General features: G+C 33.4%; 13 protein-coding genes and 1 pseudogene across 44 annotated transcripts in view; 5 read left to right on the forward strand and 9 right to left on the reverse strand.

The window, feature by feature from the left end:
- Positions 1–202, reverse strand: part of LOC142530779 (tubby-like F-box protein 5) — a 2825-nt gene extending 2623 nt beyond the window's left edge. For 5 of the 8 annotated variants that reach the window (XM_075636607.1, XM_075636606.1, XM_075636604.1 and 2 more), the window contains exon 1: positions 1–201. This exon is cut by the window's left edge. The gene's annotated coding sequence lies outside the window, so the exon portion shown is untranslated. The other 3 variants (XM_075636610.1, XM_075636609.1, XM_075636611.1) reach the window with 2 other exon arrangements.
- A 25246-nt stretch (positions 203–25448) lies between these two features.
- LOC142530852 (protein PSK SIMULATOR 1-like) lies at positions 25449–30794 on the reverse strand. 3 transcript variants are annotated; one of them, XM_075636724.1, is made up of 13 exons: positions 30637–30794; positions 30148–30398; positions 29244–29572; positions 29065–29157; positions 28882–28972; positions 27957–28050; positions 27068–27174; positions 26888–26957; positions 26609–26715; positions 26412–26528; positions 26261–26337; positions 26126–26170; positions 25449–26037 (listed from the first exon to the last, which is right to left on the reverse strand). In XM_075636724.1, the coding sequence occupies exons 2-13, from the start codon at positions 30388–30390 to the stop codon at positions 25659–25661; spliced, it is 1752 nt and encodes a 583-aa protein (XP_075492839.1). In that variant the 5' UTR covers positions 30391–30398; positions 30637–30794; the 3' UTR covers positions 25449–25658. The 3 variants fall into 3 exon arrangements, with proteins under 3 accessions (XP_075492839.1, XP_075492837.1, XP_075492838.1); XM_075636722.1 differs by having other exon boundaries at positions 26609–26721; XM_075636723.1 differs by having other exon boundaries at positions 26609–26718; positions 30637–30793.
- A 5428-nt stretch (positions 30795–36222) lies between these two features.
- Positions 36223–39133, forward strand: LOC142530851 (putative late blight resistance protein homolog R1A-10). Of its 2 annotated transcripts, none has more exons than XM_075636719.1 (2): positions 36223–37424; positions 37510–39133. In XM_075636719.1, exons 1-2 carry the CDS (start codon positions 36223–36225, stop codon positions 38612–38614), a joined length of 2307 nt encoding a protein of 768 aa, XP_075492834.1. In that variant the 3' UTR covers positions 38615–39133. The 2 variants fall into 2 exon arrangements, with proteins under 2 accessions (XP_075492834.1, XP_075492835.1); XM_075636720.1 differs by having other exon boundaries at positions 37513–39133.
- A 6998-nt stretch (positions 39134–46131) lies between these two features.
- LOC142531638 (ultraviolet-B receptor UVR8-like) lies at positions 46132–67014 on the forward strand. Its single transcript, XM_075637850.1, has 12 exons — positions 46132–46441; positions 57862–58048; positions 58281–58427; positions 63282–63363; positions 63960–64115; positions 64754–64927; positions 65204–65275; positions 65721–65792; positions 65938–66056; positions 66170–66255; positions 66330–66382; positions 66590–67014. The coding sequence occupies exons 1-12, from the start codon at positions 46324–46326 to the stop codon at positions 66713–66715; spliced, it is 1392 nt and encodes a 463-aa protein (XP_075493965.1). The 5' UTR covers positions 46132–46323; the 3' UTR covers positions 66716–67014.
- Positions 67015–73592: 6578 nt separating this feature from the next.
- On the forward strand, positions 73593–73910 carry LOC142530686 (auxin-responsive protein SAUR72-like). The gene has a single exon (XM_075636501.1). The coding sequence runs from the start codon at positions 73593–73595 to the stop codon at positions 73908–73910; it is 318 nt and encodes a 105-aa protein (XP_075492616.1).
- An 861-nt stretch (positions 73911–74771) lies between these two features.
- Positions 74772–77304, reverse strand: LOC142531674 (RNA polymerase II transcriptional coactivator KIWI-like). The gene is made up of 4 exons (XM_075637896.1): positions 77126–77304; positions 76860–76965; positions 75464–75486; positions 74772–75125 (listed from the first exon to the last, which is right to left on the reverse strand). Exons 1-4 carry the CDS (start codon positions 77255–77257, stop codon positions 75066–75068), a joined length of 321 nt encoding a protein of 106 aa, XP_075494011.1. The 5' UTR covers positions 77258–77304; the 3' UTR covers positions 74772–75065.
- Positions 77305–78208: 904 nt separating this feature from the next.
- Positions 78209–81768, forward strand: LOC142531485 (uncharacterized). Of its 6 annotated transcripts, XM_075637631.1 has the most exons (4): positions 78209–79733; positions 79841–80467; positions 80573–80890; positions 81235–81768. In XM_075637631.1, exon 1 carries the CDS (start codon positions 78317–78319, stop codon positions 79229–79231), a length of 915 nt encoding a protein of 304 aa, XP_075493746.1. In that variant the 5' UTR covers positions 78209–78316; the 3' UTR covers positions 79232–79733; positions 79841–80467; positions 80573–80890; positions 81235–81768. The 6 variants fall into 6 exon arrangements, with proteins under 6 accessions (XP_075493746.1, XP_075493744.1, XP_075493745.1 ...); XM_075637629.1 differs by having other exon boundaries at positions 78209–80363; XM_075637630.1 differs by having other exon boundaries at positions 78209–80152.
- LOC142531484 (uncharacterized) lies at positions 81494–86593 on the reverse strand. 10 transcript variants are annotated; one of them, XM_075637625.1, is made up of 5 exons: positions 85149–86593; positions 83729–84779; positions 82739–83632; positions 82053–82127; positions 81494–81768 (listed from the first exon to the last, which is right to left on the reverse strand). In XM_075637625.1, the coding sequence occupies exons 3-5, from the start codon at positions 83615–83617 to the stop codon at positions 81652–81654; spliced, it is 1071 nt and encodes a 356-aa protein (XP_075493740.1). In that variant the 5' UTR covers positions 83618–83632; positions 83729–84779; positions 85149–86593; the 3' UTR covers positions 81494–81651. The 10 variants fall into 10 exon arrangements, with proteins under 10 accessions (XP_075493740.1, XP_075493737.1, XP_075493734.1 ...); XM_075637622.1 differs by having other exon boundaries at positions 82739–84779; positions 85149–86081; positions 86413–86592; XM_075637619.1 differs by having other exon boundaries at positions 82739–84779; positions 85149–86081; positions 86182–86592.
- Positions 86594–87507: 914 nt separating this feature from the next.
- On the forward strand, positions 87508–90486 carry LOC142531909 (protein disulfide-isomerase-like; annotated as a pseudogene).
- Positions 90487–90633: 147 nt separating this feature from the next.
- LOC142531908 (protein DOG1-like 4) lies at positions 90634–92153 on the reverse strand. The gene has a single exon (XM_075638179.1). The coding sequence runs from the start codon at positions 91873–91875 to the stop codon at positions 90997–90999; it is 879 nt and encodes a 292-aa protein (XP_075494294.1). The 5' UTR covers positions 91876–92153; the 3' UTR covers positions 90634–90996.
- A 3098-nt stretch (positions 92154–95251) lies between these two features.
- LOC142531283 (replication protein A 70 kDa DNA-binding subunit B-like) lies at positions 95252–100047 on the reverse strand. The gene is made up of 8 exons (XM_075637379.1): positions 99263–100047; positions 99046–99103; positions 97870–98348; positions 97004–97450; positions 96809–96933; positions 96653–96734; positions 96307–96424; positions 95252–96187 (listed from the first exon to the last, which is right to left on the reverse strand). The coding sequence occupies exons 4-8, from the start codon at positions 97084–97086 to the stop codon at positions 95996–95998; spliced, it is 600 nt and encodes a 199-aa protein (XP_075493494.1). The 5' UTR covers positions 97087–97450; positions 97870–98348; positions 99046–99103; positions 99263–100047; the 3' UTR covers positions 95252–95995.
- Positions 100048–100428: 381 nt separating this feature from the next.
- On the reverse strand, positions 100429–104185 carry LOC142530687 (uncharacterized). The gene is made up of 7 exons (XM_075636502.1): positions 103876–104185; positions 103253–103774; positions 102886–103014; positions 102116–102573; positions 101426–101608; positions 101037–101250; positions 100429–100919 (listed from the first exon to the last, which is right to left on the reverse strand). The coding sequence occupies exons 1-7, from the start codon at positions 104183–104185 to the stop codon at positions 100429–100431; spliced, it is 2307 nt and encodes a 768-aa protein (XP_075492617.1).
- LOC142531543 (filament-like plant protein 3) lies at positions 103796–108921 on the reverse strand. Of its 5 annotated transcripts, none has more exons than XM_075637715.1 (5): positions 108774–108921; positions 107793–108039; positions 106137–106317; positions 104647–106037; positions 103796–104520 (listed from the first exon to the last, which is right to left on the reverse strand). In XM_075637715.1, the coding sequence occupies exons 2-5, from the start codon at positions 107895–107897 to the stop codon at positions 104389–104391; spliced, it is 1809 nt and encodes a 602-aa protein (XP_075493830.1). In that variant the 5' UTR covers positions 107898–108039; positions 108774–108921; the 3' UTR covers positions 103796–104388. The 5 variants fall into 5 exon arrangements, with proteins under 5 accessions (XP_075493830.1, XP_075493827.1, XP_075493828.1 ...); XM_075637712.1 differs by having other exon boundaries at positions 108714–108921; XM_075637713.1 differs by lacking the exon at positions 108774–108921 and adding an exon at positions 108663–108751.
- Positions 108922–110872: 1951 nt separating this feature from the next.
- LOC142530338 (protein HESO1-like) lies at positions 110873–117349 on the reverse strand. 4 transcript variants are annotated; one of them, XM_075636138.1, is made up of 10 exons: positions 117246–117346; positions 117118–117150; positions 115675–115863; positions 115371–115544; positions 113737–113921; positions 113135–113230; positions 112870–112915; positions 112496–112602; positions 112099–112215; positions 110873–112018 (listed from the first exon to the last, which is right to left on the reverse strand). In XM_075636138.1, exons 2-10 carry the CDS (start codon positions 117134–117136, stop codon positions 111119–111121), a joined length of 1833 nt encoding a protein of 610 aa, XP_075492253.1. In that variant the 5' UTR covers positions 117137–117150; positions 117246–117346; the 3' UTR covers positions 110873–111118. The 4 variants fall into 4 exon arrangements, with proteins under 4 accessions (XP_075492253.1, XP_075492255.1, XP_075492254.1 ...); XM_075636140.1 differs by having other exon boundaries at positions 112099–112173; positions 117118–117349; XM_075636139.1 differs by having other exon boundaries at positions 112099–112200; positions 117118–117349.
- Positions 117350–121896: the final 4547 nt, after the last annotated feature.

Below are 121896 nucleotides of genomic sequence, written 5' to 3' on the forward strand. Positions count from 1 at the left end.
TCCAAATTGGCTTCACAAATCTACATTTCTCACTACCAAACAAAAAAATCACCGTCACACAACGCCTTATTCGAGGTCTTCTTTCCCGAGGGGGGTGCAAGCGATGGCCAGGATGTGGGAGTGGATAGAAGACGACAGCTCCTTTCCAAGAAAGTGATGTAGAGAGAGTCTCCGCAGCGCTTGCACGCCTTTGTTTAGCCGTGTGTATGTATGTATGTATATATCTTGGGGTTTTTTTTTAAAATAATTTAAATTTTAAAATTAATTTCAAAAATAATTTAAAAAAAAGGTTTGCAACAATACCTCAATCCGTGTTTACGAAGCACGGACGATGCTCCACGTCCCCGTTCTGTAAGCGACGGAATATTTTAGTGACGGAATATATATCAAAATCCTTGCTATTTTAGTTGAACCGTCGCTCAAATTGAATCAGAGACGGTTCAAAAACCGTCGCTAATTTTAACGACGGTTACAAAATCGTCGCTGAAATGGAATCAGCGACGGTTCAAAAACCGTTGCTGTTGCTAATTTTAGCGACGGCTAAATGCCGAAATTTTGGTATTAATATCAACGGCGTACATTGTACGCTGCGAATAATTGTATTAACGGCGTGCATATGCACGCCGCGGATAATAGTATCAACAGCGTGCACATGTACGCAGCGGATAATCTTGAACGCACGCCGCGGGATAATAGTATCAACAGCGTGCACATGTACGCCACGGATAATCTTGAACTTTCAACGGCTTGCATATTTGCAGCGTGCAATGTGCGCTGCGAAAAGCCATTTTTGTTGTAGTGAAGACAGAGAAAAAACAGATAAGAAATTCATCAGGAATGGCTTTTAGCGATGAAAAACTTATTTCTTGATGAATTTCTTGTCTGTTTTTTTTTATGAATGGTTTTTAGCGATGAGAAACTTAGCGATGAAAAATGGTTTCCGTAGTGCAATGTGCGCTGCGAAAAGAGAATTTGCGCGCTGCGAAAAGCCATTTTTGTTATAGTGAAGACAGAGAAAAAAAACAGACAAGAAATTCATCAAGAATGGCTTTTAGCCATGAAAAACTTATTTCTTGATGAATTTCTTGTCTGTTTTTTTCTCTGTCTTCACTACAACAAAAATGATTTTTCGCAGCGCGTAAATTCTCTTTCTGCAGCGCACATTGCACGCTGCAAAGATGCAAGCCGTTGAAAGTTCAAGATTATCCGCGACGTACATATGCACGCTGTTGATACTGCACGTTGTTAATACAATTATCTGCAGCGTGCAATGTACGCCGTTGATATTTATATCAAAATTTCGGCATTTAGCGACGGTTTTGTTACCGTTCGCTAAAATGAGCGACGGTTTTTGAACTGTCTCTGATTCAATTTTAACAACCGTCGCTGATTCATTTTTAGCGACGGTTTTGATATATATTCCCTCACTAAAATATTCCGTTTACAGAGCACGGACGTGGAGCATCGTCCGTGCTTACGAAGCACAAACACTGCTCCACGTGAGCAGCGTCCGTGCTTCATAAGCACGGATTGAGTTATTGTTGCAAACCTTTTTTTTTAAAATATTTTTGAAATTAATTTTAAAAATTAAATTATTTTTTAAAAAGACCCAATATCTTGGTTAAATCGATAAAATATTACTACAACAGTAAAAGTGTAGATTTTTAAGTCAAAATTAATAAAATATTGCAAAAGTTAGCTATTAGTTAAAGCTAGATTTAGAAATTTATCTGATTGTTGGGTTTTAACATTATGAAAATTTTGGACAAAAAAGAAACAAAATTTAGTAAATCAAAAGTAAAAGATAATCAAGAAAATAGATGTTGAGACTTGAGATGAATATATATGTATATAAAAATAAATATGTATTCAATATCAAAAAAGTGAAAATTTTTTCTATCAAAATATATTAATATATCTAAAATAATGGGATTTAAGTGTAAATTTTAGCAATTTTCACTTCGTATGGATGATTACTTGAAAATATTTTATACAGTTTTGAATTAATTTTATACTTTTTTTCCCAAGATCATTTTCATAATTGTGTCTAATTCTTCTCAAGTTTAAAATGGGAAAAAATATAAATACATATAATCTAGTATGATCACAATTTCCCTTTTTTGCTACTCCATTAGATTTGAATTTAATGATTCCAATTTTGTTTTTCTTTTTAAATATAAATATCGATGATATAGATAATATTTGAATAGATTGAATTATATAACGTCAAGAGAGAAAAATTGGTAGCCTAAATTATAACCAGTCATATTCCTCCACTATGCAACGACGATGGAGTAGGTCTTTCATAAGACGGTCTCACGAAATTTTATTCGTGAGACAGATCAATCATGTCCATATTTACAATAAAAATTAATATATTTAACATAAAAATTAATATTTTTTTCATAGATAACCTATATAGAATATATGTTTCACAAAATTGACCACAGGAGTTTTTGTGACGACGATGACACCTTTAGGCAAATGATCTTGAGAAAAAACTATAAAACTAAAACATCTTCCTCACGGGATTGTTGGGAGAGGGATCGAGAATAAAACATCTTCCCGATTGGATTTCCGACCCAACCAGAAGTATTATTAAATAATTTTATTAACATATTGCGTTACATGTTATTGGGCTTCAATCCATATGAAAATTAATTATGAACTTTGATGTTGCTGAAATCCGCGATGGTAGCTGGGAGGTCGGATCTTCGCTTGGGGAGCTCGGATCAGACCTTCGAAAGGTAGCTGGGAGGTCGGATCTTCACTTGAGGAGCTCGGATCGGACCTTCGAAATCTGGAAGCACAAACATGAGTGTTAGAAGGGGACCGGAAGGTTGTTCTGGCGTAGCCTCTCCGACGCTCAAGTCAGATAACAGAAAACTGAGAGAGTAATGTGTGCTGAGAGAATGTGAATATATGAATGAATAAACAATGAACGAAACCTGGTATTTATAGGAGAACGATAGAGTCCTGATTTGGTAGGTTTAGATCCTCAGAATCTTGAAAGATTTGGGCATATCCGTGTGCCAGATTTGGTTAGATTTTATTGGGCTTGACTCTCTTGGGCCTTAATTCCGTGGGCTACCCGCTAATGTCTGAATATAAGCTTTCCTAGGTAAGCGCCTGTCCATATTCCGACCATATGGGAGCTCGGCTCGGGAGGTCGGTCAAAACCTGTCCAATCGGTGCGATGACAGCATGCGGGAGGTCGGCTCGGAGACTCGTGGGAGGTCGGCCCTGTCTTTTCTGCTGTGATTACGGGTGTTTTGGGAGGTCGGCCAGGATGACCTCCACCTCAGGATGACCTCCAAGATGACCTCCTCGTAGATGTCCCGCCAGGAGTTCCTGAATGCTGGGCTACTAATTATCTGGGCTACCGAGAGAGAGTAGGTCGGGCTCATCCTCGATCCGGGGGTATCAAACTTATTTCGCATAATTATTTATTGTCGAAATGTATTTTCTTGAATGCTATAATACTTTAATATTTTATGACTCCAATTTTACGATATTTTGTAGATGCTATATTTACAATAGATTTAAGAGAGATATCTTAAATGAATTGTATGTGAATTTCAGTATTTTGTATTAAATGGATATTCGATGAATTTTGAATACAAATAAATTGAATTATATCAAATCAGGATTTATAACTAAATTAGTGTGAATTAAGTTTTAACACATTTGTACGCTATCATTGTAGAATAAATTTCCTCTGAAGTTAATCCACCTCAATGTTGAGTTAACTCGAAATACGTGTGTTAGGATTGAGTAATATACAACAGATATCCGTAGAATTTGATATGTGTCGAACATGATTTATATGATATTTGTGTGATTATGTGACATATTATGACATTTGATATCATCTATCCATGAAAATCAAATATATTTTACACACACATATTTTTCTAATATATGTAGCATCGATGCATGACATTTCACTTCATATCGAGCCTTGAATCCATTGATTACCTTTTTATATCCGTGCGGATTCGAGATGATTTTGGGATGATACGAAATTAATCCGTCGACTGTGCCTCAATACCAGACATGATCAACGTATGACTGCCCTCGTCAATGTCAAAGATTAGCTCGAAGTATGCAAAAAAACAAAACAAAAAAAAAAGGATGAAGAAAAAGGAAAAAAAAATGGTTTCTGAAAACCATTTTCAAGAGGTGGAGGCGAACCCGACAGTCTGCAAAAGGGATCATTCCAATTTTTTCATCTTGTTTTCATTCTGTTAATTTTATTTAAGAAAAGATAACCAAATCTCGGATAACAAAGTTTCAATCTTTTAAGGATAATGAATTGATATGGTAGGATTCTAAAAAGAATATATTTATTTTAGGGAAGTTGAAAAAAAATTATGATAATAATTGTATTTGCTGATTGATTAAAACTCTTTCCTTGGCCTCTACATATATGGTGTGATTGTATATTTTCTGTAGTAATCATTTGATAAAAAATAATTAAAAAGAGAAACCTTTGGACAAAATAAATAACTATCTTTACCATATATTGGTCTTTGGTACGAAAAGCTTCATTTTAATATTTCTAAAAAATTAAGTGATACAGATTAATCAACTTTTAAATTAGACAAAATTAAAATGATGGTTAATTTATTAGGATACAAAATTATCTTAATCTTATCTAAATTTAGTTGAAGTTTGTTTCGAATTTTATCTAATTTTGAGTTTAAAATTAACGATAACACAGTTTCATGGATTTAAATCCATGAGGAGATCAGACTTTAGTTACAGTGGTCTCACCTAGATACATCTCCTTCTGAAATAAATTTCTGATAAAACTTCAGAATCAACAGATACACAAACTTGACTTAACAAAAATACCAGAAATTGACATAAAAACTTATCGCAAAAGCGATTTAATTTCAAAATAAAAACTAAGCTAGACCTAATTAAATATTTTTTTGTCAAATACAGCTCGATCATTGTCTCTGCAAATCATGACATGCGGCCAAGCAACAACAGAGTCAGTGAAACTGATAATAATAACCACCCCCACAATCAGCAGTAAATATCTTATCACGTAAGAATACTTGTGACCATTTAAAATAGAATAATATTACTTCACAAGAAAAAAATATTATCCCCCTAACGTATTCTGATCAAGAGCATTCAAGTCTGTTAGGCAAGTGTTGAGACTCTCCATTAGGCCAATCCATTCGTGTGCAAGAAAACCGAGTGCGCCAAACTCGATATTGCAAAAACTATGGAAAGATGTGTAAGAAACCAGGCATTGTTGCACACAAAAAAATGTGTTGGAAATTGATGCAAGACACGCACATTGAAAAGCAAAATAATAATTGCCCAAATCTAACATAAATTTGTGGATGTTGTCTAGCCGATTGATGATTTCTTCGACATTTCTCTTCAGCTTCTCTAATTTTTCCGAGTTGCTTTCGACATCAACGAAAATATCACGAAGTTGAGTTTGAACGATGGTCTTTGGAATGTGCTCGGAGCTTCCGCCAAGACTCGAGATTTATTGGGGCTCTTCGTCTGCCATCTAACAACCTGCGAAAATATGAAATTAAAGAGGTAGAATATGAGAGTTATATATATATATATATATAATAAAACTCGCAATTTCCTGACAACTCCTTTGAGCACTGTAGTACGCCATGAACAGATTATGTCCTGGCAGCGGTGGTAGTGCGACGCTCCATGGGTGGTGAGACATCCTGAGGACTATGTCCTTACCTTGCCGGATTAGTGGGATGCTTGTACGTGCAAAAATATATAAAACTTATAAAAGAGCAATCTTGTGTCATTCTTCTCCCAAACTCAAACTGCAGCAGGCAGCTTGTATTTTGATGGTGGAGTTCCTCTCCTGCAACGCGTCCACAAAAATCAAATTGACAGATTAACTTTTATCAAGATAAAGTTGGTGTCCTTGGCAGGTAGTGTGTTTCAAGGAGATTGGCTAAGCATTTACTATTGTAAGGTTGGCTTAGAACATAAGCGAAAGCTTTCAGACATACTGTTGCTTTTGAAATAGATGAATTTTCAATAATATTCTCATCAATTTATATAACATTACAATGAATCTGGTATACTTACTGATAATAACCGAGTTAGCTTCCACCAAGACTCGAGATGTCTTGGGACTCTTCGTCTACCATCTAACAACCTGCGAAAATATGAAATTAAAGAGATAGAATATGGGAGTTACATCTCTCTCTATATATAGAACAAGATTCAAAATTTTTTGATAACTCCTTTGAGCACTGTAGTACGCCATGTACAGATTCTGTCCCGGGCAGCGGTGGTAGTGCGACGCTCCATGGACGAAGAGACATCTTGAGGACTGTGTCCTTACCTTGCAAGAGTAGTGCGGATGCTTGTACCTTCAAAAATATATAAAACTTATAAAAGAGCAATCTTGTGTCATTCTTCTCCCAAACTCGAACTATAACAGACAGCTTGTATTTTGATGGTGGAGTTCCTCTCCTGACACTCATCCACAAAAACCAAATTGACGGATTAACTTTTATCAAGATAAAGTTGGTGTCCTTGGCAGGGATGTGTCTCAAGGAGATTGATTACGCATTTATTATTTTAAGGTTGGCGTAGGACATAAGCTAAAGCTGTCGGGCGTACTGTAGTACGCCATGTACAGATTCTGTCCCAGGCAACGGTGGTAGTGTGACGCTCCATGGGTGGTGAGACATCCTGAGGACTCTGTCCTTACTTTGCAGGAGTAGTGTGGATGCTTGTACCTGCAAAAATATATAAAACTCATAAAAGAGCAATCTTGTGTCATTCTTCTCCCAAACTCAAACTGCAGCAGACAGCTTGTATTTTGATGGTGGAGTTCATCTCCTGCAACGCGTCTACAAAAACCAAATTGACAGATTAACTTTTATCAAGACAAAGTTAGTGTCCTTGGCAGTGTGTCTCAAGGAGATTGACTAAGCATTTATTATTGTAAGGTTGGCGTATGACATAAGACGTATTGTTGCTTTTGAAATAGATGAATTTTCAATAATATTCTCATCAATTTACAAGACAACGTATACTTATTGATAATATTTGAGTTTGAACGACAGTCTCTGGAATGTGCTTGGAGCTTCCATCAAGACTCGAGATTTCTTGGGACTCTTCGTCCGCCATCTAACAACCTGCAAAAATATGAAATTAAAGAGGTAGAGTATGGGAGTTACATCTAGGCGTGGGTCGGGTTTACGGGTTCGGGTACCCAAAATTTCGGGTACCCGACAAGTTGTCCACCCGAGTACAGATTTCTTCAACATTTTTCTTTATCTTCTCAAACTTTTCCGAGTTGTCTTCAACAGTAACAACAACATCAGGAACCGGAGCTACGGTTTCTGGAGAAAAATATGTGTTCTCGGAGCTTCCACCAACACTGGAGATTTCTTGGGATTCTTCGTCGGCCATCAACGAGCTGCTAAAATATGGAGATAAAAGATGGAAGTTACATCTATACATATACAACAAAACTAAGAATTTTTTGATGACTTTTTGAGCACTGTGGTACGCCATGTACATATTTTGTCCCCGACAGAGGTGGTAATGCGACGCTAAACTCCATGGGTGGTGAGATATCTGAGGGACTGCTCCTGGACTCGCAGGGGTAGTACGGACGTTGTACCTGCAAAAATGTATAAAACATATAAAAGAGCAATTTGTGACCATTTTTCTTTCTCCAAACTTGTATTTTGATGGCGGAGTTCATCTCTTACAACGCGTCCACAAAAAAAATTGACGGAATAGCTTTTCTCAAGGTGAAGTTGGTGTCCTTGGTGAGGACAGAAGCTGCAGGTCGGCGTGTGTCGTAAGGGGATTGGGTTAACATTATTATCATTGAAAAGTTGGTGTAAGACATAAGCCAAAAGCTGTCACGCGTACTATTGTCTTTGCAAATCATGACATGTGGCCAAGCAGCAACAGAAGCAGTGAAACTGATAATAATAAGAACCCCGACCATAAGCGGAAAATATCGTATCAAGTAAAAATATTTACCACCACTTAAAATAGAATAATATTTCTTCAAAAGAGAAAAATATACTCGAGAATATTCTCCCCTTAACATAATCTGAAGAGGATCCAATTCTGTTAGGCAAGTGTCGAGATTCTCCATTAGGCCAATCCATTTGTATGCAAGAAAATCGAGTGCGACCAAACTCGGTATTGCAGAAAAGATGGAAAGAAGGGTAAGGAACTATGCGTTGTTGCACCCAAAAAAATGTGTTGGATATGGCAGCAAGACAAACACCTTGAAAAGCAAAATAATAGTTACCCAGATCCAACATGAATTTGGTGAATGTTTTCCAGCCGAGTACAGATTTTTTCAACATTTTTTCTTCAGCTTCTCAAACTTTTCTGAGTTGCCTTCAACAGTAACAGCAACATCAGGAACCCAAGCTACGGTTTCTGGATAACAATTGGTGTGTTCGGAGCTTCCACCGAGATTTCTTGGGATTCTTCGTCGGCCATCAACGAGCTGCTAAAATATGGAGATAAAATATGGGAGTTATATATATATATATATATATATATATATATATATACAACAGAACTAAGAATTTTCTGATTACTTTTTGAGCACCGTGGTACGCCATGTACATATTTTGTCCCCGACAGAGGTGGTAGTGCGACGTTGGACTCCATGGGTGGTGAGACATATGAGGGACTGCTCCTGGACTCGTAGGGGTAGTGCGGATGTTGTACCTGCAAAAATGTATAAAACATATAAAAGAGCAATTTGTGACCATTTTTATTTCTCCTAACTTGTATTTTGATGGCGGAGTTCATCTCCTGCAACGCGTCCACAAAACAAAATTGACGGAATAGCTTTTCTCAAGGTGAAGTTGTAAAATCCAAGAATTTTAAGTTTTATCATTTATCACGATAGTATATTTTGGATACCAGGATTTATCTCATTTTAGGATGTGAGATTTGTAAGATTTTACCAAGATTGAGTGAATAATAATATCGTGTATATGATTTGAAATTGAGCAGATAAAAATCCAAGAATTGAGTTGATATTGAGATACCGGGATAAAAATCAAGCAAGAGATAATAAAATCCCTAGAAGTCGAAATTAAACAGTGTATATATATAATGCAAATTTCGAAAATTAGGGGATGGAAGGTTTAAGATTTCGAACAATATCACGATTATATCATGATTCTGGATTAAGATTTGATTCAGAGTTCAAACGCACTATAACTCTTGATCACGATAGCAGCCAACCCTTATAAATAGGAGGGCCCTGTAGACTCGAAAATCACACCTCATATCACACAAAATTTCGAAATTTGTGCCCTAGTCTCCCTAGGATTTCCGAGCACAGCGAAGCGCTGCCGCCGTCCAGCCGCCGAAGAGGAATTTTCGAAAATTCCTGTGCAAGCAATCCTAGTTATTCACGGTTTTTTTCATCAAGAATTCTAGGTAAGTGGGCAAATTTTAAAATTCTTAAATTTTCGGTTATGTGTTTTCTTTTTAAAGAAAAATTCGGTCAAACACCGTCTACGTTTTTTTTTTAATCTTGGTATGTTTATACGTTGGCACTGTGAGAATTCCCTGAAAATGGGTGAATTCCAACATATGGCCCTTAACAGTGGGATAAAACTGTTTTATGGCCTCGCCAACTTAGAGGATCAAAACTTAGGGACTGATATCAGTAAACCATGAAAGGTGAAAAATCGCAGTGTTACAATGATATGAATACGATGTTATGATTATGAAAAGTATGTTGTAAATATGTGTTATTTTTGAAAATATTGAAAAAAAATTTATGTCGTGTTCGATATCCCCCACTTGCTGAGTATTTCCAAAATACTTACCCCTTACACCCTTCCCCAGATAAATCCGAAGAACAGGTTGAAGAAGAAGAATCTGAACAATTTTGGGGATAGTGAATTTGGTGATTTAGTTTAGTCATGTTATTGCTCTTTTTTTTCGAATTTTAGTACTTTCAATTTCATGTAAAACGCTTCCGCATTAGTTATTTTAGTTGTAAAGACTTTGGTTTTTGAGATTATGATTAATAAACTGGTATTTCGATTTATACTATGCTACGAGGCTGATTGTTTTCAATTGTGTGATTGTTAAACGACGCCGGTGTCAAATCCCGAGTTTCGGGGCGTGACAGAAGTTGGTGTCCTTGATGAGGACAGAAGCTGCAGGGCGGCGTGTGTCGTAAGGGGATTGGGTTAACATTATTATCATTGAAAAGTTTGTGTAAGACATAAGCCAAAAGCTGCCACGTGTACCATTGTCTTTGCAAATCATGACATGTGGCCAAGCAGCAACAGAGGCAGTGAAACTAATAATAACAACCACCCCGGCCATCAGCAGAAAATATCGTATCAAGTAAAAATATTTACCACCACTTAAAATAGAATAATATTTCTTCAAAAGAGAAAAATATACTCGAGAATATTCTCCCCTTAACATATTCTGAAGAGGATCCAAGTCTGTTAGGCAAGTGTCGAGATTCTCCATTAGGCCAATCCATTCATGTGCAAGAAAACCGAGTGCAGCCAAACTCGGTATTGCAGAAAGGATGGAAAGAAGGGTAAGGAACTATGCGTTGTTGCTCCCAAAAAAAATTTGTTGGATATGGCAGCAAGACAAACACCTTGAAAAGCAAAATAATAGTTACACATATCTAACATGAATTTGTGAATGTTGTCCAGCCGACTACAGATATTCGTCAACATTTTTCTTCAGCTTCTCAAACTTTTCTGAGTTGCCTTCAACAGTCACAACAATATCAGGAACCCAATCTACGGTTTCTGGAGAACAATGGGTGTGCTCGGAGCTTCCACCAACACTGGAGATTTCTTGGGATTCTTCGTCGGCCATCAACAAGCTGCTAAAATATGGAGATAAAAGATGGGAGTTACATATATATATATATATATATATATATATATATATATACAACAGGACTAAGAATTTTTTGATGATTTTTTGAGCACCGTGGTACGCCATGTACATATTTTGTCCCCGACTGAGGTGATAGTGCGACGTTGGACTCCATGGGTGGTGAGACATCTGAGGGACTGCTCCTGGACTCGCAAGAGTAGTGCGGACGTTGTACCTGAAAAAATTTATAAAACATATAAAAGACCAATTTGTGCCATTTTTCTTTCTCCAAACTTGTATTTTGATGGTGGAGTTCATATCCTGCAACTTGTCCACAAAACAAAATTGATGGAATAGCTTTTCTCAAGGTGAAGTTGGTGTTCTTCGTGAGGACAGAAGATACAGGGCGGCGTGTGTCGTAAGTTGATTGGGTTAACATTATTATCATTGAAAAGTTTGTGTAAGACATAAGCCAAAAGCTGTCACGCGTACCATTGTCTTTGCAAATCATGACATGTGGCCAAGCAGCAACAGAGGTAGTGAAACTGATAATAATAATAACCCCGACCATAAGTAGAAAATATCGTATCAAGTAAATATATTTACCACCACTTAAAATAGAATAATATTTCTTCACAAGAGAAAAATATACTCGAGAATATTCTTCCCTGAACGTATTCTGAAGAGGATCCAAGTCTGTTAGGCGGGTTTCGAGATTCTCCATTAGGCCAATCCATTCGTGTGCAAGAAAACCGAGTGCGGCCAAACTCGGTATTGCAGAAAGGATGGAAAGAAAGGTAAGGAACCATGCGTTGTTGCACAAAAAAAATATGTGTAGGATATGACAGCAAGACAAACACCTTGAAAAGCAAAATAATAGTTACCCAGATCCAACATGAATTTCATGAATGTTGTCCAGCCGAGTACATATTTTTTCAACATTTTTTCTTCAGCTTCTCAAACTTTTCTGAGTTGCCTTCAACAGTCACAACAACATCAGGAACCCGAGCTACAGTTTCTCGAGAACAATGGGTGTGCTCGGAGCTTCCACCAACACTGGAGATTTCTTGGGATTCTTCGTCGGCCATCAACGAGCTGCAAAATATGGAGATAAAATATGAGAGTTACATATATATATATATATATACAACAGGACTAAGAATTTTTTGATGATTTTTTGAGCACCGTGGTATGCCATGTACATATTTTGTCCTCGACAGAGGTGGTAGTGCGACGCTGAACTCCATGGGTGGTGAGACATATGAGGGACTGCTCCTGGACTCGCAAGGGTAGTGCGGACGTTGTACCTGCAAAAATGTATAAAACATATAAAAGAGCAATTTGTGACCATTTTTATTTCTCCAAACTTGTATTTTAATGGCGGAGTTCATCTCCTGCAACGCGTCCACAAAAAAAAATTGACGGAATAGCTTTTCTCAAGGTGAAGTTGGTGTCCTTGGTGAGGTCAGAAGCTGCAGGGCGTCGTGTGTCTTAAGGGGATTGGGTTAACATTGTTATCATTGAAAAGTTTGTGTAAGACATAAGCCAAAAGCTGCCACGCGTACCATTGTCTTTGCAAATCATGACATGTGGCCAAGCAGCAACAGAGGGAGTGAAACTGATAATAATAAGAACCCCGGCCATAAGGAGAAAATATCGTATCAAGTAAATATATTTACCACCACTTAAAATAGAATAATATTTCTTCACAAGAGAAAAATATACTCGAGAATATTCTTCCCTGAACGTATTCTGAAGAGGATCCAAGTCTGTTAGGCAAGTGTCGAGATTCTCCATTAGGCCAATCCATTCGTGTGCAAGAAAACCGAGTGCGGCCAAACTCGGTATTGCAGAAAGGATGGAAAGAAGGGTAAGGAACTATGCGTTGTTGCACCCAAAAAAATGTGTTGGATATGGTAGCAAGACAAACACCTTGAAAAGCAAAATAATAGTTACCCAGATCCAACATGAATTTGGTGAATGTTGTCCAGCCGAGTACAGATTCTTTCAACATTTTTTCTTCAGCTTCTCAAACTTTTCTGAGTTGCCTTCAACAGTAACAGCAACATCAGGAACCCGAGCTACGGTTTCTGGAGAACAATGGGTGTGCTCGGAGCTTCCACCAACACATTTCTTGGGATTCTTCGCCGACAATCAACGAGTTGCTAAAATATGGAGATAAAATATGGGAGTTACATCTATATATATACAACAAAACTAAGAATTTTCCGATGACTTTTGAGCATTGTGGTACGCCATGTACATATTTTGTCCACGAAAGAGGTGGTAGTGCGACACTGGACTCCATGGGTGGTGAGACATCTGAGGGACTGCTCCTGGACTCGCAGGAGTTGTGCGGACGTTGTACCTGCAAAAGTATAAAACATATGAAAGAGAAATTTGTGACCATTTTTCTTTCTCCAAACTTGTATTTTGATGGTGGAGTTCATCTTTTGCAACGCGTCCACAAACAAAATTGACGGAATAGCTTTTCTCAAGGTGAAGTTGGTGTCCTTGGTGAGGAGAGAAGCTGCAGGGCGGCGTGTGTCGTAGGAGGATTGGGTTGACATTTGTATCATTGAAAAGTTGGTGTAAGACATGAGCCAAAAGCTGCAACGCTTACCGTTGTTTTTGAAATAAAAATTATACTTACCGATAATAATTATATATTAATTATTAAATTGAAATTCATTAAATAAAATTATTCTTAATTTATTAGAAATTAATATACAAAGAGTTTATATATTAATTATTTTCGTTCAATCCATCTCTGATATATATATATATATATATATAAAAAGTTTTTTTAATAAATTCGAAGCTATAAATTTTAAGCACAATCAAATAGCTTTTGATTCATATTTTATTAAAATTCAAATAAATGAAAAGAGATTCAGACTTTGTTGCCGCGGGCAATTCACAATTCACTTAAATCACAAATAATGCCTTGTTTGAAGTATTTGTTCTTCTCCTCCTAAACGTGTTTTTATAAAAGAATTCTCTTGTTTTCATTCTATTGATTTTATTTAAGAAAAGATAATCAAATTTCGGATAATAAAGTTTCAAATTTTGTAAGGATAATGAATTGATATGGTAGGATTTTAAAGAAGAATATATTTATTTTCGGGAAGTTGAAAATAAGCTATGGTAATAATTTGTATTTACTATTGATTAAAACTTTTTCCTTGACCTATACAAATTTGACGTGATTGTATATTTTCTACAGTGATCATTTAATAAAAAAAAAATTAATCAAAAAAGAAAACTTTTGGACAAAATTAATAATTATCTTTACTATATATTGGTCTTTGGTACGGAAAGCTTCATTTAATATTTCTCAAAATTAAGCGATACAAATTAATTAATTTTGAAAGATAAAATTAAAATAATGATTAATTTATTAGGATACAAAATTATCTTAATCTTATCTAAATTTAGTTGAAGTTTGTTTCTAATTTTATCTAATTTTAAGTTTAAAATTAATGATAACATCAAAATTAAAATAAAAAATTCCTCAAAAAGCTGCTAAATATTAAAAAGTAAACATAAGCAGGCAACTAGACTTTAGAGAACATTTCCGTGGCCATAAATAAACTTTCACATTATAACTCAAAATTAATACAATGCATTTCTTCACGGTGATCTCGAGGAGATATTTTATATGTCCTGGCTGCCAGCTAGCGGAAAAAACTCTCGTCTAAGTCAAAATAAATTCTAATACAATACAAATTCAAAACATATTTCCAATATTTAATATTTTTGTACATTCAATATTTTGGTTTTCATAAATCATAATTAATTCGGGATTTAACTATCAATTTGCCAAACTAATTGAGTAACGTACAATCACATATTTCTCAATTTAAATATTATATTCATTAAAGCTACAAACATCAAATTTGATGATAATGATAAAAATCATATCAAATCAATAATTATATTTTAGAGATATTTCAAAATATTATTTGGATACACACGAATCTAATTCTCTTATACCACATTTTTTTCTATATTAGCTAGAATTCTCGACCTATAAATAACCAAACATGACCCTACAATTGGAATGAGTACTTTTGGCTGCATTCAATACTAGATTAACATTAGCTTTTTAATTAAGTGACATGTATCGTCTAACATTAGGTTTGTCAATGAACTAATCCGTTCGCGAGCTATTCGAAGCCCGGCTCGATAAAAAAGCTCGTTTGAGTTCGTTTGTTATTCATATGATCAAGTCAAACTCGAGCTCGCTTTCGAGATCGACAATTTAATCAAACCAAGCTCAAGCCTCCGGATATTCGACTCGTGAACTCACAAACATATTCGTTAATAAGCTTGTGAGCTCAAGCTATACATTTTTTGTGACAGAGTTTTATACATTTTGATTAGAGTTTGAATTTTTAAACATATGATGGTTAATTAAAATTTTTAAATTGGCTTGGTTTTGATCGTTTATTATGAGTCTATGATGATTAATTAAAAATTTTACATGCTATTGTTGTCATTCGACATTAATTAATATTTTAAGTTAATTATATCGAATGTATTTCATAATGATGTGCTCTCGTCGAGCCGCTATATTTAAATTCTTACTTCTAAATGTAACGAGTGTAATGGTGAGTATAGTCGAATCCACAAAAAATGAGAGATTTCTTTCAATTGTATGCTTTTCAGTTGACCGGAGAATTTCGATGGTGTTCGGAGTATCCTCTAAACAAGAAGTCGTCTTCGAACCATCTATATTCCCATCTAAGAGAAGATTAGTTCGTTCGTTTTGACGTATCGATGAAATCATATCATTTTGATTGTTGATGCGTATATTTTCATTGTATGATTATGATATTTCGAAGAGTTTTGATGTGTACGTGGGAAGATCGATTTTCTAAGCAAATTCATTGCACTTAGATATTTATATATACGTGTAGCAGATTGTTGTACGTGGGTGTGCATATTTATATGTATAATGTGTGCATATTGGGGTGCTGCGTGGGCAAATAGAGGCTGGACATCATCGGGTGCAGGAGTTGGAGGGGTTCGAGTGTGGCTTGTCGAGGTGGGCTGTGGCATGGTCGTGGCAAGAGGCTGCTGTTCCTCTCGCACGGTTCAGATATAATTAATTTATCTTTGTTCATTTGAATTATAACTATCAGAAACTGGTAACTATTTATGTAAATATATTAGTATATATGTTTATATCATAAAATATGTTTCTTATTATAAAATTTTAATTTAAATTAATTCAATATATTAATATATCATATTACGTAATATGATCAAAATATTTCAAATTTACATAATTCATAACTTTTTCATCATAGTTTAAAACAATTTATATATCATATTATATTTTATATTCCATAACACAAATTTACATAATTCATAACTTTGTGTGAGACGATCTCACATGTCTTATTTTGTGATACGGATATCTGATTTAGGTCATCTATGAAAAATTATTACTTTTTATTGTGAACATCGGTAGGATTGACTCGTCTCACAGATAAAGATTAATGAGACCGTCTCATAAAAGACCTACTCAACTGATAAAAGGACAAACATTGGAACAAGAGTTCATATTATTTATGCTAACAATGAAGCATAAAACATTTAATTATTTTTCTTTGTTTAATTGGAAGTGAATTCAACATCAAACTTTATATATATACACAAATAAACCTTACGAATCGAACAATTAGTCGACTACGAAAACGTCTTCCAACGTGAATCACGTCTTGGAGCAAAACGAATTCTAATACTTACAACGTAAAGTTGTCTGCTCAAGAATTCTAAGATTAGAATTTATCATCTTCCACGAAATAAAATCACCAAGTGTACACAACTACGAGGAATTCATCTGCATTATGCAATTCATATTGTTTTCATAAACATATCAACACATTATATTCTAAATTCAGTTAATAAATAATATTAATTAATAGTTAATAATGAATTAATATAAAATACAATGTCGATTCTTATTGATCGCAGTGATTGAAATTATTGGGAAGAAAACTGCTCAGGCTGTTGTGCGGTTAAAATATTTGAGTTGCACCATTACCACCAACTATAGATTTTGGTAAAGTGACAAGCGTTTGATCCTACGTATATCTTTATTAAATATTAATATATGACTATTAATAATCCAATATTTAATTATTTTACTTGTATGTATTATTGTATTGTATTATCTTTTGTTTTATTGGTTAAATTATTAATATTTATCTTATAAAATTTAATTTTTAACATGATAAAATCATATATAACATAATCATTGTATTTTTTTTTGACAGAAAAACTTGTAATTTTATTCAAATCGGATTAAGATCCTCGATTACAAGCTTTACTAACCAAATAGGAAACTCTCCACAAATCCACAGGAAAGGTGAGGGAGAGGAAATAGCAAAAGAGGCTAACGAGTGCGCAACATCATTTGCGGTGCGCAAGACATGTTCTAATTTTAAATGTGCAGTGAGAAACCAATAAATTCCTAATCTTTGTTGCAAAGGCGCCAGTGTATCCATAGTCCTCTTCTGGACTAGTGACTGTTTGCACTGCCATCAGAGAATCCGATGTAATCTGGTTTATCCTTGAATGTTGAGTCTGAGTCATTTGAAAGCCTTCCTCAATTGCAATAAGTTCAGCGGCTACTATCGATGGTGGTTTAGTAATTTTCTTCCCAAAGGCTAGCAATGGCTGGCCCTCGTGATTTCGCACAACACCGCCGATTGCAAATCGATTGGAATTGACATTATAAGCTGCATCAACGTCCAATCGCAAATGGTTGATTGGTGGTGCTATCCATCGACTCGGTGATGATATATGTTCTCTGCTGCTAGCTAACGTCAGTAATGATGTTCTCGCCTCTTGGTAGCCGCAAAGCATGGTCTCGCACCATTCAGCATTAATCTCCTTCTTCTTAGAATCATTGTTATGAACTGCTCTAAGTCTCTCCATCCATACTGCATAAGTTCTCGTCGCGAAGAATTCGAAATCCTTTCTGTTAAGTTTGCTCTTCATCCATAATGTAATATCAAACACCTCCATCATTTGTACACTCTTTAGAAATGACCAGTACCTAGTTTCTTTCCAGCAACTTTTGATCGCTGGACATGAGAACAACGCGTGACTGGTTGAATCATAAGGAAAGTGGCATAATGGACACGCTCCAGTGGTAGGGACATGATGTACCAGCAGATTACCTGATGTAGGGCTTATATTATGCAAAACCCGCCACCAGAAGATACGGACCTTAGGGGGTATCGATAGAGACCACAAGAATTGCCACCAACTTTTTAAGTGCACTTCAGAGCTATTCACAGGTGGATCATAGAGTCCAATTGCCGACTTATACCTATCTCTCACCGAATATTTACCATTTGGATCGAAAACCCAAAATCTAGAGTCCTCTTGTGTCGATGCAGATAGATTGATGGATAGGATTTCTGATGCAACATGAGAGGGGAAGAGCTCGTTGACCAGCCGTTCATTCCATTCTCCATTCCTAATAAGAGTGTTCACCATGGAGAAATTTTGGGGGATAGGGGAGTTATTTTGATATAAAAGGAGTATATCAAAATAATCATTGTTGTTATTAATATGTTTCCATTTATTTTTATTAGTATTATTAAAATTAGTATTTGTAAAAGTATTATTAATATTATTTTACAACTATTATAATCATACATATTTTTATAAATAGAAAATTTGTATATCATCTAACAACTATAAAAACGGTTAATCAACTCTTCTCTGACTTCAAAATGCAAATCTATATTTCAAAATTCAAAATCTAATCAAAATGAATCGTGTTATTCTCCACAGAAGATGTGACTGCAACCCACTGTATCATGGAAAATTTCAATTATATCCCAATAAGTTTGTTGAAATAAAATCAAAAGGATGTAAGATAAAAGCAATCATATTTCGACAAGAAAATCCGACTGTCGCAAGACATAATTCAAAATTGTTTCAAAAACTCATAGTGGATTATGATAAGATAAGAACCATAACTTTACATAGATAAAAAAAATCATACGGCTGAATTCATAAATTGATAATATTATAAGGATACATGAGTTTATGTACATGTATGGATAAATATTGATTCATTGTCTTCTATTTTCAAACATGATGGACCAATTCCAAAATCAGTAGCTCAATATTCAATAACGAGAGATATCAAATATTTGAAGTAAATGTGAGGAAGAGGAATAAAGATTACCCAAATGTCAATTAAGACATTGACTTAGTCATTCTTACGAACATAACGATTACAAGAAAGATATGCAAAAAGTACCATGCATGGAGTACAAAGAGACAAAATCTTGATATCGGTTATCTGTTTGTTGCCAGCATCATGATCCCCGCCAAATGCAATAAGCTTCTGTCAAAATATACACATGTTGTGGCGGAGCCAGAAATATGGCTCTATCCGAGCTAAACTCTAGAATCTTTTAATATTTTAATTTGATTTACTCGTTCTACTGTCATATTATTCCAAAATTATATAAAATTTACATATAATTTTTTTAAAAAAAAAATTGGACCAGCCCGGATACAAATGTATGTGCCTCCGCCTCTGCGACATGCATGAAACTAAGTATCAACTGGTAGGACAAATTCAGCCTAATTCAAGAAACTCTGATTTCACACATCGACAAATTATGGTCATTAGATTCGGTACAAAAGAAAAAAAATCCAAATACTGAGGTTGTCTCAACTGCCTTTCACCATACAAACATGTTCTTCTAGTCATGCACTCCAGCATGGTAAGCTTTGCCCCTCATCTGATGCGGAGAGCCTCGTTTACCTTATTAACTTTGTTTCCGGTGGAGCCATGCCACGGAAATATTCTATAAAATCAGCTCTGAAATGGCCGCAGAAATGCTGGTCAAAACGTATTTTCGAGCAGAAGCTAGGCGAGGTTTCACCTCTGTTAGAGGCATCTACAGATCATGTGGATAATCTGTGCGGGACACCATATAAGGTCGACTACGATGTTTGGTAGAAGAAACTGAATAGAGTTGTTGATAGCTCAGTTGAGAAGGGAAAATGGTTGAAAAAGTGTTGAGACTAAAGGATGTTGCCGAGTCTTCAGGAACTTCTGGTGGCGGGAATTCTTTACGATATGAACTTATTATTAATTTTTCCTTTGCTGTTATTTTGGTGTTTAGGTCGATGTTGGGATTTGATTGATTAATTTGTTTTGAATATCAGCATTTGTAGTTATTCAGTTTTATTGGATTTATAGAAAAGTTGGTCTAGGATATTGAAGACAAGTGAACAATCTATATCTATATCTATATAAATATACGGATTGAATTGTGAATTTCCTCTATTATCCTCATTAAAATTGTACTCTAATGACACTTTGTCTTCCTTTCATGTAATTAGTTAATTATTATTAATCCATTGACTAATTATTATTTATTACTCTTTCACTCACTTTCATGGCATGCCTACAAATAATCTATATCTATATAAATATACGGATTGAATTGTGAATTTCCTCTATTATCCTCATTAAAACTGTACTCTAATGACACTTTGTCTTCCTTTCATGTAATTAGTTAATTATTATTAATCCATTGACTAATTATTATTTATTACTTTTTCACTCACTTTCATGGCATGCCTACAAATAATCTATATCTATATAAATATACGGATTGAATTGTGAATTTCCTCTATTATCCTCATTAAAATTGTACTCTAATGACACTTTGTCTTCCTTTTATGTAATTAGTTAATTATTATTAATCCATTGACTAATTATTATTTATTACTCTTTCACTCACTTTCATGGCATGCCTACAAATAATATCAAAGTATTTGTATTTATTACTCTTTCACTCACTTTCATGGCATGACTACAAATAATATCAAAGTATTTGTTCAACAACTAATGATTCGAATCAATATGTAATAATATTATTTATAAAATTAATTGGTTTTGTGAAAATACCTTACAAATAATAGTAATAGTGTTATACATTCTTTTATTAAAATAAATAATACAAAAAATTATGCTAAAAGAGGTTTCGAACTTATTTTTACAATTTATGTATTAATTATATTTTTCATAATCTTAGTTTTTTACAAATAATACAAAAAAAATTTATATTTAACAAAACAGAAAATAAGAAATTATAAATTTATATGTCGAGGTTTAATCTATATCTATATCTATATATATACTAATCTATATATATGAATGTGAATTGTGAATTTACATAAATATCCTTACCTTTATTTAATAATAATAATTTACATAATTAATTGGTTTTGTGAAAATACCTTACAAATAATAGTAATAGTGTTATACATTCTTTTATTAAAATAAATAATACAAAAAATTATGCTAACAGAGGTTTCGAACTTATTTTTACAATTTATGTATTAATTATATTTTTCATAATTTTAATTTTTTACAAATAATACAAAAAAAATTTATATTTAACAAAACAGAAAATAAGAAATTATAAATTTATATGTCGAGGTTTAATCTATATCTATATCTATATATATACTAATCTATATATATGAATATAAATTGTGAATTTACATAAATATCCTTACCTTTATTTAATAATAATAATTTACATAAATATCCTTACCTTCATTTAATAATAATAATTATTACATGCTTTCTTTTTCATATATTCTTTTAATAATAATCATTTCATTAATACATTTTTATTTTTAAATTTAAAATTAATTACTTTAATATTTACATTGACATCAAATTCACAGAAAATCACTATCATAAATACATGTTTATTTTTTTGTTTGTTTTTCATCTATTCATTTAATAATAATCATTAATATATTTTTATTTTTCCTCATTTTATATTATATGTTTATATCTAATTTTTTTAACATAGGGATAGGGTTGAGTAATATTTAAATAATAAAATATTGTTTTAATAAATAAAGTGAATAAAAAGAATAGGATAAACCATCCCTGCCTCAATCGTTCCATAGATTTTCAATTTTTCATTAGAGTCAACCACGAAAAGTCAGTTTTTTTATAAATGCTGCTAAATAAATATTACTAAATAATATGCTCCATTTGATCATTTTGTGTTCTTGCAATGAGATGAGTTTTTTTACCCTAGCGTTAACATGTTTGATTGTTATATGTCATTTGTATTGATCATGTAATTATGTTTGGATTGTTTATGTGATTTGTTTGTTTGCACAAAGAAAAGAGAAACAAAATCAAACATCCAACAAAAATGGTTATTTTTCAATTTTTTATTGTTGAGATATTTTGTTAATTTTTAAACACATAATGCATGTTCTATGTTTGCTTAGATTACTTAGTTTGAAGTGACTTACAAAATATTAAAAAATTGAAATATTTCTTCGTTTTTACCTTATGTCTCAGAATATCAAGAGATAATATTTTTTATTTATTGGGGTAAATGTATTTCCAAACTTCTGTCTATAAATCAATATTTAATTTTTTTACGACATTATTATATTCTCTAATCAATTTTTTTTATTAGATTGATAGAAGACATTTTAATTTGAATTTTTATGTTCTTGCTTATATTATTTTTGTAATATTATTTATTATGAAAATAATAGGTGAACTACAAAATTTGGTAGGTCTAAGAGTCCTCTGATGAACGACAAATATAGATAAATTATTAAAATATATAATATCAAGTAGATTTTTGGGATGCGATTTTGTTTTAATTCAATGATTATGCGTGATTCTAAATTTTAATTATATCACAAGTTAACGCGTGCTTTGTTGTTGTTAGATATATTTTGTCAATAGTATAATATTTTTCTATGGTTTAAGAAAAATCGTGTGACTTTGTTTTATATTTTTACGGCTGCTTTTCTAAATGGTTTTATTATGATTTCAAGGTACCATTTTTCATTTGTGTTTTTTTAAAGAAGTGGAATGAATATCTATAAAACGATGACATTAATAAGGCGTCTTCTCTTTATTTGAAAAAAATATTGGAAAATTTATACAAATTGTGAATAATATGAGTTAATATTTAATTTGAGAGTGATTTATGTTTTTTATTGCTCGTATATACTTCAATTTCTTTGTTATTGTACTAAATAAATTATTTTTAAACTTTGAGTTATCATTTTTTTCTGATCGAGGTTCTTTGTGTTATGATTTTTTTTATTTGTTTTGGTTAGTATTGTTGGCGGCAATTGATTTCTCTGATATTATATGATGTGCCTTGTTGTTTATATAAAAATAAATATGAGAGTACACCAATCAAAGCCACGTATTTTGGGTCTTCTGTTCTATGAAGAGAATAATAAATGGTTTCTGTGAATTATATAATTTCTTGGTTTGTCATACATATAGTCTACGAAATGCGTCGAATTTTGAACAAAAAAGTTAAGAAAAACATAGTGGATGAAAAAAAAAGAGACATGTTAAATAAAAAATAATAATGTTGTGTATTACTATGTTGGGTGCAATAATTGTCCTTGCTTGGTAGAGCGGTCGAACCGTGGTGCTTGAGCTACTGTGCGGTTTAAAAGATTTGAGTTGCACCATTACTACTAGCTATAGCTTTTGGTAAAGAGGCAAGCGCTCGGTCCTACAATTGGTATCAGAGCCAAGGTCACGGGTTCGATTCCCATTGATTGCAAGGAGTTCAATTACTGGGAGGGAGATTGTTGGGTGCAATAATTGTCCCTGCTTGGTAGAGCGGACGAACCGTGGTGCTTGAGCAGATGTGCGATTTAAAAGATTTGATTTGCATCATTACTACTAGCTATAGCTTTTGGTAAAGCGGCAAGCGTTCGGTCCTACATACTATGTCCTAATTTCTATATGATATAATTCAAGCACATTTTTTATAGATATTTGAAATTAGGTTCAACTAAGTAATATGAAACATATACATATATATTAAATCATATTTAAAGCAAAATGTTAAGATCAAGAATGATTCAGATTTAAATTTCAACTAAGCACAATGAAGAAGAAATTGAAGAATTGTATGTGTACGTTAAGTGTTATATAATGATTATGTTGCTACTTCAAGGTTGTGCGACATATGGATATCATATAAAATGTTAATATTTCTCAATAAAATAGTTTTTCAAAAAGAAAAAAATTCTTCATTCAGAAAAAGAAATATATGAAAAACAAATTGCGCATAATTCTCATTCTATTTATAATGGTATGAGAATAATTCTAAAACTTTGTTGACACAATATAATAGATCAATTATGTGCATTTTATTGAGACATTAAGCCAGTTTCACTTTATTTCCTCCAATATTATCTCGATATATTTCGATGTGACTACGAGATTGTTTTTGTCTCTTTTTTTTAGTCAAAGTGTCTAACCAGCTAATTCATAACATATATGGTGGTAGCATAGAAAACTCCTCGTCAAATAAATTCACTTAGCCAAATATTGAAATTCAAATAAAATTCTACAATATTTCATCAAATTAATTTTGACTATCATAAAATGCTCATGAAATCTAAATTGTTATATTATTAGATGAGATATTGAATAAGACAAATATTTTGACATATATTTGAATGATATCTCATATGCATATCTTAATTACATTATTCGTATCTCTTCTCAAGATTTTTAAAATACAATAATTAATTTTGTATGTCGTTCCACAAGATATAAAATATTATAAAACAAAATATAAACTCGATAGAAGAAAATTTGTTTAGTTTCAATGAATAATATAATATTATGTTCTAAACGCAACAAATGAGATTGAAACTATATCCTCATGACATGATGCACACAATCATTATTTCAAAGCTTCCAAAAAATGACGATCAAGATGACTTTCTTGAATTGCGTCAAATTAAATGAGGACACAATTATAAGATATAACCATTTGAAGAGATTTCAAGTATTTTTCTCACAGTGATTGAGAAATAGTTGTTAAAAATTTATTAACCTTATAGCTATATGTTGATAATATCGATACTAAATATATAAAATGATATCACAAATATCACAATATTTGAAGAAGGTGCAACACCATTCATTGGTTATGTTGTTGAAGAATATATATGTTATACATACTTTTAGTCACAAGTGAAAATTTATCACGAGTAAAAGCATTTTTTCTTAAGAGTTATAGTTGATGATTGTCAAAAGCTGAAAAATCATTTAACAACAAAAAAATATTCGGAAAAATAAGATTATCAGATAAAAACGATGTAGAAAACCGAAAAAATATCGTGATAAAGAAGCAAACTACAAGTATGTCAGATCCCGGATAAAGATTGTAAATAACATAATAGATGTTAAAGACGATCAGATACTTGCTGAGCATACCAAAATAGTTATATGCATATTATAACAAACTACGACAAAGAGTTGTTGAGTTGTCAAAATCAACTAAGAAGCATATTGGAAGTGTGTCAAGTGGATAAGATAATTTCACTGATTCATATACCGTCTATGATCATGATTTTTTATTTTTTATGGCTTAGTTTGTTTCAGTTGATAAATGTTATTAGCCATGTTTTAATTCATTTAAATATTATCAAAATTTCGTACATATATTTTCAGCAGTTTAGGTTTTTACGTGCAACGTACGTGCATTTTTCTAGTTGTCAATAAAACATACAAAAGACGTATCAACCTTGATAAAAATATACAAAACGAATGCTTTTATTCACAGAGTATCTTCTTTACAAGATTCAATGCTGCACAAACCACAATATAACCAATTCTTGCTGTAAAGTCATTGCATGAAGCTGAATCGTACCACTCAATCAAGCATTAGTTGTTCCAAAGATAGGTATCATCCATATGTTATGAGTTATGACCAAGAACCGCCATAATCAACATCTGCTAGTGATAACTCGATCTCAACTCTATCAATCACATCCAACGGTGTATCATCACCAAGTCTAGTGTCAGGTTTGTCAAGTATCAGCTCTTGATCGTCCTTGCACAAAGATGGTGATGAAACCGAATCGTTTTTCATGTCAATTGGTTGTTCTTCAGATTCCTTGAGAGGGGTTATCTTTGCAATGCCAATGGCCTTGGGCCTAGATTTGGATCGGCTAACCAAATAATTTAGCCATAACAAGAGATCAAGAATGTAAGTTTCTGTTTTCTGCCTGTCTGCATGCTGTAGCGTCTCAATTTTCATAACATCAATTGGAGCAGCAGCTGTCCTGCGATTCTGTTCCGACCTGCATTCAAAATCGCCGTAATTTTTTTCCATTTCGATGACAAAGACACTACTTGACGTTATATTTGAAAGAGCATCAAAATACTCACCCTGTGTTGGCCCACTCTCCAACCCAACCAAAGCCATGATGAACTCTATGACACAAAATCAACGAGACATTGTTAAGAACTGTGGGAAATGGGAAAAACGAGGAAGAATTATTTTTACAAGGTTTAGAATCTTACTTAGCAGTGTTTGTAGCAGTAGGAACGAGCCAACTCAAAGTCTTTTCCATCTCATCTTTGATTTCTGTCACAGTGAGCTGCGGAGAAGACATTAAAGAATTTAAATATGTATAGAAACTTCGTTTCCAGTCATTATTTTTCCAACGTATACCTCCTTCTCGATTTTGAAAGACTGCAATTTGGATCGCAAAGAAGCTTTAACATTTGGTGGCAAGCTCTGATACAAAGTGTCCCTGGCTTTTGGAGACAGAGAACTAGAACGAGCTACCTGATCATGCAAGACACGAGCTAAGAAATGCTGATACACGAAAAATGTTTAAAAGAAAAATAACAATAGTAGTAGCATACAATCGAATCAATTTGAAGAATGATGTTAGCATAATGTAAGGCAAGTCCAGCATCCCCCAATGTCTGCTGGCTACTGTGCGACCCATTTTCTGGTCTTCTTCCTTCTACTACTTCTGATCAAAAGAAGACATGTTGACAAGAAGAAACGAGAGGCGGAAAGACCATTTAACTTGTCACAAAGTTTCATCATCGGGACGCCCCGGAAGGGCCAACTTTTCGTAAATTTTAGATACTCGTCTCATACTGAATAATACTACCTCCTTCAAGATTGGAGTTTACCTGGATTGCCCAGCGTATCGTTTATTTCCTGGTTCAAGAATAGCACAATATCTACAAGCTGCCCCATAACCTGCCATCAAATAAAGATAACCTGTGGGAAAAAATTTTAAATTTCTAGTCTTAATCTTGGTTCCCTTAAACTGACTATTTTTTTCTGAGCCAAAGATCAGGATTAATTACGTCTTCCATTCTTCTGGACCAAAGCGATTTCTTTTTCAAACTTTTCACTAGCTTCTTTTGGCTTTTCAATTCTGCTGCCATAATGATTAGGTTGTGGTCCCTATCCCCTGTAATGTACATGATAACCGCATAAGTTCAAAATGTTCACTATTCTGACACAACTGTGATGAAAGAATGAAAAACATTATTGATATGGGTCATCTTTGGACTCCGACGTAGGAATAAAAACTGAGGCAAGGTCAGCCCGAACTAATTTGGGGTGTCTTGGGATGGGAGTTAGCCCTGATAATGTCAATGCTTACCCAAGATCACAAACGCTACCTTGGTCACATAGCCACCCGGAAAACCCGTGCGGGTAAGGAAAGATTACTCTGTTCCTATCAGCCCGGGCCGAGCCAGGGCAACGTAAGAGGACTATGAATCAAAATGATCGTAGACCTTGTCCATCTAAAATCCAAAGATCCGTTCTCGCCCCATGTTCGCAGATCATGTGGAAATCATAACATGGACCACATTCTCACACGGTGGCCACTACCTGAGCATCTCGAGATGATCCACGATCTCAGCACCTCATAAATACTCCCACCAGAGGTAAAATAAAAAAAATAAAAAAGGAAAAAATGAGTCATGATCAGTGGGCACTCATTATACTTTCATCTATATCGTAATCTCTTTCTTTTGTGTATTCACTTGACCGACTTGAACGTTAAAATGGCTACTAACGTGTTTTGTTCTCAATAGTCCAGGCTATATAGACGGGGTTCATCTCACTCGGTCATCACTACATATAAGAAATGACAATTCCTCATCCACGTAAATTGAGAAAAAAAAGTAAAACTAGAATAAAAGAACATGTACAAGGATTATGCACTGAAGATCAAAGAGTGACCTTTTTGTGAAACATTGTTTTTAAATTCTTCCAGACGCCTGAGAAGAAAATCTTGTTCAAACCTTTCTAATCCGTGCTGTTCCTGGTATAGCTCCTGATGACAAAAAGAGTGTTTTGTTCAATTTTTCCGGCGGCAACTCAAACGAATGATTGTATATTCTTATATTATCGTCAGTGGCGACCAAAACACCAACAGAGGCAGACTAAAGAGGGGAAGAATACAGGCAATTGCTCCTCTCAAATAACAAAAATTTCAAAGTTTATGTGATTTTTAACAAAATTGAAGTCTCACAGACCCAAAAAAAAACATTGAATCGCACCCCACCTGGACAAAGATCTTGAGTTTGTTCCTGAACACCAACGTAGTCTATTGCATGTTGTCCGGTCAAATATCACAAAAATACGTATTCAAGTGGGGGGGAACATTCTATGTGAGTATAATATTTTTTATCCAGTAAACAATTCATGTCAACGTTACGAAGTCTTTCTTTTCAAGATAAAGAAAAATATAAAATCTTTTGAGAATTGTCAGACATGAACACAAGTTTTGATTATTAATTTCTCAAATATCCATTCATGACCAAAATATGACTGCCTGACTGCCAAGGCAGTCATATTTTGTTCAAATATCATGACTGAAAATTAAGAAACCGGGAAGTATGACATAGTTACGGATTGCGAAACGGAAGTGTTCACATGATTTTCTTTATATAGAAAAAAGGAATTTTGATATATGCCTGTCCATGAATCCTTAATAATTCTTGGAGATGTAAGCAAGTGTCTCAAGTGGCTAGCTGTGGGATGCTACTTTAGGACTTCAAGTTCGAAGAAAAATCACAAGAAACTTAATAGCAACTGAGGGTAGAAATCTAGTGAAACTAGAAGTTGTCAGTCCAGATATGATGCGGAGAAAGATAATACTAACGGCTGTCAGTTGAACCGAAGTCATCAGTTGCTGCATCACGGATTCTGCTACTTCTCTCGAGTGCTTCTGAGGATTACGATCGCTACTACGCCTGACAAAGTAATTAGCGTCCACTCATTAAAAAAATTCAAAACTAACGACCAACATAAGATTCTGAGACGTAGATAAATACAGATAAGTTACTTCTCAAAGAAGCGGTCCAAATTATGCCACTGTGGATCTTTACACCGATTTCCAAAGCGAACTACTTCTTCCAAGAAAACTTTCAGCTCCTCCCTGTGTAAAAGTAAACTTAATGACGTTCTCTTTTTATCGAAGAAGACAAAATTAATAAATAACAATCATGTTTCATTATTGCCAACCTCTTGTCTGCGGCAACAATCTTCAAAAGTTTATCCTCGTCTGTTGATATTAATTGTTGAACACTCTCTGCTGGAAGCACCACGTCTTTTAGTTTTCGTATGCTTCGTTTTGAAAGCGAATGCATAAGGTTTGATCCCTTAACAATCGTATTGGCAACCTCGAATGCCAGGATTGAGAGTTCATTGTTTTGGGTTGATGCTCCAGAAACAAAACCTGATCGGCTCGAGTTAAGATTGGTCATACTACTTCCTAGTGTGTCTAAAACTTCAACAGCCCTTTCAAGGCCAACACTGCCTGCTCTCCCCAAAAGAGAACTCACTTCCGAAACCTGCTACATTTGGAATATTGATATTCTAAATAGAGGAAGAAATATTACAAAATAGGGCCATTCTAAAACAAATTTATCCTTTTTCATTTCAAAAAATTGCAAAATTTTGTTCGCTTCTGAAAGAATTTAAATTGCTCTAAAAATCTGGAACCACAGGAATGGTGAGTTTGAATCCTCCTCTTTTAAACTCAATAATTTAATGAACAAACACCATCTTCGCCTACTTTCTTATGGATAAGCTTAGTACAAGTAGGATCCTTTGAACGATTCTTTCATTGCGCAGGACAAACTAAAATGACTAAGAGATTTATACAATCATCGCAAGTGCATACACATATGGAGGTAGCTAACAAGAAGTTTCAACAGGTAGCTTATTTCCAGAATGCTAATGTTAGACATCAAAACATGCTTAGAACCAATCAACTCAGAGCAAGCATAGCTCTCAGGTTCGAAAGCTTTATCGCGGCAATATAACATCGACCCTCATCACTATAATGGAAAACAAAGTAAGAAAAAGCTTAATTTATCCACTATGATCCAAGTCATAGTAACAGAAACCAGAAGCAATTGTTTACCCTTAATGATCTTGATTTCTGGGATAAAATACTCCTCCTATACTGCGGAATCCCATCATAAAATTCATCATTACTGACATTTCCGTATGGAGCTGGCAATTTCTGGGATTCTTTCACTAATATTTGACCTTCCTCCATTGTATTTTGCCGTTTCTGCCTCTGGGAATACTGCTTTTCTTGACCTATGCTCCTGCCAGCATAAGGATTCTTTGTTGAAGACAGCTTCGAACTCCGCCCTCCCATCTTTACTTCTGTCTTGAAGCAAAACCCAATACAATTATACTTCATATATCATCACAAAAACCACAGCAAAAGATTTCATGAAAACTACAGGAAAAACTCACGAGGGCAAAAAAAATTGCCAAAATGATTTTGTTGACCCCAATAATTGGAAAGACGGGTTTATAATTTAGCACAGCGTCAAAATTCCACACCAAGCCAAGAACTGCCAAAAAAACTAACACCAGCAAATATATCACAAATACTTACGCAAGAACCTTGTGCTGTACAACGAGGAAGAGAAAGAATTTGGCTATTGAAAAGATGAGTACCGGTGTGGTCTTTTCTGTATTCAATTTAAGCGACATATCTGAGATATGGGAGTGGTAAATGGTAATGAAGAATAGGAAACCAGCAGCCAACCACGCTACCTACTTGCTTTGACTTGGAACGTTTGAATCATTATTACAAGTAATGAAAACGTTTGACACGGACGGTTCTGTCGATGCTACCTGTGGGTCAGTGTCCCACAAGATCTGGGCCGTTGATTTTAAAAAATTTGATGGACCCCGCATATGAATTGGTGGACCCCGCATATATGTGGTTAAATTTGGACCTTTGATCTTCTCATGGGGGCAGTCCCTCATGAGATAGGGCGAAATATTCCGACACAGACAACATTAAACTATTGTTCTTCATTTCTATTTATAACCATTTCTTTTTATTACAACATGGTTTTTTTGCTTCTACGGGTTCGTGCACATGTTTAGAATATAAATGGTTTATGTCAGTCCTTAAAATCAAGGGTGTTCAATGTAGGTTCGTAAGTGATGAGATTAAGGTTATTAAAACAGGATGTTCTCCACTCTGAATGGAAGGTTACTAGTTCATGATGATATTTGTCCAAAGTTATTCACATAATGTAAGAAAGAAGCCGAGAAATACATAGCGTTTAGGAGTTGCATTTATTTTGGATGTTTTTTTTAAAAGTTCGTAACTTACATGTTAGATAAGCAGGAGGCAGACCTGTAGCTTCTATCCATTCTATTTAAGAATAGATTTCTTCATCAGGTGAAAGCTGGCATCTTGTTTATATTTTATTCATCACGCTCAAACGAGACGAGAAGAGGCATTATCTTATAGAAGTTAGGTGGAGAGCAAAATGAGCTGCTTAATCCATCTTTATATTTATAAGAATTTGAGAGTCAAACTTGGGTTCGCTCATATTCAATGTCTCTACAGCAATTTGGGTTCGGTTTAATGTATTTTATAGGGGTCAGATGGAAATAATATATTCAAATCCACTCTCCTTTTCAACTCTTCCACACCAGTTGATGCTGTTTAAAGTTTTTTTTATGAACTTATTATGGGACTTCAACCACCAAAACCAGCCATGATTATTCCGGTCAACTTTGCCAACTGACATCAAATATTTTGTAGCAAGAAAGAACCCAACAATTCATAGTATGAGCAAATAAGCTATGTGAGGTTATATTTACTCTCAGTTCCTTTCACTTCTATCAAAATTTCAAAAAAATTGAGATTGCAGAAAGCCAGGGGAAGAATGGATCTTCTTGACAGTTCAAAACTCCCCCATATTTTGCGGCGTCTGAGCATTAATGATTTCAAGAAGTTTAATACCTTTAGGTGGAACGGATCCCATATCAATGCTGTTCTTCGCTACGTCCTGAAGACTCGCTCCAGTGACCATGGGTCGACGGGTCTACTGAACCGTATTGAAGAATCAAGAGACACCTCTCGCTTTCCCAAAATGGTTTTGTCCTTAACTGAGAGGCTGAGGGAATTCTTCACAGTTCTGGAGATGGAGTCGGCTGACAACTGCAGAACAACAAGTGAACTTCTGGCTAGCTTTCTCGACTTTCTCCTGGACATTGTGGAGCAGGTTGTTATCTCTCATTCAAATTTGATTGAACATGCTGAAGACCAAATAGAAGTTCTGCAGAAGGAACTGAAGCTTCTCATTTCAGTTCTTGGAGATGAACCTTTTCGGTGCTCTGAGCTTAAGGAAACAAAATGTTTAATGAAGGATATTGAGGCTGTGGCTAACGAGGTTGGAATTTTCTTTTATCTGTATTTTTTTACATACTAGAAAAATGTACGTGCGTTGCACGTAAAAATCTAAACGGTTGAAAATATATGTACGAAATTTTGATAATATTTAAATGAATTAAAACATGGTTAATAACATTTATCAACTGAAACAAACTAAGCCATAAAAAATAAAAAATCATGACCATAGACGGTATATGAATCAGATAAATTATCTTATCCACTTGACACACTTTTCAATATGCTTCTTGGTTGATTTTGACAACTCAACAACTCTTTGTCGTAGTTTGTTATAATATGCATATAACTATTTTGGTATGTTCAGCAAGTATCTGATCGTCTTTAACATCTATTATGTTATTTACAATCTTTATCGGAGATCTGACATGCTCGTAGTTTGCTTCTTTATCACGCCATTTTTTCTGTTTTCTACATTGTTTTTATCTGATAATCTTATTTTCCCGACTATTTTTTATTGTTAAATGATTTTTCCGCTTTTGACAATCATCAACTATAATTCTTAAGAAAAAATGCTTTTTCTCGTGATAAGTTTTCACTTGTTACTAAAAATATGTATAACATATATATTCTTCAACAACATAACCAATGAATGATGTTGCACCTTCTTCAAATATTGTGATATTTGTGATATCATTTTTATATATTTAGTATCAATATTATCAACATATTGCTATAAGGTTAATAAATTTTTAACAACTATTTCTCAATCACTGTGAGAAAATACTTGAAATCTCTTCAAATGACTATATCTTAGAATTGTGTCCTCATTTAATTTGACGCAATTGAAGAAAGTCATCTTGATCGTCATTTTTTGGAAGCTTTGAAATAATGATTGCGTGCATCATGTCATGAGGATGATATAGTTTCAATCTCATTTGTTCCGTTTAGAACATAATATTATATTATTCATTGAAACTAAACAAATTTTCTTCTATCGAGTTTATATTTTGTTTTATAATATTTTATATCTTGTGGAACGATATATAAAATTAATTATTGTATTTTAAAAATCTTGAGAAGATATACGAATAATGTAATTAAGATATGCATATGAGATATCATTCAAATATATGTCAAAGTATTTGTCTCATTCAATATCTCATGATTCTCATCTAATAATATAACAATTTAGATTTCATGAGCATTTTATGATTGTCAAAATTAATTTGATGAAATATTGTAGAATTTTATTTGAATTTCAATATTTGGCTAAATGAATTTATTTGACGAGAGATTTTCTATGCTACCATCATATATGTTATGAATTAGCTGGTTAGACACTTTGACTAAAAAAAGAGACAAAAACAATCTTGTTGTCACCTCGAAATATATCGAGATAATATTGGAGGAAGTCACACAATTTTTCTTAAACCATAGAAAAATATTAGGCATGTGTTAACTTGTGATATAATAAAAATTTAGAATCATGCATAATCATTGAATTAGAACAAAATCGCATGCAAAAAATCTACTGGATATTATATATTTTAATAATTTATTCATATTTGTCGTTCACCAGAGTACTCTTAGACTTACCAAATTTTGTAGTTCACCTATTATTTTCATAATAAATAATATTACAAAAATAATATAAGCAAATACATAAAAACTCAAACTAAAATGCCTTCTATCAATCTAAGTAAAACAAATTGATTAGAGAATATAATAATGTCGTAAAAATTTTAAATATTGATTTATAGACAGAAGTTTGGAAATACATTTGCCCCAATAAATAAAAAATATTATCTCTTGATATTCTGAGACATAAGGTAAAAACGAAGAAATATTTCAATTTTTTTAATATTTTCTAAGTCACTTCAAACCAGGTAATCTAAGCAAACAGAAAACATGCATTATGTGTTTAAAAATTAACAAAATATCTCAACAATAAAAAATTGAAAAATAACCATTTTTGTTGGATATTTGATTTTGTTTTCTCTTTTTTTTTTGTGCAAACAAACAAATCACATAAACAATCCAAACACAATTACATGATCAATACAAATGACATATAACAATCAAACATGTTAACGCTAGGGTAAAAAAACTTCTCTAATTGCAATTGCCCCAATAAATAAAAAATATTATCTCTTGATATTCTGATACATAAGGTAAAAACGAATAAATATTTCAATTTTTTTAATATTTTCTAAGTCACTTCAAACCAAGTAATCTAAGCAAACAGAAAACATGCATTATGTGTTTAAAAATTAACAAAATATCTCAACAATAAAAAATTGAAAAATAACCATTTTTGTTGGATGTTTGATTTTGTTCTCTCTTTTATTTGTGCAAACAAACAAATCACATAAACAATCCAAACACAATTACATGATCAATACAAATGACATATAACAATCAAACATGTTAACACTAGGGTAAAAAAACTCCTCTCATTGCAAGAATACAAAATGGTCAAATTGAGCATATTATTTAGTAATATTTATTTAGCATCATTTATAAAAAAATTGACTAAATATTTATTAATAATTTATTTTTATTCAATCCGACTCATCTCCCTTTGTCTTTCTATTATTATTTGACGGCAATGTATAAATTTAAGTAATTAAAATTAAATTTAAAAGTAAATTAAAATAATAATTAGTTTGATTGAGTTAAATACACTATTAATGATCTTATTAAACTAAGATAAAAAATGACTTAAATAACACCATTAACATGACAAATTGTAAAACAAAAAAATAATATAATAGTAAGCTCACAAATGAAAGTCATATATTTAATAGATTAATAGATAATATATTATTTAGTAATATGTATTTAGCATCATATATTGAAAATTGATTAAATAACTCAAATGTTTGCAATGAAATCATTTACACACAAATATTTTCTATTAATCACGTATTTTTGTTGATACATAAGTAATCTAAATATATCTACATTCTAAATGGGAAAAAAAATGTGTTATATGACCTTAATATTTATTAATAATTTAATTTTATTTAATCACACTCATCTCAATTCGTCTTTTCATTATTACTTTAATGTTCGTAATACTGACAATTTATAACATTATGATAGTGATTTTCTGTGAATTTGATCTCGAATGTGAATTGTAGATTCACAATTCACATTCATATATTTATATAGATATAGATTATTATTAAAAGAATATATGAAAAAGAAAACATGTATTAATTTATGTAAATTTTAAATTTAAAAATAAAAATGTATTAATGATTATTATTAAAAGAATATATGAAAAAGAAAACATGTATTAATGATTATTATTAAATGAAGTTAAAGATAATAGAGATATAGATATAGAATATTATTAAAAGAATATATGAAAAAAATAAATTTTAAATTTAAAAATAAAAATGTATTAACGATTATTATTAAAAGAATATACTTGAAAACGAAGATAAAAGGATATTGCATCACAGTCTTCAAGAAGCCAAATTGTGCTGCTCCAAACACTGCAATCGATTCTCTCTTTATCGTGGACACTTTACTTGATGACCTTGAGCATTTGGTGGGTTAGAAGAGTGATCTGATTATTGATGTTTGGGATGAAATCAATAATCTGCAAAAGGTGTTAACGCTCTTGAGATCATTCCTCGAAATATTAAAGGAGCAGCAGCATATAGAGTTTAAGAAACGAGTCAGAGACATGACATATGAAGCCGAATACCTCATCCACTCATTTCTTGCCAGAGATATCCCCATCTGGTATTTTACCCTGAGGATTTCTGATATCATTGCAAAGATTAAGCTTGCCTCAATCGGGTTAGAAGAATCATGAAGATAGTTGATTCCAGATATATTATCAACTTAGTTTTGGTTGGAGATATTCCCATCTGGTATCTCGCCCCTAAAATCAAGAATAATTATGTTGTTGGAGCTCCAAGAAATTCTAGAGATCCCAAGGTAGAGACAGAACCACAAATAAAAAAATTAACTGGAGTTGATGATATCATAGGATTCAAAGATGAGATAATAAAAATTGCTGATCAATTAACTGGAGGACCGAAACAGCTACAAATCATCTCCATATTCGGAATGCCTGGACTTGGCAAGACCACTTTAGCCAAGAAACTGTATGATGATCCTACAGTTGTCATGCGATTCGACTGTTGTGCTTGGTGTGTTGTTTCTCAGATATATTGGAGAAGAAATCTATTAGTCCACCTTTTGAGTACTGTCAGTGACCTTGAGCATGATAAAATAATAGGTATGGCGACTGAGAATTTGGGTGTGGAGCTTTACAAAAATTTAAAGGGTCGGAGATACCTGATTGTTTTGGATGATGTATGGAATTCATATGAATTGGATGACATCAGAAGATATCTCCCAGGTGATGGAAACGGAAGTAGAATATTGCTCACCAGTCGACATAAAGATGTGGCTCCATCAGATAGCATTATTCATCCACTTCCCTTTCTGTCGAATGAACAGTGTTGGGAGTTACTTCGAAAAAAGGTGCTCCAGAAAGATGATTTCCCTCAAGAATTGGTAGACTTAGGGAGGAAAATTGCAGAACATTGTCAAGGACTGCCTCTAGCTGTAGTTGTGATTGCTTCAGCTCTTGCAAACATGGACAAGAAAAAGAGCTCATGGAGTGAGGTTGCTGAAAGCCTTAGTTCTCATATTTCTAAAGACCCGAACAAGTGGATGAGCGTACTGGAGCTTAGTTACGAACATTTACCATCTCATTTGAAGCCGTGTTTTCTGTATTTCGGAGCATTTCCGGAATATAGAGAAATTTCAGTTTGGAAGTTAATATCGCTGTGGATTGCAGAAGGGTTTGTTCAAAAACAAGGGCAGAAGAGCTTATATGAGGTAGCAGAAGATTATCTGATGGAGATAATGAATAGAGGTCTATTGCTTGTATCCCGAAGACGACCAGATGGTAGAATTAAATCATGTAACATTCATGATTTATTGCGTGAGATGTGCTTGAGAAAAGCAAAAGAAGATAACTTTCTAAACTTGATCAAACAGTAAGCTTCATCTTTTTATTTCACGTTCTTTTCAACTTTAGCATACTATACTGAGGGTTGCTGATGAATAATTGTAATTTTGCAGTAGATTTTCAATATATGAGCGGCATCACCGCCTTTGTATCCACCATGACTCCATACATACCGAATCAAGACCTTTTGGTCATCACGTCCGCTCTTGGTTTGGTTATTGGCCAGATGTTACATTAATTTCTTCCCGGCTAAAACTTTTGAGGGTCCTGGATTTGTCCACACCAGAACGTCCTGAGGACTTGCGAAAAGCAGATGATCTTTATCTAACTGGAGTCGAGCAGCTGGTTCATTTGAGATACATGGAAGTGAAATTGATGGTAAACTACATAACTCCATCAATATGGAGCCTTCAAAAACTAGAGTTTCTTGTTCTTGATGGCTATGGAACCATAGAAATCCCAGAGACGGTTCTGAATCTGGTGAAATTGAGAAATCTTCGCATCAGGAAGCATGCACAATTCAGTGAATCTTTCATTAGATGTGTAATTGTGGAAAAGGACATGCAAATGAGTAGCCTGGAAAGCATTTCTAATCTTCGAATTGTTCATGAGAATGATGAGAAAATCTTGAAATGCTTACCCTCCCTTTGCAGGCTGAAATGTGAAACTAGACCTTTGTGGGATTCTGTAGAGAGGTGTCGTAGATATCTTGTGTTAGATTACCTTACTCGGCTTGAATCACTCCATATATCCCGCTTAGATAGCGAGTTCAAGTATTCGGACACGATCAACTTTCCTGCGAGTCTTAAGAAACTGACTCTACGTGAATTCAAATTGTCTTCAATAGAGATGTCAATGATAGGGAGATTACCGAGACTTGAGGTTCTGAAATTGCTGTATACTTGGTTTGATGGAAAAGAATGGAAGACCAATGAGGATGAGTTCCAGGAGCTCAAATTCTTGAAGCTAGAAGCGCTACAAATTCATAGATGGAACATGTTGAGCGAGCATTTTCCCAAGCTTGAACAACTGGTTATACAGAAGTGCTGGAAACTTAAGAAATTCCCATCCAGCTTAGGAGATATTTCAACACTACAGAGCATCGACATACATTCGTGCAGAAAATCTGTAGCAGATTCAGCTCTTCAAATCCAAAAAGAACAACTGGAGATGGGAAATGAAGAGCTTAAGCTCAATATTTCTGGTTCTTGCTGGTAAACGTGGTTGCAGGGGCACTAAAGTTTGGAATGTCTAAACCATGAAACAATTTATTAACATACTGTAACATTTTGTGACAAGCAAAGTAACTGCATCCAAGAATGAGATAAAGCTGGACAAATAATTTTGATTTGGAAAAGAACCAACCTTGTATCGTTTTTGAACTGGTTTACGGTGGTAGTACAATCTATGCATAAATTATTTATAAGGACAGTGCCTTTGTGTCTGCTCAGACCAATTAACGTGTCTATCATTTTTCAACATGGCAAAGTCCTCTGTGCTAGACCATTTTCTCAAAGGATAAAGGCTTGCAAGGTATGTGTTTTCACCATACCCAATCTTACAAAATTCATGTTTCCACTCGCGCAGACATCAAACCATTTTGGACTTTGAGGCACTACCCATCTCAAACCCCAGCCCAGTTTCATCTGAAGCTACTTTTCTGGGATTGAAGCTTAGTTCCCTGTCTTGAGCAACTTTGAGTCTCTTTGCTCTGATATTCACTGTCCAAGAACCCTTTATTTTCGAAGAGTTACGTTACGTTATTTTATTACGTAAATCATTTTAGCAATCTCATACTTCCATTGTGACTTGCTTCCAGGTGATCGTGTTCTCGCGGACTGTTTGAATCTTAAACTTGAATCCAAAAGTTAAAATACGTCGTGTTTGATAATTTCGAGATGTTACATGTTGGAGGGTGGATTGTGAGTTTGTGCAGATAAATTAAAGACAGATTTGGATCGTTAATATGCATTTTTTACACGAGATGATAATGTGTTTTCAATACAGTCGAGAATCTAAATCAAATTAAGATTTGTTCCTCTAGTATCTGGTTTTCAGCTTGGAGGGATAATTCATAAATATATCCTTATTTTTCGCGTCCCTCAATTAGTAACTCTAGTTTTAACGTTAACTAGTATTTAACCCTTGCGATGCAGGAGATGCTATTATTAAAAATTAATTATTATAAAAAAATAGATATTTAAATTGTAAAAAAAATAATTATAAAAATAAAAATAAGAAACTATTTTTTCCCTAATTTTGAAAAAAATTCTTAAATATAAATGTATGTCGATTAATTGTGTTACCCTAAGGCAATGACATGGTTCTTATCGTGTTTAAAATATTAATGTCGACCACTAACCTAAATACATATTTAGTTCTTTAATATTTGAGAAACTATATATATTATTATTTTTTAACATATGATAAATAAATATTTTTAAATCAAATTTAATAAAACTAATGAGAAATATTTTTTTCAAATCATATCACAAATTAAATTGATTGATATAATCAATGCAAAAGTTTTAATGTAGTTTATGTTTTTAATAGAGTTTAGTTTCATTTTAAATAAAAAATAATAAAAGACATATAATACATAAATTATATTTTAATTAATATAAAAATGAATTAAATTCAAATTTGAATTAAATGAATTGATATAATCAATGCAAACAATAAATAAAATTATCATTTATTGCAGTACACATTTCAATATTCATGATATGTATTTCCTTTTTTAGAAATGACATTTTCGCGGAAAATTACTATTTTTGGCAAAAACTCTGCTTTTATATATATATATATATATAGATTGTTAAGAATAATCACATGCACCAAGTTGAAGGATCGGCTCCCACGCTCCCTAAACTTGTCGCATCCCTAAGGGCAGGCTAAGTCTCATTTCCGACCCGAATTCGATTTATCTTGTGCGAAACCGTGAGAAATCAAATTTTTGAAGATGTAATTATTTATTTAATCATAGACATGTGTAAGATTATATTTTCGAAATCTTGTTATTATGTTAAATAATAAGAAATTTGAAAATATTAAATAATATGTGATATTCAAAATTTTCAAGCTAATAAATACATGAAATTCGAAATACAGTAGAAGACATGTATTAATCTCGAAAATCAAGGCTGAGATATCTATCAAATATGGAAGAAAATATTACACACATTGCGATTTTTTTCAACAAGCAAGCAAGCAAATTTCAGTGCAGTATGTGTATATTATGATTCTGTACAAGAAAGCAGTCTACGTTCAACCATCCAGTCCAACATTAAAATTCGAAAATTAATTGGTGAACATGTTATTCCAAGCATGATATAATATTATGTATGGAAGAAACATTTCAAATTTTCTCAAAATTTTGGAATAAATATCAACCGAATTATAGTAAGATTTTCATCACGTCACCAATAAATACCACCCTATTACATTCGAAAATTCACACCCAAAATTCAGTCATAATTTCGAGAATTTGCTCTCAAGATTTCGAGTTTTCTCTCTAAGTTCTACCGAGTATCGAAGTTCTGCTATTGTTTAGATCTAAGGAAGATTCGAAAATCCTAGCAACGAAATCGTTCTTCATATTTTCATCCAGATATAAGGTAAGTGAGCTTAAAAGTATAAATTTCGGTTATGCATTGCTTCGTTTTTCAAAAGTTACGGTCGAGTGAAATTCTTATTCTACTCTTTCTTGATACGATTGTCGTATATTATATGTTTTGGCATTGTGAGAATTCAACTGTGTATGTAGAGGTGGGAAAAAATACCGAAATACCGAAATACCGTACCGAAAAAAATACCGAACTTACCGAAAAAATGGGTATACCGAAAATTCGGTATACCGCACATCACTTACTCTCTTTCTTCGGATAAGTCCGAAAATCAGATAGAGGGAGAGAAACAGGATCAGTTTTGGGATGATGATAGATGTAACAACTAATAAGTTAATTTAATTTATGATCATTTTAAGTTTAATTGTTTTCCCCTTGTACATTTTTTATTAATTATTAATTAAGTAAAAATCGATAATTAGTTTTTAATTGAATAAAATGGATAGATTTAACTGATAATATTTTACTATTAGTATTAATTTTAATGATTAATTAATTTTTAAACTTTTTATTTTGTATTTGAAAAAATATATAAAATAAATAAAATCCACAGATCCACGAATTGAACCCATCAGATTGTTGGGCCGGGTCAGATGAGGTCGAGTGTCGAGTTTGACAAAATCATTCCGAAACCGACCATTTGTCATCTCTAATCAGACTCGTTGGGTTGTCATAGTCAGATCAAGTCTCGGGTTTGACAAAACCGTCCCGAATCCTATTATTTGTCATACCTACCCTTACGCGAGAGAGACATAGGTTCGACACCCACGTAAAAATTGCTGCAGGAATCTGCAGGGGTACATCCAAGGGACGAAATTTTTTCTGGCTCAATTTTTTTTTTTAATTTTTTTTTCGTGGAATCCCAACCATTCGTATCGAAAGAACCTAAAAATTGTACTAAAAATGCTATAAAATCTTGCATCAATCATCTCGAGACCGAAATCGTTTGTTGAGAAACAGACAGAGAAATGTGTAATGTCATTCACCCACCCTACACACACACAGACATCACTCCTGGATCAGAGCCAGGACTCTGGATATCTTTTCAATGCAAAGTCCATTTGATGTTTCTCCCGATCCGGCATGCCCCCCCACCCACCTACACACAGCCAGTTGGAGGTGGGGGCAAAGGTCAGAAGATGTGCCAGAATAGATACCACAGCGGACCAAAATATTATTGATATATAGGACTAAATCCCAACCTTAATATTCTATCGGGCAAGGTTTAGAGGGACGTAAAATTATTGTTCTTACGTAAAATCATTTTGTTATGTAAATTGTTTCAAATTTTTGAAAGAAAACTTTGTTATAAATCAGTAATTATGTTATGGAATATATGCATTGAATGTTCTTGGGCTCAAAACTCCCAGGAGATTGTTGGCAAAAACTTGTGTGAGACGATCTCACGGGTCGTATTTTGTGATACGAATCTTTTATTTGGGTCTTTCATGAAAAAATATTACTTTTTATGATAAGAGTATTACATTTTATTGTGAATATCGGTATGATTGACTCGTCTGACATATAAAGATTCGTGAGACTGTCTCAGAGACTTATTCAAGATTGTTGTAGATTGCGATAGCTATTTAATACTATTCACCAGTATCCCACGTGACTCCTCTTCAAATTTGTCTTCCCATGGCTTTCATTTTGTACGGGTCCCTAAATTTTATTTAGATTCATATCTAATAGTTTAAAAAATATTTATATATTCGCCAACATTCACTCTATCTTTGGCTTTATTTGCGTTAATTTTTAACATTTTAAAATTTGTAAGAAGTAACAATAAATCCGATAATTTCTAACATTATATACAATTCGTCAATTTCTGAGGTTTGTATTTTTCTTACATTTAACATTCCTAAAAAATATAAAATAAAAATACGAACATGATGGAATTACAAACATCTCCATCATATTTATTTATTTAAGTTTTAGTTTTTTTAAATATGTGTTGCTTTAGGTTTTTTTAAAAAAAGATATGTGCGTATCGGTCCACTTATTTTTTATTTTATTTTTACTATTAATATTATTAATATAAAAACAATATTTGGAATATGAATTTTTTGAATTTTCATAAGCAAAATTCTTGAATTTGTGCTTTTTCTTTTTCTTTTTTTTTTTAAAAAATCTTTATCAATAATATTATTATGATCATTTATTAATCATATTACTAGTAAAAAAAATTTAAAAAATAAAAGAAGTAGACCGACAACATATTTACTTTATTTTTTTCAAAAACTAATCTAACGCATATTAAAATAAATTAAATATTCTTTAAAAAAATTAAAAGATACATATTTTTTTTTGAAAAATAAATTCCATAATATTTTGAAAATAATTTTTTTCTAAATAGTTGATCAGTTCACTATTTGAAAGTGATTTATCTTTTATATTATTCCACAAATCAAAAATGAAAATTGAAGCTCTAATTCAAAAAAAATTAAAAATAAAACAATAAGTGCATCATACATATCTTCCTCCTTTTTTGAAAACTAAACCAACATATATTTAAATAGATAAACTACATTATTTTTTTTAAAAAAATGCACGAATTCAATAATTTTAAATACAAAAATTTCAAAAATTTTCAAATTCAAACTATTATTATTATTATTATTAATCATATTACTATTGAAAATAAAATAATCAGTTTTTCAAAAACTAAATCAACACATATTTAAATAAATAAAGAAATTTTTCAAAAAAATAAAATGAGTACAAATTTTTTTTAAAGATAAATCACCTAATATTTCACATATAAAGACTTTTTCGGGAAAAAAATTTTGTTGATTAATCTATCATTTGAAGACTATCTATATTTCGTATTATTGAATTTGAGTCTCAACTCTGTGTACGGTCTCAACTCTCAAGTCTCATTTTTTAAATAAGTGATTTGTCAAGTTCTCTTTTATTTTTGGTGGATGGAGTTTCGTAGATTAATTCTGAAAATTTATTTTTAAAATTATTTATAAAAAAAAAAACCCTAGTTCTGATACATATTTGATACTATTTTTGGAAAGTGATAACTATTTAATTCTTTGTAGCAGTATACATATTCAATTTTGGACTATATTGAAAAGTGTGTTTTTCATTTGTCTCAACTCTCTTATATAATTATATATATATTTCTTTGTTTTTTTATAAATAACTATACATTAAAAATTATAGATTATAAATATCGATTATAAATATCTATTGAATAAAATTATTTTAATAAAATGTAACCTACGACAAACCACTGTAAAACGAAGAAAAGGACAATATGTTAATTGACAGCAATTAGAAAGAGTCAAATGGTAATCTTTATAAACCAATTTATTCCATAAAATACGAATATTTCCATTCATATGTTCGAAATTCATTGCAAATATTCATGAGCTATTTTTTTTTTTTAAAAAAATAAGAAATACGAAAGGAAAACGATTAAAATTTGTTATTTGATTTTTTTTTTTGTAATTAGACAAATAAACTAAAAAACCGACAACATATAAAATACTATAGTAGGTCTCTTGTGAGACAGTCTCACGAATCTTTATATGTGAGACGGGTTAACCCTACCGATATTCACAATAAATAGTAATATTCTTAACATAAAAAGTAATACTTTTTCATGGATGACCCAAATAAGATATCTGTCTAACAAAATACGACCCGTGAGATTCGTCTTCAAAAGTTTTCGCCAAGATATTATACTAGATTATTTTTATATAAAATCTAGTGCACTATTAATTAAATTGAATAATACTATGAGTCGAATAATAAGAGTTTCTAAAAAAATATTTATCATTTATTCCCCGGGTCATAACCTAAAAAACTTAATATTAACAACTATTAATATTTTTAAAATTTTAGCACTAAAATAATAAATAAAAAATTGTAATTTTAGTCTTGCAATTAGTTGTTTTGAGTTTTAGTCACGTAATGTTTGATTGTCATCCAATAACTCAGATATTTGTTTGTTTTTGGTTTTTTTTTTGGCCAAAAGCAACTAATTTCTTTGAATATTGTTTATCAGACATCCATGTTGTTCTACGTAGCTTATGTAGCAAGAATACATGCATATTACACACATCAAAATAAATATATACAAAAACGAATAGAAAAAAATAAAACATAGACATACAATATTTTAAAATGAGAGGAAAAAAACTTGTCTTTTCTTTTTATTTTTGTTTATATATATTTTAAAGTGTATAATATATGTTTTATTCTTACTATATGAGTTATGTATGACAATATTAATTTCAAATAAACAATATTTGATAGATTTAGTAGTTTCACGTGAAAAAAAGATCAAAACAAAATTAATAAAGTTAGTGGATGGAAACAAATATTATGGGTCTGTTTGGTACAAATGACTAGATTTGATTATTATTTGTAACACTAGTTAATCCAGTGTTTGGGGCGATTTTAAATAAACTGACTTGATCCGGCGTAGGAGGGATAAACCTCTATTAGTTCAAGAAAAATAATATCTATCTCACGCTGTATTATCTATTTGAGTAGGTCTCTTGTGAGACGGTCTCATGAATTTTTATCCGTGAGATGAGTCAACTCTACCAAAATTCACAATAAAAAATAACTCTTAGCATAAAAAACAATACTTTTTCATGAATAACTCAAATAAGATATCTGTTTCACAAAATACGACCCTATGAGACCGTCTCACACAAGTTTTTGACTATCTTGTTTTTTTCTAATAATTTTCTTGTTTTCAACTTTACCACTTGCCTTACATCCAAAAATACCCAATAATGCCTTCTTTAATCTGCTCAGGGTTGCAATTTTGTTATGAATGAACAATAATCTGGTTCAAAGTTGCTAAAAGTCTTAATTTATCTCACACAAAAAAACCTATACAAAACAAAATAAATTTTTATCGTTCTCTATTATATTTCTATATCAATCATTTTTTTATCATTTATGTATGAATCATTCAATAATCTCATCTTCGAAACTTAACCTAAATTACAGTAGTAAAATCGAAATCAAGTCAATTTATCTGATTAAAATGAAATTTTTCTCAATAATAAACAATAATTTTATTTTCAGGTTTCGGAATCAGTGTTCACTATATATAGTGTATTCTTCTGTTCTCTCTTTCGTTGTCAACTTGTCATATTGCTGACTTCATCACTCTGAACCATCACGTTCTTTCTTCCCACTTTCTTTGACTTTCTTGCGTGGAAGTTGGAGAAAACTCTTCGACTCGAAAATCCCAAGAAAGCGTTTTAACAAAATCAGAAAAGACCCACAAAAGAATTATTGCAAAGACGAGAAAGTTGGCGTTTTGGAGAAATGGCAGAAGAAGGTCAAACGCATAGTGGAGGTGGTTCTGGGAATGAGGAGATTTCTGGTCCGATTCGTGGGGTTCTTCTCATCTCTGCTGGTGCAAGTCACTCTGTTGCCGTACTCGGTGAGTTTATGTTCATATTCCATGCGTGAAACGAGGCAGCTGAGCTTTTTTGTGTGTGTGTGTGTGTATTTGAAGTTTGTATTTTTCGGGGAAAAATGGAAAATTTTACAAGCTCATCGTTATGTGTTCGTTATGTGTTGGGCTTGAGTTTGTCCAAATCCCAATCTTAACATATTTTGCAAGATTCTGCACATGATCCATGTCAACAGGCTCTAAATCCATGTTTTGAATCAGTGAAAAATTAAAAATCTTGGGTTCATGTTCACAATGTATTTGGAATAATTGTACGTAGAACTTGTTGGTATTTTTACACAGTTAAGGGGACAACCAGCCGACAAATTTGCCGTTTCGGTCCCCACTTGCTCCTACTTGATAATAAATCGTAGTATTGCATAGGTTTGTGTCCGCAATTGATCTTCGTTTGGACATTGACATTTCATTTATTTTCTTTGATATAAGATAAGGCTTTGATTTGATGTAAGTGCTTATTTAATTCATAGATATTTTTCTTCATGGACTGGAGTACTCCACTTAATGCAGTTTACACTTGCTTAATTTTATGTGGGGACAATGATGCATTCTTGCTTGGATATTTCCTTGACTAGGCGGTGCCTCTGTTTCGACAAATATTGGGATACAAATAGTTGTTAATGCTGCGTGTTGTTTCTTGGACCAGGGGTGAATTTTGAGGAGATTGTTTGGTTATAGCTCATTTTTAAATTACAAACTTTGCAACTTCTTAGATCTGTATGATACACAATATGATTTTAAAATGGTATAATCTTTCTGGATTGCAGTGACAGATATTTAAAATAGTTATGAGATTCCAATCTTTGTTGGACTTTTGTAATTTTTTCTTAGATTGACTGAACCATAAGTACGACTTTTTTTTTTTTTTTTAATTTATGATTACATTACTGATAAAAGAATTTGACTTATATGTATGCGTTTGACAATTTACTCTGGGACTCGGTTACCTGTAATAGCATTTTTTTAACTATGTTCCGAAAATTCTAAGAAAGTGACATGCACAGCAAATTTCAAGTGTGCCAGAATTCTTTTCCCTGTGTGCTTGAGAAGTTCAGGATAAACATTCCGAACAAGTTTAATTTCTTAATATTAGGAACTGAAAGTTCCGTTTCCACAGGGTGAATGTGACGAGGGGGAGTGTTGTGTGTATCAGAATGTAGGTGTTGTAACAACCACGACAACATGCAGCGGAAATTATAGTTTAACACATTAACACACAACTGGAATGACAAACGATACGAGAGACGCGATATAAATTATGCACAAGTATAAAATACTTGCGCAGTGCCTCAGGGCAAAATAATTCACTATAAAAACTTGTAAGTTTACAAAAAACAATACTAGTGAAAGAATAAAACGACTCCCTAACTAAGGCGAGTAAAAACCAATTGCATCCTAAACCTCTAACAAACCGTATAACCAATATACAGAGGATGCATAAACTGAGAAGTGAAAAATCTTAACAAAAATTAACACACTAATCAACGCAGTGATTAGGCGTTGTCTTCAGATGTTGTCAGCACTTCACAGCAACATTTTATCAACGACGCGAGATTGCTTCAATCAGAAAACCTTTTCTTCGTACGAATGCGTCTCTGTCTCTCCGAAAGTTTTATCCTCTATATCGTCCCTCTCTCTAGTTTCTTCTCCTTTGAGTCCTATTTAACATAGAAACACAATTTCATTAGGAAACAAACTCTTTTTAAAACAAGGATAATATCTTAAAGATATTGTGATATCATATCTTAAAGATATTATGAGTCATATCAAATATAGTCTTATATCACATATTGAATTTATACGAGATCATATCATCAATTTCGAGATTATTCTCATGTCTAGAAAGTCAAAATATTAAAGATAAAAAAGGAAAATATATCAAGGAATAAAATTCCTTTCAATCTCCCCCTTTTTGCCTTTCTGGACAAAACAACCCAAAAATGGTTGTACGGCTCAGCTCCCCCTGAGTTAGCAAATCAGTTACTCAGCCAACTTTAGTTGACTCCCCCTGAATTCTACCGTTAAGCCTCCCCTGATGAAAAATACAGTTCACACAGGTGTTGTATGTTAGATGTTGCAACATTCAGATCAGAACACCGAAATAGTTCATTAATCAGGAGGGACAAAGATCAGAGAGAATAAAAGGACAACTAAAGTAAGAAGTACTAGAACCATCAAGAGAGACCAAAACCATCAAGAGAGAAAAAAAACTCAAAATCTCATTATCCTTCATTACTGCCATCATCATCATCATCATCAGCCATTTTTCCTCCACTGGTTCCAGCTATATCTGTATCTACTCCCCTTTTTTGTCCAGAATGGACACTTTCACCCAGCAGAAGCTCATAATCAGCCACTTGATTTTCATAATGTTCAATGGTCTTCTTGGCATTTTCAATCTGTTGTCGACCATAGGCAATCTGAGCTTGAATGTAGGAGATAGACAGTGTGACATAACCAATAGGAGGAACATCTGTAGGTGGCTGTTCAGCTGTCTCAGGCACATGTTCAGATGTTGTATCATCAGTGTTGCCAACATCCGGAGCAACACTTGAATGCAGCCAAGGCAGATCGATCTTTCTGTTGCCTTTGAAATAAGCAGGAGAAATCTTCAGAGGATCTTTGACAGGGCAATGATCTTCATCAATATCCTTAATGAAACCTTGAGATTCCAAGATTCCATAAATCAGTGAAGGGTAGGGCAGCTTTGTTTTCTTGAAGTCTCCTTCAACATATTGCAATGCTGTCCTGAACACCAGATTTCCAAAGTTAAAGGCCCTTCCAGTACCAATAGCAAACAACACCAGGGCCTGAGATCTAGTCACAGTAGTAGAATTGGTTGACGGTGTCCAATTCCAGATTGATGTCTTGTGCAACACGGAGAAAAAAGAAGTGAGATTAGCAGCACTCAACTTCTTGGGATAATCAGGGAATACTTTGATCAGGCCTCCAGTGAGCACAGAGGTTACAGCATTTATGTCCAGATCCTCTTCAACTTCCTCAATTTCCGGAGTGTTGTAGAATGCATTGATCACAGAAGGTGAGAACTTGTAGATACGATCACGAACAAACACTCTCCCATACTTCACCGATTCCTCATCTCCAACACTGCCCAGGAGATTGCATTAGAATTCTAACACTACACGGCGACAGTAGGGCATAACAGTAGTGACTGTGGATAGCAACCTTCGATTCTTGAGAAACTCAATCAAATTGTATTTCCCATATGCATTAACATCAATATTTTTCTCCTCAATCTGCTCTCTCTGAACAAACAGCGGCCATAATGCCAAGGCATCCTCAGAATAAAATTTGGGGGAAAAAGACTTGCTTAAATCATAGTCAGCCGAGTCAATGTGGTGCTCGGTGTTGTCAACATCCACCTCAACACCGGCAGCAGTAGCAGCAACATCATCAGAAGACTCACTAGCTTCAGAGCCAATATCCTCAGATTCAGCATCACCATGTTCCTCAGATTCAAAGTCAGATACAGACGATGAAGAGGAAGAAGCTCCAGGTCGGTTTTGCTCAAACTCCTTCATCATTTCTGAATCAGGTTCATCATCCTTAGAAATTTGTTTCTTGGCAGCCTTTTCTTCCTTAAGGTGAGCAAGAAACTCGGCCAGAGATTGTTCATCTTCTACAGGCTCATCAGGAACTCTTTCTTCTGCAACATTTTGAGTATCTGTGATGGTGTTTTGTTTTTGAATACCAGAGGTAGAACCAGGTTCCTTTGCAGCACCAGTTGGTTTGGGGCGAGCCACCAACTCAAAATCATCATCATTGGAGTCGTCTCCAGATGAGAAATCAGGGTCCAGAAGATTTGAGGAGGTAGATGCCCGTTGTTTCTTGGTTGGAACAAAGTCAGGATCGAACCCTGCTTGTCTCTTTGACCTTCGGCGCATAGGAGCAGTGGGAAAAGCTTTATTCAAGACTTCAAAGTCCGGTGGATTCTCGACATTGATCTCGTTCCCAGGTTCACCAGGAGCGATCATTTCCAGCGGAGTTGGTTCTTCTGACACGCCCACAATTTCCATCCCCTCAACATTGGTTTCGGCTGTGGGTGTTGTGTCAGGTGATTTTCCACCCATGCTCGCAGCCATTTCACTCCTAATGTCGTGAGGATCGAAGCCAGCCATCTGCGAAATCAAGAACGAAAGAAGTAGATCGGTTCGAAGGACACAGAAAATCGCGAAGAACAGAGATATTTTAAGCAAAAACAATGAATAGTGAGGGCAGGAGAAATTTTAGAATGTGAGGGAATACAGTAAAGTTATTCTTCGTCCATTCCTAATTATTTAAGCACAACTCTCCAACGGTAACAATCTGTTGAGCCGCAACTTCAGCACCTTTTCAACTCAATTTTTACTCTCACCCAACGGTAACTTTCTGAAACAGTGCCATCATTATTTCAAGAAATCAGGCAGGATAAAACACCACGTCGAATTAACCCCACAAACAGTTAGAAATCAAGAAATTTCAAAATTAAAACGGTTAGGGTTTTCTTCGTATTTCATGAATTAAAAACTGATAGCCCACTGGTCATGATGAATTCACATAACAGCAGTATGAATGACTTAAATTTATGCCTAAAATATGATCAAAAATGAAATGCACACGCATGTGATCAAACTGTGATCAGTCTGTACTTAGGTGTTGGCAACACCTCTTGGCAACACTCACAAGTTGGACTCAAACTTTCTTGAACATTTTTAATTCAGACATGGTAGCTCCCACTCTAGAAGAACGGTCTTCATAGAACTCCTCTAGGTAGCTTTTTCCATCTATATTTTGAATTAGAAGTGGTAGCTCCCACACTAGAAGAACGGTCTTCATTGGACTCCTCTAGGTAGCTTTTTCCATTTTCTTCTAAACAATTTTTTTTTTTTTTTACCTTATTGCTCAAGAATTTTATAAGTCATTTTCTACATTGGACAAAATCATGTGGTACACGAACATCCTCACAGCTTAATGACTTAGATTGAGCACACTCCATACTTTAGAAAATTTTGATAGAATGTTTGATTCACAACTGAGAGCACACCATTCAGTATCCTTCACTTGTACATGCTTCACACAAAACAGGATGTATGCAATATGTCTAGCATCCTAAAAATAAAATGCACGTGTATGCTGAGTGTTGTCCACAGGTGTTGTAACACCGAGGACAACATCCATGAGTGATCATTGTGCACACAAGCTGAGAGACTTCCTAAGATTGGAAAATCTCTCAAAATCCAATGGTTTTGTAAAAATATCAGCCAGTTGGTTCTCAGTTCTAACAAATTCCATTCGAATTGTACCCTTATCAACCAAATCTCGAATAAAATGATGTCTAATGTCTATGTGTTTCGTTCGAGAGTGTTGTACTGGATTTTTTGAAATATCAATTGCACTTGAATTGTCACAGTATACAATTAAGGTGTCACTGTTGAAACCATAGTCTTTAATCATTTGATTCATCCACAAAAGTTGTGAACAACAGCTGCTAGCTGCAACATATTCAGATTCAGCAGTGGACAGAGATACACAATTTTGCTTTTTACTATACCATGACACCAAATTGTTACCTAGATAAAAATATCCTCCAGTGGTACTCTTCCTATCATCTAGATTTTCAGCCCAGTCAGCATCACTAAACCCCACTAGATTTGTGTTTGTTTCTTTGGTGTACCACAAACCTAAGTTAACTGTCCCGGCTATATATCTCAAAATTCTTTTGACAGCTTTTGAATGAGTGACTTTAGGATCAGCCTGGTACCTGGCGCACAAACATACACTAAACATGATGTCGGGACGACTTGCACTTAAGTAAAGAAGACTGCCTATGATGCTGCGATACTGGGTGTTGTCAACACCTGCATCAACATCGTCTTTGGACAATTTTTCAGTCGACCCCATTGGTGTTTTCATGTGTTTAGTGTTCTCGGTAGAAAATTTCTTCACCAAATTCTTGGCATACTTGGATTGACACAGAAAGATACCATCATGCATTTGTTTAATTTGCAATCCAAGAAAGAAACTTAATTCTCCTACCATGCTCATTTCAAATGTGGTAGACATGCATTTAACAAATTCATCAACATGCTTTTGAGAAGAAGCACCAAAAATGATGTCATCCACATAAATTTGACACACAAGAATATCATGCTTCGATTTTTGAATAAAAAGGGTTTTATCAACCTCACCTCGTTTGAAGCCTAAGTCAAGCAGATATTCAGTAAGCCTACCATACCATGCTCGTGGAGCTTGTTTAAGTCCATAAAGTGCCTTCTTCAACTTGTAGACATGGTTCGGGTGGTTTGGATCTTCGAACCCTTTAGGTTGGCTTACATAAGCTTCTTCATTCAAAATGCCGTTCAAAAAGACACTTTTCACATCCATTTGATATAGTTTTATGTCCATGTGACAAACGATAGCAAGTAAAAGTCGGACTGACTCAATCCGGGCAACAGGGGCAAATGTCTCATCAAAATCAATTCCTTCAATTTGAGTATACCCTTGAGCAACTAACCTAGCTTTATTTCTCACAACAATCCCAGATTCATCAGTTTTGTTTTTAAAAATCCATTTGGTTCCAATAACATTCACATTATCAGGTCTGGGAACCAAATCCCACACATCATTCCTAACAAATTGTTCAAGTTCCTCATGCATCGCATCAACCCAAAATTCATCTTTTAAGGCTTCATTTATATTTTTGGGTTCAATGAGTGAAACAAAACAAGAATGACTTACTTGAGAGTATACGGAAGTCATGCATACTAGACCCATCATTTTCCGATAATCTACCTTCTCCTTTCTTCTAGTTTGCATTCCTCCAAATGCTTCTCCAATGATCTGAGATGATGGATGATTTTTCTGAATCTTACTGGGAATATCAATCCCTTCATTGGTTACAACATCATCATTTTCAGTATACTCTCCTGGTTCATCATTTGATTTTGCCAGTGCAGGTGTTGTCTCAGGTGTTACAACACCGGGTGCAACATCTGTGTTAGGCAGTGTCTCACTTATGTTCAGTAGCCCACCAATATCATCCTCGATTGTTTTTCCCGTTAGATCTGCAAGATCGTCAAAAACAACGTTAATAGATTCCATAGTCGTTCTTGTTCTGAGATTATACACGCGATATGCACGACTATTGGATGAATAACCAAGAAATAAACACTTGTCACTTTTAGAGTCAAACTTTGCAAGATGGTCTCGGTCATTCAAAACATAACACACACACCCAAAAACATGAAAGTACTTCAGGTTTGGCCTCTTTCCCATGATGATTTCATAGGATGTCATAGTAGAACCACTCCTTAAGTACACACAATTTGAAATATGACATACTGTGTTTAAGCCCTCGGCCCAAAATCATTTTGAAATATTCTTTGAACTCAACATGACCCTAGCCATTTCTTGCAGTGTCATATTCTTCCTTTCGGCTATTCCATTTTGTTGAGGAGTCTTAGGGGCCGAAAATTCATGAGTTATCCCTCTCTTTTCACAGAATGATATAAAGTGTGAGTTTTCAAATTCTTTACCATGGTCGGTCCTTATCTTACCAACCCTCAAATCATGTAGATTAGTAATCTTAGCATGTAATTTCTTAAAAACAGCAAATGTGTCGGATTTTTCTCTAAGAAAACTTATCCATGTAAAGCTAGAGAAATCATCCACACAAACACATGAATACTTCTTACCTCCAAGGCTTTCCACTTCCATTGGACCCATAAGATCCATGTGCAAGAGTTCAAGACACCGTGTTGTCCCAAAGTGTTGCAACACTTGATGGGGAACACAGTGTTTGCTTGCCCTTTTGACATGCACCACAACATAAGGAATTCCAGAGGATAAATTAGGCATACCTCTCCAGCCGTACTTACCAAGGTTCTTTAATGTCTTGAGGTTTGCATGACCCAATTTTTGATGCCACAAGTTTAGTTCAGTCACTTTTGAATGATTGCACACAGGGTCCTCTCCAAGTTGATAACAATTGTCACCCGACCTTGTACCTGTCAAAATACATGTATCAGTATTATCAAAAACTTCACAATTGTCTTTATCAAACTTAACATGTAAACCATCATCACAAAGTTGACTTATGCTTATTAAGTTTGAGTTAAGTCCTTCGACATAAAGCACATTGTGTAGACTAGGCAGTCCATCAACATTCAAGGTCCCTTTGCCAGCTATTCTTCCTTTAGCACCTCCACCATACGTCACATGACCATCCTTAGTTCAACATAGTCAGTCAAATAGTCTTTAGAACCTGTCATGGTGCGTGAACAGCCACTGTCAAAGTACCATATTCCTGCAATGTTAGTTTTTAACGAAGTATAAATAACAGAACATTGAATATTAGCCTTTGGCACCCAAACACTTTTTACCGATGGTTTCCTATTGGCAATGTTACGCCGGGTGTTGTACAACACCTGTGGCAACACCTGTTCAGATTCCCATCTTTTGTAGTCATCTCTCAGTTTAAAACAGTAGGGTTTGATATGACTAGGTCTAAAGCAATAGTGGCAGATAAAGTGGCGTTTTCTGGACTTGGACTTCTTTGTTGATATTTGCCTATTTGATGAAACACCTTTTTCCAGTGTATGTAGCATTCGAGATTTCAGCACTTCCTTTGACAAAGACAGTTGGTTTTCTTTCAGTGTTGGAAGACTCTCCTATTTCAAACTGGTGATTCGTATAACCAAGTCCAGCTTTGTCATTCTTTCCAATCATCAAGAGTGAATCAAGTTTGGATGAACTTGAATTAAGCTTCGCAAGAATTTGAGTTGCTTTTCCAAGCTCTTCCTTGACTTTGCATAATTCCAGATCTTTCTTGCTTAAGATTACTTCAAGTCGTGATACTTGTGACTTCAGCTCAGTGTTCTCTTTGGAGAGAATTGCATTCACTTTATTTCTTTAGATCCAGTCTTCATACAATTCTTAATACATTGTCTGCACACTTTCCAGAGTGACTTCATCATCATTTACTTCTTGGTTTTCAGACTGACTTGATTCACCAAGGGTTGTAGAATTAAGACACACTGAATTTGAAGAGATGTTGCGACCAGGTATTGCAACACCTGTGGCAACACCCAAAGGATTGATTTGCATTGAACGCTTCTCCTTGATCACAGCAGACAACGATGTGTGATTTTCAGATTCATTTGATCTTTGATCATCATCAGACTCTTCATCACTCAAAGTGACAGCCATGCCTTTGTTTCTCCGAAGTCGATTGGCACACTCATTGGCATAGTGTCCAAATCCAGAACACTCTCTGCATTGTACTGAGTCCAAATTTCTAACATTTGATTGGATTTGCAATTCAGTTTTTGGTCGAAATTGTCCTTTCATAGGAGTAAACTTTTGAGCTTTTGCAGAAGTGGTGATATTGGGTAACACAGATTTTTGTCCAATTTTCTTCTTCTCTCTCATTTTCTTCAAGTAATCACCGAATTTCTTAGTAATTAGAGAGATAGAATCTTCACCTAAATCAGATTCATTCACTTCTTTAGATATTTGAAGGATTTCATCATAAGAGTCAGTTGAAACTTCAAGGGCTATTGTCTTCCCTTTATCCTTCTTTTGTAAATCAAGATTCATCTCAAAAGTTCTGAGGAAACTCATTAATTCATCCAGGTTGATTGTTGAAGTGTCTTTAGATTCTTCAATTGCACAAACTTTGACATTAAATCTCTCAGGTAGAGATCTTAAAACTTTGTTCACCAATCTTTCATTGGACATGGGATCTCCAAGACTGTGAGCTTCATTAGAAAGTTGTCTCAACCGGCTATCATACTCAAGAATAGACTCCTTGTCCTCCATTCTCAGGCTTTCAAATTTTGATGCCACCATCCTTAGCCTAGTTTTACGCACACTCTCGGATCCTTCACAATGTTTCTGAAGTATATCCCAAGCTTCTTTGGCACAGACACAATTGGTGATTAAATTAAACATCCTTGTGTCAACAGACGAGAATATAGCATTGAGAGCCTTGGAATTAAAATTTGACGTTTGCACTTCATCGATTGTCCATGTACTTTCAGGTTTGAGCCGAGTATCTCCATCAGCATCCTCAATCTTTGGTGGACTCCAACCATCAAGTACACGCTGCCAAGCTCTTTCTTCAATTGATTTAATAAAAACCCTCATCTTTACTTTCCATAATGCATAGTTTGATCCATCCAACACGGGAGGTATAAAAACAGTGTTTGTTGATGCTTCCATGATCCTTTTCCACCTGGAAAACAAAACAAAACAGGATCTCACTTAGTAGCGTCAAGTGGAGGCTCTGATACCAATTGAAAGTTCCGTTTCCACAGGGTGAATGTGACGAGGGGGAGTGTTGTGTGTATCAGAATGTAGGTGTTGTAACACCCACGACACATGCAGCGGAAATTATAGTTTAACACATTAACACACAACTGGAATGACAAACGATACGAGAGACGAGATATAAATTATGCACAAGTATAAAATACTTGCGCAGTGCCTCAGGGCAAAATAATTCACTAGAAAAACTTGTAAGTTTACAAAAAACAATACTAGTGAAAGAATAAAACGACTCCCTAACTAAGGCGAGTAAAAACCAATTGCATCCTAAACCTCTAACAAACCGTATAACCAATATACAGAGGATGCATAAACTGAGAAGTGAAAAATCTTAACAAAAATTAACACACTAATCAACGCAGTGATTAGGCGTTGTTTTCAGATGTTGTCAGCACTTCACAGCAACATTTTATCAACGACGCGAGATTGCTTCAATCAGAAAACCTTTTCTTCGTACGAATGCGTCTCTGTCTCTCCGAAAGTTTTATCCTCTATATCGTCCATCTCTCTAGTTTCTTCTCCTTTAAGTCCTATTTAACATAGAAACACAATTTCATTAGGAAACAAACTCTTTTTAAAACAAGGATAATATCTTAAAGATATTGTGATATCATATCTTAAAGATATTATGAGTCATATCAAATATAGTCTTATATCACATATTGAATTTATACGAGATCATATCATCAATTTCGAGATTATTCTCATGTCTAGAAAGTCAAAATATTAAAGATAAAAAAGGAAAATATATCAAGAAATTAAATTCCTTTCAGGAACAGAGGACACGGACTAGAAAAGTTGGAAAATGAAGCTGATAAAATGTAGCTAATCCTGGATTTGATCTGTTTACTTACCCCTTGTGAAAATAATCTTGGGGGATCACTTATGAACTTTGTGGCTAATAGTCGGTGAGCATTGTACATGTTTTTCTTATCTGTTGAATTTGGTGTATAAGACTGGGAAGTGATGAGAAACTAAGTTATAGTTCTGTGTTGCATTAAATTGACAATCTTGATGGTAGGGACTAAATGCAGTGAAATAATAATTTTATTCATATGTTGCAGCTGGTAATGCTGTTTGTTCTTGGGGAAGAGGTGAAGATGGACAGTTAGGACATGGAGATGCAGATGATCGGTTTTCTCCCACTCACTTGACTGGATTGGATGGTAAGGAAATAGTGTCTGTGTCTTGTGGAGCTGACCATACAACTGCTTACTCGGAGTCACAAAAACAAGTATATAGCTGGGGATGGTATGTCTTCTCTTGAGCAAAATGTTTGTGTTTAAAGTTTTTTGACCTGTGCAAGAATGATGTCTTTTAGTTTTCACTTGCCAGAGAACTTAGCCTTCAACTATTAATGTTAGCGAGTTTCTGTTACTTTCACTGCCCAATCTTTGGTTTCTTGGGAGTTTTGAGGCCAAAAATGCTTCTAAACTATCTTAAATTATTGCATTGATATTGGTTCGCCATACAAAAAATGTAGGGGTGATTTTGGGAGGTTAGGCCATGGAAACTCTAGCGACTTGTTTTCTCCACAGCCAGTCAAAGCCTTACAAGGCTTACAGATCAAGCAAATTGCTTGTGGGGACACCCATTGTTTGGCGGTGACAATGGATGGCGAGGTTCAGAGGTTGGTTTCCAATGTCGTGGACTCTGTGCAATTTCACATTCGTAGTACTTCTCTGGCCAGATATATCGTATTTGCTCAATACTCTTACGAGCTTAAATTAAGAATCTGAAATTACAGAAAGGTTAATACATAAATATCGATGAGTTACAAATAACTGCAGAAAATTATTTTTAGAATCACTTCTGTATGATAGTAGGATACTCAGGCTGCTTTCTTCCTTGATGGGATCACAAAGTTAGAATTTCTATATCTGATAATACTTCTCATACTCCTTTCAAAGAAAATCTTTCTTTTACCTTCACTTTCTAAAATTTTAAAGCAAATGTTTGTCCCGACTTTACTCTTTTGAACTATGAATCTTCCAAGTGAGGAGTATTGTTTTGCGCAATGGGTAAAAGGTTTGAGATACAGACAATTACATGTCGTTCTAAGTCACATATTATGTTATTCCAAGCAACATATGAAATATATCAAATTACTAGAAATGTACACGTGAGATGCACGTAGGTGACTAATAATGAAAAATATAATCACGAAAATTAGATAATGTTTAAAGTCTTTTGAATAACATCATGTTTATAAGTATTTATCTATATCTATATCTATATAAATATATGAATGTGAATTGTGAATTTACATAAATATCCTTACCTTCATTTAATAATAATCATTAATACATGTTTTCTTTTTCATATATTCTTTTAATAATAATCATTAATACATTTTTATTTTTTCCCATATATTCTTTTAATAATAATCATTAATACATTTTATTTTTAAATTTAAAATTTACCTTTTTCATATATTCTTTTAATAATATTCTATATCTATATCTCTATTATCCTTACCTTCATTTAATAATAATCATTAATACATGTTTTCTTTTTCATATATTCTTTTAATAATAATCATTAATACGTTTTTATTTTTAAATTTAAAATTTACATAAATTAATACATGTTTTCTTTTTCATATATTCTTTTAATAATAATCTATATCTATATAAATATATGAATGTGAATTGTGAATCTAAATATATCTACAATTCACATTCGAGATCAAATTCACAGAAAATCACTATCATAATGTTATAAATTGTTAGTATTACGAACATTAAAGTAATAATGAGAAGACGAATAGAGATGAGTGTGATTAAATAAAATTAAATTATTAATAAATATTAAGGTCATATAACACATTTTTTTTCCCATTTAGAATGTAGATATATTTAGATTACTTATGTATCAACAAAAATACGTGATTGATAGAAAATATTTGTATGTAAGTGATTTCATTGCAAACATTTAAGTTATTTAATCAATTTTCAATATATGATGCTAAATACATATTACTAAATAATATATTATCTATTAATCTATTAAATATATGACTTTCATTTGTGAGCTTACTATTATATTATTTTTTTTTGTTTTACAATTTGTCATGTTAATGGTGTTATTTAAGTCATTTTTTATCTTAGTTTAATAAGATCATTAATAGTGTATTTAACTCAATCAAACTAATTATTATTTTAATTTACTTTTAAATTTAATTTTAATTACTTAAATTTATACATTGCCGTCAAATAATAATAGGAAGACAAAGGGAGATGAGTCGGATTGAATAAAAATAAATTATTAATAAATATTTAGTCAATTTTTTTATAAATGATGCTAAATAAATATTACTAAATAATATGCTCTATTTGACCATTTTGTATTCTTGCAATGAGAGGAGTTTTTTTACCCTAACGTTAACATGTTTGATTGTTATATGTCATTTGTATTGATCATGTAATTGTGTTTGGATTGTTTATGTGATTTGTTTGTTTGCACAAAGAAAAGAGAGAACAAAATCAAATATCCAACAAAAATGGTTATTTTTCAATTTTTTATTGTTGAGATATTTTGTTAATTTTTAAACACATAATGCATGTTTTCTGTTTGCTTAGATTACTTGGTTTGAAGTGACTTAGAAAATATTAAAAAAATTGAAATATTTCTTCGTTTTTACCTTATGTATCAGAATATCAAGAGATAATATTTTTTATTATTGGGGCAATTGCAATTAGATGAGTTTTTTTACCCTAGCGTTAACATGTTTGATTGTTATATGTCATTTGTATTGATCATGTAATTGTGTTTGGATTGTTTATGTGATTTGTTTGTTTGCACAAAGAAAAAAGAAAACAAAATCAAATATCCAACAAAAATGGTTATTTTTCAATTTTTTATTGTTGAGATATTTTGTTAATTTTTAAACACATAATGCATGTTTTCTGTTTGCTTAGATTATCTGGTTTGAAGTGACTTAGAAAATATTAAAAAAATTGAAATATTTCTTCGTTTTTACCTTATGTCTCAGAATATCAAGAGATGATATTTTTTATTTATTGGGACAAATGTATTTCCAAACTTCTGTCTATAAATCAATATTTAAAATTTTTACGACATTATTATATTATCTAATCAATTTGTTTTACTTAGATTGATAGAAGGCATTTTAGTTTGAGTTTTTATGTATTTGCTTATATTATTTTTGTAATATTATTTATTATGAAAATAATAGGTGAACTACAAAATTAGGTAGGTCTAAGAGTCCTCTGGTGAACGACAAATATGGATAAATTATTAAAATATATAATATCCAGTAGATTTTTGGCATGCGATTTTGTTCTAATTCAATGATTATGCATGATTCTAAATTTTTATTATATCACAAGTTAACACATGCCTAATATTTTTCTATGGTTTAAGAAAAATTGTGTGACTTCCTCCAATATTATCTCGATATATTTCGAGGTGACAACAAGATTGTTTTTGTCTTTTTTTTTAGTCAAAGTGTCTAACCAGCTAATTCATAACATATATGATGGTAGCATAGAAAACCCCTCGTCAAATAAATTCACTTAGCCAAATATTGAAATTCAAATAAAATTCTACAATATTTCATCAAATTAATTTTGACTATCATAAAATGCTCATGAAATCTAAATGGTTATATTATTAGATGAGAATCATGAGATATTGAGTGAGACAAATACTTTGACATATATTTGAATGATATCTCATATGCATATCTTAATTACATTATTCGTATATCTTCTCAAGATTTTTAAAATACAATAATTAATTTTATATATCGTTCCACAAGATATAAAATATTATAAAACAAAATATAAACTCGATAGAAGAAAATTTGTTTTGTTTCAATGAATAATATAATATTATGTTCTAAACGCAACAAATGAGATTGAAACTATATCATCCTCATGACATGATGCACGCAATCATTATTTCAAAGCTTCCAAAAAATGACGATCAAGATGACTTTCTTCAATTGCGTCAAATTAAATGAGGACACAATTCTAAGATATAGTCATTTGAAGAGATTTCAAGTATTTTCTCACAGTGATTGAGAAATAGTTGTTAAAAATTTATTAACCTTATAGCTATATGTTGATAATATTGATACTAAATATATAAAAATGATATCACAAATATCACAATATTTGAAGAAGGTGCAACATCATTCATTGGTTATGTTGTTGAAGAATATATAGGTTATACATATTTTTAGTCACAAGTGAAAACTTATCACGAGAAAAAGCATTTTTTCTTAAGAGTTATAGTTGATGATTGTCAAAAGCGAAAAAATCATTTAACAATAAAAAAAATAGTCGGGAAAATAAGATTATCAGATAAAAACAATGTAGAAAACAGAAAAAATGGCATGATAAAGAAGCAAACTACGAGCATGTCAGATCCCCGATAAAGATTATAAATAACATAATAGATGTTAAAGACGATCAGATACTTGCTGAACATACCAAAATAGTTATATGCATATTATAACAAACTACGACAAAGAGTTGTTGAGTTGTCAAAATCAACCAAGAAGCATATTGAAAAGTGTGTCAAGTGGATAAGATAATTTATCTGATTCATATACCGTCTATGGTCATGATTTTTTATTTTTTATGGCTTAGTTTGTTTCAGTTGATAAATGTTATTAACCATGTTTTAATTCATTTAAATATTATCAAAATTTCGTACATATATTTTCAATAGTTTAGATTTTTACGTGCAACGCACGTACATTTTTTTAGTCAATCTAAATATATCAAAACACAATACATAAAAATACACAATGACAATAAATCATATATATTTACTTATTTATATGACATTTTTCAATCCGCGACATAATACAGCTCTCTTAAATGATAAATCAGCAAAAATATTTTCATTCAAATATCATTCAAAACGGAAAAAACAATAAAAATAAAATTAACAGAATAGTGAATTTTACCAAAATCAAAACTAAAATTTACTTAAATAGAGTACACATAGACAATGGACAATGAATCACAAAAATTGATTAAGAAATGTAAATAAATAATCTTTTTACATAAAGTTTAGAAAATAAAGAAGAATGTGAATTAATGTCCAAATCTATCTAAGATGAACAATGAATCACAAAAAAACCTTTAAAAAGACATATTAATTTAATTTGTTAACTTAAATGAACAAGGAAATGTAAAAAAATAATTTTTTTGGCATAAAATTTAAGAAATAAAGAGGAATGTGTATTAATGTCCAAATTCATTTAAGATGAACAATGAATTACAAAAAAAACCCTTAAGATAACCTAATAATTTAATTGGCCAACTTAAATGAACAAGGACATATAAAGAAATTCACAATTGAAAGTGGTATATTTATATGTACGTTAGATTTAATCATTGTGATATGATTTGCAATTTTTTCACCATATGCAGTTTAAAGTACTTATCCTAGAAGATTTATGTATATATTAGTTTTGCACTTGGATCTTACTTCTACTTAACTGCAGTTGGGGAAGGAACCAAAATGGTCAACTGGGGATTGGGAACACGGAGGATTCACTTGTACCTAGGAAGATTGAAACTTTCCAGGTATTGTTAGTTAATCTCGTAAAGGAACTTTTCAAAGCATTGATTACTTTCAGGACTTAACTTTTTAATAATAATAAATTAGGAAAGCAGGTAACTGTCCTCACACTTTTGTGCAATATTATCCTGTGTTAATCATGTTATTGTTAGTCCTCTTAGGCACGTTTGAAGTTAAAGATATGATGATAATACGTAGATAAATAATCTAATATAATAAAAAAATAATAGTTAGTATAGTATGTGGTTTGATTGATAAAAATGATAGTTTGTTTGATTTGATAGATTAAATATTTGATATAATGATAAATTACCATTGTCTTTTAATAATTAACAAAATATTAATAATGTTATTTATTAAAGGTAATATTGTAATTTAAATTCAATGATTTAATTAATGTAATTACTTATGTGTGACTTGAAACTGTGCCTTAATGAAAAACACACCATGATCTTAGGACTCGTTGCACATATATATTTTTTCACCTCCTAATGTTTCTTTCAAACTATATCTTGGGCAAAAACAAGTTAATATATTTAATGTTGCAAACAATTTGATTATTTCATTTAGAGATAAAAGAAACGTTTTATGCATTTTGTAGGGAATATCTGTTAAAATGGTTGCTGCTGGTGCTGAACATACAGCTGCAGTAACAGAAGATGGCGGGCTTTATGGTTGGGGCTGGGGTCGATATGGTAATTTGGGATTAGGTGATAGAGATGATCGTTTACTACCAGGGATAGTTTCATCTGTGAAGGTATACTGCTCTTAATATATGACTAATGTTGCCATAATTTTTTCATTCTTATATCATAAGATCTATGCATGCACATGTTCTCACCGTAAAGGATTAAGGCATAAAGAGTGTGAGAACATGCAATTCGAGAAAATCCTGTTCTTGCTAACCTTGACTCTTAGTTAGATGTTGCCTCAATGTCTTCTTCCTATTCGTGCTATGTTAGAAGGTCAGAAAAGGGCATACTTTTATCTCCCAGTTTCTCAGTTTTTACTTCACAAAGAAGGCGATTACTGAAAGGAAGCGAACAAGCAGAGGAAAAATTATATAATATATACCCAGTGTTATTCGAACTTAGATCTTCAGCTTTGGGAAAGTAAGTGAGCAACTTGTCCACGGAAATAAGGTCTGACTAATAACTTGTTGAAAGAACTAATTCTTGACAAAGCCATCAAAGTAGTGTGAGGTTCATATGCTGTGCTGATAAAGAAAAGTGCCTGAGACATAATTGCATGCCCGAAGAAATCTCTTTTGCTCATCATTTAAGGGGGTCTACTATAAAGTCGCTTTTCGTGGGTCAAATAACATTTTTAATTCTAAGTTTAATTGACCGCCTTCCTCTTCCTTTCCCTTACCATTATAGTAGTATCATGTTGCAGGGTGAAAAGATGGTTTTGGTAGCATGTGGATGGCGACATACTATATCAGTCTCCTCTTCTGGTAATTTGTATACTTATGGATGGAGCAAATATGGACAACTCGGACATGGGGATTTTGAGGATCATTTAATCCCTCATAAGCTTGAATCCTTGAGTGGAAATTGTATTTCTCAAGTAAGTTATCTCTCTGCCATAACTTGGGAAGCAGAACCTTTTTTTTGCTGATTTTTTTATAATATTCAATCTATTGTAAAATGGAAACAGCCCATGTGGATCCTTGCAGATTCCTCACATTTCTTGGTCGACTGTTGACTTGAAACAAACTATTTCTTATAGGCTTTTTAAATGGACTCATTTCCGACAAAGCTCAAGGAATGTGCAACTACAACTAGTGGATTTCTTTGTTATACTCGTGTTTATATTTTTCTCTTCTGGCTGTTATTTTGTCAGATATCGGGAGGTTGGAGACATACGATGGCACTGGCAACAGATGGAAAACTCTATGGTTGGGGTTGGAATAAGGTTGGATATCTAGTTCCTATTTTATGTTGCACAATTAATAAAGCTAAATATAACAATAAATAGATAACCTATAACTTAAACAGATTTATAACAATAGATAGATAACCTAGGACTTGAACAGATATAACAAGGCAGTAGATAACCTAGGACTTGAACAGACAATACAATAGATGACCTAGCACAACACTTTTTAATTTAAACATAAGCAAATACTAAGTAGATAAATGTCCATTCTTCCCCAAAGCAATCTCCCATCAAGCTGCAAGATTATATAAAATAATTAAACCAACCGAGAATAATAATCATAAAGTAATGAAATATGATCATATATACCATCACCATCACTAGGGTAATCGAGGTTATAGTCAGTCTCATCTTTTTGATAGTACCCGGTTATTGAAATCGTGATGATTATTCCCTTTCTAAAAATTTCTCTGCTTCACAGTTTGGACAACTGGGCGTCGGCGACAATATAGATCAGTGCTCACCAGTACAAGTCACGTTTCCACTTGATCAGGCATCTATTAATTTCTTGTCTCAATTCTTTCAATATTCACTGGTTCAACTTTTCAACTTGCCATTTTCCTGAACTCTTTCAATAGTGAAGCTTTATATCGAATTCTCTTTTCATTAACTTTTCCTATTCTACTTAATTATTGCAGAAAGTTGAGAAAATCTCATGCGGTTGGAGGCATACCCTTGCTGTCACTGAATGGCAAAATGTCTTCTCGTGGGGAAGGGGTACTAATGGTCAACTTGGTCACGGCGACTCTGTTGACCTGTAATATCATATCACCCACCCTTCTATTTATTTATGTTCCATTGCTGACATTGTTTTTAACTTACAAAATGAATCGAATCTTGAAATTCATAGCTGCCATATGAAATTTGTAGAAATGTTCCAAAAATTATAGTGGCCTTCAGTAGAGATGGATCAGGTGGACAACACATAGACATCTCAAAAGCGGACGCATCGTCAGGTGCCAAATACACTTGGTGTTATTTGTCTTTGCATCCATTGCATAATCTTGTAGTAAAGAAAGCTTTCTCGCAGAAAAATCTTCGGTTTCCCGGGCAGAGAGATATGCAGTTGTTCCAGATGAAAATGTAAGTTACATGAATATTTTATGGCGTTAAATTACCCGTGTTAGATTACCTGGAGTTGCATTGGTCATGGACTTCACAAAAGTGTAGAAATCCTATTCCACACTACAACACAGAAGAAAAATGCACCACCAATCATATACACAATCGATAACTCTAAAGTTTCTTGGACGATGAAGATAGTTTCGGGAAAGTATGATTCTTGTGCAGGTTCAAGGACAGCAACTCGGATTATTAACCGACAACATAAGTGACGTAAATGTTCCTGCCTATGACGTGAAGAGGATGAAGATATCAGACAACCAAACCAGCCGGATACACAATCAAAAACTCTAAAGCTTCTTGGATGATGAAAATAGTTTCAAGGGAGTACGACTAATCGACAACATAAGTGACGTAAATGTCCCTGCCTACGACGTGAAGAGGATGAAGATATCAGATAACCAAACTTTGTGAATCAAACTCCACCCTTCCTAGTAGTTGTAGCTTGTGCTGGTTAATAATTGAGAAGTAAGTTATGTGCTAAAAGCTTTATCTTCAACATGTAATGAATATTCAAGGAAATGTGTTGTGAAGTTGAAATAAATTGTGGTGTGAAGTGAAGAGAAATCAATTATGAGCTGCAGTTAATTTTATGCACTGATTAAGCTGTTCAAGTGGTGTTCTTTAAGTATTTGAGGGATAAATTTACATTTAAAAGAATATTTATTATGAAAACTCTTTCAAATTTTATAAACTTTCAATCTTAAGTTTTACATGGTTTCCATATTGTGGTTTGTTATTGTTATTTTATTTTTTTAGAATTATTTTTGCTTTTTTAGGGTCAAAATAAGTACAAAACATTAAAAATATGATATTTGAGTATTAACTATTTCAGATCTGATATTAATATATGATTTTTGAACACCCAAGTGTGTATAGCAAGTACTGATATTAATGACAAGTCTTCTTTCATATGAAAATATGTACAAAACATTGAAAATATGACATTAAAATATGATATTTGAATATCAAATATTTCAGATCTGATACTAATACATGATATTTTAGAACTCAAATAAGTGTAGCAGGTGTTACTTAATATATTTTTTTTCTAATTTTATACTGAAAATCTTATATTTTCTATCAGATCTAAAACATTAGATACTCAAAGATTATATATCAATATTTTAATTTCAATGTTTTGTACAAATTTCATCCGTGGTAAAATATATGGACCAGTAACTACAGAAATATTTCTTCTCTAATAAGTACTTGAGACAACTGTGTTTAAATTTAAGGATTTAAAAGCAAGTTAATCTTCATATAATATAATATATAGTTGAAAAAACAATCCCATTACGTACAACAATTAAAAATATAGTACAAAATGCGATGTGAAATGTGAACAACTGATGATAGAGAAGATTCCAATGAATTTTGAACGATTTTTCTGCAGGACTTTTACAAAAAAATCTAGAAGAAAGTTGCATGAAACGATGATGTACTAAATTATACAATTAAATTAAGGGTAAATTTAAAAAAAATACATCTACACATCTTTCATTTAAGATTCAGTATCTAAAAGATTTTTTTTACAAATTAATACCTGACAACACTACAAACTTAGTTTTAACTACCTACAAAGATAATTTTACATTTTTGCCCTTTTACTATTTAAATAAATATATAATTTTATCCACCAAATTAATTGTGTGTTTTCTATCTACCAAAATATTAGTACATATTCTGTGGTTTCAGATACTTTATTTTGTTATTTGAATACTTCAAATGTGTAAAAAAATACTATATTTTCTAACAATCACAATAAATTCAGTCGTTGTTGGTTTTTCATTAAAAATACATTATGATGACTTATTCATGTCATTTTATTTAAAAAAAATATAGTTCATCAATCATCATTAAAATAAGATTAAGTACTTATTTTGACATAAAAAATATCTATTTTTAAGTTTCAGATACTTGATTTGGCTCTTTAAATACTCTAAATATGTAAGAAAATACTGGATCTTGAACGATCACCATAAATTCAGTCACTGCTTGTCTTTTCATGAAATGTGTATTTGAATGACATATTCATCTCATTTAATATTTTTTTGTAAAAAAAAAATCAAATTCCCAACTGAGCATGTAAATTTTAAAATACTTAGTTTTACTTGAGAAATGCCTATTTTCAGTTTGCAAATACTTGATTTCGTAAATGAGATACTCACAATATATATTAAAATACTGGATATTCGAATAGACAACGTAAATTCATCAAATATTGGTATTTCAATGAAAAATGCATTTGGATGACATATTAATCTCATTTAATATTTTTTGTTAAAAAACCAAATTCTCAAATAAGTATGCAAATTTTAAAGTACTTAGTTTTACTTGAGAAGTACCTAATTTGAGTTCGCAAATACTTGATTTCGTAAATGAGATACTCACGATATGCATTAAAGTATTGGATATTCGAATAAGCAACGTAAGTTCTCCAAGTGTTGGTATTTTCATGAAATATTCATGCATTTGGATGAGAAGTACCTAATTTGAGTTTGCAAATACTCGATTTGGTACAAGAGATACTCATAATATTTAATAGAATATTGGATATTCAAATATGCAACGTAAGTTTACCAAGTGTTGGCTTTCCATAGAAGATTCGTTTGGATGACATATTTATCTCATTTAATATATTTTCTGTAAAAAAAATCTCAAATAAGCATGAAAATTTTAAAATACTTAGTTTACTTGAGAAGTACATAATTTCATAGTTCAAATACTTGATTTAGTACATGAGATACTCATATTATGTAATAGAATATTGGATATTCGAATATGCAACGTAAGTTCACCAAGTGTTGGTATTTCTGTGAAAAATGCATTTGGATGACATATTTATCTCATTTAATATTTTTTTTAAAAAAAAAAACCAAATTCTCAAATAAGTATGAATATTTAAAAATACTTAATTTTACTTGAGAAGTACCTAATTTCATATTGCAAATACTTGATTTGATACACGATATACTCATAATATGTAATAGACTACTAGATATTCGAATATGCAAAGTAAGTTCACCAAGTATTGGTCTTTGCATGGAAGATGCATTTGGATTACATATTCATTTTATTTAATATTTTTTTGGTAAAAAATATTCTCAAATAAGCATGAAAATTTTAAAGTACTTAGTTTTACCTGAGAAGTATCTAATTTGAGTTTGCAAATACTTGATTTCGTAAATGAGATAATCACAATATGTATTAATACTGGATATTCGAATATGCAATCTTTCCATGAAAAATTCATTAGGATACTTATTCATGTCATTTAAATAAATAAACATAGTTCATTGTTCATCATGAACTAATTGGGAGATATATATTATGAACATAGTTCGTAAATGAGCTTGAAGTTTACACTTTAAGTATAGCTATCGATTCTAAGATTAATTATTTATAAAATACTCATCAATATTAATTTACAATACTTTTTGGTATTCTTATTGGTAATTATTCATTATACTTATTAGTATTTTTTTCTTTATACTTATGAGTATTAATTTATAATACCATTAATATTCATTCACAATACTTGTTGGTATTCATTAAATGACAAGACAATACTTCGTTGTATATCATCTTCATTAGTATTCATTGATAATATTTATTGGTAATCATTCATTATATGTATCAATATTCTTTCATTATACTTATTATCAAATTTGAGTTTTAAAATGGTAAAATCAATTATCAGTGGAATCTAATTATGTAATACTTGTAACAATTTAGGTATCACATTTTTATTTCACGGATCTTGTCATCAAAGGCCACTCAATATTGACTTCAAATTATATATTTTGACATCATCAAATAATCGAATTTGAGTATTTAAATAGTAAAATCAAGTATTTGTGGATTCGTATTTGGTATTATTTGTATTAATTTAGGTATCACATTTTTACTTCATGAATGTCATCATCAAAGACCACTCAATATTAACTTCAAACTATATAATTTGACATCCTCAAATAGTTGGATATAAGAATTTACGGAGTAAAATCAAGTATTTACGAACTCGCATTAGATACTCTTTGTACCAATTTAGCTACCATATTTTAACTTCACCAATTTAGATACTCTTCGTATCAATGCATCTTCCATGGAAAGATCAACACTTGGTGATCTTACGTTGCCTATTCGAATATCCAGTATTTTAATACATATTGTGAGTATCTTATTCAAGATATAAAGTATTTGCAAACTCAAATTAGATACTTCTCAAATAAAACTAAGTATTTTAAAATTCAATACTTAGTTGAGAATTTGTTTTTGTTTTTTTGTTTTTACAAAAAAATAAAATAAAATTAAATGAGATGGATATGTCATCCAAATGCATCTTCCAAGGAACGATAAACACTTGGTGAGCTTACGTTCCATATTCGAATATCCAGTATTCTATTACATATTATGAGTATCTCATATACTAAATCAAATATTTTTAATCTCAAATTAGGCACTTCTCAAATAAAAATATGTACTTTAGAATTTCCGTGCTTAGTTGGAATTTGTTTTTTCTTTTACAATTTTTTTTAAATGAGATGAATATGTCATCCAAATACTTATTATATGGAAATATCAATAATTGTTGAACTTACGTTTTCCTATTCGAATATTCAGTATTTTAATACATAGTGTGAGTATCTCATTTACGAAATCAAATATTTGCAAACTCAAATTATGTACTTCTCAAATAAAAATAAGTACTTTAAAATTTTCATGCTTAGTTGAAAAGTTGTTTTTTTATAAAAAAAAAATCTTAAATGAGATGAATATGTCATCCAAATGTATATTCCATAAAAATACCAACACTTGGTAAACCTACGTTGTTTATTCGAATATCTAGTATTTTAGTATATATCGTGAGTATCTCATTTACGAAATCAAGTATTTGCCCAAATTAAGTACTTCACGTATTGGTAGACTCGAATAGATATTTTTTGTACTAATTTAGGTATCACATTTTAATTTCAAAAATGACACATCAAAAGTCACTCAATATTACTTGAAACTATATTCTTTTATATACCAAAATAATCAAATTTGAGTATTAAAAAGACAAAATCAAGTATATGTGAAATCAAATTAGGTACTATTTGTACCAATTTAGGTATCACGTTTTTTATTCACAAATATTATCATCAAAGACATTCAATATTATCTTCAAACTATATATTTTTACATACTCAATTGAATTTGACTATTTAAACGGTAAAATCAAGTATTTGTGGACTCGAATTATGTATTATTTGTATTAATTTAAGTATCACATTTTTACTTCACGAATATCATCATCGGTGTCAATTAATATTAACTTCAAATTATATTTTGGCATCCTCAAATTATTGTATATGAGTATTTACGGGGTAAAATCGTGTATTTATAGACTCTAATTAGATACTCTTTGTACCAATTTAAGTATCACATTTTAACGTCATAAATGACATCATCAAAAGTTACTTAATATTACTTGAAACTTAAGTATTTTCTTGCACATTTGAAATATTCAAATAGCCAAATCAAATATTTGGAACCCCAAAATAAGTATTTTATCGATCAAAATAAGTACTTTTTCTAATTCAACAATGAGTGAGAAACTATGTTTTTTAAAAAATTAGATGACATGAATAAGTAATCTTAATGTATTTTCAATGAAAAGACCAACAATTATTGAATTTATTGTGATAGCTCGAAGATCCAGTATTTTCTTACACATTTAGATTATTAAAATAGTCAAATCAAGCATTTGAAACTCCAAAATAGGTATTTTGTAGGTCAAAATAAATACTTAATTTTATTTCAAGATGAGTGATGACCTATGTTTTTTCTAAAAAATAAAATGACATGAATAAGTCATCCTAATGCATTTTTCATTAAAAGACTAACAATGACAGAATTTATGGTGAATGCTCGAAAATATAGTATTTTCTTATTTATTTGGAGTATTCAAAAGGCGAAATCAACTATCTGAAACCCCATAATAGGTACTTTATATATCAAAATAAGTATTTATTTTTATTCCACTATAATTGAGAAACAAATTTTTTATAAAATTATATTTTAAATGAAGAAGATTCATGTAATTTTTGTGACTAAAATAATACATTTATTTAAATAATAAAGGGTAAAAATGTAACTTTTGCTTTGTGAGGAGTTAAAACTAAAAGCATAGATTTGTCAGGTACTGATTTCTAAAAAATTATGACTAGATACTGAATCTTAATTGAAAGATTGGAAGATGTATTTTTTTGGAATTTACCGTTAAATTAATACAATATTTAAATTCTCGCCAGACAATAATTTCAAATAGTACACGACTGACCATAGTTTTAAGAATTAATGTTTAAAAATTATATTTACAGTTAGATTTTTTTAAAAAAAAAATTTGAATTACATGTACTATGTCTTATACTCAGTTCTCCTTGATATTTAATCTTCTATTTGTCCATCTAAGCACAAAGACAAATAATTAGACATCGATTAATTACACATCTTAATTTCATCTAATGTTTGACTCGATTTTTATAACGTAATAGATATATAAATCATTATATTGTTCATATTCATCGATTCATCATGCTCATATCATAATTATTAATGATATTTTTCTCACGAATCAACCGACGCTTAGATGATTAAACGATGTAAAAGTAAAATTTTAAAAAATAAGATAAATTATATAATTTAAGCCAATAAAATTCTATGTCACTTATCTTTATCCTAAAACCAAAGGTCCAAAGTGAATTGTCCACCCTCCTTTTGAAGCTTCTACGTTTATACAATAAATAAATATGAACAACTTTGTCTGAACGGCATGCAATCTACCTCACTAACAAAACCAAAATCATGCCGAACTAGTGACACGGACCAATATCTATTCGTGCACAAATAATTAATTTGATTTTATAATTATAACTAATTGTAATTAATTAATGTGTAGTTATCATCATAATTATAAAATTCAGTTGTTGAAAAAAGACACATCAATATTCAACATTAAACATCACTTTACATGAATCAAGACAAGTACCTACGCATCCTTAAATCATCCATTTTTGCTCCCTTGAACTCCTACATGTGTTCTAACCATGCATTGATACAGGGTATCTAAATCAAATACGCTGTTTCAAATCGTGTCCATATCCACGACAGCAACGACGGTCTGATGGGGGTGAAAGTGAGTAAACTGAGCAGATTCGTGAGCTTTCCCAATCTAAGACAACTAAAATCGGGATCATCTTCAGTGACACCAAGAGGGTATATCCCTGTCGCGGTTGGAGTGGATGATGAAACTAGGCGTTTCATGGTTCATACAAGAGCATTGTGTGATTCGAAGTTCTTGGAATTATTGGGTAGATCAGAAGAGGAGTATGGCTTCTGTAATGAAGGAATTATCAGGATTCCTTATGATGCAAAAGCTTTTGAAAAGTGGATGAACAAAGGTGCCAAGAACAAGACTTTTTCAGGGTTTCAGCCCACGTAGGAATCGAGTGAGTATTGCATATCTCATCGTTTATTTTTTAAAAATAACCTGTATCACTTGTTATACCAATATTGCATTTCTCTTGGCCTAGAAAAAGATAATATAAGCTTAAACCAGGCTGTTTTGTTTGACAAAATATGTTGTACATGATGTGTAAAAGAAATTTCATTTTTGTTTTCTGATCATAAAATATAATTCACTCAAGTTGTAAGATTGATAAAAAAAGATTGATATTAACTTTTTTATAATATTTCAAGTGCATTAACCATATATCATCTGAAAATCCATTAGCAATAGTTGAATCATGTGGAATCACATGAAATCCTCACAGTTTGTGTATTAAAGTTGAAGGGTAACTATGGGTTCAGCATAAATAAGCTGATTGTAATACCACCTAGCTTCATAACTAGCTCCTAAACTACAAGTTCAGCTCTAAGATTTTATCATCTATTTTACAATCCGAGAAAACTTCAGATGTGAACATTTGGTTAAGATTCCCAACCCAAAAAGAGTGATGCTCAAGTCAGAACCTCATTCCGAAATTCATCTTTCAACAAGTAGACACAGACTTATTCTTTGAGATGTTTAACCTCAAGAACTCCACTTAATGTGTTGTCTAGTTGTTCTACGACTGGACCATTTTCCACAATTTAAGCTCGTCCGCAATAACAGCCATCAAATACCATCAAGTTTTCAAATAATGACTTGGGAAGGGATCCATCCATGCTACACCGGTGATGTACATGATTATCATTGACGTGGTTGACCATTAAGGACTCATTACTCGCACAGGGACCACCTGGTCAAACGATTATAGCAGAAATAACCTTCCAAACAATAGCACGTAAAAAGACTACTACATGATCAAACGAAGTCATACACTAATAACAAAAAACCTGGCGTGTAGTCAATGTACAGGCCTATAATCTTGGTGGCTACAGCAAAATATTCAAAATATGCCACCATCAAACTAGGGATATTCATGGCCATGAAAGTCAGCACTATGATTCATGAACCTACTACAGTCTTGACTTCCCTAACTAAGGATAGTCATACTTATCAACCAAAGTTCATTCAGCTTTCATCATTACACACATCATTCGATTTCAAGATAAATAAAGTTCCTTCCAGAAATCACATCAGAGAAACAATACTTCATGCTTTCCCTCCAACTTCATTGTCAATTTCATCCACATGATCTCTAAGGATATTCCACTGCAAATATCAGGTGATGAAAGAATTTTGATGAGCTAAAGATAATAAGTTGGAAAAGATTTGGCTTCGTTTTGATGGAAGGATTTGGAAATGTCATTTACAGAAGTTCATTCATTCTACGTGGATAAATTTCAAGCCCATAAATTTAAAAGCCTCAACCCACTATTTAAGCTATATCTTCCACAATGAGAACAAGTTTCAAATTTTTTATCATGCAAGTAATTTGGAAAAAATTACTCGAATTAAATATTTCAACCAAAACTCAAACTGATGGAATTTTATCTCTTTAATTTTTTCCCAAGGTAGGAATACACAAAAAAAAAAAAAAAATATCATACCTGGTCAATGCCCAATGAAATGCCTGTAGAAGAGGGTAAAATAAATTAGCCAAAATGAAACATAATTTGATTGTAATTTAAACAACATCAATAGAAATGAGAGAACCAAGTTTCATGTGAAAGGTACGCAAGGAAAAAATGCATCAGTTTTACAATCGTTTTACATTAAATACAATTGATACCTGAAGAATGAGTCATTGAGCATGACCTGCCCACATGGAGCATCCATTCATATTATGAAGAAAATACATCGATAAATCCTGACTCGAACTCATATTCTCAAACTCCAGGTGGAAGGAGAATGGGCACATTTTTCGTGAGAATCTAAAGATTGAAAAATTTACCAATAATAGCTTAAGGCTGAGGAGTAATCTATTCGGTAAATGCATCCTTAGAATCCCCATGTAAGTTGTTTCTCGATTGTCCATGAGCGAAAAAACCCATTGACCACCAGACAAACCAACATATTAACCCAGTCTTATTCTTTTCCTTCTAAGTTTATTTGAATGACATTTCTGTTATTCTGGGGTAGGTATGATTGGGGGCAGCAGTAACGACTTCACATGCTAGGAAACACATCTAGACACTTGAAAATGAAGTATATTAAAACTTACTTTACAGTTATAATTTGCAAAGTGAATTTTAAGAACTCAAATCAAAGCTAAAAGATGTAGTCTTTCTCTCAGAAAGCACACCGGGAATACTGAACCTCAACCACCCATATTTATTTATGTTCTGTAAATGATATGCTGATTTTCAACAAAAGGCATACACATGATAAACCCCTCCAGAGAAGACAATAGAGTTGCTCGCACAAGAGACTATCCTACAAAAGGGCAAGACTTTCTGAGGTGGCATTCAAGTCATTCAATCATCATCACAACGCTATGTAATCTAATTGTCTTTCGGCTTATTCAAACCCACCCTCACACACTCCCTCTCTAGTTTGGTCATCTGGTCAGGTATGTACCTGTCTTATCAATTTATACTTCCCACTCAATTCAAAAATACATTCGTGAATGCCATCCATTTAAACTTTAAAGACCATTATACTGTAAAAAACAAGTGAATGATAAGCTTTCATTGTTTCTCAACCGATGTTATTAGCTATCACATATTATCTAACCATTCATTTTTCAATGGTCTTTCATTTTTATTTAAGAAAATAAATTCTAGCACTAGAGTCCTAAGAATATGAATTTAGGAGAGAAAATAGGGGATGATGCTTTCCGGAAAAAAGCAAAGGCCACGCACCAATTTTCACGCTCAACATACTCAAGAAGTCTTCGAACAAACTAAACAAGGTAAAAGACGAAATTTTGTTTATCGAATAACTTAACATTCGATACAAACATTTGCCTATCCTCGAAATTGAAAAAAGGAAAATGAAAATTACCCTTTTTTCCAGGAAATTCCTTGCCATCTTTCACATAAAACTCCCTAATATCCACCACAATCTTCCCTTGCCAGTTCCTCACCGATACTTTCCGATTATTCGACAACTATAACGAAACATACGATTTCATGGTCAGTATCAAAGATTCTACAAATGAACCCTGCCCACCTAAGTACACAGAATACATTCTTTCCATAGTCAGAAAAGGAATTTGTACATCGCACGTCAAACGCAAACATAAAATGATGAAAGGAAACCGAGCTTACATCACAGATGTGTATATTGTCGGAATCATCAGAAACGCTACCGGCGGCGGCCGTTTTCGGATTCTTCCTCGGAGGCTCCTCATTTTGGGATAGTGTTTCATCCTCGTCCCTCTTGTTTCCCCTCTTCGACATTTTCGCTATCGAAATGCAAACCCACTGAGCCAGGCGAACTAGGGAGAGTTAAAGTCGAAGGGGTGGTGTCGCATATTTATACAAACAAAGTCGTGGTGAACCCCGAGTGCGATTTTAGTTTAGGACAATAGTAATTTTTTTTAAGATGAAAAAAGCAAGTCATATCTTTTGATTTTTTGTTTAATTTTTCTTAAAAATACTTAGTGAACTAACAGTTTTCATATCAAATTTTGAATAGTTTCAATTTTACACTTGACACCATGATGAGTAATAAATTTTACTGACGATAGAAAAAAAGACATTTTGAAGACAATTTTTCTTTTTTGTCGTGATAAATTTACGCGTAAGATTTTATCCATGAATAACAATCAAATGAATGTTTTGAAAAGTAAAGAATAACATTTACAATTTTAAATAAATATCGTATATAAAGTTTATAGTTTTTATAATTTTATGTAGAATATGTCTCTTGTGAGACGATCTCACGAATCTTTATCTGTGAGACGGACAATCCTAACGATATTTACAATAAAAAGTAATATTTTTTATGGATGACTCAAATAAAATATCTGTCTCACAAAATACGAACCATGAGATCGTCTCACAAAAATTTTTGCCTTTCATGTAAGGTTTATTTGTTTTCATTTTTTTAAAAAAATATAAATAAATTGGATCTACATAACATCTACTAAGCATGTCATCAACTTCACAAATCTAAATCTAGTGTGAAAATGTTTAATATGCCTACTTTTTCCCCTAAATTCAATTGGCCTTTTCTCTATTTTTCTTTCTCAAGTTTGAAAAAATAAATAAAGTATTTTTATTTTATTTTTTAAAAACAGAAAGTTCTAAAGTCGTGATAGCGTTCTTTGTTTTCATCGCTTCTTATTTCCTTTCTGGATGTTTCATCGAGAACTAAAGTTGCGTTTCTAAATGCATCCACACCACAAATAGCCAAAAAATTGGATACAAAACAAAAATTTGGACAACGCATGGAAACAAAATGACCATCTTCTTCTTCCAGTCACTTGAATCTCGCCTTATTTCTTGTGTGTGAAGATGTTTCCGCTGAAACTTGTGAGATCCATAGTGTTCGGTGATAGTAGTATCCCCTGTAACTCTCTTCTTCTTGGCCAAAACCAACATTTTCTTCAAAATGCCAATCTTGATGATAATGGTGATGATCCTAGTAACACCACCATTTCAGCGCATTCGAGAAGTAGAATCCCATTGATGCTATTTGTTCCAACACAAGAACTGGTTAAAGATACTTACAGATTGGCCAAGATTGCCAGAGATATTGGAATGGATCTCAACTTTAATCCGTCTATCTCTCACGTAATCTTTTCATGGCCGTCACCGTCACCACCACCATCATCTCAATCCTCCTCTTACTCCTCGTCGTCATCATCATCATCATCATCATGTGCATCAACATCATCATCATCATCATCACATTGTTGGTCATTGGCAAGCGATAGTGTTCCCCTGCCGTTCCCCTCTTTCGCCACTGCATCCCTCTCCCACCTTCGCCTCCTCACTAAGCTCTCCAAAGGGTGTTTCAAGTTGGTTTTCTTGAAAATTGATTGCAGCCCATTTGAAAAAATCGAGTCTTTGAGCAATAATAACTGGCACTGCACCTCACTATCACTGATTTTTACACGCACAGGTGAAAAAATAGAGTCGATGGATGGATTTTCTAAGGCGTTGCTTGGAATGGGATGGACCCTTTTCAAGACTAATAATAATGGAAATGCTTCCCAGAATTCTTTGAACAGGGAAGTTTACTTGTATAGGAAGACAGATTTGAATAGACTTTGTATTGTCAAACAGCATCCGAGTGTGAATGGGGATTCTCGGGAGAGTTGTAGAGTCAGGGAGTTGAGGTTGCCGCTGTTGGATTTCAGAAATACACCTCTAAGGATTCTGCAGTATATTCTTCTAATGACTGATGATATTTTCTACCTTGCCTAGACTACGTGAGTGGGTTATCTTGTATGGTAATGGTTCCTTGGTTTCTGTTGCCTCCTTATTTATGTACCGGTGCATTTTATTTTTGCCTATTATCCTGTTTATGGTGGTGATCTGCATTGATGGCTGATGAAAAAAGTCTTCCTTCTCTTGAGTGGTGGAAGTTGAACCTTTGAGGTTGTTCAGGGAACTTATGATTTGGGGATTGAGCTCTCAAAGATTTGTTGGGACATTTGATTCGTTCTAGTTGGATTACAGGTATAAAATTTGCAGTTCTTCCCAAAGTGTGCTACTTAACCATTTGAGCCGTTAAGAAGAGCATATAGTTTGAAGAACATAGAGCATGATATCTGATTTACTTTTGGATTCCATTATGTGGCTCGTAAATCATGTTCCCGCTAGTTTTTATCTCATTTGGTCCTATTGTTAATTGAACCGGTGACATGAACCATTTTACTCACGAGGATAGGGTGGTGTCGAAATGGGATTGTTCAGTTATTACCTGGTGAGCGAAACTCTAAAAATATCTTAATCAAGTGTATTGTAGAGTACAGATCCATTCAACATTCTTCTTCTCCATACCCAAATTCAGATCATGCATATTATCTTCAGGCTCTACCAAAACAGTTGTGGAACACCAGGAAGGTGGAATAAAGAGTGAGTGTCTATTATGAATTGCAATGTCTGGAAATTGCTCGTCCTTAACACTTTCATCACAAAATGACTTGGATGATGACTTGGTTCGGATGAGGAAGCCTGTATGGGACCTTGAGGGATTATGGAGAATCTTATAGTCTCGTGCTGTTCACCTTACTAATCTACTGGCCTATGAAGTGCAATAATGTGATGAATTATGTTGGGACAATTTAGAAAGCATGGCTTTAAAGGTTGCAGAAAGTGACTAACTTTTCACAACATGCCAAGGTGGCATTCATTTCTAAATTGGCTTTGGGACCAAAAAAGTAGCTCGATTGTTTAAAATACCCACTTTCCTTCTGTATGATCAAGCGGGGAGAGTCAAATACCCAAATTCGTACTCTAATCGATATTGCTTCAGCAGTCTCAGTAGCTCGACTCACTCAGAATTTAAATTTTGTTGGCTTTTAGAGTGATAAATGATCATCTGCAGATTAAGGTTAGGCACGGTAGAGTAGCAATTTTAGATGAAACTGAACCACATGTTGGACTGAATTCTTGCTTATTTCACGTCCTTAGTTGCTAGTGCGTGAGAGGATAATGGTACCTCTCTATGTCTAGTACTCTTGTTTTCAGTGGCTAGTTTGCTTCTTTAGTTCTACGTCAAGCGCTCTGAACTTCAGTTATTTTCTTGTGATTCAATACAAGGTTTCAAGACAAAGATCGATCCAAGTATACCAACTTTGACACACATTCAACGTGAAGATGGACACTTTCTCGTGCTGATTCGACGCGAGTATTCGACCGTACAGGACATCAGTTTGAAGTACAGCATTACTGCAGCCTGTATATAAGTTTGGGTGGAGAACACCGCTGATGCACCCACGTGGTTGTGGAATGTGGGGATGCTCTCATTTCCAAGGGGGGGTCTTCGCATATGACATACGTTTAGAACTGATCACCGTGAAGCAGTGTAGGTTTCTTTTCACAGCATGCAGCCGTAACTATAATTAGTTCAAATTTCATGTGTAACTAATACACCGACGCACGCGTTGCGTGTTTGTACGATATTTTTTATAATTTATTTGGTTTATATTTAAATGAAGATCAAAATATATTTATAAGAAATAGTGAGTAGCTACACTTTAATTTTGATATATGAACTTAAAAAATAAATAGAAAAAAAGAATAAAAAAAACCCAAGTAGGAATTAACCTTACAACCTTTTGGTTAAAAAACAAAGACTTTATCCGCTAAACTACGTATGACTTTCAATAATATTTTAACACTTTATTAATATATATAATTAATGAAATAGACCATGACACCAAAAGTTAGTAACTATAAAGGTATCTTGCTTAATAAGATAGTATAGATAACAATTTTGAGACATAGGTTACACCCCCCCTGGCTTTTCAATTTTGCTCGTGTCCCGAAGAATTCTATTGCTCCGATCTGTGGGCATAACTGACTTCACTACTCCCAAAAGGTTGGTTACTGTTGAGATATTCGGCTTTCCTATGCTTATCTTGGTTGGATTTAGGACAACACCGTCCGGCTTTGCCATGGAATCAGATGTTATGATCACATAAAAGCCGAGTAATGTTGCGTTTGAGATACTGAACAGAATGAATTTAAAAGAGTTCGAAAAATTAGCTTTTTTGGCGACTGCTGATAAGTTTACTTCAACTTCCATAAACAAATACCTTACTAGATTCTATATTTACTAATACACCAATACAAAGGAATGGCTTTCACTTTAAGGCAAAAGAGGGGAAACGTGAGGATCACTTTGCATGAGCGCCATGCGTTCGCGAAGCCCATATCCCAAACACAAGAAACCAGAAAACAAACAGTATTGCCCAGTAGCGTGCAGGCCCGTATTTGATTCGTGTCAGCACAAACTGCAGATGTAAGAAAAAAGAATGTTTACGGCTTGAAGACATACCAACAATTGAAGCAAAACTGTAAAATGTAAATTTTGACAAATTTTAGAATCTACAAACCAAAGTAGCATGTTTGGGACATTGCCTTCTGTTTTTCAATTTTTGAATCGAATATTCCTTTTGTTTTCATTGTTCAGCCAGAGGATAACCCCAGAATAATGAATAAATCTCAAACGCAATGCGTTTTATTGACTCCTAAAAGGGTAACTTTATTCAAGAAAATAAAAGGTGCATGAACTTACAAAACGAAAGAAAACCACCACTGTCAATGCACAGATGCCTCCGAGAAGAATATGAAGGCCATTTTTGGCAGTTTTCTGCAAAATATTTGACAGAAAGGAGAAACAAGGCGGTCAGCTTGAATTGTCGTTGCAACAAAATCCAATTGAGAGCTACCATGATAAGCAGAATTAGCGACATTCATAAAGCACAAAAATTATTTTGCTCCAGCTGACTCATTTTTTATGAATCAATTAATTTTCAACTATTACATAGAACTATTAGCAAAACTTAGTATTTGCCAAAAGAAAATCTAAATATCACTTTGGCTTAATGAAGTTCACAACCATTGTTTCTGTCCGACTGATTGCACAGGCAAAACCTAATTTATCAAGTAATCGGACTTCAGAGATACCTGCCCACAAACCTGTCAGCATAGCACACAATGAATGGAGCAAGAATTTTAACCACTGAATTGAGTATTAGTAGTCTCAAGCGTGATTCTACTCAGTTAAACTACAAGATGTGACACATACACATGCATACAAGCAGCAGACTCGGAGTTCTAAAGCATGCTCAATCTATCATGTAATTAGCATCAGGTAGAACTAGCAATTACAATCATAATATGGTGCAGGAAAAAATTAATATAAGAAAAAAGACATAGTTTTTGAGAACCCTAGGAAGGTACAGCCACTCCACCAATCACCTTTCCAACATGAGGAGCAATGAGCCATGCAAGTGTAACAGTCAGTAGGCCGGTAGCAAGCAGGATCCCAGTACCTTCTACGGCCCATTTAGTAGCAGTATTTTCAGTAGGGGTGTCTTCTTCCACGACTACATTAGAAGCCGCAGGCTGTTCGCTGACCACTTGAGATGTAGTGACAGAGTAGCTATTATGAGGATTGAACCACAGAGAAATTTCACTTAACCTTTGCCTTCGAATAGCAGCAACAGCATCAGGATCCACACCCAAATGTGTTTGGGATGGTACAGGATTAGGCTGCCCATTAGCAACCCTTTCCATCAGAGCTTCATATTTTTTTAGAGAAACCAATATCCTTTTGAAGTCCGCCAATTTTACGTTTTTTGCCAAAGATCCACAAATTTCACACACTGTTGATCCATGGTTGATAAACCACTTGAGTGCACATGCATAATGCGCCAGGGCAAGGTCACTTTTGCAAGAACATCCAAGATCAACGAGTCTGTCATGAAAGTCATCAACACCCATTTCTACATCAGCTGTACAGAGAAAAACCTCTCCACTTGGGCTAATAAATTCAACCAACTCAGACCCCTTTAAATCTTTTATGCAAGAGCGATTATTTTCAGTATTTTTTAAGCCAACTTTGAGATTAGATTTCACCTCCTCGTTGACATCATTTAGTTCATGTTGCGGAGGGGAGATACCCAAAAATTCTAGTGCAGCACTTCCCCTTCTGTCTGGTTCAACACATTGACAAACTCGACAAGTTCCCAAACCTACATCGTTACCTACTCTATGATAGGAGCCACTGTCCCTCGGTTCTTCATTCTTGATTGGCAAACAAAATTCCGTACCACCTTCACCAGTTTGACGGGACATTATTTCGTATGTAACCTTACAAGAGGTGGTCCAAATAACGCATCTTAATTCCTTTCCTACCAGTACGATCTTATAATAAAAAATGTGGATAAGGTGAACTCTGCAACTCACATATATCACTGCATAGGAAAGCACCAAAGTCCAGTCCAAACAAAGTTTTTGTTCAATTTCAACTTCAGCAATATAGGCAGTATAGCAGCGAGGAAAGATATCCTTCGAACTTCGCAAAAAACTTCATTCAATCTCTTCCTCATTAAGAACAAAAAGTTAAGGTGCAGCCCAAAAAGTAGAGTCTCTTAGTTCTAAACCCTTGTTGATTTTAATAGTGCTAGAGCGACGACATTTATCGTTGCATACAGAACACTTCAGCTCCAAGTTCCCTGGCTCAAGCTCTTTGAAAAAAAGGACCATCAAGGACTGTTCAGAAAAGAAAAGGCTGTAAATTAGAAAAAATTTACCATTAGCAATGTTCTAAATGGAGGCCGCCTTGGCGAGAGGCGGCCATCGACCACACCACCTTTGCCTTAGGCAGTTCTGTAGGCGGTAGAAGATGAGCAGGGGAAGGCGAAGAGGTCAAAGTCAACAAAATTTTTATAAAAACATAATTATTAATACACTTACACACTTTCTCCTCCAAAACATAATATCCCCACCATCCCAGTCACCCACAACCCTCGCATTCTTCTGCCTCAAACCGCCCACCAACGCCGTTGCGAACCACCCGCCACCAGCCCACCAGGTTAGCTATTGTATATAAAGAATAAATCCTTGTTCTAATTTTTTATGTTTATTTAATTGCCGAAAATTATGATGGAAAAAGCGAAACAACCAAAGGTAGAATTGAAGCGAACATCTGTCATCTAGGCATATTTATTTGCACCTTATATAAATTGTATTGTATGGTATGAACTGTGAAACTTACTTGTACATAAAAAAACATTTAAGTACATATATTACATAAAGAATGGTGTCTTTTTGTAAGTGTATTGAATGATTATATATATTATGTATAAAAAATAGTTGAAAAAAATCAACCGCCTAAGCACTTAAGAATGATGATTTTTTGTAATTGTATTGCATGATTATATATAATTATTTATAAAAAAACAGTAAAAAAAATCAACCACCTAGGCTAACCTAGGCTAGGCAGTGCCTAGGCGGCCTGTCAGGGACTCAATCCATGGGGCCCAGCCCAACTCAGACAAGAATCGAGCAGCAAAAATCAAGGATGTGCTATATCAAAGGTTTACTCATGGAAAGTTTAGAAAATAAGGAATAAGATTGATTGGATTTTTATTTACTTTCCTTTAATAAGTGCTAGAATCTCGAGCTTAGATAGGGGAATAATAGGCATATTTCTTGGATGCCAATTTAATGCTTATCTTGTATTTAAAGGGTCGTTGATGAAGAAAAAGCATCCAAAAAAATAGGTAGACAAGGTAGAAAAAAGCAACAAACAAATCTCAGAGTTAAACGATCAACCTCTTCACCGACCCATAATCCGATCCTTTACCCGTGCTCATAACACGGCCACTGACCGCCTACCGTCTTTTACAACACTGACCATTACTTTAGGCTGTGTAGCTACCAGGCATGTGATTAAGTCTTACACAACAAATCAAAAGCCGAAAATTCTAATGTTCTTTTAAATAGCCATAGATCTAGGTTCAAAGTATGAATTAAATAAGTAATTTATAGATAATAAATCAATTTGCAAGACATGCAAATAGTCCAGTCATAATGATGATCGATCCCACTGTTAACATTTAAAAATTAAAAGTGAAGATAATTATCACTTCAATGTCATATACAACTTCCGACATCGGTAATTTCCTACTTTTTATTACTAAATCTGTCAATCATCAAGAATTAATTGCTTCAGAAGATAATCGTCTTTACTTCGGACCAAACATCTACCTCTTCACAGAACTATAACATATGTTAGTTGTTATTGGTGTAGCTCAAATCTTTTAGCCGTTTAATCATTCAGGCACCACGTTCACCAGAACTCAACATACCAAGAGTCAGATAAGGGCGATACTGATAAAATACAAATATTTTAAACCTTACAACAAATTATGCATCGTATTTCAGTCACTCTCCCACATCTGTAATAGTAAAAGATAGTCGAGGCCAATTGTTGCTTACACGGAACTAACAATCGATAGAATGGCTAGTTCAGTGCTAAGATAGCAACAACGATGGCTACTTTGTCATCGCAGCCACAAATCTTTGATGGGACCAAAGTGCCAAACCTACAGAAACACTCAAACCACGAAGCAAAACCGTTTGGTCCTCTTAAAGCAAGATGATATCTGATATCAAGATCCATTTAAAAGAATAGGACAGAGTTAGGACATGATAATCTAACCCACTTAATTTGGTTGCTAGGAGAAGCTCAAGCGAGACAGCACAAACACCTCGACAGGGTCCCCCACCATAAAACTAGAATCTTCACTATATTCTAGAAGTAATTACAAACAAAACCCATGAATTAAACCTTTAAAAAACGCTGACAAGAACTGAATGCAACCTATGAGAGATTTTTTCACACAGTATATTACAGTAAAACTTCAGCAGCGTAAACTCGCCTTCTTATTCCAAGCCTCGTAATTGTCCCATTTCGATCAAATCAAACCCGATTGCTCAAGAACGAGGAAGAAAATACTCTCCACGAATACAAAGTAAGCACACACACACACAAATACTCAAAGACTATACCATGAAACGTGAAATTAAACAAGTCCAGATACACAAAAATTAGTGTAAAAATAAAAGCGACAGAATTAAGGAACCTTCACTAATTCAGTAAAGCAGAGAGCAGTTGCGTGGAACTTAGCTGAGCAGATGAGTGGCCAAGCAAAGTGTCCAGCTCTCTCTCTCTCTCCCCCTATAATTTTGGATTTATTATTGACCTAAAATTGATTCCTCTGCTTTTCCTAAAGAGGTGCTCTTCTTTTCTCCTTTGCCTCATAACTTTTAGGCAGGTCGCAGATGTAATTTTTGATAAATAATTTATTTTATCTTTATGCTTACTTAATTTGACGACAGAACATATTGATGTTTATTTCAAATCAAACAAGTTATTTCACTTGTGGACTTCCCATACACATTCAAAAGTTATATGACCCTTCCCTAAAAGGCTTCCTACTTGGCTCCGAAACTTTTCATCCCGCGCTTTGGCTCTTTGCACACGCTAAGTTTCTTACTCAGGATAGACTTGGGTTTGTTCTGGATAATTTGTGTGTGCTGTGTAGTGATGCACAGGAGTCCAACGACCACATTTTCTTCAGGTGCAGGATTTCAAAGAAGATATGAGATGGTGTTCGAGATTGGTTGGGAATGAAGAAAGGTATGGGATCGGCAATGGCTGTCCTCAAAGCATTTCGAGATGTTTATCGAGGCAACTCAACGATTAACAAGATGAGATGTATGGCACTTGCAGCTACGATTTACCATGTCTGGAACATGAGGAATAGGACGATGTTTGAAAGCGAAAAGCCGGATATTGATACTATTATTAAGAAGATCAAGATTTTAATTTATCGCTGTATTTCGAGTGTGATATATGTCATAGATGATGTGTAGTATGTATTTTAACGGTTAGAACTATGTCTTTGTTTTAGTTTAGACATACCAAACGTAGTTGTATTTGTACTATTTTTTTATCTTATCTAATGAAAGTAATTTCATTGAAAAAAAATTACGACTCTTTCCAAAGAAGCTTCCAACTTGGCGCACGAATCTGAAACGTTTCATCCACATGACCACATGGTCCCACGTGGCACTGCCACACAAGCATATTTTTGTCCTAATAGCACTAACGGGATTCCCACGTATGGAAGTCTTGTTCTAGAGCTTAAGCCATCGGTGCCACCGTTGATTTTCCACATCCCATAATCCAACAAAAAGAATTGCATGAAGCAAGTGGATTTGATTTATAATTATTGTGAAAAGTAACATGGATATCATAATATAGTAATGTTTTTGTGCATGTCTCCGGCGGCCGTGGCGACAGAGGAGGAAGGGGAAAAGGTTTTGACTTTGGACCGCGCGAATTTCTCCGACGTCGTATCTAAACACGATTTCATCGTCGTGGAGTTCTACGCTCCTTGGTATATCATACGCGTGGATGTGGATGTGTTTTTGCTCGTGTTGTTTTTATTGATCTTGATTTTTGTTTTTCACTGTCTCTGTAATCGGATCTTGTATTGTTTTTGACTGTGTAGGGAAAAGAGGTTAACTTTGTTGTTTTTGATCGGGAAAAAGGAAATTCAGTGATCGATCACTTCTCTGTTTGTTCACAGATGATGTACTGTTGTTTTTTATGTTTGTAGTTATTTTGAGCACGTTATGTTTTTGATAGTCTCAAATTTTGCCATGAAGAGTGTGGTAAAAGTTTGTCTGCGCAAAATCGGAAGGTGGCTTGATCTTTGTAATCTCAACAGCGAAAGTTGTGTTTGTTTTCTAAATATCATTTGTCTTCTCCCTTGATAATATCAAGGTATCTTTATCTTAATGTTGTTCGAGCATAAATCGTATATAGATATTTTGGGACACGTTTTGATTTTTCAGTACTAGCTTTTCGTATTTTTCGGACTGATGCTTGTATCAGAATGCTTTGATTGTGTGTTCATATATAATCGTTTCCTTTCCTGCACTTCTGTAACAGGTGTGGACATTGTAAGGCTCTTGCACCGGAGGTAATTATTTCTGCTGCTGCAATTTTTTTGCTGCTGTTTTCCCTTTTTTATGCTGAATTTTTTGCTAATTTTTATAATCTCTTTTCGTTGATCATCTTTTTTTCAGTACGAAAATGCGGCATCTGTTTTGAGCAGACACGAGCCCCCCATTGTTCTTGCTAAAATTGGTTCTAGTGATGAAGCAAACAGGGAATTTGCCACTGAATACGAGATCCAGGGTTTTCCTACCATTAAGATCTTGAGAAATGGTGGGGAAAGCATTCAGGAATATAAAGGCCCGCGTGAGGCAGATGGCATTGTTCGTTATTTGAAGAGAAGGGCATGCTTCTTAGATCTTTGTTTATGTCTACTAGGTTGGGTTGTTCCCAAAATTTTCTGGGGAGGAATTTGAGAATTTCACTGCTTTGGCTGAGATATTGCGCTCTGATTATCCTTTTGGTCATACTCTCTCCTCTAAGTTCATTCCGCATGGTGAATCCATCAGGAAGCCAACAATTCGCTTGCTTAAGCCATTTGATGAACTAGTAGTTGATTTTCAGATAATGCTTATACTGTAACTGGAGTAAATGATTTTTGGCCGGAGTTTTATTTATAGTTCCTCACTGGCGAATTATTCTTTCAATCACGATTTGCAGGATTTTCAAGTTTATGCTATAGAGAAATTCATTGAAGAATCTAGCGCTCCAATTGTAACTGCGTGGACTAGTGATCCAGACAGTCACACCTATGTTAGCAAATTCTTTAACAATGGCAACGAAAAGGTAAACTTGCTTCTGTTTTTATAGCCAGTTGAAATTTATTCCTCGACGTGGACTTGGAGAAAATCTCTCCATAGCACCGGGAACTAATACTTGAGTGAGATGTAGTATTCATTCAAAGTTCTAGTTTGTAAGCTTCAATGTGGTAATATTGCAAAATAATTTATTTTATCCTCGTGCTAAGTCACTTGTGCTGGAGTCTGGACATCATCGAGGATTTTTATGTTTATCGGAAAGTGATGTTATGTGCACAGGCCATGCTGTTTGTGAACTTCTGCACAGAGCATGATGCTTTCCAGTCAATCTACAAGGATGTTGCTGCCTCATACAAAGGAAAAGGCACAAGTTTTCTGCTTTGGGACATTGATGCTGGTCAAGGTGCTTTTGAGGTTGTCACTCTATCCATACAATACACCTTTTGGCTCTCCTTTTCTTATTGCATAAGCAGTTAATGATTAAATGAACTTATTATCATATTCTGGATGGCAGTACTTTGGACTTAAGGTGGAGCAGGCACCTTTGCTTATCATACAGAAAGGCAACGGACATAAGTACTATTGTTTCATACTAGCTCTGCTACTCAGTATTTGGTCTTTAAAAACTAAAAAGAAATGCGAAAATTTTGCCATCTAATTCTCGTTTGGGTTTGATTCATTTCTTGCATGAGGAAATGCCGTCCTTGATAGTTTGAACACCACCTAATCCCCTGGTAAAAGAAAATATTCCTTTCAGCAATAAATGAGCAATTTCCCATTGTCGGATATCATGATGATCTTGAGCTTTTTACTACAGTGCTTCTCGAGTTCTATGCACCTTGGTGTGGACACTGCAAGAAGCTGGCTCCAATTTTGGAAGAAGTTGCTATTTCTTTTGAGAAGGATCCTGATGTTCTGATTGCTAACTTAGTAAGATCCTCCCGTCGTACCTTGCACCTGTTTGTCCAAGTATGCCATAGTGTAATGGTTTCATGTATGAGCTCAATGGCAATCACTTGCCAATATACCCTGGGAAAATTGGTGGTTTCATTTTTTAAAGCTTTTTTATTCATGTAGGTTCAGTATGAAAAATGCGTTCCATGCTTGCTTGTAAACACTTCAAAAAAATTTCTACCCTTTTAAATGGTGAAGTTAGTTCAACATCTACCATAATTGATTCATCCACGGTCTCTTCTCAGGATGCTACAGCTAATGATGTCCCGAATGACTCCTTCGAAGTCCTAGGATTCCCTACTATGTACTTCAGATCAGCAAGTGGTAACCTGTCGCAATATTACGGGGGTAGAACAAAGGAGGACATAATACATTTTATTCAAGAGAATCGGGATAAGCCTGCTGAATCAACTTCCACTGAATCACAGGCCATCAAATCTGAGTCAGTAAAAGAAGCTTCTGTCAAGAATGAGTTATGAGAAGGTACCACTTTGATCTTTAAGCAAGCAATGCATGTTCAGTGGGGAAAAAATATATTAAATTTCATTGTGGTAGTTCTGGGCTTCGTTTGTTTTGAGATTTTGACGAATTCTGAAAGAAGTTCTTGTATTTGAAATCTCAGGTAATGGACATAATTTATCATCAATGATAGAGAACCTCTATGCATCTTCGGAATTTCATCATGGCTTAAAATAGAAGGCTTTTTAAATTTATTGAAAAAAGGCCGATTTTAACCATTACTAGGACAGCTTAGTTTCTTGTTACTAGTCATGAAGGCAGTTGTAGTTTCATGTTACTGGTCATGTTCTAATAAAAAAACCAAGAACTCCATTTTTGCCAACAATAGAACAGCAACCAACAGTTCTAACCAAAACACAACCTCAACAACTACATTCTGCAATTTTGCTGTATATTATCATTCTAGGGAAAAACTGCGAATCCTAGCACATTACGTATTACTCATCCATACATCTACCTGTTCTCATCGCCTAGTGCTCCTGGCTGCTACCAACTTCTCTCCGCTGCTGATTTCTTGAATCCCGCCTTTTCCCCCATTCATGGAGCCTTAAGTGCAACTCTGCAGCAGCAATCAAGAAATGCACACCCTGTTTGGGGCTCAGGACGCCAATTATGTTTTTCAAAGTTTTCAACCTTAAGTTATCTGCTCTCTGTAGGATTCTACCCAGGCCTGCCTCCTTAGGCGCCAAAGTCGCGTCGATGCGACCCTCATCCAATGCACTTCCCCCCTCCCTTATTAGCATTGTAGCAGAATGAGTTAACTCGACCATAGTTGAATCAGCCACCGTCTCCTGCAGCTTAGCTTGCTTCTCACTTATCTCCTTCTCCTTTTGTATAGTCTCCAGCTGCAATTCATTCACTCGTTCCATCTGACTTGTCGAAAGATCGCCCAAGTCACCGCTACGAAGTCCTCTCATCAGTTCTTCGAGCCTGGCCTCGAACTGCAGCCCGGACTTGGAGTACAGCAAGTGGAAGGCCATATTGGGCCTCCACCCGCCAATCCACAGGAAAGCATCCTCAAGACTACTTCTCCACGACGGGTTAAACATCGCCACCACGTCGAGTTTCGCCCATCTCTCTTTAGCCGTGTAGTAATGCTCGTAATGTTGGATCACTCGTTCAATCACAGGGCGTAGAATCCTCTCGTCATCCCCTCCTCGCATCCCTGGCGGGATATTTCGTCCCCGCCCCTGCTGCTCCTGCTCCTTCAAGGCGGAGACAAGTTCTTCAAGATGCTGGCTTTGCTGGACGAGCCAACACTCGAAGAACTCCTGGAAATTATGGTATTCTCGGTTTATGTTTGGGAGGACATTTGCCATGTGTGCCCTGCTGCCGGTCGGGAATGACATGGCGGCGTATGAATACTAATAAAGGTACAGCTGGTTCTTGGCCAACCACCAAGTGGCATACTCCCCTCGAGGGAACCAGTTTCCTCGACTATTTATAATAAGCATCGAGGGATCGTTTACTTATGCATAAAGGTAAAGATTACGCATTCACCTTACTCGCATAATTCATTTTTTTTAATATCGAGGAGGTATCATCCATGAAATTCTTCAGAACAGACGGTGTTCGGTGCTGATAACTTTTGAATATAATATCTATTTTTTCCCAGATACCGTATAAATTTGTGTAGTAATTTAAGAGGTCTAGTTTTACGCATCCACGTGTGCATTTTTTCCCTCAATATTCACACTTGTGCCGATTCTTTTTTCTTCTTTTTTCTTTTTTCTTTTTTTTTTTTTTTTTTGCACAACTGGCTTTGAATTGAGTTGAAAATCATTTACTTAGTTATTGAGTTCTATTTAATAAAACTATTTCGTAGGTGGTCTATCGTTTGTATTTAAAAAGGTAAAAAAAGTTTTCCCATGTACCCATTTGTACAATCGAGTTCTATTTAAGAAATTTACCTCATAGATGGTCTGTGGTTTGTATTTTAAAAAAGAAAAAAAGAAAGAATTTTTAAAATTCTCCACCAAAAATATAAACTTGTCATTGGTGAAGTTTATCACAGCACCGTGGCTCAGCTCCACAAGTTGCCAAAATTGCTTGCGCTGTTTGCATTCAAATACCAAGGCGGTGGGCGCCTGCCGTGTTGCTCAGCTGGCGGAAGCAATTTTTAAATGTACAACTGTGTTTTTGTGTATGGAGTTCATAACCCCTATGTTGCCTTATAGGGGTGTAGAATAAAATAAGACGTGAACAAAAATAATTTGAGTGGGTCTTATGTGAGACCGTCTCACGGATTCTAATCTATGAGACGGGCCAATCATACCGATATTCACAATAAAAAGTAATACTCTTAGCATAAACATTAATACTTTTTCATGGATGACCCAAATAAGATATTCGTCTCAAAAATACGACCCGTGAGACTGTCTCACACAAGTTTTTGCCAAATAACTTTGGAATGTAATAAGAAGGTTAATTGAATTATTGATTTATAGTTTCTCTCGATTACTTCATTTTCTGATGTTAGGAATGTACACTGGTCAAAAAGATTATTTTCTTCTTGGGATCTTTACTTTTTTTTTCATGTGTCTCATCCATCAAATTTGAAACTAGTTGGTACTCAAATATCATATATCAGTATCATATTTTCAATTATTTGTACCGATTTTCATCCGAAAATACAAACATGTCGTGTCATTAATGCCAATATTTGTTATATATGTCCGTACTAAAAACCGTACTAAAAAAATCATATATTATTATCATATCCGAAATAACTGATACTCAGATATAACATATCAATACCGTATTTGTAATGTTTTGTATCAATGTAAGCTAGAAAATATAAACACATAATTTTTCTGATAAAAACGACTCCAAATTTAAGTTTAGGAGTAACAAATTTACCCTTTTTCCAATTGCATGGAAATTGGATAAGAGGTTCAAAAGTTCTAGGTAGTATAAATGTGTCGAGAATGGTAGAACCTTTTTCTTTTTGTTTTGACGCGAAAGACAGTATTCCAGTAACGCAAAGAGTATCAGAATGGGCCCACCTTTGTGGATATCTCAATTCCCACAGCAATTTCGAGGCCGCATGTACATTCGCATTTCCTAATTTTAGCCAACATCTAAAATTACCATTATTTAAGGATTTTAATGAAAATATCTTTTAAAAAAATTGTGTATTGAAACTTATCTCCTAAGTCTTAAATTTTGTTACCATGTTAGAAGGATGGATTAGTAAAAGACTAAACGATCTCACGAATCTTTATCTGTGAGACGGATCAACCATACCGATATTCACATTAAAAAATAATACTTCTTAACATAAAAAATAATATTTTTCATGGATGACCAAAATAAGATATATATCTCACAAAATGCGACCCGTGAGACCGTCTCACGCAAGTTTTTGCCTTAGTTAAAATATCCATTGTGTTTTGTATTTTTGACTCAATAAATGAGGAAAAATATAGAGTTATGAGTTTATGAAGATTTTTAAATTAATGAGGTTATATAAATATATGATTCAAAACATACAAATAAAATTTTAAAAATAAGAAAATTTTCAAACCAAGAATTTATGTGAAGTTGTAAAATACAAAATTTTCTCATCAATTAATTGATAGAACACAAAAATTCTTATGAAACAGTAATTTTATGAGTCGGATCTCTAACTCGACTCAATTTAATAAAGAATACTATTTTTATGTCAAAAACAAGTATCACTTTTAATGTTAGGTATAATTAGGATTCGATCAACTTCATAAATATAAATCCGTAAAATTGTATCAGGAAAAAACAAACTCTAGATAGAGATTGATCAATCAGAATAAATCAATTGTAAAAAACTAAACGACCTTATATTCATGGTAAAAGAATAATTTTTTTGTACCGACTTTTTCACGAAATACAGATCGCTTTCTACATCCATTGGTTTCTTTTCATTTGGCAATCTTTTGAATAGGATTGATTAAATTCTTTGACATCATATGTGGAAAAGGACAAGACATCCAATATTTTTATACATCTTTAATTAGATTTAAAATTATAATTAATTCATCAATATCAAATCCAATGCTGAATTGCTGATTGAACTCCAATTAATAGACAATCCTATTTTCATTGAAGAATTATGTTGGATTTATAACATAACATTATAATTATAAATATTAATATAAATGTAAATTTTAAAGTATCAAAATGTGAAATGGTAAATTTGGTATTGAATAAAAAGATACACCGAGTTGTTTATCTTTGTTAGGTCCAAGTTTAATATAAATAGTTTTGATATGATAAACACTCGTCATGAGTGACATCCTATATCCGATAAGTAAAACTCATATCAGTTGATGTCACATAAACGTTCACAGTGAGTACTGACTATATCAAAATATATATGTATATTCAGAAAACATTCTCTTTTGATGGTAAAGATTAAAAATGCATTTTGATATGTATATTCGGAAAACATTCTCTTTTGATGGTAAAGATTAAAAATGCATTTTGAATACCCAATGCAATATGTATTGATAATCAAAAAAAATTTAAATCTTTTTATTATAGGAAAGAAATGACTGTATTTGCTTATATATGTTACTAGTAAGAAGCACGTACGTTGCACGTGATATCCCAATGATTATTGTCCAAATTTTTAGTGAATTTATATAATTAAAAACTATCTATAGAAGAATATGATGATATATAATCAGTTAATGAAAATAATAATTATTTAAAAATGTAAACACAAATATTTATTAATAGGAGAAATGTAATAAAAGACAATAATTAAAAAACAATAAAAAAGCATAGCGCAATAAGTTACGATGGAATCAAACTTTTTCTTGATTGATCTTCACAAATGCCACATTTTGTGTGTCAGTTTTAGTTTTGACTTGTCTCTTTCTCTTTACGGAGGAAGAAAGCTTGTCATCATCTTCAATCAGGATGTTGGTATTTCTTTTGGCATCATCAGATAATTTTTTGTTGTTTTGTTGGGTTCGTGTCTTGGACATAGAACTATGTTTGATGTTTTTTTCTCTTTATAAAAGTAGCAATTTTTTCATCATCTTCCATTTGAATATGAGCATTTGCATTGACATCTTCGAAGTTTTCTGATTTGTGCTTTTGCAGGGGCTTCTGAAATCCTTCAACTATAATAGAATAAGTTGCATTATTGGTCGGAGTCTTTTCAGCAAACTTGAAAAGAAAGTTGTATTCTTCTTTTTCTGGCATTTCAAGGGCCATATAATATGGCGAAGCACTTGCATCCTACACAAAACCAAACACAAGTTAGTGATAGAGTTTTAAAGTTTAGGTGTTATTTGTAGTAATGTGGTTTAAACTAACCTCAGTGACAGACTTGATATATTCTTTCACTGGACAACCAATAAAAGCAGCAGCTACGTCATCAAACATTGTAATTTTTATATTGTCATTGTCTTTTTTGATATTTATCGTAACTCGATACATGTGCATGTGACAGTATGATAAAAAATATAAATGTATGATATTATTTCATGAATAAAAAACAAATATGATGGATTTATACCTCGGCACTGCTTCGGCAAGTATATGAACGCATTTGGTACAAGTTGTCCCATCTTTTGTTTTAATAATTGCCCTCGAACAATTGTTACAAGCTTCATACCAAGGGTTAAATCTGTTTTCAACTTCAAGTATGTATCCTTTGAAAGAGTAGTATGTGTTCTAGTTCATTAGAACATAAGATCGATACATTCGATAAACCAAATAAAATTAGTGTTTTGGATAAATGGGAGAAACAATTAGTATAATATAAGGAAAAAATTGTGAAATTTTTCTCTTACCTCGGTTAAACTTTTGCGTTCATTGAGCAATTGATTGATGGTGATTTCTTTAGAACATTTCAGTTTAGTAGTCATCCACAAATTATCGAGATTGTGGTCTTTAAAACCCGAGTTCAGCCTGTTTGTCAAAAACAACAAGAAGTATTAGTAAAAAAAAATGATATTATAAATGTTACAACAAAAGTGAATTTTCAACTTGTTATTACGTGATCAATATGTTTTTTTCATAGATTAAATTAAACAACACTTTTACTAACTTGGTTCATTCTAAATTGCAATTATTATAGGCATGCGTACAAATTAAAATATTGATGCTCGGGGAAATAATAGAATTCAGTTTGCTCACCATAAATTTAAGTTCTCTGATTCGGTGCATGGTGGGTTAAGATATATCGTAGTAGTATATGTGGATTTCAATTGAACTGTGTCTATGGAAAAAAAAAACTGAGAAGTGAGTTTTTTAAGTTATTGATCAATACATTTATAATATAATCGACAATACATTGGTAAGGTTGTCTTTTCATATTTGAGAAAGCAATTATTGGCTTCTCATTCACCATCTCCTCTAACCATTGGCCTTCATTGAAGGCGAGATCGTCCCACAAATTTATTGTAACAATATCATGTCTGAGAAAAATTACGATAATATAACATATTTTTTGAAAGAATCGAAATGTAATAAAATGGTTGTACGCACTGAATGTTCATCAATATGACTTCTCTCCTGCAGCATGTGCTATTGTCATCCCTACGAAACTGGATCGATTGCTTGACTTTCATGATGACACCTATGACATCTAATAAATAACGGATATTAATTAGTTATATAATAAAATAAATGATATATTTACAAATCAAATGATTGTTGAGAATTATCGAGTGGTTGAGCATCTTGTGAAGAATTCTTAATGTCCCCAAACTCACAAAAACTGAAAGTGTAGTTAGAGAAACCGATAATATTATCTGTTTCTGTGATTGTTGTATTGTTTTGTAGGACCAGCTCAATTTTCGGATTGATGTTCGAGAAATTATTGTTAATTTCCCTGATGTCTGGATTAGATATGAGGTAACTTCTGTTGAACTTGAGTTGTTCATGGAAATATTGCATGGCATTGGCAAAAACAATCCCATATATCATAGTACCCTGCAACAAATAAGGGAATTCAAAAGGAAAAAAAACAAAAGAAAAATGCGATATCAGTCAATTTAGAAGACAAAATATACACTTTCAATTTTTTTTAGCACCTTAAATTGTAAAGAATATTCTGCCAGTGTTTATATAATATAATCTATATATATAGTGATGAGGACTCGTGATTAATAGCTCATGCAATATATGAATAACAATAAGAACCAAAAAAGAAAAAACCAATACACTGTTTTTTTTTTGTTTTTTTTTAAATCACCAGTGAACTCTTTATGAAGGGAAAAAAACCACATAAATATACTTCACATAGTGCTAGAATAACATAATTTAGAAGTTCTCATTAAAAAAATATTAATAATACCTCTTCATAGAATAACATAATTTAGAAGTTTTCATTAAAAAAATATTAATAATACCTCTTCATCCAAAAATATAATCTTCCGGATTGGTTTCGAATTTGCCTTTGAAAATTGGCTGCTTCCTTGTCGAAGAACCTTAAGCACGAGCGTAGTAGCCTTTTGATTTGGTTGCAGATAAGTAATAGAAGATATTTTTTGAATCAGCCATTGAAACAAATTTATTTAATTTGAAGACAAGGAAGAAGAAAAGTTTTAAGTATGTGAATTCGGAGAATAACCTTTCTTTATATATAGGTAATCTCACTTAAAACACATTAATTACATATAATTTTTTCCAAAATACAATTAAGTCATATATAACAAACAAAATGAAGATTCGGCCGTTTTCAATTTGAAAATTTGAAATGTGACCAATAGTATTTCTTATTGTTGGGGAAAAAATAAATATAATATTTGGACTTATCTTCTCTTTTGAACCAAGCGGTGGATGAGTATCGATATTGTGGAAACATCTGTCCCAATTTTCCACGAACATCCTATGAGAATAAATCATGAAATGTCTTATGAAATTGATTATCATGTAACAGAAAAGTTGTGATTGTTAGAGCAGTTCAAATAGTAAGTAGAAACTGAACTATACAATATTGCTACATTTTTAATAACATGCTGGAATGAATACATTAGATAAAAAAAAATTCAAACTACGTGGGAATGCATAATTAGATCGATTATGTTTAAATGAATGAAAAATATATATTTGGAACATTTAAAATAAATAACGTATCGTTGGTTCCAGAAAAAAATAAAAAAAATATATTAAATACAGATAAATTATATTTACGTATTGCCTAGACTTTGGAGTCAAACTAAAAAAAATAGTTTTGCAGAATAATAAGACTCCAGTCTAGTAGAAGTAAAAAGAATGAATTCAAGTACACGTTATAATCATTATTTACCCAGCATAAAATATTTTTTCAGCAAAAATAATTTATTGAAAAAAGAAAACTTAAACTTGAAAATAACTTACAATTTTAGAGCATTTACAATGAATTTTTGAGCATATGGGAAATAATATTATTTGAAAGTTAAGTGAAATAATATCATTGGTAGTTTGGAAGATATTATATATTTAAAATTTTAAATCAATTTGTTGATCAGTCATGATGGAAAGGAAATAAATATTCTTTTGGTATATGTGAAATGAAATAAGGACAAAATAAGTTCATATTTTACCTTCTTGGGTTTGTTGAAGTTCACGATGACACATGATCCTGATAGTTGTCCTTTGTTTCTGCACATCGAAAGCAAAAACATTTGGGTATTCAGTTCAGTTGTAAGCAAATAAATTCTTATGAATGACTACAATATAATATTCCCTATATTAGAAATCATAATGGGAAAAAGGAAATGTAGATTTTCATTTTTTATTGGAAAAACATAAAGTAAATACCTCGAGCAAGAACTTGATGGTACACCACATTTCTTGTCCATGTGTCACCAATGCTTGTGTTTGTGCTTGGTTTAATTAAGACTTTTGTATTTGTCATTGAAGTACCTCGAGATAGTGCAACATATAATTGTCCATGTGAAAATACAGGTTGGGGTAAATATACGCCAACGAATGGTATAGTTTGTCCTTGCGCTTTATTAATCGTCATTGCGAAACACAATCGAATTGGAAATTGCTTTCTTCTGAATTGGAAAGAGTATCCTTCATTTTCTGCAGGAGATAAAGGTATTCTCGGAATGAAAACATGTTTTCCGGTATGATGGCCAACTGTGATTTCTGCGTGGATGACATTATCTTGGAATCCTCGACATACCATTCTCGTCCCATTGCACAATCCATCTGATGGATCGAGATTCCTCAACAACATAATTGTACAATTCTTTTTCAAAACCAAACGATGAGGAGGCATGCCATTTGGAGTTAATGAGTTAAGAAATTCCGGCGGATAAAAATTTTGAGTGTCATCAATTGCTTCATCAAAACTTGTGAAAGTTCTGGTCTCACCAGGGAATGATTGAATTATTTTATCGTTCAACTTGTCAACATACTCATTCTTTGATGCAAGTATAGCTCTATTTGTCATGTAATCAGCCGACTGGAAATTTTTCTCTATATTTGGGAAAATATGATCAATAAGCTTTTGTTCAGAGGAATCTTCTTCATCATCATATTTTATAATCATATCATCTGGAATTTTGATATTGCCATCCGCATCTGAACGTTCAGTACTGTTGCCCACACGTAGCAAGAATTCAATAAATAGAGGATCTGATCTTGCTCGCATGTTTTCTAAAAGAGTTAGATGAGAAATTTGTTCGTATAAATACGATTTCACCAAACTTACATTAATAGTGTCTTGAATAGATGCTTTAGGAACAACCGATAGAACTTGCATAAAATCACCTCCAAGAACAACCACTTTTCCACCGAACGGTTTCTGGATTCCTGTTAAGTCTCGTAAACTTCTGTCAACTGCTTCAATTGCTAACCGTTTTGCCATCGGTACCTCATCCCATATGATTAAATGTGTTCTTCTACATAACTCTGCAAGTCCGATTTGTTTCGATATTGTACAATAACTTTTATCATGCAAGTCAATGGGAATTTTAAATCGTGAATGGGCTGTCCGACCACCCGGCAATATAGATGCTGCAACTCCTGAAGTTGCTTGTAGCAAGTGCTATCATTTTTCTTGATCTTACATTGGCCAATAAAGCACGGTATAAATAAGTTTTCCCTGTTCCTCCAGGTCCATCGACAAAGAATAATCCATTTTTGTGTGCATCTAAACAATCAATTATCGTAGAGAATGCCTTTCGTTGTGCTGTATTCAGGTTGGATTGAGCTAAGTAATCTTCATCTGGAATGTTAACAGCCAACTCATCGAGAATTTCTCGAGGGATTACTTCACTTGGTCCATCTATTGGAGTTGTTACTTTTGGCAGGTCATAAAGTCCAATATCTTTGCCCATGCTTTCTAGAAGCATACTGAGACTTTGTAATGTTTTTGCCGTCAATAATCCCCTGCATATAGAAAAGTTTTTTTTGAAGTCTTCGGACATTGCTTCAAAGTAAGTCTCCCATAGTTTTCTAACATCTGTTGGCTCACAATATACCAAAATCGTTGCAAACAATCTTCGTAATGCGTGTGGCATTTGGAAGCTAACGGCCTCATTTAAACACTCAAAAATACTTTTATCTTATTCAAGCAGACCTCTTCTTTGTGCAGCCTCTTTGAAAGTAAAGCAAATATTTCCGTCGACTGTTAACAGATTGTCAAATGAAGTTGGACCTCTAACATGATTAAGTAACAGTCTTAAATAATATCTTTCACCTTCCACGGAATTAGCTCCATTTACACGACCAATGACTTTCCCTTTTTTTCCTTTGTTGCCAAAACTTGTTCTTTTTATCCCACACATAATATTCTGGAAATTCACTATATAAAAGAGCTTTCACTCTATCATTTGTTGCGCACATCTGAAAAAATTCTGTTAGCATTGTTTTCGAGACATGCTCCCACTGTAGAACATTTCTCATACTTTGATTCTTCCAAAAGGTGACACATTGTTTATTTGGCAAGTGCAATGGCAAATTAATCACTGCTTGGGATATCTCATTGAGGTCAAACTCAAATATCCTCCAAACAGCTTCTTGTGCTGACACCCATCTTGCATCTTGGAAGTTTTTAATCTCATCTATCACGTTTTCTCCATCTTCATGAGCAATATGAACTGCCACTTTATCATGTCCTTTATAAATATATTTGTATAGGTATTTCACTAGCTGTCAATCCAGAGCAAACTTCTACATTAATGTGAATCATACCTTAACAGGAGGTAAGAATTATGAGGAACCACCCATTGGGTATTAAGCTTTGCTCTTCTCACATCTATTGTTTGGCCATTGTTTCTTCTTCTATATATTGGATATCCATCTTTTCCTTGTGTTGTAGTTTGACAAAATAGCCTTGGATAATGACTTTTACATTGTCCATTAACCATGCAAGAATTTTTTTTATTCATATCTCCACAAGGACCATGTATCATATGTTTTACAACCAAATCATATAGCCGAGGATGTGTATCTTTGTTAGGAAGTTCTGCAGATACATAATAATCAAACTGATCAGGAGTATTTATTTTGTAGGCAGGTTTTAGTATGACCAACATGTGAACATTAGGCAATCCCTTTTTTTGGAACTCAATTACATAGACATATGCAGCGACTTTTCCAAATATTTCTTTTTTGATTATCTGAGTTTTCAAATCATGTAATTTTTGCTCGAAACACCCTTGACGTTAAGTCTGGCCGATCCTGAGCTTTTTGTCCTTCTTTAAGATTATCCTTTATCTCTTTCCATTCTGGATTACAAGTCATTGTAATGAAGAGATCCGGTTTACCAAATATTCTCACTAATGCCATCGCATTAAGATATCTACGTCGCATATCTCTTGGGCCTCCGATAAAAGATGCTGGTAGTACAATTCTTTGGCCAACTTCACTGCCTCTAGTTTCTCCTCTAATAATGCTGTCTACTATACCTTGATAAAACTCAGCTCTCATCTCAGCCTGATTTCTTTGATAATAGTCCAACCTAGTCGTTTCAAGCTTTATATACATATCTACTATGTACTGTTGGAACAATCTACCCGCATATAGAAGAACCGATGTCAAATGATCTCTCATTTGTAACTTATAACAATAATATTCTCGACATGATACCAATTTATTGCTTTCTTTACTGATACCTATGATAATACGAAGATAACAATAAAACATCATTAGAATAAAAAAGCTATTAATTTTTTAATATCAAATGGTTATTTGGGCAAGCAACACATGCAATGACGGTGTAAACATTTAAATTCAAATTCAACGTCAGTACTTTGTAATTTACATTAATAAATGTGAAAATAATTAATTACACAAATAAGATATTAGTATTTTTTTTTGTTTTATTTGTTTTAACTATAGATTGATGCACAAACGTATATTAATGGTATCAATAAGCTTAGAAAATATAGATTACACATAGTAACAAAAAAACTAAATAAAAGTACCTTGTTGTTCCTGGTTAAGCATATCTTCAATGGAGGAAAAAGTAGTTTCTCCTGTGGAAGTTTGTTTGTTGCCACATATACTTGAACCGGTCGTGTATTTTGGAATATTTTGGTGCCAACCATTTTCTCCTAGTGGAAAAAAAAGTGGATATTGTAATGGATCATAACATCCGAAATAGTGTTTAATTCTATGATAGTCATCATTATGTCCATGGATAACAATATCTCTATCATATGGTATATTAGGATTGTTTCCTTCAATCCAAATTGCTGCAACTTGGTCAGTTGTTGGTGAATTGTAACAACATTGATCGAGCCCTGCAGTTTTGACGAATATGTAGATTTATTTGGTCAATACAAGGAATACCATTTATCCTCCGCGGCAATTCCGCATAAGGGTTATTTCCCATAACTTTCATCAAGGCTTTCATAGTATCTTCATTAATCTGGGTGTTGTCCATTATATTCATTCTATTATGTAGTTCATTGTCAATATCCCAGAAATATAATTGAAAATGAGAAGGTCCACCTTCATTAGGCACTAAAGACAGAAGGTTGTGAAATATTTGGCCTAAGGCTCTAAAAGTGTAAACCCCTCGGCTCGAAGATGCTAGTTCTTTATCAATCTTAACACCCAATGAAGTGAATGAGAAGATACTATTGTAAGCTCGCACATTTTTCCGAAATTGCATAGCTTCTGTTGATTCATAGTCAGTGAATAAATTGAGCATATCAGGTGGCACTTCTGTGGCTGCGAGCTTTATCTTGCCATTATCGCAACAAAAAGTTGGAGGCTCAAATTGAAATTTCTTAGCACCACAATAACAACATATATGCATCGGATGTAGCTCATGTGGCTGAAGCATTGTCGAGTCATGTGTTGATCCATCTAACCACAAGAATAAATAAATATAAAATATAAGTGTTAAATAACAAATATATCTTTAATATATTATTGATAACAATTTTACATTTGACGTTGATAGATACCTACACTTTGTAAAGCCTTGAGCAACCCATCACATTTTTGTTTGTGCGCTTTTTGAGATGTGGTAGGATGGAAATCAACAGCTTTTCTTTTCTTCCGATTTTCCAAAACTTTATCAACATATTGTCGACGCTCCTGAACTGAGAAGGTCTTATATTTTTTCCGTGAACTCTCTGAGCTATTCTTTTTCACCTCATCGTTAAATTGTACGAAGTTAGGACAATTATTGTAAGGACCCGACGACTCAGCCGCGGCCCCACTCACAGGACTCCTCCCTCCTGGCAGGGAAGTCCATGCACAATTGGAAAACATCGTAGATTATGCACACTTTTATAGGTATATAGATATAGATTATCATATTAACTACTTCTCCATCTCCACTTATGATTGTTCTCTACAAGCACCTATCTTCTTGATGCTCTCACTAGCCTCCGTGAATCCTTCTAGGATAGATTTTATGTGCGATTTTTATGAATTTGGCTCGGATTATCAGATCTAGTATGCTTCATGGGGACTTATAACATCAGTTCCGTAGAGGTCATCATTAAATCTTCGAATGTGGCAAGAGATTTCAACTGCAAACCAAGAGAAGCAATAGTCTTTTGGCACACGGAAAATTTACTCGCAGCAACGACCAGTTCTTTGTCCTGCAAACAATATGATAGCCTCAAGAACAACTTAGAAAGGACGAGGTTGAATCAAACATTTAAATTAACAAGACAAAAAAGAAAGGTAATTGGTCTTGTAGATAAACAATGTAGTTCTAAATGAACCTGATTGATTCTGAACTCTTCAGCTATCGTTGATCTCTGAAGTTGAGAATCAACTTTCAATCTTGAAATCTCAGTTTCTAATATGGCACATTTATCAACTGTGTCTTCTGAAAATTTCCTTTCCTTTTCGACATCATCTTGCAGGGTAGAAATTTTTGCACGTAAAGTTTCTTGTTCAAGTTCCATAACCCTGAGTTTGGACTCTGCTTCGGCTTTCTTTATGTTGGCATCCTCAAGCTGCAGCTCACACATGTTCTTTGCTTCATTAACAATGGCCAACTGGTTTTGAATGTGTACGAGTTTTACCTCAGCTTCATCAAAACGCTTCAGTGAGTTTTTAAGCCTTAATTTAGTAACTTCGACTTCTTTTTGCAAGGCTTCCTTGGCTTTGTTAGCCGAAGACAGCTGAGAACTAAGGTCGATCAACCCTGCCTCGATTCCTTTGAGTTGATTTTCGGATGTCCTAAGCTGATTTTGACACTTAGTCAGAGCTAACTCCAAGTTTACTTTATCGTCATACATTTTTTCTAATATTCCTTCAAGCTCAGCCGTTCGGTTAATCATGACTTCGAGTTCACTTCTTAAAGGGTTTTCTCCAGCTTGTTTTTCTGTGTTTCGGGTGCCTCCGCTATACATCTCTGGTGAGGCTGCAAGCCGCTCCATCTCGAGAAAATCATCCATTAGATTAATCTCAACTGAAGGAATGATGATACTTCGATCAACAGTCACTAAAGATGATGCCCGAGAATCATGGTGGCATGGCCCATAATAAATCATATCCAAACCGCGATTTCCCCAGCAGTCGTTTTCTATAACTGATATCCTCTCTCCATTATCCGACTGACTATCCGTGAAAGATTTAACATAAACAGATGGTGCAGTCACGGACTGGTTATCATTAACCATTGCCACTTTGCGTGCCACCATCTTTAGCCTGTTACATTCAGCCTCAAGCTTGGCTACCTTTTTTATGTTGTCAAGATGTTGTTTGCTAGCAGTTTCAGCAGCATGAGTACCGAGGTCTCTCTCAAAAGTTATTTGTTTCAATTCTTCAGATTTGGAAACAAGATCAAGCCTAAGATTCGAATTCTCTTTCTCCACAGATTCAAGATTAGAGAGGGCACCTGTTTTCGCATTCAGTATCTGTGAATGGAGCTCACTGATCTGGTTCTCAAGTTCTGACCTTTTTAAGTTCCACTCATGCGTTTTCTTGGCAATAGCTTCATAAATCTTCTGTTCTTTATGTTCTCTTTCTTGTCTCAGTTGTCTCAGACACTCCTTAAGTGCTCCATCAAGATGACCAATACGTTCTTCAAGTGCCGAATTCTTCAGTGTGAAGGCATCAACTTGTCTCTTCAGAAACAACACTTCATTTTCAGCCCGTTCCCATCCTGGTATTCAACGCCAAATTCAGATTCATTTAGAGACTGGATAGCAAAGAATCCTATCAGTAAAATTTGACATCTCCTAATATTTAACTAATTAAATACCCGAGACAGCTTCCTCCGCAACTCTTGCATGCTCCGCAACAAAATCTTCCTCGGAGGGAATATCAAGAAGAGCTTCCGATAGGTTCTCTGATACAGTCTTCAAATTATCATCGATTTTTTCATCACTAAGCACAGCTCTTGACGTCACTTCAGGGGACTGCGTGTTATGATTTGACAAAGACTGTAGCAACAACAAATCATTCATGATCCATATGGTCAGATTTAAAGTTAGTTGAAACATTTGAAAATTCATGAGCCACACGAGCCGGTTAAACTCATGAGTCACTTCAGGGGACTGTGTGTTATGATTTCTCACTCTTTATTTTCTTTAAATTGAAGCTGTGAAGTGGACGCGTGTTTATTTTTATCCTATGATTCTATCGATAACTCCAGTTTCTACAGTTTAAAAGGACCCAATTGTTTCACTAGCTGCTTAGCTATAGAATCAGTTACATATATTAATATTTACAGGTTTCTCTCTATCCCTTCCACCATTGGAGAATTCAAGAAGTTCCATTTTTCCTATAAGAAAATGCACGATCTAGCACCATCTCCTCAATAGCGTTACTTAAGGAATATAACAAAATCATAACATATTCATACGTTCTTCAGAATTAGCACTGTGGATTCTATAAGAGGAAATATTTAAGAGAGTTTACATATCAGTAGCCGCATGTATGGCTTGTGCTGATGCATAGACACAAAGCAACAGGCTAAGAAAAATAATGAGTTTTCAAAGGATATGCAGTTCAATAATTGCAGATCAGCCATAGAGGCAGCTGGCAACAATGCTTTTCAAAGACTAAAAAGCAAAGTGGCTCTCAGTTGTGGTCCAACCACAGTTTTATCCACACATAGTGGTCTAATTTGTAAGAAATATGAATAATGACATGTGAATTGGGATTTTTTTCATCGATCTAGTACAACATGGTTTTAGAGGTTGTGAGTAAGACTTGAGTTCCAGAAGTTTTATGCATTCAAAAGTTTTAATTTTGATCGTGCCAACCACCAATTAACTCGGCGGCCTGGTAGCTAGTTTCCATTAGTTAGTACCTGATTAAAAAAGTTTGATCATCGATTCGGCATGGTGAAACTTCGATTTAAAAGTATCCATTTCAGTCGAATTAATAGCCAAACACCTGAAAAAATAAAGCATATACGCGTGACCTGAGGATTAATAAACAAGAAGTGCTGTTTAGTCACTCTACTTTTATGTCTATCAAACCACATTTCCACATTAATTTTAGTTGAATTAAGGATGCAAACCATAATCGTCACCCCGTCCGTAAACATAAAAGGAAAGGATTCTTAAGAATTTTGAACACGATTCCATGGAACATGGATCTTTATGAAGTTAAGTAATTCTGGCCTCAGTATATTTCTCATGAAGATCATTGTACTACATTGCAAGTACAAAAATTCATTTTTTGACAAAAATCTAACATTGAAGCACCTCGAATAAGATAAAAACTTTCCTGTAAAAGACACATTATCTCCAAAACATAAAAAGAATCTGTGCAAGATGATGCTCAATTGCTCACTGCTAAGGATGCATACTCAAAATCCATTAAAGCTCAAGGCCAAGACTCCTAATTTGAGAGACACTCATTTATAGAATGCAAAAGTATGAGAAGATTTGAACCAAAAGTAACCAACCTGATCATCCGATAATCTTTCTGAACGTGATGAGATCGACCCAGAGCTTTCTGTTTCACCATTAGGACTCTTTTTTCTTCTCCACAGCCAACTTCTTCGGTCCATATAAGAAACACTTGCACGTTCTTTACACAGACTTCATCTTCACTTGTAAGTTGAAGTTATGCATCAGAAATCAAGACATCCTCCATTTTTACATCAATCACCTTTAATTTTTTCGAAACTCATGAAAGCCCGTAATCATTGTCTGAAACCAATTTTCTCAAGGTCATTACTTGACAAGCCATTTAGGAATGTAAAACAGAAACATAGAAATAAAGTAACTTAAAAAAAACAACTCTTCATCATCCTACATGAATTCACTTAAAAAATAGTCATGAAATCTCCATTAGACCAAACGATTTCGATATCTGCACAAGATCACTGATCCAAAACTCTTCAAGAACTCATTCACAAACCGATAAGAAATGCTAAAACATTTAGCCTAACGCTGCAAAAGGCGGACCCGAAACCAAGATTTCCTTAGAATACCCACTTTATCCCAAACAATTTTCAAGGAAAAAAAGAAGCTGATTAATAAGAATCTGATAGATTCATTTGAAACCAGATTCAAGATTGTAAACGCAAAAAAACTCCGGACAACAGCCCACACATATATCTCAACAAAACCTAGGAAATAAAGTCGATCCACTTCCACGTAGCACGTATCTTCCATATTTCAAAGACCCACAAAAAATAACCATGCCAAAAAGCTACCTCAGTAAAAAAAAAAAAAAGCACGTTTCTTGGTAGTTCCAAATCCCATTATCGCACACAAAAACGCACGCAAGTGTAATGCTGAAACAGTACTCCAGTCAGAAAAATCAATACTTCAATAAAAACACAGATAGTAGACAGCAGGAATTCAGATTACTGTGTTACCCCGATCAGACAGTGACCTTATTAACCCTCTTGACACAGATTCTTGGCGAAATTTCTTACATTGGTGCGGGGTGATTGTCTTGAATTTTGTATTATTCTTGACTCTTGTGGGGTTGAGTACAGACAGCGACAATGGTTGAAATTAGAAAGGAGATTTGTTTTTGTTTTCGGAACCAAGATTATGACATTCCCGCGCCTGTTAGATTCCAAGACCAACCGCCGGAAATCTGGTAATTATCTTCATTAGTGCAAGTTACCTGTCGTCTTTCTTTATTATTATTATTTATTATTATTTGAATTTGAATTATGTCTACTTTAAATAAAAACAAGTAGAAAATGACGTAGCTCCATTTTAATTTTATAATTTTAAAATTCAAATTTTTATTCTAAATTTGAAATTATATTTTTTATGTTTTAAAAATAAATATCAAATATTAAAAAAATAAACAATTAAATAGCTAATAAATTCTAAAATTGCGAAAGAAAGTATATATAACAGTATTAACATTTAAATTTTCCGATAACACAAGAAAGAAAGCTTCTCACATAACACAAGAAAGAAAACGAGTGATCAAGTGGAGCCATTCGTCCGCCGTCAATAGGTCTTCCGCTCCGTCATCGGAGAACGGGACCGCTACCAAAGTGTTCGTCTATCCATTAGGGAAAAACTCAAAACAGTACTAGATTAGAGTCGTTTTCCAAGGACATGTTTATAGCAGCAAGAAGTTGAAGACGCATCTTCTACCTTGTACTCATCGAGCAAGAGCAGTCGACAAGCTGGTGTAGTAGGCAAAATAAGAAAAGTATACCCTATTGAATTAGATAAGAAGTCAACGTGTTACTTCGTACTAGCATTGAAAATCTTGCTTCCTCTGTCACATGGAAGTTGGAACTCACAGACCAGTGTGATAGTTAGACAAGAAACAGTGATGAGTTTTACTTGTTTACAAGTCATGATAGAGCTCGAGAAATAAGCTCAAGTAACAGCAGCAGAAGAGGGGGTATTCGTTCACCCAAACCACATCATGAAGGGGGTAGTTGGATACGAAAATCAGGTGAAGGTGGAGACCTTGAGAAAGGAAAAGGAACGAAGAAGAACATGACAGACAGGTTGGCTATTGTTTTCACCATCGCTATCTTTCTCCTAATAATAAAGGCTTGATCAAAGATGAGCAGCAACACATTTGTACAGAAGATAAACGGGAAAAATTTTGTTTCAAGAAGCGACTATGAAGCCTAGCTCGAAAGGTGGTTGAGAAGATGGGAAATTATATGATCCATTACAGAAAACAAAAGGATTATTTCCATGGGCTTGTAGGAGGTTTCTTGAGGCATTTTTGGAGCTCCAGTAGGTCAAAAATAGCAGAAGAGACCACTGCTTGCTAAGAAAGGTAAAAAGCAACTGGGAAGGAAGAAGGCTATGGAAAAATCATGGTGGTGGAAACTGCTGCAGCACCACAGAGGAGCCAAGTTTCTTAATAAACGCGAGTGAAGCTTGAATTTGGTAAGAAGAGAAACCTTTTAAAACACGTCCCAATTCAAAATAAGATTTTAGCTTCAATTCACTTCCGACTATGTTTTCTCCCGGGGAACACTAACACCAAATTATGCACAACAGTTATCGTAATAGAAGATGATCTTGTTCCATGTACAATTTGTTCCTGGTAATTTGATTTATTGAGGTAGACTGCGAAATGACAAGGCTGTGGTTGCATGCTTGTGTGGAACCATGCAAGTAGTATGGGTGTGCAAAATTTCGATTAAATCGAACCATCGACTGAATCAAATTAATGAACCGAATTAGTTCAAATTAGGTTCGGTTAATTTGAAAATTCGATTTTATGTTTTGTTTAAAAATCGTTTAAATCAGTTGATTTTGGTTATCATTATGAAAAATCGGTTAAACCAAATTAGCTGAATTTGTATTTAAATAAAATACATTTATTTTTCATAGGGCCGTTGTAGTTATAATTGTACAATTCAATTATACAATATTTTTAAAAATTTAAATTTCTTTCCCCTACCTAATACTGTTGACAGCCTCCCTATGAAAAATATCGTTAATTTCTTATCAACAATATTAAGGAAATGAAATTTAAATTTCAATTCTTCAGGTCATAAATAATCTTGTAATAAATCAGAACCAAAAGTTGTTGATCTTAAGATAAGTCCACAATCATTTATAAATGAATTGATTTAACTCTAAAAGACTGTACGATCACAAAAGATATGCACATGGCTGCTGGTTTACATTCAGTTATTGCTGCATAAGTATCTGTCCTTCTCCTAGCCAACATGTTTGGACAAATAAAACATGCGATAACAAAAAGTACTAGCTAATATGTAACAACTAGAAGCCAGGAGATGACACAAAGTTGAATATCAAGAACTCACCATCACGCATCTCAGCTTCTGTAGTTTGGATTCGTCCAAAGAGGAAAAGAGCCTCTAATCCGTTGTCCGGCCACATGTTGCTGAGCTCCTCCCCAACTTTCGGTCACAGGTTGCTGAAATCCTCCCCAACTTCCGGCCACAGGTTGCTGACGTCCTCCCCAACTTCCGGCCACAGGTTCCTCAGTTCTTCCCCAACTTTCGGTCACAGGTTGCTGAAATCCTCCCCAACTTCCGGCCACAGGTTGCTGAAATCCTCCCCAAATTCCGGCCACAGGTTGCTGACATCCTCCCAAACTTCCGGCCATAGGTTGCTCAGTTCTTCCCCAACTTCCGGCCTGCTGAGTTCTTCCCCAACTTCCGGCCACAGGCTTATGTACTTCTCCCCAACTCATAGATATAGGTTGCCGAGCTAATCCACAACTTGCGGTCGCTTGTGGAGTTACTCCCCAACTCCCAGCTGGCTGAGCTCCCACGTGACCTCTGGCCATAGCATACTGAGTTTCTGTATAGGCCCCATCCCAGCCTGCCATATGTCGCTCTTTAGTTCTTGGCTTAAAAAGAGTAGCATGTTGAGTTTCCAACACAGGTTTTTTCTTTATTATGACTGTAGTTTCTTGTTTTCTTTTCTTCCCAATTAGCACTGTTTTGCTCAGATTTGTTTGAGAGGCATTGCCCGATAATGCAGCAAATTGTTGTAATTTTGGAATACCATTCGGGACTGGGTCTGGGGCTGGGAAAGGAGTGTTATCACGGCCAAACAAGAGTTCCCTCAATTCACCACCTCCAATCTTTCCATCCAAGAACGAGAAGACATGCAAAACTGAGATTTTGATACATTTATAGATTCGCTTCACTTCTGTTTGTCCCACAGCCCTCGCAACATTTTGAGACTTATCTGTAAAATCCTCAACCTGTCAAGATTGATGAGCACCATGTCATCAATGCAAAAAAGAACATAAAAAATTGATGCATGAAAAAGAAGTGTCATTACACTGATACAAGCAACTTTAGAATCCCATGTTTTGGATATCCAAGATCCCTCACATGTGCTTGCGCAGATACCTTTCTGCCACAAATTTTCAACAGAAAATAACTGCAGGAGAAACAACTGAAAGGCATGTTTATCTCGACACAAAGAAAAGAAAGGTAAAATCAAAATTTCCGAGACCCACATGTCTAATGCAACTTAAGAATAACTCATAATGGATTCTCCCCTGCTGCACACTTGGGAAGAATCCTTTTCCGAGCCATTGCATCTCCAAGTGAGAGCAATAACATGGTATGAAAAGTGTAACGCTTGTGCCAATAAATAAATCCAAAAGCTAAAAAAAATCGTGTATATAACAAAGAGGGCAGCATACAGTGAACACCAAAAGGAAAAGCACTACCTTGATCAGTAGAGTGAAAAAGAGCTCAGCCAAAGATTCTTTGTTGCTTTTTCCGTAGTTCATAAAATTAGCCATGGACTTCATCACTGAATCGGGATCAGTCCCATCTAGATGATAAAAAAGCACATAAGAATGAAGAAAAGACGACCAAACAAAACCAGGCCGTAGCATATGATATGCATTTCGTTCTAAAGAAAAGGTATTGCAACCGGAAATCAACATAATCATACGAGTAATTAGGCCAAATCCATCAAAGTTAAGAGTCATGGACAAATTTATCTCAAATGTACTCAAATATAGATGTCCATGACTATGTCACATGATAGCGGACGCATTACATGCAGAAGAGAAGGAAACAAATTCAGTCTCACTACCTTTAAGTATGGCAGAAAATGGAGGAAGAACGGGTGGATTTCGAGTCTGCAAAGAAAGGATGATCTTAGGAATTGATAAGAGTGGAATATAGTAATCAAGGCGTATCCAGCTTGTCAAAAAGATGACATGTTAATTCTTAGAGACAAAAGCCCTCAATCAGTAAGCAACGAAGCACATCATCAGAGTCACAAATATTGGAACTAACCGTCAAATCAAAAAAATAGGAACAAAATACTAACAGACATGTGTGCTCGGGATTCATACCTGCAAGTGAAAAGCAACCAGTAGTATTATTGAGAGAGAATTCAAAGTCTTTTCCTTTGAACTGTTGATGTTATGTGCTTTTGCCCAATTTTTCATCTGCATAAGAGACATCAGTTTCAGAAGCATCAAAAAGTAGGCTGGTAATATCCCTACTCAGGAATAATAAGCAATTGTAGAGATCCCATTTTCTTAAATGGTCCTAGTGGTTTTACTTCAATTTTCGCAAACTAATTTGCTAGATCTATTGTAATCTTAAACTGAATTCAGTTTCCATTCTTTTGTTGATACTTTTTCATTGATTATTCATTTTCCCATGCCACAGTGTTCATCATAGTAGGCAGAATGAGGAGGTAGAAACACACAACAGAAATGGTTGGCAAAGAGACAATGCGGAAATTGGAGTTGCAAGGTAAAAGAACCACAAGCTGTCAACTTTTCAATTACACCAAGGAAACCAGGTAGAAACTCAGTAATATGGTGCATGCATGGAGATAAGTCCATAACTATTGCCAGGGAGAATATAAGATGACATGGCCTTTCCAAAATATTTGGTTAAAAAATTTTCATATTGCAAATGAAAGACATGAAAAGGGCAACTTTACCAAAAAGCTTAGCTTATGAAATCTTTCATCAATTGATGAGATAATGTGTATAATTTGGGATTTCAGAATCCCATCCCTATTTTCAACCGATATATCACACTCAACTCCAGTTCCACGATCAAAAACTTTCACAATAGGCACCTTGGCTGTGGTAATAGGAAAGACCCCATAAACATGTCCTTTACCTAAAATAAAGGAATTCATACATGAGACACATCCAAACTTCAATTCTCAAGTTTTATGGGGAGAAAAACAGCAAATCTTGCATCACAGGATAAAAGAAGAATCTAGAAGGTGGACAGAATGTAGTCTTCAGCGACTTCGACAACCACCTCAACTCTTACTCGATATGTGACACAACAGATTTGCGGAAAATTCACAAATACCAAACTAAAGCAATGACAGCTTAAGATCTTCCCACCAGCTACTTGACAAACTCAACTGAACTATGTTTTCTATCGCTTACTTATTTAGAAGAGATTTCGACAAAGTACAAGAGAGGTAAATCACTGCCCAGAGAGGGCATCCAGAAAGCCTTAAGCATGTAAAATCTACATAAGATATTCATAAATCACGATGCAGAAAAATGACATCCATCCTTAAAACAACTGCATAGCTTTTATACCGTAAAGTGCAAAGAGAAAGGGGTATTTTTTAAGAAACAAAATGTATTTGCACTATAGTAAAAAGTAAGGTCCTGGCGTCCTGGAATTAAAAAATTCATTCTCATCAAATCCCTGTACCAATTGAATTTTCATCAGCTTATGTTAACTAAAAGACAACCATAGTTCACCAAGTTTGAGCAAACCCAAAAAGTCAATGCTCATAAACTAGCAATTGGAGCATATTATACACGGTAACTGAGGTTAAATGAAACAACGAAGGTGGGGCCAGGTAAGACTCGCCCTTATCTTCAACACATATTTCCTTGCACCATTATCCGACTTATTTTTCAGGCATTCAAAGTTAAAAACCTGTAATTTCGTTCAAATTTTGACCTGATAATACCAATTTTATGAGTTCCTTTGTCTAAAAATCGTCTCTTTATCATTCACCTAAAATTGAACGAAAGCTACAAATAATCGATAGTGGCATAAAGACATTGTGGAGAACCTAAATAGCAATCTGCCATGATGAATAAAAATTGCTTCTACCATGTACATACCATATGTATTCTGAATTGGTTGTGAATGTTTTGTGAAAAATGAATTATAAGTGGCAAAGCCATTCCAACTAAAATTGGGGGAATTGAAACAACATAAATTACCTTGTTCAAGTGGATTTACATTTGGAAGTCAATGGATCTTAAGGGTGACTATTGCTTCTTTTTTCTAAACAATGCTCAGAACATCTCCTTCATACATTAAAAATGGGAGAAGGCAAAGATTTGTTGGTCTTACTGATTAATTTATTAGGTTAAGCCATTTTCCTTTTATTTCTTTATTCAACTAAAACCTAATTAGAGGCTTCTAGATGAAAATACACTAATCTCAAACTGCCAAAAAAAAGTTTACAGACTTCAAAAGAACAAAAAAATGTTATGTCCATCACCTTAAAGGGATGTTAAGTTCAAAAATAAAATAAAAAGAAAAATAACTGATAAAAAGAAAATCGGTAAAGTTAGAAATGTTTACTCTGCAAAGAATATAGCTTTTTAGCAAACTTTCTTAGAGTTTGAATCTTCTTCTCTCGAGGGAAATGTGCATTGGTATTAAAATTGACGGAAAGATCAAGATCACTTGTTGGACTGAAAAGATCCATCACAAAAGAACCAAATTCCACCACAACAGGGGCCTTTTTCGAATTTCCTGAAAATATAAAAAGGAAATATTAATAATTGGATGATAATGCAAACAAGTAGGCAAGTAATTAAGGAGGACCAATAAAAGACTAAAGAGGAGAATGTGGGAACAAGAGTTCACGAGGTAAATTTATTACCATAAATTTCTTTTGCAATTTCATTGAAGACACAAATCAACTCTCTTCTAACTTTGTAATCATTTGCTTTTGGACGGCGAATGACATAAACATCTTGGAGCAGTGATTCAAGAGCAGAGACACGTTCCTTGGTTACTTTATGAACCTCCAACTGCTTCGCTTCAAACTTTTCTGCTTTCTTCCGCAGAACTGAAATCAAGGACTCAGTGACTCACAAAAGCAAAGAAACAAATTCATACTATGCTGCGTGGGTGTGACTTTATTCCTCAAAAAATCCATCAAAAATATTATGTTACTTGTCTACATTTACCAAGCAAGAAACAAGAAAAGGGGAAAAAGAAAGAAAATATATAATGGAGGGGAGCCAAAAATAAATTATATATAATTTAGTTTCGTGAGCGGGTCGACAATTTAAATATCAATTGTAAGAAAAACTTTTGCAGTTGAAGATTGATAGCAATTATCATGCCTAAAAGAATGCAAATAATATTGAACGATTCTACTATGGCAATTTCGCGAGTACCATCTATAAGTAGGAGGAGAAAAAATTGTCAAATTATTAGATATAAAAATTAAATTTAAACTTTCTTAAAAAAAATAAGAATTAAATTTAAACACAGGAAAAAGCAATTGTATGAGCCATATCTCCAATGACTGCAAGGCTGGTAAGATAAGCAAGTTCATGCGGCTGTCTGAAAATGAAACTCGTGATTCTAGTTAATCTTGCTATTAGTAACAAGATGATATCAAATATGACAATATATCACAAGTGTTATCATGTCTGAATTATTTCGGGTCTTCTATAGGTTTTGAAATGCTTAAAAGAAAACTACAGCGCAAACAAACAAATAAGAGAATGGTAAAAGCAAATAAATCCATCTTTTTTACTCGGTGACGCTAAACCAAGAATTGCACAACTGAAATTCATAAAATTCTTCATGTATGCTCGGTCTATCTCAGCCTAGTAGACCAAACAACTTTCTCTTACTTTTGCACACAGCTTCAACTTTTCTACTGGTTTCAATCTAGCCAACTCGGACATAGTATCCCATTGCTCCTTCTTTATACTAAAAGCTATTAAAGAAAACCTAAATAATTGCTATCCGAAAATGGAATATAAACAAAAAAAGAAACTTTCAAAAAACATCCAACTGCTACATTGTGCTGAATTACACTCCATAGATAGGCTCCCTGCAGAACTTGGATACATCATTATAGCAATTAGAAAACTAAAACCCCACATTTTCATAAAAAAATATAACTGAAATTTCCATCAACTTCTCCAATCACAACCATTCATATCTTCATTTACACAATTGCATCCACAATAACTAGAATCCAAAGAGTTCTAGCAAAGGCGCGTGAAAATTACCACAATTTGTCAACAAAAATAAATATACATCACAACAAAAAATTTCTGCAAAATCATAAAAAAAATGTCACCTTTAGCGCGAAGCGCCATGTCTTCGGAAAACCCTTAAAAATAACCCAACGATTCAGGAAAATAAGAAAATCAATCAGTCGATATCAATCGGTAATGATGAAAATCACTGATTCTATAAAAAATTTAGGCTGAGCGGGGAGATGGCGGATCTCTAACGGTTGTGATGGCGAAGAAGATGAATAAAGAACAAGGACAATTACGCGATTCGACCCTTTCCGACTTACCCCTGAATTATAGAGCAAGGGATGTATTCAATCTATATTTTTTAAGATTTTTATGAAATTTTAAAATTCAGAGATATTTAATTTAAATTTTTATATCCTCGTGGATTTTGGTAGAATTTTAAAAAATTATATGATATTTAAATTTGACTTTTTAAAACTCTCCATAAGTCAAAAGATATCCAAAAAATCCATAGATTTTCAAGGATTTTTATTTTATTATTTACTAGTATATCGACACACGCATTGCGTGCTTGTACGATATTTTTTTATAATTTGTTTGGTTTATATTTAAATGAAGATCAAAATATATTTATAAGAAATAGTGAGTAGCTACACTGTAATTTTGATATATGAACTAAAAAAATAAATAGAAAAAAAAAGAATAAAAAAACACGAGTAGGAATTGAACCTACACCTCATGGCTAAAAAACAAAGGCTTTATCTTCTAAACTACACGTGACTTACATAAATTTTTTAACACTTTATTAATATATAAAATTATTAAAACAGATAATGACACCAAAAGTTAGTTATTATAAAGGTCTCTTGCTTAAGTATAGATATATAATTATTCAAACAGACCATGACACCAAAAGCTAGTTACTCTAAAGGTCTCTTGCTTAATAATATAGTATAGATGTACAAACCTTGAAGCCTTATGTACAATTACAGAAAATCTAAAATATTATTCCACCTATACCAAAGATTTTGATGGACTTTCTTTTTTGAAAAATACGCTATCTCTATTCTATCTCGAGCCGTCTCTAGGGTTCTTCACTCTATCAAAAAAATTTCTTCTATTCAAAGGTATGATTGATCATTCTTGCCAGTATTTATGTGTAAATTAGATGAATTGTTGTTTTTTCTTGAATCACTATGATTATTGTATTTCATAAATTTTCTTTCATCTCATAAAAACGATGAATGATCCGATGTATGTGTATAAATATGTGTAAAAAGGATTGTGATAATAGTTTAGTTGTACTTATTCACCACATATTATATAGGGAATAAAAATAAAAATATTACTTATTATTTGTAAAAAATTCTTTTGAAAATAATAGTTTGATTATAATCATTCACACGTATACAGTAAAATTGATTATTCTTATATTGAAGTTTAATTTTGACTTATTTAATCGATTATTTTATACTTTTAAAAATTCGTGATTTTTTAATAGGCATTTCATCTAAATTTTTTATTATTATTCACCAAATTTTTCAGCTGTTAGGAGTAGAAGAGTTAGGAACATAATAATTTTTCCTTTCGACTATGAACCCTTTTATTTTCTTGCAAATATTCATTTTTGTTTCAATATATATACTGTGATAGTATGATGCATTTTTACACGTGTAGGCTGATGTTTTTGTTTCAATGTTGAACTGATAGCGAATTTGAACTTTTGGATTATTTCTACTCTATAATTACTCTGTTTTTTTATTGAACATATCTTGTTTTGGTTAGACAAGATATGAAAGGAGTGTCGATGTGATGGATTTCAAATTGAACCAGATAATGAAGCTCAATTGTCTTCATCGGCATAAGTTTATGAAGATGACAACTTTGATCAGTTATTTGATACTTAAGAACAACAACGAGCAAAAGCTAATGCATGGATGGATACCATAGCCAATGGAATGTGGAGCGACGTTGATCAAATTGTCAATAATGATTATATTTTTTTATATAAAAGTCTACTTATTATTTTGATTCTTCATTTAATAAAATTTTATTATGAACTTATAAAAATATTGTTCATTAATATGTTAAATTGACATAAAAAATTGAAATTTTGATTTCGATAAATTGGATAGTTCATTTGTCGTTTTTCACAAATTAAATTTATTTAACCTTTAAGTAAGTAAAATTCATTTACATTTAATAAATAAAAAAAATTAAAATTGAAGAGGTTATACATGTCCAATAATTATTTTAAAAAAATTAATAAAAAATAATCACAATTATAAATTACAAAATTCATATAATTCTATGGAAAAGTTTACAAAAGTCTGCAAAAATTTTGAAAAAAAATCTATAAGAGTCTATGAAATATGTTTTGCAATTCTATGAGATTCTATTAAAGTCAATCAAAATCCATCAACTCCATAAAAGTTCACTTTTTAAAAAAAGTCATTAAAAATCTTTAAAAGAATACACCCCCTAAATGTAAATTTGACCCTTTAGTTATAAATAAATGAATAGATTTTCAATTTTAAGCTAATAATAGATTTTTTTTTTGGGATGGAAACGTAAGGGAAGAAGTATTTGGACTTTTGGGATTTTATTTATTTTGGTAAAAGTACATATAAATAATATTGCATTATTATTTTTATTACATCTTGATACACTCATACCGGAGATGGGTCCGACCCACTCTCTGTAGCCCAAAAAAAGAGAGCCCATAAAGGTACTCGGAAAGCCTCGGCAGGTCATCTTCGAGACAGAGCCCATCAGGAGATCACCTCATTCACATGAAGCTGGTGGGAGGTCATCCGGGAGGTCATCCAGACCGACCTCCCATATTCACAATCTCGTCGATCAGTGAGATGACCGACCTCCCATGCCGACCTCCAAGAGCGAAGCCGAGCCGACCTCCCAGAGGGTGATTTCACGCGCGATTGGGAATGCTTTGGCCGACGACCTCCCACGCCAAGCTCCCAAGAAAATGAGATCCTTCGCGGGCTCACGCCTCTGAGAGCTCTTATCTAGATATTAACGGGTAGCCCATATAAATCAAGCCCAACAAGATCTAAACCGAATCTTGTACAAAATCTAACCAAATCTGGCACAAGATATACCGAAATCTTTCAAGATTATGCGGATCTAAACTTACCAAATCAGGACTCTATCTTTCTCCTATAAATAACAGGTTTCGTTCATTGTTTATTCATTCATATATTCACATTCTCTCAGCACACACATTACGCTCTCAGTTTTCTGTTATCTGACTTGGGCGTCGGAGGGGCTACGTCGAAACAACCTTCCGACCCCCTTCTAACGTTCTTGTTTGTGCTTCTTGATTTCGAGGAGTCCGATCCGAGCTCCCCAGGTGAAGATCCGACCTCCCAGTTATCTTTCGAAGGTTTGATCCAAACTCCAAAAGTAAAGATCCGATCTCCCAATTATCATCCCGGATTTCAGCAACATCACGTCTTTTTTTCAAGAAATGAAATGTTTCGTTCTTTAAATTTACCACCAAATATTATTGTTTTTTTATCTCACATATATCGATAAATATTTAATTCAACTTTACTTTAAAATTAGTATCTAATTAATCGAGATGACATTAGACAGCATCATAAGAAGCTTTTCTGAAAACTAGCCACTGAGGCACTCACGTTGCGTGTGTCATGAAAATAATTAATCTCTTAATTTATTTATCATTTAGTTTCATTTTTTCCATAATTTTTTGAATATTAATCTCGTCAAAAGCATACTAAAAAAAAGTAAAGTTTATGGTATTTTAAATATGATTATTATCGTTTCAAAAAAAATATATATGATTATTATTATTAAATGTAGATATTCTCTAAATTGAAGCCCAAAGAACAAGGATGCACACTCCACATGGGCCCTTAATATGGGCCGCCCCCTCTAACATAAACAAGTTAACTGCATGGGGGAAATATTTAAAAATTCAAATGTGTGGATAAAAATTAGAGAAAACATTTTTATATTTTTTGAAAAGTGGATAGAATAGTGATAAATAAATTTTATAATATTTTTTTATTAAACGAAAATAGATTCATTTATAATTTTAGAAGGCTATTATTGGTATTTTTAAAAATTGAGCATGATACCAAAATTAGTTACGTCAAAGATTCAAACTTAATATATATATATATATATATATATATATATATATATTATAATTTAATTTCTGGTAAAAACGACAATCTTAAAGAAAGCGAAACAAAATGATCATCGTATTAAATAGCAAAAGATAAAAAAATGTCACATGCTGTGCTTGTATGTATGCGTGCTACTCTTGGAAATTGGAAACTTACCCAATAGCCTCTGGCATTGTTTTTTGTCTTATTTCTTGGAAGCTAATCATTTTTATTCCCACGTTATATTTTGCAAAAATCTCATTTTTATTCCCACGTTATGTATTTATTTATTTTTATTCTATTACAATTCAATTTATTATATTCTCATATTTCAGTTTATTTACTTATATTTCAAATATTTGATAAGTCTTTTTTCATCGAGAGTATTGATTTACACTGTACGTGTCCACGTCATTTAGATATCACATAAATGTCGTATAGTTGTCACGTCGAAAATAATACTAAAATTGCAAAAATAACGATCTAAGACTAAATTTTAACACATACATACGACGAAAACCACAAAAAGTATAAAGATATATGACCAAAATATAAATTTCCTATTTTCACAAGTATTTTAAATATATGTGTGTGTACGTACACATACATATATGGTACGATATTATCTACATTTTTTATATAATTTTCATATATATATGGTACTGTATTGTCTACATTTTTTAATATAATTTTCATACATATGGCAGCCCACAGAGAAAATTA

Source organism: Primulina tabacum, chromosome 17, assembly GCF_025594145.1.
Source record: "Primulina tabacum isolate GXHZ01 chromosome 17, ASM2559414v2, whole genome shotgun sequence".
Classification (NCBI taxonomy): domain Eukaryota; kingdom Viridiplantae; phylum Streptophyta; class Magnoliopsida; order Lamiales; family Gesneriaceae; genus Primulina; species Primulina tabacum.

Excerpts from the sequence above, each read along its gene's own strand:
- LOC142531638 (XM_075637850.1), top strand. The coding sequence starts at position 46,324 with ATGGCAGAAGAAGGTCAAACGCATAGTGGAGGTGGTTCTGGGAATGAG. Across the intron at positions 63,364-63,959 it reads GGAAGATTGAAACTTTCCAG|GGAATATCTGTTAAAATGGT; the intron begins GTATTGTTAGTT and ends TGCATTTTGTAG. Across the intron at positions 64,116-64,753 it reads GGATAGTTTCATCTGTGAAG|GGTGAAAAGATGGTTTTGGT; the intron begins GTATACTGCTCT and ends ATCATGTTGCAG.
- LOC142530687 (XM_075636502.1), bottom strand. The coding sequence starts at position 104,185 with ATGTTTTCCAATTGTGCATGGACTTCCCTGCCAGGAGGGAGGAGTCCT. Across the intron at positions 102,574-102,885 it reads GCTTAACCAGGAACAACAAG|GTATCAGTAAAGAAAGCAAT; the intron begins GTACTTTTATTT and ends GTATTATCATAG. Across the intron at positions 101,609-102,115 it reads GGCCAGACTTAACGTCAAGG|CTAGTGAAATACCTATACAA; the intron begins GTGTTTCGAGCA and ends CTGGATTGACAG.
- LOC142531674 (XM_075637896.1), bottom strand. The coding sequence starts at position 77,257 with ATGTCGAAGAGGGGAAACAAGAGGGACGAGGATGAAACACTATCCCAA. Across the intron at positions 75,487-76,859 it reads GGAATTTCCTGGAAAAAAGG|GCATTTCATTGGGCATTGAC; the intron begins GTAATTTTCATT and ends CCTCTTCTACAG. Across the intron at positions 75,126-75,463 it reads TTTCATTGGGCATTGACCAG|TGGAATATCCTTAGAGATCA; the intron begins GTATGATATTTT and ends TGATATTTGCAG.
- LOC142531485 (XM_075637629.1), top strand. The coding sequence starts at position 78,317 with ATGTTTCCGCTGAAACTTGTGAGATCCATAGTGTTCGGTGATAGTAGT.
- LOC142531908 (XM_075638179.1), bottom strand. The coding sequence starts at position 91,875 with ATGTCATTCCCGACCGGCAGCAGGGCACACATGGCAAATGTCCTCCCA.
- LOC142531484 (XM_075637625.1), bottom strand. The coding sequence starts at position 83,617 with ATGTCCCGTCAAACTGGTGAAGGTGGTACGGAATTTTGTTTGCCAATC. Across the intron at positions 82,128-82,738 it reads TTGCTCCTCATGTTGGAAAG|AAAACTGCCAAAAATGGCCT; the intron begins GTGATTGGTGGA and ends AATATTTTGCAG. Across the intron at positions 81,769-82,052 it reads TGGTGGTTTTCTTTCGTTTT|TTTGTGCTGACACGAATCAA; the intron begins GTAAGTTCATGC and ends TTACATCTGCAG.
- LOC142531283 (XM_075637379.1), bottom strand. The coding sequence starts at position 97,086 with ATGAAAGTCAAGCAATCGATCCAGTTTCGTAGGGATGACAATAGCACA. Across the intron at positions 96,934-97,003 it reads GTCATATTGATGAACATTCA|ACATGATATTGTTACAATAA; the intron begins GTGCGTACAACC and ends AATTTTTCTCAG. Across the intron at positions 96,425-96,652 it reads TCAGAGAACTTAAATTTATG|GCTGAACTCGGGTTTTAAAG; the intron begins GTGAGCAAACTG and ends TTTGACAAACAG.
- LOC142530852 (XM_075636722.1), bottom strand. The coding sequence starts at position 30,390 with ATGGGAGGGCGGAGTTCGAAGCTGTCTTCAACAAAGAATCCTTATGCT. Across the intron at positions 29,573-30,147 it reads AGAAATCAAGATCATTAAGG|GTTTCGGAAGTGAGTTCTCT; the intron begins GTAAACAATTGC and ends CAAATGTAGCAG. Across the intron at positions 26,338-26,411 it reads CTTTCAAAATCGAGAAGGAG|CTCACTGTGACAGAAATCAA; the intron begins GTATACGTTGGA and ends TCTTCTCCGCAG.
- LOC142530851 (XM_075636719.1), top strand. The coding sequence starts at position 36,223 with ATGAAGATAGTTGATTCCAGATATATTATCAACTTAGTTTTGGTTGGA. Across the intron at positions 37,425-37,509 it reads TTTCTAAACTTGATCAAACA|TAGATTTTCAATATATGAGC; the intron begins GTAAGCTTCATC and ends GTAATTTTGCAG.
- LOC142531543 (XM_075637715.1), bottom strand. The coding sequence starts at position 107,897 with ATGGACCGAAGAAGTTGGCTGTGGAGAAGAAAAAAGAGTCCTAATGGT. Across the intron at positions 106,038-106,136 it reads TGCGGAGGAAGCTGTCTCGG|GATGGGAACGGGCTGAAAAT; the intron begins GTATTTAATTAG and ends GTTGAATACCAG. Across the intron at positions 104,521-104,646 it reads AAGAGTTCAGAATCAATCAG|GACAAAGAACTGGTCGTTGC; the intron begins GTTCATTTAGAA and ends TATTGTTTGCAG.
- LOC142530686 (XM_075636501.1), top strand. The coding sequence starts at position 73,593 with ATGGGGGTGAAAGTGAGTAAACTGAGCAGATTCGTGAGCTTTCCCAAT.
- LOC142530338 (XM_075636138.1), bottom strand. Across the intron at positions 113,922-115,370 it reads AAAGCTATATTCTTTGCAGA|GTAAAGGACATGTTTATGGG; the intron begins GTAAACATTTCT and ends CCTTTATTTTAG. Across the intron at positions 113,231-113,736 it reads TTCATAAGCTAAGCTTTTTG|ATGAAAAATTGGGCAAAAGC; the intron begins GTAAAGTTGCCC and ends TCTCTTATGCAG.